The 138,425-nt window shown below is 38.5% G+C and overlaps 18 protein-coding genes and 1 long non-coding RNA gene across 48 annotated transcripts in view; 10 read left to right on the forward strand and 9 right to left on the reverse strand.

The window, feature by feature from the left end:
• The first annotated feature begins 17,592 nt into the window (after positions 1-17,592).
• Pka-c3 (Protein kinase, cAMP-dependent, catalytic subunit 3) lies at positions 17,593-23,883 on the forward strand. The gene is made up of 5 exons (XM_077416205.1): positions 17,593-18,889; positions 21,371-21,533; positions 22,333-22,596; positions 22,956-23,286; positions 23,468-23,883. The coding sequence occupies exons 1-5, from the start codon at positions 18,799-18,801 to the stop codon at positions 23,612-23,614; spliced, it is 996 nt and encodes a 331-aa protein (XP_077272331.1). The 5' UTR covers positions 17,593-18,798; the 3' UTR covers positions 23,615-23,883.
• Positions 23,884-24,032: 149 nt separating this feature from the next.
• LOC143902947 (sodium channel protein Nach) lies at positions 24,033-29,094 on the forward strand. Its single transcript, XM_077416206.1, has 9 exons — positions 24,033-24,621; positions 25,209-25,425; positions 25,564-25,821; positions 25,901-26,060; positions 26,238-26,315; positions 26,801-27,025; positions 27,115-27,296; positions 27,823-27,926; positions 27,993-29,094. The coding sequence occupies exons 1-9, from the start codon at positions 24,339-24,341 to the stop codon at positions 28,103-28,105; spliced, it is 1,620 nt and encodes a 539-aa protein (XP_077272332.1). The 5' UTR covers positions 24,033-24,338; the 3' UTR covers positions 28,106-29,094.
• A 367-nt stretch (positions 29,095-29,461) lies between these two features.
• Positions 29,462-31,221, reverse strand: LOC143902948 (uncharacterized). Of its 2 annotated transcripts, XR_013258540.1 has the most exons (4): positions 30,686-31,221; positions 30,338-30,488; positions 30,073-30,154; positions 29,462-29,904 (listed from the first exon to the last, which is right to left on the reverse strand). It is a non-coding gene; the product is annotated as an uncharacterized LOC143902948 (long non-coding RNA). The 2 variants fall into 2 exon arrangements; XR_013258541.1 differs by lacking the exon at positions 30,073-30,154 and having other exon boundaries at positions 30,686-31,161.
• A 483-nt stretch (positions 31,222-31,704) lies between these two features.
• LOC143902987 (carbohydrate sulfotransferase 11) lies at positions 31,705-37,467 on the reverse strand. 3 transcript variants are annotated; one of them, XM_077416286.1, is made up of 5 exons: positions 37,326-37,467; positions 34,715-35,094; positions 34,329-34,616; positions 33,565-33,800; positions 31,705-33,193 (listed from the first exon to the last, which is right to left on the reverse strand). In XM_077416286.1, the coding sequence occupies exons 2-5, from the start codon at positions 35,027-35,029 to the stop codon at positions 33,028-33,030; spliced, it is 1,005 nt and encodes a 334-aa protein (XP_077272412.1). In that variant the 5' UTR covers positions 35,030-35,094; positions 37,326-37,467; the 3' UTR covers positions 31,705-33,027. The 3 variants fall into 3 exon arrangements, with proteins under 3 accessions (XP_077272412.1, XP_077272414.1, XP_077272413.1); XM_077416288.1 differs by lacking the exon at positions 37,326-37,467 and adding an exon at positions 37,254-37,271; XM_077416287.1 differs by lacking the exon at positions 37,326-37,467 and adding an exon at positions 37,245-37,262.
• A 243-nt stretch (positions 37,468-37,710) lies between these two features.
• LOC143902989 (inactive hydroxysteroid dehydrogenase-like protein 1) lies at positions 37,711-44,952 on the forward strand. Of its 3 annotated transcripts, XM_077416291.1 has the most exons (6): positions 37,711-37,853; positions 38,712-38,872; positions 41,387-41,584; positions 41,855-42,091; positions 43,862-44,205; positions 44,509-44,952. In XM_077416291.1, exons 3-6 carry the CDS (start codon positions 41,425-41,427, stop codon positions 44,719-44,721), a joined length of 954 nt encoding a protein of 317 aa, XP_077272417.1. In that variant the 5' UTR covers positions 37,711-37,853; positions 38,712-38,872; positions 41,387-41,424; the 3' UTR covers positions 44,722-44,952. The 3 variants fall into 3 exon arrangements, with proteins under 3 accessions (XP_077272417.1, XP_077272415.1, XP_077272416.1); XM_077416289.1 differs by lacking the exon at positions 38,712-38,872 and having other exon boundaries at positions 37,714-37,853; XM_077416290.1 differs by lacking the exons at positions 37,711-37,853; positions 38,712-38,872 and adding an exon at positions 40,555-40,986.
• Positions 44,953-46,961: 2,009 nt separating this feature from the next.
• Crc (bZIP transcription factor crc) lies at positions 46,962-57,786 on the forward strand. Of its 2 annotated transcripts, XM_077416284.1 has the most exons (3): positions 46,962-47,123; positions 49,385-49,726; positions 56,288-57,786. In XM_077416284.1, the coding sequence occupies exons 2-3, from the start codon at positions 49,510-49,512 to the stop codon at positions 57,160-57,162; spliced, it is 1,092 nt and encodes a 363-aa protein (XP_077272410.1). In that variant the 5' UTR covers positions 46,962-47,123; positions 49,385-49,509; the 3' UTR covers positions 57,163-57,786. The 2 variants fall into 2 exon arrangements, with proteins under 2 accessions (XP_077272410.1, XP_077272411.1); XM_077416285.1 differs by lacking the exons at positions 46,962-47,123; positions 49,385-49,726 and adding an exon at positions 51,837-52,908.
• A 290-nt stretch (positions 57,787-58,076) lies between these two features.
• LOC143902985 (putative E3 ubiquitin-protein ligase RNF144A) lies at positions 58,077-64,085 on the reverse strand. Its single transcript, XM_077416283.1, has 4 exons — positions 62,278-64,085; positions 62,010-62,172; positions 61,561-61,883; positions 58,077-61,304 (listed from the first exon to the last, which is right to left on the reverse strand). The coding sequence occupies exons 1-4, from the start codon at positions 62,989-62,991 to the stop codon at positions 61,068-61,070; spliced, it is 1,437 nt and encodes a 478-aa protein (XP_077272409.1). The 5' UTR covers positions 62,992-64,085; the 3' UTR covers positions 58,077-61,067.
• A 3,855-nt stretch (positions 64,086-67,940) lies between these two features.
• Wde (Fibronectin-III type domain-containing protein windei) lies at positions 67,941-82,742 on the reverse strand. 7 transcript variants are annotated; one of them, XM_077416270.1, is made up of 15 exons: positions 82,584-82,742; positions 75,554-75,877; positions 75,102-75,218; positions 73,986-74,930; positions 72,784-73,115; positions 72,375-72,635; positions 71,960-72,283; positions 71,741-71,858; positions 71,396-71,577; positions 70,609-70,713; positions 70,455-70,509; positions 70,209-70,276; positions 70,024-70,123; positions 69,759-69,928; positions 67,941-69,655 (listed from the first exon to the last, which is right to left on the reverse strand). In XM_077416270.1, the coding sequence occupies exons 2-15, from the start codon at positions 75,810-75,812 to the stop codon at positions 69,560-69,562; spliced, it is 3,132 nt and encodes a 1,043-aa protein (XP_077272396.1). In that variant the 5' UTR covers positions 75,813-75,877; positions 82,584-82,742; the 3' UTR covers positions 67,941-69,559. The 7 variants fall into 7 exon arrangements, with proteins under 7 accessions (XP_077272396.1, XP_077272398.1, XP_077272397.1 ...); XM_077416272.1 differs by lacking the exon at positions 82,584-82,742 and adding an exon at positions 79,858-80,529; XM_077416271.1 differs by lacking the exon at positions 82,584-82,742 and adding an exon at positions 77,591-77,857.
• A 4,359-nt stretch (positions 82,743-87,101) lies between these two features.
• Cka (Connector of kinase to AP-1) lies at positions 87,102-93,103 on the forward strand. 2 transcript variants are annotated; one of them, XM_077416282.1, is made up of 11 exons: positions 87,102-87,963; positions 88,410-88,513; positions 89,196-89,408; positions 89,581-89,785; positions 90,006-90,164; positions 90,273-90,411; positions 90,551-90,675; positions 90,757-90,935; positions 91,069-91,400; positions 91,611-91,922; positions 92,059-93,103. In XM_077416282.1, exons 1-11 carry the CDS (start codon positions 87,694-87,696, stop codon positions 92,226-92,228), a joined length of 2,208 nt encoding a protein of 735 aa, XP_077272408.1. In that variant the 5' UTR covers positions 87,102-87,693; the 3' UTR covers positions 92,229-93,103. The 2 variants fall into 2 exon arrangements, with proteins under 2 accessions (XP_077272408.1, XP_077272407.1); XM_077416281.1 differs by having other exon boundaries at positions 87,103-87,963; positions 90,003-90,164.
• Positions 93,104-93,336: 233 nt separating this feature from the next.
• Positions 93,337-96,691, forward strand: Red (LysM peptidoglycan-binding domain-containing protein red). 3 transcript variants are annotated; one of them, XM_077416295.1, is made up of 5 exons: positions 93,337-93,765; positions 93,935-94,227; positions 94,360-94,509; positions 94,709-94,832; positions 95,055-96,691. In XM_077416295.1, exons 2-5 carry the CDS (start codon positions 94,051-94,053, stop codon positions 95,219-95,221), a joined length of 618 nt encoding a protein of 205 aa, XP_077272421.1. In that variant the 5' UTR covers positions 93,337-93,765; positions 93,935-94,050; the 3' UTR covers positions 95,222-96,691. The 3 variants fall into 3 exon arrangements, with proteins under 3 accessions (XP_077272421.1, XP_077272419.1, XP_077272420.1); XM_077416293.1 differs by having other exon boundaries at positions 93,346-93,765; positions 94,709-94,836; XM_077416294.1 differs by lacking the exon at positions 93,337-93,765 and having other exon boundaries at positions 93,772-94,227; positions 94,709-94,836.
• A 1,896-nt stretch (positions 96,692-98,587) lies between these two features.
• Bet3 (blocked early in transport 3) lies at positions 98,588-100,095 on the reverse strand. Its single transcript, XM_077416296.1, has 2 exons — positions 99,951-100,095; positions 98,588-99,258 (listed from the first exon to the last, which is right to left on the reverse strand). The coding sequence occupies exons 1-2, from the start codon at positions 99,987-99,989 to the stop codon at positions 98,761-98,763; spliced, it is 537 nt and encodes a 178-aa protein (XP_077272422.1). The 5' UTR covers positions 99,990-100,095; the 3' UTR covers positions 98,588-98,760.
• Positions 100,093-104,019, reverse strand: LOC143902982 (uncharacterized). The gene is made up of 9 exons (XM_077416277.1): positions 103,880-104,019; positions 103,627-103,733; positions 103,369-103,523; positions 103,071-103,289; positions 102,860-102,979; positions 102,499-102,734; positions 102,349-102,418; positions 101,799-102,265; positions 100,093-101,650 (listed from the first exon to the last, which is right to left on the reverse strand). Exons 1-9 carry the CDS (start codon positions 103,939-103,941, stop codon positions 100,429-100,431), a joined length of 2,658 nt encoding a protein of 885 aa, XP_077272403.1. The 5' UTR covers positions 103,942-104,019; the 3' UTR covers positions 100,093-100,428.
• Abcb7 (ATP binding cassette subfamily B member 7) lies at positions 103,986-110,482 on the reverse strand. Of its 3 annotated transcripts, none has more exons than XM_077416279.1 (12): positions 110,128-110,482; positions 107,559-107,810; positions 107,272-107,479; positions 106,995-107,161; positions 106,613-106,891; positions 106,360-106,534; positions 106,134-106,291; positions 105,856-106,019; positions 105,609-105,738; positions 105,227-105,502; positions 104,881-105,148; positions 103,986-104,125 (listed from the first exon to the last, which is right to left on the reverse strand). In XM_077416279.1, the coding sequence occupies exons 1-11, from the start codon at positions 110,293-110,295 to the stop codon at positions 104,897-104,899; spliced, it is 2,229 nt and encodes a 742-aa protein (XP_077272405.1). In that variant the 5' UTR covers positions 110,296-110,482; the 3' UTR covers positions 103,986-104,125; positions 104,881-104,896. The 3 variants fall into 3 exon arrangements, with proteins under 3 accessions (XP_077272405.1, XP_077272406.1, XP_077272404.1); XM_077416280.1 differs by lacking the exon at positions 103,986-104,125 and adding an exon at positions 104,631-104,793; XM_077416278.1 differs by lacking the exon at positions 103,986-104,125 and having other exon boundaries at positions 104,631-105,148.
• Positions 110,483-110,688: 206 nt separating this feature from the next.
• On the forward strand, positions 110,689-113,962 carry Pdss2 (Decaprenyl diphosphate synthase subunit 2). Of its 2 annotated transcripts, XM_077416268.1 has the most exons (8): positions 110,689-110,970; positions 111,335-111,426; positions 111,627-111,998; positions 112,068-112,193; positions 112,292-112,496; positions 112,605-112,871; positions 113,281-113,436; positions 113,572-113,962. In XM_077416268.1, the coding sequence occupies exons 3-8, from the start codon at positions 111,664-111,666 to the stop codon at positions 113,725-113,727; spliced, it is 1,245 nt and encodes a 414-aa protein (XP_077272394.1). In that variant the 5' UTR covers positions 110,689-110,970; positions 111,335-111,426; positions 111,627-111,663; the 3' UTR covers positions 113,728-113,962. The 2 variants fall into 2 exon arrangements, with proteins under 2 accessions (XP_077272394.1, XP_077272395.1); XM_077416269.1 differs by lacking the exon at positions 111,335-111,426.
• A 556-nt stretch (positions 113,963-114,518) lies between these two features.
• LOC143902972 (nudC domain-containing protein 1) lies at positions 114,519-117,037 on the forward strand. Its single transcript, XM_077416254.1, has 4 exons — positions 114,519-114,776; positions 114,899-115,877; positions 116,089-116,459; positions 116,621-117,037. The coding sequence occupies exons 1-4, from the start codon at positions 114,662-114,664 to the stop codon at positions 116,818-116,820; spliced, it is 1,665 nt and encodes a 554-aa protein (XP_077272380.1). The 5' UTR covers positions 114,519-114,661; the 3' UTR covers positions 116,821-117,037.
• A 1,392-nt stretch (positions 117,038-118,429) lies between these two features.
• On the forward strand, positions 118,430-121,602 carry Ragc-d (Ras-related GTP binding C/D). Of its 2 annotated transcripts, none has more exons than XM_077416195.1 (7): positions 118,430-118,705; positions 118,952-119,112; positions 119,206-119,612; positions 119,692-119,828; positions 119,916-120,058; positions 120,147-120,295; positions 120,400-121,602. In XM_077416195.1, exons 1-7 carry the CDS (start codon positions 118,703-118,705, stop codon positions 120,597-120,599), a joined length of 1,200 nt encoding a protein of 399 aa, XP_077272321.1. In that variant the 5' UTR covers positions 118,430-118,702; the 3' UTR covers positions 120,600-121,602. The 2 variants fall into 2 exon arrangements, with proteins under 2 accessions (XP_077272321.1, XP_077272319.1); XM_077416193.1 differs by lacking the exon at positions 118,430-118,705 and adding an exon at positions 118,741-118,868.
• On the reverse strand, positions 121,489-127,482 carry Grip128 (gamma-tubulin complex component 5). 4 transcript variants are annotated; one of them, XM_077416192.1, is made up of 15 exons: positions 127,379-127,482; positions 126,621-126,747; positions 126,107-126,538; positions 125,770-126,035; positions 125,525-125,696; positions 125,195-125,411; positions 124,825-125,125; positions 124,549-124,733; positions 124,156-124,462; positions 123,860-124,076; positions 123,249-123,540; positions 122,975-123,175; positions 122,747-122,829; positions 122,513-122,672; positions 121,489-121,563 (listed from the first exon to the last, which is right to left on the reverse strand). In XM_077416192.1, coding segments are annotated over exons 2-15 (2,907 nt in total). In that variant the 5' UTR covers positions 126,693-126,747; positions 127,379-127,482; the 3' UTR covers positions 121,489-121,561. The 4 variants fall into 4 exon arrangements, with proteins under 4 accessions (XP_077272318.1, XP_077272317.1, XP_077272315.1 ...); XM_077416191.1 differs by lacking the exon at positions 121,489-121,563 and adding an exon at positions 121,773-122,201; XM_077416189.1 differs by lacking the exon at positions 121,489-121,563 and having other exon boundaries at positions 121,773-122,672.
• An 883-nt stretch (positions 127,483-128,365) lies between these two features.
• LOC143903021 (transmembrane ascorbate-dependent reductase CYB561) lies at positions 128,366-131,184 on the reverse strand. 8 transcript variants are annotated; one of them, XM_077416345.1, is made up of 6 exons: positions 130,473-130,641; positions 130,154-130,321; positions 129,702-129,926; positions 129,413-129,621; positions 129,191-129,348; positions 128,366-129,116 (listed from the first exon to the last, which is right to left on the reverse strand). In XM_077416345.1, exons 2-6 carry the CDS (start codon positions 130,188-130,190, stop codon positions 128,963-128,965), a joined length of 783 nt encoding a protein of 260 aa, XP_077272471.1. In that variant the 5' UTR covers positions 130,191-130,321; positions 130,473-130,641; the 3' UTR covers positions 128,366-128,962. The 8 variants fall into 8 exon arrangements, with proteins under 8 accessions (XP_077272471.1, XP_077272468.1, XP_077272476.1 ...); XM_077416342.1 differs by lacking the exons at positions 130,154-130,321; positions 130,473-130,641 and adding an exon at positions 131,024-131,184; XM_077416350.1 differs by lacking the exons at positions 130,154-130,321; positions 130,473-130,641 and adding an exon at positions 130,747-130,888.
• A 1,340-nt stretch (positions 131,185-132,524) lies between these two features.
• Positions 132,525-138,425, forward strand: part of L(3)76bdm (trafficking protein particle complex subunit 8 homolog l(3)76BDm) — a 7,405-nt gene continuing 1,504 nt past the window's right edge. Inside the window, exons 1-10 of the mRNA XM_077416338.1 lie at positions 132,525-132,976; positions 133,517-133,958; positions 134,160-134,405; positions 134,554-135,072; positions 135,184-135,703; positions 135,817-136,002; positions 136,075-136,815; positions 136,887-137,055; positions 137,189-138,272; positions 138,421-138,425. The exon at positions 138,421-138,425 is cut by the window's right edge and continues 1,504 nt beyond it. Coding sequence (XP_077272464.1) covers positions 132,820-132,976; positions 133,517-133,958; positions 134,160-134,405; positions 134,554-135,072; positions 135,184-135,703; positions 135,817-136,002; positions 136,075-136,815; positions 136,887-137,055; positions 137,189-138,272; positions 138,421-138,425 — 4,069 coding nt within the window. The 5' untranslated portion in view covers positions 132,525-132,819. The remainder of the gene's footprint in view (positions 132,977-133,516; positions 133,959-134,159; positions 134,406-134,553; positions 135,073-135,183; positions 135,704-135,816; positions 136,003-136,074; positions 136,816-136,886; positions 137,056-137,188; positions 138,273-138,420) is intronic.

Raw genomic sequence — 138,425 nt, forward strand, 5'->3', positions numbered from 1 at the left:
CGGATCTATTGTTTTTCTCGGAATAAAAGACACTTGTAATACCGACTAATGTTACTCTTCCGGTTAACGACATATGTGACACGGAATGTCGGCATGCAATAGCCTTGGCTGGTGTACTCGAAAACGGACGATTGTGCGCGGTTCTGAAACTGCGTTTCATTCAAGATAACGCGTTATGGGAGAGGTCGTTAGACAGGCGAAATCCGAGTACCAAGCGGACGGTCCACTCTCTTCGGTCTCGGAGGCTGCGCGTGGGCGATACGCTCGGAGCTCGGAGCGTCTTATGGTATTAAGAGAAAACGAATGCATGGTAGGGACTTTAACGCTTGCCGCTAACGACGATGATCTTAGGTCATGGTCAAAAGTAGCCTTACGATTGCGGCGGTTTCGTCGAAGGTACCTTAGAAAGGAACGTTCGTTTAAATGTGGCACACGTGCATTGCTCACCAACGATTCGTATAAGATTTGCGTGGGCGGTATTGTTGGATTGTTCTCATGGAAACGTGGCAAACACGATAATGATCCGTAAAGTCCCTAAAGCAATAACGAATACGAACCAACGGGAACAACGTACATACCGAATGGGACCAGCGCTAGGAGAGCTACGTGCCTCTGGATTTTTATGAGCTCAGAAAATTGCTAAGTCTCGAAATACTAATAAATCACTAAGAAAATACAAAGGGCGATGCATAGATATTCGAATGTAGAATGCTCCGATAAAATGGGAAACCACACTTACAATTAGTTAGAACCTCTTGAGCTTTATGTTATGTTCTCCGTTATGATCTATGTTGAGATTAACTGCATTTATGTGAGTTTTTTAGTATGCTCTATAAATTTTTTCCGTATGTCTGTTCGACTCTCGAATTTCGTTTGGCCCCTCAACGAAAATCAATCCGTAGAAGAGTAGTGGAGGGGTAACATTCCTCCACGAAGGGACGGCCGACCGCACTACTCAACACCACGATGTATGCTCGCGCGTCTAGATTTAAGCGCCGCGGTTTTAGAACGGGGCGCCAGAGGAATTCGCGTCCCAACCATCTGTTCTCAGCAACGGCAGACTCTAGTGGTTAGATGCTCCCTCTTTCTCGTCCACGGGGCCGGCGTTACGGTGCTGAATGTCCGGTTAATGCACCTGCGTAGTCCCGCGGCTCGCGAGCGGAACACCGTGAAGCGAAGCGGGAGGCCGCCGCGCGCGAAGGAAGGATGGGAGAACGGAACGCGCGCGGCGCGGCGGCGCGGCGGGGACAATTACGAATGATTCCGTCGAGCGGCTACCGATGACGAGAGGAAGAGAACGAACGGTGGAACCAGGAAGACGGGTAATGAAGAAGTCGACCACGTGAATCGGTCACCGCGATTCCGCAGAGTGGGAGGAAACGCAGAAACCAACCGCGGAACGGCGATACGCAAATATTAGCAATTTCTCTTTACTATCGCGTTACAGACTTCTTGGTTTGATTGATCTATGTCGCTTTGTTGATATTGATCTCGATCTTCTGTGTTTAGCAAATAAAAGCGGTCGATTTTAATGAACAAATAGATCGATGGGAATCTATATATTTATCTCGCGACAACGTAACAATTATAAAAAGAAACGTATAGCATAAGTTATGAATACTTTTTTTTCTGTTTTATATTTACCAGCATTGAATAACTTTCCGGATTTAGACAGTTTCCGATTGCCACGTATTCTCAGCGAATGATGTAAGCTCGGATGTAAGTATAAGTAAAATAGATTAAAAACAAAGCTTGTAAGTGAAATTTTAGTCAAGATGGAAGGTAAGGAATTTTAGCGAATCTCTAGGAATCGCGACGTTAAGCAAAGAGATGTGCTTGATATCCTTATTTAGAATTTTCTTTTCGCTCAGTCAGAGAAAAAGACGTTTTTTTAATTTCTCTTTTCTCTCTCTCTCTCTCTCTCTCTCTCTCTCTCTCTCTCACTGCTTCGCTATTTGTCCCCTCTCGATCGTCCCACCTTTCTCTCCAACGCTCCACCATATACCAATTCATAAAATCCCTGAAGCGAGCCTAAGCGCTCCACTAACTCTACCGACGAGTCGCTGACCTCAGGACTCAGTCGTGCGCATCAGCTGCATTTCTCCTCTTGCACATAGACTAGTTGCGCCGTGCGATGGTCATGGTAATTCAGAAGAAGAACCATGGTGCACCGATAGGCGCTAGACGAGGGAATGCTCACGGAGGAAATGAGAAAGGAGACGGTTGACGCGAATACATTGTTCGAATACAACGAAAATATATTATCAAATATTTCGCAAAATTAGAAGCAGCGTATGTGTCTATTTTGATGCGTTTGATATTAATTATATCGGAAGAAACGATGTTTCTCTATGATACCTTAGAATTTTCCGATGCAAGTCAAAAAAGTATTTCGTCTGGAGTCTCAAATTTCGTGTAAAGATAAAAAATGTAGAATATTGAAATTTATTTAAGATACTGTAAGCAAATATTTAAAAAATGACAGAAAACGCTTCTTTTAATGCTAACTTCCCCAGCCGATCGATCAAATTTATTTCATTGAATATTATTTATCATAGATGTTTTGCGACGAAACAATATGACTCCTAGGTGATAATCAATGATTGATAATCAATCCATCCATATAGATTTTCGGAAGAGAATTTCACCGTATTGGCGGAAAAGCAGACAGAGTTATACAAACCGAAGCTAATAATTCCGAATGGACAATCGCCCTCGCCCGCGTCTCTAAATTGTATCTCGTTTGCATCCAGTTATCAATCAATAAAGACAAGTTTGTTTTTTCTTTGTCTCGATCTATAGTACTTTTTATTAATTAAAGGATGCATTTATTTACGCAGGGCTGCGTTTACCCGAGTGCTGAAAATCTATAATGCACGTAACATATGCTGTAGGATTTTCAGCACTCGGGTGATTTCCTGAACGCATACCCCTGCGTAAACAAATGCACCCAAATACTTTATACGCTAGATATATCATATATTCGCAAGGTATGTGATTTCATTTGACGAGCAGATTTATCTGACCTTACATATATAACTTTAACCAATTATAATTATTTTGCCAGTATATAGAATAACAATTAAAGTAATTTAAATTGACCTGACTGGCAATATATATAACGTCTTTCTGATATGAACATCGAAAAACTGTGAGCCAACTTGGTTTGTCGGATTCACACAGCACTTTTTTCAGATCAATATTGAGACATTATTAATTTCGACTATGGGTTTTGGTCAGTTGATGTAATTTCTAAATTAAATAGTTTTTAAATTTTATTGCGAAAAATATTACCCCAGCCAGGGTTTGAACCTGGAACCTCCCGCGTATACCGTGCGGATGTCGTGCCAATTCGACCACTGGGGCTGTGGTAATATTTATCGCAATAACAACTATAAGATGGAGCACCGATTACTAGGTCGACGATGTATAATAAACAGAATAATAAATTTCTTTCGCCAGTATATAGTTCTATAGCCAATATATTTTTCGCAATAAAATTTAAAAACTATTTAATTTTGAAATTACATAAACTGACCAAAACCCATGGTCAAAATTAATAATGTCTCGATATTGATCTGAAAAAAGTGCTGTGTGAATCCGACAAACCAAGTTGGCTCACAGTTTTTCGATGTTCATATCAGAAAGACGTTATATATATTGCCAATCAGGTCGATTTAAATTACTTTAATTGTTATAATTATATACTATTTCGAATGTTTGGAGATGGGTCGAATTATTCACACTTTGACATAGTACAAAAGATTAATACTTTTATATAACATATAAAAGAACTTCGCCCATTTTATTAAGAGGTTTTGGGCCATCATAACACACACACTTGATTTCTATATCCATTTGTAGACGAGGTTGACAGAGATAATAATAACACAGTCTCAAGTCTTAAAAACGTGAAGAAAGATACTTTCTATAGGATGTGAATTTTGCATATCTTATACCATATGTAATATTAGCTAATTGGCACTAAAGCTTTACACTATTTAACTTAAATATATTATATATAATATCACTAATTTTTATATAAAATAATATATTTTATAATATCGTCCAGACTTTCTTGCGCCCAAGGCACTTTCCCGTGATGACGACGGTAACGACCAAATTATTGGTTTGTACGGCTAAGTCAGACCTGCGGCTGGTTTGCATTTTTCGATTGAAAGAAAAAAACACTCAAACGCAAGAATCAAGCTACCATCGGAGCATATTGAAGATATTTTTATATTATTTTCAGACAGTTCTGAAGGTGTGAAGGTGATAATGTAATGAATAGATATTAAAACTGGTAATTGAACCGGTCATAAAACTTCTTCCACCCACCGTCCTTTAACTTATTTTTCTAATAATGTACACAACAATACCTACGCTACAAAATGGCATATAATTCAATGTTGTGCGCCGATGGCCCATTTTGGGCGAGGTTCTTTCTAAATTGAAGAAGAATTTTGCTCTTCTGTGTGTTTAACGTTTTTCATAGTGGAAAGATCCGCGATTACAGGTATTTATGCCGCTACATGTAGCGTTTATATATATCCTGAAACATTGGAATATAAACTACACACGTGGCAATTCCCAAGATAATTATTGTCTGTATAAATTTAGCTTCAAATTCACGAATGGATCCGGCTACGTGTTCGTCGCGTCGCGACTTTGTTCGGCCGAAGAATAGAGAAAACAGTATAATGTCACATTGGCGACGCTTAATGATGATCTTTTTGAATAAAATAATGTGTCCGTGGAATGATACGTAAATGTCAAAGCACTTTACTCTTCGCCGAATAGACACGGCAAGATGCTTGTGTTTAGATGAACAAGGGAGAAGAAAAAAAATGAAGGATTGCCCGTCGTAATTCGCGTTCATTATGGTTCTCGCATGATTCCTAGAGGTTCTTGGCTCCGCAGAAGCCGCCGTGTAAATTCTATCAAAGTCTATCTTGCTCTACACTAGGATACGGTCACGGGGCCCCACTCCAGCGCAACTACACGTGAAAAGTCACGCTCTGCTGGATCCAGGTATAGTTAGTATCCAATATACCGGGTGGCCAATTTCGTTGACCTGGGGGCCGAGCGATTTTTGCCCAATTACGTCTGACCGAGCACTTTGACCGAGAATTCGAGATTCGTTCCGCCTCGACGAAAGTATCGACGAGCATTTTTCTTGTATGTTTGTATGCGCTTCTAAAAGATCGCGGAGGTAGTGGTGCGCGATAAAGAGGATGTTCCGCTCTCAGTGCGGCGTATCGGCCAACGACTATTGTTCATTTCCCCGCGAGTCCTGATTCGTAGGAAAAAATAAGCTCGTCCGGCCGCAATCGCGCGGTCGGTGGATTTTATTGCCCGTGCAAGCATAAACGTTGCGCAGCGTGAACGTTATTAAATAAACCGTGAAAACTTATTCCCATGCGGCGCACGTATAATCAACGTGTAAACCACGTATTACGATCCGACGCGCGTATAAAATCATCAGCGAAAAGATTATCCGTAATATTAATATAACCGTGAACGGTATTAAATCCTCATTATATGCCTTTGGAATCGTCTCTATTTTTTTTCCTAAACACGGTTTGAAGAAGCCTCCTACCTATAGATGAATTTACATCGGTAAACGGCGTGCGTCCTGTTCGAGAAAATCATCGAGGAAAGTCATCGAGACAATACTTCTCTCGCGTTGTTGTTACACGCGCAGCCATTATAGCTCAATCGAGAGTCAACGTACTCTCCTCTCTGATTGCGCAAGCCGAAATCGCTAATGATTACATCATTAATTGCGCGCGTGGACGCCGGGGACTCGCCGATCGCCGTTATGGTGACGATACCGGAAAAAGCGACGACGACCACAGGGTACCATCTCTTCTGGATCACTCTGTACGTGTGTATCCCGTATACACAACGTAGCTTATTTCGCGGCGCAAAGTCTTTGCTGTGTGCGCTGTCGGCCCATTCGTTCATTCCGAGCTGAGTCACACGCAGCGCACCAGATCTCTCCTTGCCGCTCCCACCTTTCCTCCCTGTCCCACCACAAGGCAACGTTCCCTCCGGGCCCCGCGTGGTCCCCGTACCCCCCCCCTTCCTCTCTGTTTCCTCTCATCTTTTCCCCGCCGCCGCCGCCACCGTCGTCCTACGTCCCACGGTCCCTCTCCGTTCCAACAGCGCGTCTTTCCTGCGGCCCCAGGGGCCGCAGGCTGACTCCCCATCAGGTCGACTGACCGAGCTGACTGTCTCTACGGCTGGCTGGCTGGCTTTGCTGGTGTAGCCACCCAGCCGACCACCTTCCTCTTCTTCCCGCGTGTGTGCCACCAGTCGGCCGGGGTTTACCTGGCGTTACCTGCCAGCTTGTAGCCTCAGTTCACTCACGTCACTTCGAGCAACCGGTTCGGAGTCCTCTCGGCATCCGCGCACTCGCACTCGACTTTACGCAAAAGCCTTCCCTTTCGCATTTCTGCCTCCTTTCCTCGCGTACATACGCGTACACAACTCTTCTTCTTCGTCTTCGATTCGTCTTCCTCCTCGTTCATCATCTTTTACCATTTCTTTTCTCTCCCGTGCGGCTCCGCCGTGTCGTTTGTGCCTGTCGGATATTAGTGCGCGAGCTATATCTCGTACGGAGAGGCGATCGATCGCGCCTTTAATTATCGCCGCACCGCTGAGATCGCACATTTTACTTCGCGCCAACTGCGAGAGACTCCGATGTGAACGACGACGGTCCGGACAAGAGTGAAGTTTTGACGAGCTTCTCGTAGCAGGACGCACCTTCTCGAGAAGCGAGAGAAAACGGACGACCGGTCTGAAGAGAATTGTAAGAAAGAGGATGTTAGCGATACTGATCAGTATCAGGTATATTCTCATTCAGTAAGAGCGGGGAGTGAGTAAACTCCGATCAACGGATATTACTAAGACGGGAGAATTGATTAAAATCTGATCGACATCTTTATCCCTTTTAGATCGAAACCGGTCGGCAGTTAAAGTAACTTCGCGGCTGCAAGGCCGAAAAATTCAAGTAAAAGCATTGAAATGAGACGCTCAATGTTCATAAGCGGCGTGTTTGCGAAATTATTTCTTATGTGCCAAGAATAAAACTCTGCATGATTATTTTTCCAGATCGGGCGGAATCGTAACGCGGTCTTCGTACGCATCGCTAGAGGCTTAGAAACGATCGTATCCCGTTTAAATGTCTCTCGATGTTTTTATTATTGTTCGTAACGATCACCGGTGAAATCTATTTCTTTGGTGTTCGCGAAGGGGCACGTTCCCAACGGTTTCTCTTTCTTGCGTATCCGAGATTTTCATCGGGTCACTGTCCTCGGGTACCGGTGACCGTTATCCGCCTCGGCTCCGACCTCGGCGCGAAAAACATCGACGCTGAGAAGTCGCGAAATAAGAATGAAGCCATCATCAGGCAGAAGTATGATCGTGCTCGGACGCTGGCCGTCTGGTCGATTGTTAATGACGAGCGTTCGACGCTTTTTATTCCCTCTTCCACGATTACGTAAATCCAGAAATACGTTTTTTTTTTTACGTTATAACGAGACGAATCAGCGATGTTTCGCAGGAGGCGAGCCTCCTCTAGCTCCTTCGTGCAATAATACGAATTACAAATGGCTTCAATATATCAAATGCAGCGCTGCGGTTATATCGAGAACTTATCGTACGAGAGCGACTTAAGAGGCTCTACGCGAATAATCTCGCGAGGCTCTTTCTCGGCCGGGTATGACAGAAAGAACGCGACTGCCGGAGTCGCGTTAGAAAATTACATAACTGCCGCTTGCGGCATGAGAACGCGTACCGAGCGAAATTACAAGTGCTAGTTTTCTGGCCTTTAGCCTGTCGCGCGTGTGTCACTTTTGCAAATATGCAAATGCATCACGTACCGCAATTTATCGGCTCGCTCTCGCGGTAATATTGTTCGCGTTCGTAACGGCGTATGTACGTCGTGATTTAATAAGATTTCGAAAGTCACGAAGCTAGACGAAGCGCGCGCGCGGAGTGTCGGAGCCCTTGTCCCGGGAGACCGTTTGATATTTTATTGTTTTCACAGCTTCACCCCACACCCACCACTAATTATCCTCTCCTTCTCCGTTCATCTAGTCTCTCGTCCTAGATATCGTTGCGTCGCTATGAAATCCTTTCGTCATGGCACCGAGATGCTATAGTCTCTAATTCTTTCTCAGAAAGAACTTTTTGTCCCCGTGAATTTTTTCTTACCGCAACTCGACGTTGCAACGATAACTCGCGTATCGCACGAATTCACAGACGTAAAACCATTCTTTCACGTGAAGTTAAATTTCTTTCCGGTAAGAATGAAACAGATGGCGAAAAATGCAATTTCTAATATGACACAAAGATTTTACTCTCAATAACTTATTTTATCTTACGAGATGCATTATTACGCTAACGTATTTGCACGCGATTAATATTCCGTTGCCGATGATAGGTATTGATGAGCGGCGAATGTAAATTACTGAGGTAATTCGGTGATGAAGAAACCAGGAACACGATTGTCGACATCGGAATGATTTTCTCTTTAATCAGGTGCCTTCGATACAGATTCATCATCGCTGCGCCGATCGAAACACGGAAGAGCGATCGGGATCGCGCGGCGCGGCGCGGCGGATCGTAGCACGAATCGTGGTTGGAAAGACGAAGAGAAGCGGGCATTCCAACGAGAAGAGAAGTCGAGGTCACACAAAACCTGTTCGAAGAGTTACGAGATCGCGAAATGTGGGCTTAAACACGCCCGAAACACGCGTTTGTGTTTTCGCAACCATTGTGTATCTTGATTTACACAAATCAACAGACCCCGTCGCGGGACCGACAGCGCAACTGTGTGTTGCGTCTCAATTTGCGAGGTACACACAAATTTTATGTCTGGTTCAAGCCCGACAGACAAACGCTTTGCATATACATTAAAAAGAGATCTATGACCATCTGCTGTAAATTAACGTAACTTGACTGTATATAGCGAAAACAGTGTTTACAATTTTGACGAGATTTTTGGTTTTTGTGTTATTTATATATTACGAAAACAATTTAATAACATAATTAATATTTAATAATATTAATAACGTTTATTTTTTGTTATTAAAAATTCGCGTTACTTATTAAATTATTATATGAAGCAGAATAAAATTTATATGACGTTCAATAATATATGCGTAAAATTTTTCTCCTTAAGTATACTTACAAAATTTCTTTTTTTTGTCACGATAGAGATACGCGCACAAACCTATTCTGGAAATAAATTATTTTCTGATAACTGTAGTTTTGCGAAAGAAACGCGCCGGAAAACGCGTATCTTTCGTCGAATGACTTCGACGAATAGCTCCGACTGACATACTTAACATTTTTTTTACGACTATGCAGGCTCGATAAGACGTGCCAACCAGCCAACAAAAATCACATCGACATTGACCGAACGGAGGAATGCGATCAAATTATTTTTGAAGTAATAATCGTTGTACGGGAGCATTTAACCGCGATGTACATTAAAAAGACTTCTGCGAGCAGCCATTATTTCCGTGCCGCGCGCGTTTTTCGATGTTCGAATAAACCGTGAGAACCAGAATGATGGCATGACCGGAAGAATGGCTTGAGAACTGAGAGACTTGCAGATAGTCGGCGAAGAATCGCAAGCATATACACGGTGCACCGAGAAGATTCGAATCGTGAGAACCGAGCGGGAAAACTCGATGTGGTACGCGCGTTACTCCCTCGGTTATATACTTTATCGCTCCATAAATAAATTATTTCGCCGCGTTATTATGCGCAAAATCGATTCCTCCGTGAAACTTCATCTCGATCATTTTCGACGGTCGTGGATCGATTTTGTCTTAATCAGCATGAAACGAATTAAATCAAGCTGCGTCGTAACCGCTCGACTACAAGATTCATTAAAGGTAAAAAAGGAAACTCACGATGCTAGATAACTAAGGTGTTAGTTTTTTGGTATTTTCTTGGTCATCGGTAATCGATTATTTTAAATGAGACAAAAATGAGAGTTATCGTATCGACGTTGGTTACCACGAGACAACCGCGAAAAATTAGCATAATACAAGAAAACATAAAACACTTGCGGCAAGATATACTATGTATATCAAAAGTTACGATATGCGTAGTTTATGATATTTAATTACGCTTGAAATCAGTTTTTTGTTAGCACAATTTTTTTACCACGAAAAAATTGACTTGGAATTTATAAAGAAACTTTGCAGGAAAGGGGGTACTTGTAACCGAAGGATACAGTGTGATTTCTGATACATTGTAGAAGTGGCTGGAGAAAGACAGGAACAGATAGACGGATACTTGACTAGATTATGGCCTGCGGGAAGACGGAGAGGATAGGAGAGGCACATCCCAACGTGAAAAACTCGACAACATGGCTCCGGTCGAACCTGAAGAATCGGTGTGGGAACGATTTCGTGGGTGGGAGCGAGCAAATCGAGAGAGAAAGCGAGCGGAGATAGAGAAAGAGGGAGAGGATTCGCGAGACGAGACGTTGGAGTTTGAAGGACGAGCGTGGAGAACGCCTGGAGAACAAATCATGGCGCGCTTCGCGAGATCTAGCAGACGCGGCTTCCGGGAAGAGTCATCGATCCGTGACGGAAGAACAAGAAGGGGAAAAGAAACAGTCGACAGGCTTAGCACTTGCCTCCGCCTTCGCCGACCCCCTCTGACTCGATTTTTTTTTTCCAGTTCTGTGTTCTTTTTCGCTGAGACAGAAATCTGTATTGACCCCGTTCCGGTCCTCTGTGATTTATGACTCGAAATTCTCGGAGTAAACTTGGGCTATCGGTCTATTAATACCGAAATCTATTTCCGCTGTCATAATTGTACACCGAGATTAAAATGGCCTTTGTATCGTCTCGTTACGATCGTCTTTATCACGCCATTAATATCTTTTCGCTTTGATTTATCCTAGACTTGTCACTCATTGTCAGTGCGACGTCGAGTCGACAATAGCTGTAGGATAAAAAACCGCTCTTGTTACGTATCATCCACTAAAGTCGTGCACGACATGCGTATAAACACATACAAACATATGCACATATACATATGTGACATAAAGAGACAGACAACTCGGGCACATACATAGGACATACATATATGCGCTACGGAGAGGTAAATATCCGCAAGTCTAGCGACGATCATGTCGCCACACTTTTCGCCTGACACAAAATAGGCTCGAGTCAAGAGGAGCCCCGGCGCCGAAGATCGCGGGAACGCCGGCTGGCACCACTCACATCCGCGTCTAAACAATCGAAGCGACCAAACAAGGGAACCTTTCGGCGGAACGGTGACGGCGAGGATCACGACGACTGAAAACTTCATTCTCTCGATATTATAGAAATTGTTATTGCTGTCGGTAAAGCTAAAGTTTCGGTAGAGCGACTTCTATCGATGCATGGTGCATGTGCATCTGGAGAACGTTGCGAGTTGCGACATACCATTCCTCGAAGGCCACACCGCTATCGATTATTACCTTTCCAAGTTTCTTTGTCAGGGTTTCAGAGCGAGGCGCAACCAAGAGATGGAAATTCCCCATACCAACTCTCCGCTGGCTTATCTATCGGCTTGGATTCTGTAAATGGCACTGGAAGAATTCACGGGGGATTTAAGCAATAAACCCGTGGAGCTCCCGTGTCATACACAGCGTCCGGCCTTACGGCGGCGCAATAAGCCTAGGAAATCATTTTCTGCTGCGCTGCAACAAACACGTATGTATGTATTGGAGAAACTTACATGGACCGAGCTCGTTGCCAACATCGCCCGCTCCACCATGGCTCTCCTGCCAGCTTTACACGTGAGACAAGAATTATTTTGCTCTTCGACTCTTTGCAGAGACATGTATAATATAATTCGTAGAAAGTATTACGTTTACTTTGTATAATTTTTCACAATCTATTTCTAATTAAGTTTCCGTCATCACTATGTACATCACTAACGCTTGTTGTCTGACCTAAGCAAACTTAAGCAACCAAAACTATTTTCTGATTGCAAACTTAACTAATTTTTCTAAGGTAATCTTTAAGAAATTTAAATTAGCAAATTTTGTGCATGTCTAAATAATAAAATTACTAATAAAATAATATACATTTTACAATAATTTTATTTACTTGAAATTCCATTTCGTGCAACTATTACGAGATACCAGCAGCCTGCCCCTATTCTCTTTACTTCCCGCGAGCCGCGGAGGCGCCGTGCATACACGTGGCAAGCAACCGCTTGGCAACGAGCAACGACCTCCTCCTGTGCAAGAACACGTCGCAAAGCGTCGCGGATGAGAGTCACGGAGAGGCGCATTTGCCGAGCGAAATGCTCGTTTCGTCGCGGCGCGCGGACGATGACGGCGTACGGCGACGACAGGACAAGGAGAGGAGAGGAGAGGAGCGTAACGGAGGAGACAGAGCCAACCGGAAACGGACTTTGCGAAGGCAGAAGTAGAAAATGTCTGGGGGGAAAAAAGGCCACGTCAAGGTCCTCAGGCAGATTCGCAACGCGGCTTAAGTCGTGTCACACACCACCTGTCGCGCGCGGCTAAGGCAGGTAAATGCGCAACTCTTCATCATCATCGCTCGCTGGAACCTCTCGCGGAAAAAGCGTTGACAACTCCGTGAAAGATTCTCCCGCTCGCGTCTTATACGCGGAATCGGCAAAATCAGAAAGGAATCCGATGAAATTTCGCTTGAAATTCTCATTTCAAACTGAGGCATATGCCTTAACGTAAATTCTTTACGCGATAATATTTATCATCTCATCTATCTATATCTGTATTATTTACAATAGTAAGTTAACAAATATTTTGTCGACATTTCTCATAATTTTTCTATAGAAAGAAATATTGAATTAGTTTGCGCGCGAGACTTAAAAACACCCAGGTGTTGACTTTCTAAATACTATCCAAGCTCATCGCATTCTTCGTTGAAACGATCATCGAGAAATAATGCACAGGGGGATGTAAATCTCGAATCGCAGACAAGTGCAGAAAGACAATCGATTCGACGAAGAACAAATCGTAATACCGGCATTTGATTACCTGTTGCGTCACACCTGTTGCTGCACGTACGCTCACCACGTGACTTCGTAGTGGCCGTGAAAAGATTTTCTCGATTGTCTACGTGCCACGTTGTACGATATCGCGGCAACGTCTATACGGCACATAGAAAAATATCAATATATAAAAATTATTTTTGCCCAAAATCATTCTCTTATCAGATATACCTGAAGATTTATGTACTGCCAAATGAAGCGAAGAAAGAAATTTTAAAATATCAGCAGAGTCGGAAATTCTTATCATTTAAATATGATAAAAATTTGAATAATAACAATATGCAAAAATTAATCTGAAAACGTGTGGCAAAGGATAAATTCAGGTTTTCCGATTCTTCTGACATGTTTTTAAACAATACACAGAAAGGGAGTAGCGCGACGCGCGCGGTTCTAAATACAGCGCAGCTTGTACACAACTGGACGTGACGTTTCAATTCGTAGGTTTTCAGCCGGAGAAATGAATATTTTCGATCCCGGCTGTTGATAAAACACCTCGTGGTTCGATCGTGCTCACGTCCTCTCAGGAATCTCTCCCGATCTCATTGTTCGTGGGCAGCAGGGCAGAAAGCGGCGCTTCCGGTTTCAGGTTGAGTTGCACGACGGTCAGACGAACGAACAGACAGGCCTGGCTGCATCCTCCGACTCCCCAGGTAAGCACCTGCGCTATGTTGAGCATGATATAAACGGAGTGGAAGGGAAAGAGCATCGTAACGTCTCATTTCTGCGCTGAAATTCCTCGACGGAGTTCGGTGTTCCTCCGATCCAACATAAGCGGTTCCCCGCGCTTAAACAAACAATCGTTAAGATATTTTCACCCGATTGTACCTATTCTTTTTTTATCGTGAATATTTCGCGATTGCATTCATTCATAATTCATAACGATGCAAGATTTCACCGGTATAATTAATGCGATGTGCATAATTAACAGCGGACGGTAAAGTTTCTGAAACGTTGAATTCTCCTCTCTCGCACACGGAGGAGCGGAACCGTGACCTGTGCGTGCGCATAACAACGTTATTACTTTTTTTTTAGCGCTTCTCCACGCGGTGCCCGCCGCGGAAAATTGTCATAGCAACGGGAAGTGGATAAGTCAGCGCGGAACCGGAAGTCGCCGTGGGATCGCTCGCGGAGGCAACGCTGAAAATACCGAGCGAAACCTTCGTGCTCCCTGGGAACCGCCGATTAGCCACACGCGCGCGTGTATATTTTTCGCCTGTGTCGTGTGTGCGGGCAATCATCGCCGGTATACACACGCATACACACGCGGAAACGTGACGACGCGCGGAGTCGGAGTCGGAGATATACAAGCACACGCGGGGGACGCGAAACGTTAGGCGAATATACGGCGCAGATAAATCCTGTGGCTTTTTACAACGACCGCCGCAGAAGTTACTTTAATCGTGAGAAAATAAAGATTATCGCTATTCACCAAGTCCATTGAAAGCCGCGTCGTCGTGTCCTAAGTAAAAAAAACTTGGAAACGGAGATTAGAGGGAGGTCAAATCACATTACGTTATTACTTGTGTTCCACGTTACACGGACGCAAGTGGAAACGGGTTTAATAAAGGACTTGCCTGCGTACCGTGACAAGGTAGGTCGATGACTCATGCTAATCATTGTTAAGCTATGGAGAAACGTTCGGCCTGGCAACTGTTAAGAAACGCATGAAGCCACACTTCGTCCTCAGTCTTTACCGATGTAGCGAAGAATGAACTTGACGAAGTGGTCGAAGGTGCCAAAAATCTAATGAAGCGCATCAATCAATGACGCGTCAGCGGACGGGACATCCGAAGTATTCGGACGCTATTTAGCCAGATGTTTGGCAATCGGAGGATTAACAATGACATGGTAATGAGAAGTGATTTTATGCCAAAGTACATTAGAGCGACGTACTTATCTATTCGTTTCTTGGTTTCTAGGTATCGAATTTGATCTACATCCAGAGACCGTGGGCGACGTTGACGTCACAGGCTGACCAATGACTTTCTCGGCTCGGCGTCCTTGAAAAGTATGGACACTTTTGCGGTGGTGATTCAACATCGCAATTTATACTGTTGTTCGCTCTGAATAACGTGAGAAAACGCATAATAGCAGCGCATAAAAAGCATTTACAGATATATGTTCAAAATCGACGATGCGATTAAATGAATTGAAAGAGCGGTCAATGAATTTTTCAAAAAATTCAAGAAAAGACATATCTACTCGCATATTGAATAATATTACAAAATTTATTTGGAATAAAAATGAATTTCAAAAAGCGCGATTTGAATTTAGGAAGATAAGGCGAATTATGAAGATCCGATACCTACTGCTGTTTATAATAGTTGGCCACTTTGAAATCTGTACACTTATTTCTCGAAACAACGATCGGTCTTCCCCGACAGTCAAACTCCGCCTTTCCTCGATAACGCGTGCGATGTTCACGGGCCATCAATCTTCGACTATCGTCATCGCGAAAGCTAATATTGACTTACGATCAAAATCAGAACTTCGTAACAAATATATATCGATTCGACGACTCATTCGCATCCGCAAAGTGACACTATAAAAACGTCCGATCTCCGCCAGAACGGACGCATTTGTTTCTCGAGTTACCGGTAAATATCGCCAGATGTTTACTATAAGAACTAAATGATATATCGTGGCGGTCACTCAACACCAACATCCCTGTCTAAATGTTAATAACGCGATTCTAAAAAAAAGAAAGAAAAATTTGTAACCTAATATCCAGAGTCTCTCTGTTAAATCAGGTCTCTTGAAATGCATCTTCCTGTTAAATATACAACAAAATGTTAGCGCACATTTTATCGATACATCGTTAAAAATCAGAATTCTTCTCTCCTCGTTTGTACATTATGAATACGTTAATAAAAAAAAGGCATTGTACTGAATGTTCCGGTAGATAGAACATCTACGTCGGTTGATTGGCCACGTAGCCTTTTTGTTGCGTTCCATTGAGTAATCGATGAACGGAGCTTTTATATAATGCGGCACAATAAATGCGGCGCTTATTCCATCGTCGAAAACACGTGTGCGTCGCGTCGTATCGCTGTCTCGTAACCGCAAACTATTTCAGTATACGCCTCGTACAAAGCTGGTATATGTGATTATTAAGGTGCTTATACTTGTCTTGGCATCGAATGACATCGCGCGACGGGATTTCCGGGAAACTATTATTTTTAGTTTGGTCGGTAATCAAGCCCAGCGCGTATTACGGAACGGATACCGAGACAACGATATCGAGATCACGCGACACACGTACGTGGCCGTTTCCTCTACAAAACTTTCGTTGAGCAGGGGAGAGACGAAATTGTTAAACGTTAAGAGGCCCATTCTCGTATTTCGCGTATGAATAAAACAGGTGCACCTCAATAATTTATTTTGCAAGCTGACGCAATATGTAACACTTAGGCTATATACGTTGTATCTATCTTGTTACGCAACAATCGCGCACACAGGCGTTGACGTTAAAGATCACGAAACACGAGGACGCCAAATATCGGTTACGAAAGAACGCAGTCATGGATTCGTGACGGTAATTTACCCGCCTTGCATACCCGCGAACTGTTTTTTTCCACGATCTCGAATCAATAGAAACCGTAAAATAGGTCCACGCGCTGTCGTTGCTCTCGCCGATAAAAAAAAACGGCGCCGATTTTTCCGCTGATAGAATCGGCGAACGTGCTTTTAACGCGCTTGCAGATCGCGGGCTAGCACTTAGCGATAAATATAAAAGCCCGCGATTTATGGGGGCTCGCTCTGGTAGCGCTGGGACCCGATACGTGTCGTCAGTCATCGCGACGTCGAGCGTCGGTAGCAAAATGCATCTGGACGATCGCCAAATTTAAAAATAAGTCGAAATTCGAAGGAATCGCCCGATCGTCAGCCGGCTCTCGCTCCGCGACCGTTGATCGTTTTGCAACGGCATCGGCAGTAACGTATAGTCAATTTATGAAATATACCACGAGGATATCCGCTCTCTCGTGAACTTTGATATATCTACAGCGGATTTTCCATGTTGACAAGCGACTTTTAGACTTTTAGTTAGTTTCTTTAAGCAGCGATCTTGTTCCCTTCACGAATATATTATCAATAAAAATGTTGAAATGCACAGTCATCGTCCAGCATGATTCACGAAATGAATTTCAGGCTCGTCAGACTCATCCGGGAGGGAGCGGTTAAATCTCAGGATTTCTCTCGGGCGAATCTCGACGAGAGAGCAGCCCTCGTATTTATGGGGTTGACGCAACCGTCTCGCGCACGTTCGCCAAAATACGAAACCGAAAGTTTTAATTTAGAACAAACGATTCGTATTTTTGCGCCCGCTTTTATCGGGCCACGGCCAGCGTCATGCGTATCTCGCGCCGATATCCTCCTCGAGGATCGATCGCGCGGTTCCTATAAATCTCACCGGCTAGATGGTACAGACCGATGATGCTCAGTAAGAGTAAGCGCGAGTGGGCGCGAATGGGGGGTCCGAGGCAAGGGAGGGGGCAACAGAAGGATAGACAGCCTTTTCAGACCCCTCGGTGACCAGTTTAGTTCTGCTTGGCATCCGAACTGCGCGCTGCGCAGGGTCCAGGGATGACGCGCTAATCATCCTCCAGCCAGCAGCGTTTCGAGTTCCGTCCGATCGAGCGGTTCGATGAATTACGACGGGGAAATGATACGATACAATTCTGCTGCTGCGACGTGCTCCGCTGATCGAGGCGCTTGCTGTCAGAGATCGCATTGGTGTTAGTGCGGCCCGACGCTCGTTTCTGGGAACCGAGCGGTTTAATAAGCAATCGCACTCACGTGCGCCGCTCAGCTGCCGCGTGTCGGAGTTTAAATATTGTACTACTCCTGAATATCGAATAAAATTGAAAAGAAATTGGAATTATATATCGTGAGGCAGACGCGTTGAAATTAGAACCAAGGATGACAGCTTAGTTAACAAAGTTGCAAAACACGTAGCTGGGCATACGAAGTGAACGGGCGGAACGCTATACCGATTGCAAATACCACTCGCGCGCGGGGTATACCCCCCCCGAGCGGAAATCGCGACTACGCTCGCGTGACGCGTTCACGACTGCACTTTTTCTTTTTGCAATGATATTTAATCGGAACACGGGAGAAACGAGCCGATAAAATTCGTCGATAGAGCCGCTCGACGCGTTGCGGCCGCGGTGGAAACGCGGAAAGCGAACTCGTTTTCTATACATTCGAATGCCCGAGCGAAACCGCGGCGCGCACTTGTGCCGCCAGTTAAACGACACTTGTGAAATCGACGCGCACATTTTCACCGCTCCGAGCGAGAGCCGCAAGAAAGGAGGGTCGTTGACGTGGACATTCGTTCGGCTCGCTTTCGAGCAGTAGTTATGAGAACACTTCCTGGAGACAATACCGATCGCAAAGTGTTTTCCAATTGAAGAAGAATTCGCGGAAACGCCTGCTATCGTCTTCGAACGCGATCAGCGTGCACCGGGTAATCTTTACACATTTAGACTCGCGATTTTTATATCGAAGACCGACGAAGAATCGTTTCTGGGAAGCTACGAGTTTACAAGCTACAAGTTGAAGTCACGCACAGCAGATATGAGCGCGGGTAGTCGTCGTTACGTGGTCTAAGAATATCGCGGTGTGTGGATCGTTGAACCAGGGCTTCCTTTCTTCTTTCCACGTGTCGAGGTGCCTGGGAGAAATAAATCAGAAACTTTCTCTGACGACGCTCGGCTCGACAGTGCTCCGTAAACGATGTCGGGGGACACCACGTCTGACGACGAGGGATCGCAGGAGGACCCGCCACGATATGACATCGACGATTTGGAAATCATCAAGACTATCGGTAAGCTCGAAATATTATCCTAGCCGAAAAACCGATTGGGATTTCTCTATTTTATACTGAGCTCTCGGTCTGTTTCTCCCTACAATTTTATTTTTATTAAAATTTTATCTATAGATATAATAATTGTAGTTGGCATAAGTGAATAGTAAAGACTAAATCGATACAATACGCCATTTTTGAATTTGAATTCTATGAAAGAGTCATTTTATATTCATTTTTCAGAAAATTTCTGAGAATTTTGTTTATAACTGGCACGATGTAAAAAAATGGAAATTAAACTCGATAGCGTAATTAATATCTTTTAAAATATTGATATATATTTATATCAAATTATAAATACTTATATAAAAGTACAAGTAGAGAAATTTCTTATTTTATTAACGATGCATAAAAGTACTGTTAGAAAGTTGTTAAATTCAGAGATATAAATTTGTGAATGTCGTATGTATATTTGTGCAAGAATAAATAGAAAGTAGAAACTCAGTTCGCAATAATAAAAATATAATATTTCAATCACACGGGATTTAAAAAAAAATAACGAGCGAGAAGAAATCAATAAATTTGTCGTTTTCGAAGTGGGACACCAGAGAGTAAGAGGATATGCGGTATATATATTTAAATGCTCGTTAAAGTGTCAGAATTATGTGAGAGAATGGTTCGGAAAATTGCAGGTGCTCGGCCGGTGAGACTCTCTTTTTCCTCTTTTCGTAATTTTAGCCCCAGATGCGTTCGAGCTATACCGTCGTCAGTAGAGAAACGATTTTTTTAAGACCCAGCTTCTGGATTTCGGTGTCGCTTGTACAATTTCTTCGCTCGAGACTGCCGCGCGACGACTCTTCACCTAAATTCGCGTCCGTCGCGCGCGAGTATTTAAAGCGTCCACGCCATCACCGGAAGCGCTTCGTCGTTTTACCGTTGACACCTGTTCCAAGTCATCGTTGGCCACCAGCGGTCTCCTCACCGTCGCGGCGGCGCGGTCTGTAGACGACGCGCATGTATCGTGCCGCCTGGCCGCCCCTGGCTAAGGGCCTATCACGCGGCCAATTTCGTCTCGCTATTCCACGCGCGAGATACACTTTCGACACAAATGCACGCGCGCATAAACAATCTCGCGCGCGGTGGCCGCTGCAACGTGACGGCCAATTTCGCTGTTTAATTTGGCCAAGGCTCATTGCATGCGCGCTAATTGGTCACGGTACGTTAACCAGAACAACCGAGTCACCTGCATTCGTAGGAAAGTGCATTAAATAGACCGCGCCGCGCAATGCATATCACATCAAAAGAACGTCGAAAGCGTTGGTAATTAACGGTCACTTCAATTGGGTTCAATAGATGGCACATTTTGCTATAAACGTACTTGTTATTCGTGAAGTCGTGTTGCATTGAACTTTGATCGTAATATCAACGGATCGAAGTATCATCGGGACCCAGTATCATCGGGATGTCTCGTAAAATGCGAAAATTATTCAATTTAATAAAATTGACTCATAATATTGGAAAGAGAAAATTATTATAATATAAAATAATTATAAATTCTAATTTACGGATAGGGGAGACCGGGGCTAATTTTCACACTTTTTAAATATTAATTTAAAAAAAAATGTTAGCAATATTTTATAATATCGTATACTACTTTATAATGTAGCTACATCTTTTAGGCGTAAAAAAAAAATATTAGACTTGTATATATTTATACACAAAAAAGTTATTTAATTCTAAGCAAAATCGTGCAAATGTGACAACTTATCCCATACCCAGGGTTGGTTGTCATATGACTCTAGATTGATTGTCATGTATCTATCATGTAGAAGAAACATACGACAAATAGTTCCTAGTTTAATATTTTATTAAAGTTAGCGCCAGTTTTTGGTAAATTTAACTTAATAAGATATATTGCAGCATGAATTAAACGAAAAATTAATAATTTTCATAAACTTTGTAATATAATTCTTATAAATTTTGTAATACTTTCATAACTTTGAGTAAATAAAAGAATAATAATTCTCATAAACTTTGAATCCCATCTCATTTGAGACTTAGACCCTGAACGGTCATTTTTTGAACAAAGAAGATTATATTTATAAACTATGTTGCAATGACGGTTAACTAAATACAGGAAAAATTATCTAAAATTATAATATTTCTTATGACTAAAAGAAAATTACGACTAATAATTCCAAAAACCAATAGAACAATAAAAATAGAGGTAAGGACAATTTACTCACGACCTCCAATTTTTAAAAAATGCTCGTAAATATCACATGCGATGTTTTTAAAACGAGCTATTTCGTACACCCGACTAACACGATAGAAGCAACCTACACTATAGAGAAGAATATTCCACTCAATTTATTAAGTGAGATATATAAGCTTTGTGACAACTTACCCGTGTGACTTCTAGCCCTGGTCTTCCCTATCTTTAAAGTCGCGTTTGTAAACCCTAATAAATATCTAATTTAAATATTTAAATACGATTTTTAGGCACAGGCACTTTCGGCAGGGTGGTTCTCTGCAGGCATCATGAAACGCCTCTCGCCCTAAAAATCCTCTCCATGATGGACGTGATCAGACTGAAACAAGTCGAGCACTTACGCAATGAAGTCACAATCCTAAAGGAAGTTAAGCATCCTTTCATCGTCAACATGTAAGTATTATACGTCTATTATTAAATGGAAAACATTGCTTGAGAATGGTTGGCAATTACTCCCTAACTACTTCAAGCGTGCTTGTTCGAACGCGCGATGTAATGAAGGGAATGAAGAAAGTGTTGCGTTTGTCGGTCAAGGAAAGGATTCTCGTGAAGACGCTACGGTAAAAAGCGCGACTAAGTCTAAGCAGATACATGCAAACGCCGTTACGACTTGCGCCACGTCGCGATTAATAGCTAGATAAAGGCGAGAGAAATCGATCCACTCGCGAGGGGAACGCTTTTTCAGTCAGCGCTGCGAAATCGAGATCTGCGCTCGCGTGGCGAACAGCTCAGTTTGTCACCTTCTTTTCAAACTATGACCCCGGACTATATTCATAGACGTTTCTTATTTCAAGACCGTCTTAAGTAACGTCTTAAGATGCTAATACGGCTCTGCGATTGGTTTATAATATCTTAACTCTTAAACTCTTAACTCTAGCTCGCCACACTCCGGTCCAGTGGACCGCTGAACGTTTTTCAGTTTTCTTATAGTTTTCACGTAATAACATAATTTTCTAGTTTCCTTATAATAAGTTTAGTTTAAATTCAGATCATTTTCTTGACCTAATAATTATCATAAACATCTTATTCAGAGTCTGTACTTCCAATTTCTACAATACAAGCTAAAAAATATTAATTAGAATGAAAATGACAATGCGACAAAGTCGAGCGGTCTCACGGACCAGAGTGTGGCGAATTAAGGGCTCGAAAATAAGTGTGACCAGGATTAAGATTATGGGGCTGCTTTTTTCAGGCTGTGGAGCGGCAGGGACGAGGCCAGGGTGTACATGCTGCTGGAGTTCGTCGCAGGCGGAGAGCTCTTCTCTTACCTGAGGGCGGCCGGAAGATTCGCCGGACCCACGAGTTGTTTCTACGCGGCCGAAATAGTTTGCGCCCTGGATTATCTGCACAGCAAGCATATAGTTTACAGAGACCTCAAGCCAGAGAATCTTCTCCTCGATAGTCAGGGCCACCTCAAAATCACCGATTTCGGTTTTTCCAAGAAACTTACGGATAGGTGAGTCACTCTCAAAACGAGAATAACTTAAAAATAGGATATGAATTGACGACGATTGAAAATAAATAAATTGAAGTTTGCTTATTAATAAAAACGGTAAAAAGATTATCTCTAGTAAGCGTGTAAGAGTAAAATTAACAAGTTTACATAATAAAATGTTCTGTAATGTAATGTCATTTTTTGTTTTTTACTTACTAATTTCTGTAAGTTAAAATTGCATTGATAAAGACCATCTGTTATAAAGCAAGATCTGCAATGTCACGCAATTAGCATATGCGTTACGGCTGAACTTCACCTGTTACGGCATGTCATAATAAACATTGTGAAACCGTGGCTATAATTAACACGTGCATTTTTAGAACATGGACTTTGTGTGGTACGCCAGAATACTTGGCGCCGGAAATAATTCAAAGCAAAGGACACAATAAAGCCGTAGACTGGTGGGCGTTAGGCGTTTTAATTTACGAGATGCTGGCGGGATATCCGCCGTTCTTCGACGACAACCCTTTCGGGATCTACGAGAAGATCCTGAGCGGTAGGATAGAATGGCCGAAGCACATGGATCCCATCGCGAAGGATCTGATCAAGAAATTATTGATCGCCGACCGTACCAAGAGATTGGGAAACATGAGGCAGGGCGCCGAGGACGTCAAGAGGCATCGATGGTTTAAGCTGGTCGAATGGCCCTTGGTAATTTCATCATATCGGTCTACTTAATTTCGCGTGATGTACGTGTGATGCGCAAGCGAGATAAAAAAGAAATGACGGAAGCGAAAAAATTAGTATTTAATAAGTGTAATTACTGTATGCCTTTACGTTTCGTGATATGTCGGAAGCGCAGCGGCGGTTAACGATCGATGAATGTCCACAGGTGCCGCAAAGAGCCTTGACACCCCCGATAAGGCCGCGAGTGAAAACGCCGGGCGACGCAAGCTGCTTCGACGATTATCCCGAAACCGACTGGCGTTCCCAACCACCCTTGCCGCCGGACCAACTAGTTTTGTTTCAAGATTTTTGACAGCTAGTGTGACGATACCCCTTGAATAGTCACAAATATTCTACGCTCATAAGTTCACCATGGCACCGCGCTAAATAGAAGAACTCACTTTGTGGTATAGAACAACCGTGATCACGATATGTTGATAATAATTAATTTTCCATTCTGTACATAGGTATAACTTTTTATATTTCGTTGCGTGTTACTTATTTATTTGTACGTGCTCTAAGCTAGAAAATCCTTTCTGTTGTTTTCATGAGATTCTGTAAATAAAGGTTGAACATTTGAAATTTTAAGTGTACATTTTAATGCTCAACTTATCTGTTTCTCTTACAACTGTTGAGAGTCATAAGATATTACGTCGTCATACGTATATTGCTGAGCTGTATTTTAAATACATAATAGAATCGATTTATACTTTTAATCGCGGTCGTCGGAAAATAAATCTGTTTAAAGTACTGCATTTATCACGATTATCAGATTTGCCATCATATTTCATTAATTTTGCAAAATGTAATAAATTATTTAAAGTCAGCCTTGACACGCTAGGTTTGCTTGATCGCAGCAACACAGCAACTTTCTACGCGAAGCGATAAAATCAACGTGATTCTGATCAAACAACAGTATAAAGCAGCACACCGTAGAAGAAGCATTATCAAGAGAATAGTTCTGTGTGTGAAATATTCTGTAAGCAGTGAACGTCAAAGAAGTATTGACAAAACCGTGGATTTTGATCTACGTCACGATGTTAGATACTTCACAGCATAGGCGACATAGAGTGAAGAAGATTACAGTGAATCATGTAGAAGCCTCGAAGAGGATGAGAAAAGAATTATTCGACCATGCTAATATCAAATTGTACAATCGGTCGGTGGTAAAGAGTAGAAAAGTGACTGCTCAACAACTCTTGCGAGAATATCTGTCTATCAGTTCGGTGCATGGCATGCAGTACTTCAGTAAATTGCAAATAAAATCCGGCATTATCGGAAAGATCTTCTGGACTTTAATTATGATTTGCAGTTTTGTGTGTAGGTATAACGAATGTATACACGGAAAGAATGGTTTTGTTGAAGTATCTAGCTAAAAATTTAACTAGATACAGATCTGAAAATAATTTTGTTGCAGCATCAAAATAATTATGTAGAACACTCAAACTGATTGTTAAAATGTCAAAATATTTTTTATAGCATTATTATCATACTTCAGCGACCTACTATAATTATTTTGATGGTGCAACAAAATTATTTTTAGATCTGTATCTAGCTAAATATTTTATAGATACTTTAGCAAAACCGTTCTTTCCGTGTCATACACAGATATAATACATATTTGCATTTTCAACCCTTTGGCTATGATTAAGTTGATCACGGAGCTGTACCGCTGTATGCACAGCTCGATGAAACAAATGCAGATGAAAGAAAATGAGGACATTCTGTTTGATAGCGATAAGACATTGAGCGATAAGAAAAGAACCATGCTATAATTTATAGCGTTTTGTCTCAAAAGATCGTTTAAAATAAAGCCACTATAATGACATGGCTAAAGAGTTAATTATTAATTAGCTGTAGTGCTCGATATATGTTGAAATTTTTCAAATGTGACATCGTTCTTTTAGTCTTAGCTTTGATGCTTCATAAATTCTGGGTGCGTTACAGCACTAATCCAACCCGCAGTATCATTCGGTCGTTTCACACGCCAATATTTGAGGCCCCCTTCCCAGCTCTGACTATTTGTCCATTAATACCACCGAAGGCTGCAAGACGCAGAAAAGTATTCGAAAGTTTGCATTTACCGCACAATATGACTAACTCCACAGCGAGATTCCTAGTTAGGTACATGTATTTTTTATTACAGTGCACGTAATGTGTAAAAATAAACAAATGCAATTATGCAATTCTGCAAACAACCAACTAATATATATTTAAGATTTATATTTAATAAAATAATAAAGAGTACGAAATTTCTCTTAGATACGGACCCGCATTTGCGAATGAGAATTCTCCTGGTGGTAAGACGCATGTGGACGAGTTGAAATTACTGTTAAAGACAAATAATATGACGCTGGTAGATTTAGTAAGAGCTTTGCGACCTTGCGAAGACATATTCGATTTCTGTAGTTGGAACGACGATAAGAAAGATTGCAGCGAACTGTTCAAAGTATCTTATACTTTCGCAGGTATATGTTGTTCCTTCAATTATCTTCTCGAAGATTACATAAAAAATGGCAGGTAATTATATCTATTTCATTACATATGAATTATTATCATAACACAATTGTCTCACGTCTTGACTTCGTTTCAATTAAAGTAAGCAGGCCACTGCAGATTTCGACGATCTTCTCACAACTCCTTTCTACGGACCAAGATCCGGTCTTAAGGTTATTTTAAATCGAGATTTTTTGGTCGAGGATGGGGATGACACGGAAGAAAAATACGTCAAATATTCAACAAATTCCGTCGGTCTTGTGGTACAAAATTGACAGATGTAATATTAACGTTTCTAAATAATTTAACGTTCTTCGAGTAATTTTATGTTTCATGTATTAAAAAAGAAAATTATATTCACGAATGTCAGTGAAAGACATTTTGCCTCCCACATTTCTTCAAATGCGTATTGTATATTTGATTTTTATTCTGTGAGATAGATGTTCTCTCATCATCCTCTGGAATATGTCACCACTATAGCTACTAGACAAATTCTGCAAACAGAGCAAGAATTACAGGTGATGATATATTTTCATATATAAATCTGTATCTGAGACGTAAAGAATCATATCTCCGTTATTATGAATTTAGAGAAAACAAGGTTTAAAGTTTTAAATAGGAAAATAATATATTTTTTTTTACATATAAAATAAAAGTTAACTGACATGTTTAATAGTACAACTGCCAATAACACGCTGTACACGGTTTAAAAATTAGGCACTGTAAAGATTTTTAATATGACTTTTTTTCTGAACATTGTGTGTATCTTGGGAAGTAATAATAATTAATAGACATAAGACGCTTTATTATTATATAATTTAAGCTCCTGTTATATTGAAAAATGTATTAACTCCATATTTTGACAAAAACTGGAGGTACGATTCTTTACTTCTTAGGTACAAAAATACAATTTATATTCTTTTCAGTAATATTATAAAAAAATGTTTAGTCAAACATTTCCTAAGTATTTCGCATAATATCTGATTACTTTGGCGCAATCTAGATCTCCATAACTCCGTCTGTCAAGAAAAAACTGTCCGGGTATTATAAACGAAATTCTATCGGTAAATGGGTTCCAAAATGCGCAGACAAGAAAACTGAACTGAAGTATTTTCCTGTATATCAATATTCCAACTGCTTTATCAGTTGCTCTATAGACGCTGTTCTCCAAGCCTGTGGTTGTGTGCCACATTACTATACGCCTATAGCTCATAAATGTTCTTTAAGAGTAACTTTAAAATTTTATAATAAAATAATGAAGATTTTATAATAAAATCATAGCATATTCTATAAATTAATATACTAATATACTTGTAGATTTGTGACTGGGAAGATTTCGAGTGTCTTTACAGGAACGCTAACAATATACGGGTCATTCAAAATGTTTTTACAGAAAATTTCACGTGTGAATGTTTAACTCCATGCTGGAACGTAATATACAAGCTACAAACTTCCATGCTTGTTTTAAATGGTGATCACTATTTCAATCCCCCGATGTAGTAAGTAATAATAAAACAACCCAAATCACATATATCTCTTAAGACTCCTGGATACTCGTCGCGACCGTGTTGGACTGTGACGTCAGAAGTGAGAAATAACACATTGGAAATTCTTGCGTGGTATTTCCAAATAAAAAGATATTTGCTTAAAATATTAACACTACAGATCACTTCATCACATTTTAAAAATACTCCGAGTTGCATCCCTTTCCTATGCGCAGGCGCATGACTAGGTTTCGTATTACATTCATTTTACGGCTGTTTATTAACTGTCAAGGGAAAGGGGTAGATCTAACCTGAACTCGGAGTATTTTCGAAGTGTGCTGAAGTGATCTGAAGTGTTATTTTATGCAAATACCTTTTTATTTGAAAATGCCATGCAAGAATTCTCAACGTGTCAAATCTCAACGTTTCTCGCTTCTGACGTCACATCTCACGAGATGTCGGGAAAGAGCCCAGGAGTCTTAAAACATTGTTTTTAAAAAATATATTGAATTCCCATACACATATTTTTTTTTTATTTTAGCCAAAATCTTTCAAAAGCTCAGTCTATTCTAAGAGTATTTATGAGATCCGAGACATTTATAGAAATGGATACAATTCCGGTTGCTGACGAATTATATTTGCTAGGTAAATGATCGTTTCCCACTTTTATACTAATCTTTTAATGTCTTAATTAAAAGGAAAACTTTTCAGCATCGCTGGGTGGCATATTTAGTCTTTTCTTGGGATGCAGCTTCATAAGTGCCATCGAGATTTTTTATTTTGTAGGATTATTTTTTTGTACCAAGTCCAAGAAATCAAAATAATCGTCGGTCAGAAGTTTCAAAAGCAATATATTAAACAGCGATTGTTTGCAATATATTAAACAATATTGTGTAATTAAGATTGTAAATTAAACAATATAATTGAATGTCCGATCGCATCAGGAGGATCGATTAAATGAGATACTTGTTGGCATTGCTACACCGGCATCTTTCGGGACACCGGGTGTGCGGATGCCACATCGAGCAACTACGAATCTGGAGCGATTAGATCTATTTCGAGCGGTTACTGGAGCGCTGCCGTAACATTTAAGTCCACGCCCGTGAAAATGTTTACTATACGACGAGTGTCCTATGCTACCGCGCGCGGGCGATCTTCAGAACGAAATCGTGTAACAAATGACCCACACAAGTTATGTTGCGACTTCTGGCCCTTCTTCAGGGTGTCGTTCAATCGGTTATGTAACTTGACACGCACTTAATTTTTGTACTCGTGTATCTCGTTTAATTTGTGCATTTCGTCATCCGCACCTGCACGCACCTGTCCGTTAATGTTGGCAATAATATAAGGAACATTTGAAATAGCCACATGGAAATATAACGGGATACGGTCAAGTACGAGGATAACAGATTTTTTAAAATAAAATAAATGTAAAAAAAACAAGTGATCTGTCAGAGGCGAGCAAACTTGATATTTTATATCAGTGATTATAGAGCAAGAAAAGATGAGAGAAACGGATAGTTTGCGCATATGGAAAAAGTGGATATTTATATCATAAAAGTCAGTATTGAAGTGTTCGAATACAACAAGCGAGTAAATTCGATACTTGTGCCATACGGCCTCAGGAAACTCTCCGCCTTACATAATGTTTGAAAGCTTTTCGCTAACTCAGCCCTAATTGCGGCCCAACATTGAAATGTGTACTAATCATGTCGTCTATTTTTGCGTACGCTGTCGAAAATACCGATTTAGTTCTACGCGGAACGTACGGTCGAACTTCGAGAGCTGGAAGCGCCGACTATTTTTGGAGAAACGCCCACACATAACGCGGACAGCATCGTCCACACATCTCTACAAAGTTCTCTCTATTTGCATCTCTCGTAATAAAATTCGAATTTTTTCGTAATTGCGTCCTTCTTTTTCAATCAGTCTGCTTTGCGCATACCTCGATAATAATCACATAATAACGAGTTATTTCCGGAGCGGCAGAAAGTAACAGCGAAATAAAACTACTGTATAGCCGGCTTTCCATACGAAGAGATTTATTTTATCGTTTGTAGCGCGTCGTGCATCGAAATTATGTGTACTACAACAAATTTTTAAACAGAAACTTTTTGTAAAACATTTTTAATATCGCAACTGTGTGAAGGTAAACAAGAACCGAGATATATATACGAACGTACGTGAAACAAACTGATATATTTATTTTGGTCACTTCTCAGATGAGCACAATTCAATGACGATGACGATGCGAATTATAACTGTAGATAATGTATCCATAGCTAATTATTTAAGAAAATGTAATTAGTGTAAAATCGATAGCCGATTCCCACGACGAAGTGGCAAGAAATTAAAGCGAGACACAATAGGGGAATAAACTTTTGAAATTCTTCCTATTGCCCGATAAATATATTTTTGAATAATTCTCATCGCCGAAATCGGTCACGAAAACACTCAAGGATGATTTGCGTAGAACATGTTTCCAGGCACCCAGATTGTAGAAAATATAATAAATGAGAACTCTCTCTCTTTCTGGTGAGAGCTTCGAACGAGGTGTCCGTGACGATTTTGGATCCTCTGAACGCATCCGCCTTTTGACACGTGTTTTCTCTGTTGTTCAGCCCTAAAATATACGATGTTTCATATTTAAAATATTATTAAATGTAATTTGAGTTTATATATTGTTGATCGTTTAATCGAGTGATTTACTAAAATAACATAGAAAACAATACAACATCATAAGATATATAAGATTAAAGCAAAGCAAAATGAATAATAAAATTCCGCTTACTGTTCGGAGATTTCAATGACCAATTTAACACACAATACCTTCTTAACCCCATAGTCTTACTCTGTAACTTCTCTCATATAATCTTAAAATTATAAAAGATACGAATACCTTTAGACAATTTTAATTAAAATAGTGAAAAGCATTCATTTTATGCAATTTTATCAATAATATTAAAATTAAATTACGGAAAATACTCGGGACGCTCGACGCGAGTACGCAAATGAAAATCGGGATTTAAACACATTCATTAATAGACGCAACTCACCATGGTGAGGAATGTCTGTCGTGCTTAAAAAAACAACCCTGAGTATAACACCCAAAGCGAGATTAATAGAAGAATAAGGATGAAATACGTCATTAGAAGATTCGTCGTCTCGTGGGCCGCTTGTGGCATGTTTTCACCGATATGGACAGCTCTGTGTGTTACGACATACAAATTTTATTCACTAAAAATACACTCATTATCCGATAAATTAGATTATCATAGATAAAGAATCAGTCGATCATCTTTTTCAAATTTATTTTATATAAAACGGTATATAACATTATAATATTTTTATTATTAAAGTCGTTCCGATTGACCTTCCTTTGAATAAATAACGATGATACTCACGAATGATTGGATAATCACGAGCTATAATTGCGAATTTTGCCGTTACAATAGCCGGTTGTACTCTATTTCCGATTGTAAATGTTATTGCATGAGAATAACACTTTGAGAGCTTTCTATCTTCAAGATCACTCGGATCCAGGAATGCGTTCCTCGCCGCCCTACGTGCGATCGTAGACTGGATCACGCGGTGCAGGATTCGCGCGCTTGGGCCGCCTTGCGCGATCCCGAAATTCCTCCAGGAACCGCATCACCATCCCCACCCGTAGCCACTGCGCGTGTACCGTGTCGCACCTTCCCGCGAAGCACCTTCTGCTCCAGGATTGGCAGAAGTCGAGATCCCACCATCGACTGATGTTGCTTGGAGAGCAACGAGTTTCTCGCTACCTCGAGTTATATTAAGGCATTGTGGATGTGTTAGGCTTAACTTCCTGACAAAAACGCCGTCAGATCGGTTCCAGATAACCGTCGAGACACCGTCTATAGGTATTGGCAGGTTCAAGATACGTTACGAAATCAATATGCAACAGCGCGGTCCATTAAGCGCGCCGTGATTATAGGAGAGCTGCAAGATGCTTCGTGTTATTCTGAAATCCGTTTGGGTGTACTGCCAGAACTGTTGCGCGCAATTAAGATTTCACTCCTTAGCCGATGCGTGCCAATATAGAAGGCCGTCCATCATTTTCGGGCTCTCGTCTAAATTTAACTCGTTTAGCCGAACATCAATATCTCGTGATGAACAATGTACGGACATCCCCGAACTCTCCAGCTCTCGGTCGTTATATAACGCGTCTTTCTCGTAAAAACACATTCCGGGCACTACTAGTCTTCTAATTTATGAATTAGACTCTGCATCAAAATCGAATTTAAACATAACTCTATGGAACGCATCAGCATCCAAAGGCTTAATCGATTCTTTAATTTTCTAATTTATTGAATCGGTTTAATTGTAATAGTAATCGATTTAATTTAATTAGTCGAGATAATTACTTAGTTGGGTAATTAACAGCACTAATTACTAATTGTATAAAAGTCTTAATTACAATTTTATTGTTGAATACATAATGTATGTACATAATGTTCGCATGTTGTTCGCAATGCCATGCACAATTTTATCTATATAATTAATTGGTTGGTAACTACATATTAATTTCTGCATGATCTTTATGAAATCGTTTCTGAGATATGCGATGAAGACATCCTTGCATATAATACTATCTACATAGGCACGCAAATATGGCTGCGTTCAAAGCAATAACTTTGGACGCGATATGACACAACTTACGTTACGAAAATAGGAAAGCGAAACTTTTATTACGGATTAAACTCGCGACACGGTACACAAGGTGCGCATATAAATAAAAATTAGTCTAGGATACAATATTTCGCGTTCTACAAATTCCGTACCGATATACAAAAGTTGCGGCGTACACATTTTTTATATGACTTTTACGAAACTCGGCTTCGAGTAAGAAATTGACAGTGATTCTTTCTTGGCACAAGCAAAAACGAGTTCTTTTATTTGCTTGACTATCCTTAAATTCTTGGCACCGACTCCGCCGCTATACATTTAAAACGCCATAACTTTAAAAATAAATAGTTCTAAGGCGTATCTACGAGCATGTGTATATATATGAATCGTAAAATATGATGATTATTGTTGCGTAATTAAAAAAAAAACATGTAGTAATAATTTAAATAAGTAATTTAATATATGTAACTTTTCGTACGTAAAAGAAATGAGAAGAGAGATTCAACATACATACAATTCATATTCCGCAATTTATGAAACAATTTACATTTTAATCATGTACATTTTACATTTATATATTAAATATATCTTTGTATGTATATATATACATACATTTTAAAATATTTATTTTACATCTTTTAATTTTGATTTCTTGTTCGTGTTGATAATTAGTCGAGTTGCCATGCCTTAATAAGGAAGACATTTTAAAATATCAAAACAATGTATGCCATGTAGTGTACACGTTTTTTTTTTTTTGTTTTTTTTTCCAAATTTTGATTTTTTTTTTTAATTCTATACAGTACATAACACGAGGTAGTACGAGGCTTTGTCTATATATATATATATATATATATATATATATATATATACAAAATAAAATCTTCAATAAATAACTGAAAAAGTTTACCATTCGACTCTGAAGTTTCAGAAAACCTCATCAGAGCCTTTTCTGGTATTATTGCATTTTACAAAATACTAACAATAATTATTCATCCTAACGCGTGAACTGGCCTGTTTTGTCCATATTATATAGACTTTAGTGATATGACAGTTCACTTGTACATTTGCTTCTGTTGATATTAACGATAGCACCTTAAGCCAAGGAAAATCCCAACACATCCTCCAACGAGTAGTCGAACAGCCTTAAATCTAATTTGTACAGATCTGCCAGCTTGCGAAGCTGCTTGTAGCTTAGAGTAGAGTAATATCTATCCAGTTTTCTCGACGTTGGCTCGCTGCTTAAAGGTCTAGCTGGAAAACTGCATAATTATATTTAACAAGGTGTTTCGCGAATATATCTCTAGAGAGAATTCTAAATATCTATACGGAAAGAACGATTTTGCTGAAGTGTCTAAAAATTTAGCCAGATACAGATCTAAAAATTATTTTGTTGCAACATCAAAATAATTATGTAGAACGCTCAAACTGATTGCTCAAATGTCAAAATTTTTTACAGCATATCATCATACTTCAGCGACCTACTATAATAATTTTTATGGTACAACAGAATTATATTTTCAGCGCTGTATCTGTAGCTAAATTTTTATATATTTTAGCAAAACAGTTCTTTCCGTGTATTAAAATTGTCATCTTGTTATTGCAAGTATTGTCACAAGTGCACTGTACTCACTTCACGGATGTGACACCTATCCGTTCGAGAACTTCCGTGGCGTCTTCGACCAAACTCTCGTACTTGCTTACGAGATTGTAATTAACTATGCACGGTTGGCAAAGATCGTATATCGGTCTCCAATGTTCATTCCGAGTTCCATTCTCGGTGTCGTCGGTGATGAAATCGACGAATTCGTGAAACGTCACGTCGTCGCCATTCCTCAAAGACTCCTCGGTCGCGTTCGGTCTGTATTTCTGTAAAAATTTCGCGTAGTTAAAGTCTCGCTGCTTGTGTGGCTTGGTGTTTTTTTCAACGTTGAGCTCATCTCGATTTGCATACGGAACTTATCGTTAACGGTTAACGCGATAAAAGTGGGACATAATTATATAATCGTAATCATATTCCGAGAAGTGCTCAATTATACGGTACTTTTAAATTTGATGCAATTTTATTGAAAAGAAACAAGAATTTAAATCTATAATGCCTAAGTAAATAAATATTCTCTTTCTATATAAACGCGCATGGCTCATCCATATAACTAAACTGACTCGATAAAAAAAAGAAGCATCAAAACAGTCGTTTATTGATATTCTGCCTATGCTTTGCTTTAAACTATCATATCTAAGATAAGATCATAGCGCGAGGTCATAAATTGATCCGTAAATATATTGCGTAATGAATCAAATTAGCGATCAAAATTAAAATTAAAGACGTACAAAGCAATACGTAGTATAGAACTATATATTTGCATTGTACTATATTTAGAAAGACTCGTTCCTTACCTTGACGATTTTTTTGCCGAAGCGAGTCTGAAAATATTTCGCACTTTTCTCGTGTTTGGTCTCCAATTTATTCCGATAGGCCGATAAAAGCCTCTCCAGAGGATGTCGCACGACGATTAGCTTGTCGTACGTCGCCAATTTCTTCTCTATCTCGGGCAGAGTGTAATTGTTCAATCGCTGAAAAGTGCCGGGGGAATGAGCTTGATCGGCCGGTATTTTTAAAGGATCGTTACCGGGCCATTTTCCGGTCGCGATCATTAATACGCGCTTCCAATTTGTGCAAGCCACCTGAAAGATGAAAGACGCTTAGAACGTGCAACGCAAAAATTTATTCTTTACACGTTATTCTAGATCATCTCAATGAAAAGACGACGAGTTTTTGATACCTTTGGTACATAACAATAGAGCAATTCATGCGAATCATCCACGAGGATATTTCTGAATGATTCTGGATTTAACGCGTCGATATCAACCTCGCTACTTTCAAGCTCGCAATTATATTGCAGTCTTTCCTGTCTCTCTACCAAGGCCGACCTGGCCAACGCGTTTGGCCCTGTCCAGGAATAAATATATTTGTTCGGCTCGAACGGTTTCTTGTTTTCGTCATTTAAATAGATTTGCTCGACGTTCGTGTTTGCGTTCGCGGTCGTTTTCCATATAACAACGAGTAAAATTATCCTCCACGCTCGACATCCTGTCATCGTTTTCCTTTATCCACCGCGAGCATTAGGCTCTTTTGCAAAGTACAGTCTGTAAAACTCTGAATCTGCAAAAAAAGAAGAACGGTGCACTTTTTACGGAGTTCTCCATTAATTCCAATGGAACACCCGTGCAAAATCATAATAATAATTCTACAACACTAAACGCAATATTCTCTTGTGCTACTTTCGATTAGACAGACATATAAATCGTATACGACAATAAACCAGTTATAAGTAGATTATTATCGATTTATTATACACGACGGGCGTGTGTGAAATAGTATCGACAAAAAACTTTGCACCGTAAAACGACACGATAACTCGGAATGGAATAAGAATATTAATGGCATAAGAATTAAATAAATTTACATAAAATTTACGGATATATAGTTATTTATATATGTACAATAATTTAAAAAAAACGTGATTTATTTATTTTTTCTCTAAATCTGAATCAGTGAATAGTACTGCTGGACTATTCACTGATTCAGATTTAGAGAGTTCGTTTACTAAAACAATTAGGAAAGATTCTCAATTCCGACTTTACAAAATTGCGGACGGACGTAGTAAACACATAAAAATGATATGCTAATCGTTAGCTATAAGTGGATGGCTGCGGCGATTTGAATTGCAAACATAAAAAAAACCTAACTTATTTAAAATAAGAAATCAAGGAATATTAGCGAGAATCGACGTTTAATTCTTGATAACAATCTTCTCTAGCCGGCTTCAATCAGTTTTTACACAGTTGATAAGATACGTTACAAAGTAGCACAGTTATTATTACGTATCTACGATCGAAGTCGAGCTAATTCTTTTCGTTTTTAACTAATTATTTGTATAATTAAGGCCATTAAGGTATTTGCACGCAAAATATCACGTCTTCTTTTTTTACAACTTTTGTTCATTTTTTTGTATTTCTTTTTATTACTTACTAGTCGCATTTTCTTTTTTTTTATACAGACAATAGGACAATAAACCGCGATGTAACTTTCTAGGCCAATGTTACGGTCGTAGCACAAGTGCAATGCAGACAATGTTCTCCTTTTTTACGCGTGCTTATATTTATCAAATAATGCATAGTATAAAAATGCAAGATTCTCAATTTTCAAAATAACTCATGATAATTTTTATCTTTTTCAGGTACTTTCGGGTATAAATCTGATCAGTTTCTTGTTACAAACATTCTGGCAAAAAAATAAATAGATTTTTTTAATAAAAATTGTTAATTTTATAAAAATGTATATCTTCTAAGAATAAAGTCGCGAAAATTATTTTAATAATAATCAATAATCATTATTGGATTGAACATTCGATGAAGTCTTCACATTTTTGTAAAATACAAACAACTGTGTGTGAAATCCGAAAATAGCAAAGTAATATTGTATTGTCTGTATAAGCGCGTAACAAGCGCAACTAAAACGCATCCTGAAAATATTAGAGCGTAACCGCTGCTGTTTGATATAGATATTTCCAAAGTATGTGTCAGACACGTGCTCATAATGTCACATTCCACTCCTCCTCCTCAGTCCTATTACTCGTGTCCGAGCGTGACTTCTCTTCATATACATGTGTTGCGCACGTGGATTATACACATTGTATATGGAACCTACAGTTTAACGCCGATTTCGAACGGCAATTTTCTAGAGAAGTTCTCGTGGCAAGACATACTCTCGGTGGTTTGCCATTGCCTTCCGAGAGACATTCCACTCAGGTATGGCGAAATCGAATGTGGAAATGGAGAACAACCGGCAAAAAAATCGATTTAATGAAATATGAAAAAGTGATGACGCGAAAACCAACATTGCATTCCACCGCAAGTTGTCCTGATTCAAAAGTATTCCAAAGAATACTTAGCTACTCCAAAATTCTATGCATCGCGTACCACATATCATACGACAAGAATTTTAATTGAAATCGCGCTGACAGCGTCGTGTCTCCACATATTAACGATACATTTAACCCAAATCAATCATGCAAAGTCATATTAGAAATCCGTAATTGTCAATAAATATTCGAATCGTCAACGAGAGTGACGTGTTCCATTTATCATCACTGTTAGTCAGCGAGAATCGCTGAAATGACACGTGAAGTTTCCTCGATATCACAGTCAGTTCGTTGTGACGAGATCACTTCGACCGAGCGGCGATCAATCGCGATCGATCCGCATAGCCACTTCTTTGTAATTATTCGTACAATTATTTATTATGCTCACGTTTTTGACCATGAATTATAAGTAACTCGCGAAAGGGTTAAACGCGAAAAAACCGATGTCTCCGCAATAGTCGCGACTTACTTCGTGATCCGATTAGACAGGTAAGGCGTGTTCAGAATCGGAGCGATTAACGTGCTCCGCAATTCCGCAAATCCCACGGAGCGCGCGCGGTCAAGCGCACCGACGTTCTCCCCAGAGCTTCATGAGAACCTTGGCCTCCCAAGGGCGCGTTATCGGCGCGCCCGATAAATCGTCCGATCGTCTCGCGGCTCGAAAAATCTCTCTTTGGGGCCACAAAGTCCAACACACTTCCGTTTCACTTTTCCCGATACTTCGTGCGGGATGCACGGCGAACTGGCCGCGCGCGCGACAACGTGAAACTCATCGACGGATACCGCGCACCGTAAGGAGAACACGGAGTGGTCAAGCAGCCGATCGACGTAACAGCCGGCGATCGCGTTAGGTCGCCTGGAAGAGACTCTCAGGAACGAGAAACACCGATGTGTCGGTGTGTGAAGTGAAAGAGACGGGCTGCGCGCGCCTCCGCTCTTTCGTTCTCGTTCCCTTTTCGGTCGTCCCGGATCGGTCCATCCTCCTCCGACTCGGCGGGTTCGTATCCACGAAATTCCCCACTTTCGGGCTTAAGGCGTTTCGCTACGTGCTAGTCATGTGACTGTTTGTAGGCTTTCACGTTCAGAAATATATTTCAGGCAATTTTTGCTAAGGGAAAAATAATTTTATGACGTATGGTGTAAAATTTCATACGTGACAAAGTATGTTACTTTTTCCAAATTATGTGATTTTTTTCATTTGACTCCGTTTTGATCAGCTGATCATGCGAGTCGTCGAGAAAGGTTACAAGTGAGGTTACATCTCCTTTTCGATTGAATTTTGACACGTACTGAGAAAGAGTTTCAAAACGCATGACAGGGGTGTCAATCACTATCCACGTCGGCTAAGAAAGACGAGCCTCATAACCTGCACTACAGTGATTAGCCAGTGGCGTTGCCAAGTCACAGATTTCTATTAATCTGTGGCCAAGTCTTCCCAACTTCACCTCGACCAAAAAATGTCTGCTCGATTACCGCATTTTCACTAAAATAAACTAAAAAATTAGCAGCGAAATCTCCGGTAAACTATATATTTTATGGTTGCATCGGATTCTTCGAAATCTAATGTACAAAAACAATATGTTTTTTCTCACTTCATCTAATCGAAAAATGCGAAAATATGTGATTGAAACCGTGATAGAGCCTTCTTTTTCGTGCCGTCTGCATGAAGTAATGCAAACGTTGTAATTTTTGAGATCGATTTTCTAGAGTAAATAGTCGGTAAGGAGCCACAGAAAAAATCGACTGCAAAGCTGATCATATAATTTGATATAAAATCCAAAATCGAAAACTTTATCTAATACATGCCCTGACGAGACGACTATCTTAACCCGCTCGTGTGCGTATATATTCGTAGAAACCAAAGATCACGCGATGTAAAATCAAATCTCACAATGCATAATTGATGAGCTCGCGCGAGCGAGCTGATGGGCCGCCGCCTGTCCTCGCGGCGAACCACGAAAAAAAAACCTATGACCGATGTCCGATCTCGATCTTAATAAGCAAACGGAATTCAACGTACGCCTTAAAATTTATCCAAGTGGAACGAGATAAATTGGAGACCGTGATTTCTTTGATCTTTGAGCTGTGAACATGCGTTAGTACGCAGCTGAATCGAATGTTTCGCGTTGGTTTACGTGTTTATTCATATTTCGCTGCACTTTTCCTGATCGTCGCCGACAGTTCCATCTCATTGCATAGTTTATATACTTCACTTTCACTTTTATGTCACATACGTGTTTTTCTTAAAATGGTTCTCTTCTCGACGAAATGACCACGTGCGCTATGACGCAATTTTTTCGTTACGTAACTTACACGAAAGCCTCTGTGCCATAAATCCTTTTTCCTTTTATGTTGCAATAGTTACGCTGATTTATCTATTTTATATCTGATAAAGATATCGAAAACTGCTATATATGGTGTTCAAAAATTGCGGATGATTCGCTTTATTAATAGCTGATTAAAATTTTATTCCAATTTGAAGTTCATTTTTCCTTCCAAAAACATCAAAGTACATTAATAATGCTTTTTTTATTAGCGATTACAAATAAATTGCACTTTTTGAGAACTAAAAATTAAAATTAATTTTCTAAATAATCTCCAGATGGAGTTTACCTTACTAGAGTTTTAATTTAAAATTTAATTATTGTTTAGTAAACAATTAGTCATTTCCTTAACATCTAAAAAGAAATCGAGTCTAAATTGATATAAAAGAATCTATCATTGAAATGAGTTTTTATTTTGAAACATTGAAATCTGTATATATATTGCATTGACTTAACTTTGTTTATTTTAAACTAATTTAACTAATCTAAGAAGTTTAAAAACAAAGCTTTGAAATTTTTATATTTCCATTATATGAAATAAATTATCTACATATTTTCCTGAAAAATTGAAATCTTTTAGTTTTTTAATTTCATAGACTTTTGTATATCTTATCGACATAAATAAGTTTTACAGCTTTTATATATTATTAATTACAAAATACAGTTATTCGTTGGTTCCCGCTGAGTGAATTGTAGGCCGGGAAATGCGGTCATCAGCCATGCTATGTAAGAGTGACCTTTTTAAAGAAAGATTATATCAAGTTACAATCAGGGTCAACGAGTTTTATCATAGGTTAGCAACATGTTCACATACAATCGCACACAATCACAGATAAATGTCGGATAGATAAAATTGCTTCCGATTCGCGTTGTGTTTAACAAATTTCAATACGAGTAAAATTAGTCACAAAATCAGCTCGTATAGCTCGTATAGATGTAACACAGAAACGTATTCTAAAACAATCGAATGGTTTAACAAGCAAATAAGTTAGAAAAGTGAGAAATTATAAGATATATGAAGAAAAACAATGTAATCACAAAGACTAGAAAAATCGGTCTCTTTTCAACAAATCTTATGTCAAATCTTACACTAAGAAAAAAATGTTTTGAATTTTAGTAAATATTAGTTTGCATACGACTGTAACTTTATTTATAAAAAAACTTTCCCTTTTTATTAGCATATTTTTTCTCAGTGAATACACATATACTAATAAAAAAGAAAATTTTCTTTATTTTAGTAAATGGAGTCACAGTTGTATGCAAACTAATATTTACTAAAATCCAGAACATTTTTTTCTTAGTATACATATATAGGTACGTATATATATCTGAGAATTTATTTCTTATAATCTCGTAACTGTCTTGTTGAAGGCATTTATATGCTGATGTTTTCTGAAATGTTATCTTCTATATGTGATTTTTCACATATCATCAATGAATCGAACATCCGCGACATAACTTTTACTGCCGCGGAGATACAGACAACGTTAAATACTTGATAATTGCGACCTCTAACTCGGTGGAATAACACTTACAATAGCATTTATGCAATAAAAGTTGAAATTATTCGTTTGACCTAAAAATACAAAAAAGAAATTGTATATAAAGCCACGGGAATTTCAGCAAAAGGAGAAAGTACCATGACTTCTCGACTTGGCCTTCAGTACAATCACCGGAGCGAGATGACGTTTAGTCTTGCTTCGGCTTTCGTTCTTAGAATATCTCTTTACCGCGCCGGCAATCAAAAACGCGCACAAAATAAAAGTGAGAGTGGATATTAGAGATAACAGAGGAAACACAGTTTTGGTAAGACACAAGAAGAAGCAACTGATGAGCACTTTTGTTGCATTACCAAAATATCTGTCACGATTAAGCAATACACTTTCACGTGTTGAAGCCTTGAGATTCCCGCAAATGTTTTCTCAAATTGTGACATTGTATTGACGTGAAAACTTTGAAGTTTCCAAAAGTTCACGCACGATCACAAAAACTTCTAGAAATATTATTTAAAATTAAATAGAGTTTTTTAATTCAGTATATTTCTCCTTTCTATCACAGAAATCATTATAAATTATAAACAAATAATTATAAACAAACATCTCTTGCCTGGCAAGAATACGTCAAAATTTTTTGTAATAAAAATAATAAGAAAGTTATTTTCTGTCATTTTTATTTGTAATAACTGAAATATTCTTCTAATTTGTAGGTAACGATAGAACATTACGCACGAAATAACAAGAGAAAATGCTATTAACAATAGCATTTTGGATGTTAGTCATTTTAATTACTTTTTGGATTCTCCTTGGTCCTGTCACAAGATTTCTGCGTGTGCTATGGGAAATTATTATGCAAATATACAATAAGAAGGCAATCGATTTGCGAACAAAGTTCGGTGAATGGGCGAGTAAGCATGAAAAAATTATGTCTCTTATACTCTTTGATTGTATTTAATTTATAAATATAATATTATTGAAATTATTAACAACCTCCTCTGATCCTTAATATAATATTTTATCTTATCACTTTAGACATTTTTTATGAGACGAAAGAAAAGCAAAAAAATCTCTCAAAAGTACATAGAAATTGTTATCTCACAAAATTAAATAAAAATTTTTATTAATTATATTATATAAGTAAGTAATGTAAAAAGATGCTTACATATCACATATTCTAGTTGTCACTGGCTCGACTGACGGTATCGGTAAAGCTTACGCCAAAGAATTAGCAGTAAGAAATATGAATTTAATACTAATTAGCAGAAACTTAGAAAAGCTTGAACGCACAAAGGACGAGATACTGCTAATAAATCCAAAAATTGAGGTGAAAGTTATCGCTGCAGATTTCGCCGAAGGAGAAAATGCTTTCACCAAAATCCATCCCCTGTTGCAAGATATATCCGTCGGCATATTAGGTAATTAAACTTATTTATTTATTTACTGCAATATATATATATAAATTAGTGGCTGTAATCCCATAATCCTTGCATGGCAAAAAAATTTGAAATTACTAATGTTCAATATTTGAGCTGTTTTTCTTTTCAAATGATATATAAGTCTATTTTTGAAAAAAATATGAGTTACTTTTACAAATTTTAGTCCTTTTTATTTTCAAATTCAATACTTTACGATATTCTGATAAATTAGTCAACAGAAATTTGACTAAATTTTATTTGTAATTTCAATGCGGCCAGTACGAGTTTGAAAGTGCGGTTGTGCCCGCGATTAGTCAAATCTTATAGTACAAATAATTATACTTGATTGTGATTTCCAAACCGGTTCTATTGAAATCCTCTTCAGTTAGTGACGTGCGGTGGACTGGCATAAATATTTCTTTTGAAAGTGTGAAATAAGTTTATTATTTTTAACAATTTCTTTTAAACCACACATGGCCTTGAACAAAATTTGAGCAAATCGTCAGCAAAAATACTCAAGTGTGTAAGCGGTTTTAAGTTATATTATTCAACTGAATATTAAGATACTATGTAATTAATAAAACTATGTTGTATGTTATATAAATAATAGCTTAATTTTTCTCAAAAATTACTAACTATATGATATTTAAAATACTATTGTATCAAATAAATATAATTCGACATAAATATATTATTATTATTATTTTAAAATTACATTTAAGAATAGTTTACTTCAATTAAAATCTGATTATAAATTTGATATAAATATGTATAAGTCTATTTTTGACAATTCATTATTTTTGAAAGTGGTATAAATGCGATCAACAGAAATACTGTTTAACTTAGGCCTTAGACAATGCTTATAAAAATGGTTACATAATAAAATTACACATGTCTAGTTTCTCAAAAACAAAACAAGCTCATTAACGTTTAATAATATTTTTAAACAAGGTAAGATACAAAACATTAAATATGTCGAAACAAAAAAGAGTAAATTTATAAAGGTGGATTTGTATTTTCGAAAGATGCTTATATATATGAAAAGTCATAATTATTACTTAAGAAATATAGAGAAAATCAAAGATTAAGAAAATCATTATGTGTAATTTCTATCTCAATTTACTTCTGTGAATGTTTGATAAATCTATGAATGATCAATGCAATCTCTGTTATTTTTACATGCATGCTTTATTTCATAATCAAATAATCTTTGATTTGAAAATAAAATGAGCAAGATCTCGAGTTTCTCACCATCAAATTTCTCTCTAAAATAAATATAACAATGTTCTGTCGCAATGCCAGGACAAACGGGTTTACCGAGCTAAAAATATGCTATTATATATTAATATGTACTTGCTTCTTTTAATGTCGCGATCTTTCAATGTCCCCCTCTCCTCATTTTATTACCCGATGGGCAGAGGTCATTCTCCCGTGGAATAAAGAGTATAGATAATACACAACACACGATAATACACAAGTCAAGGGTACATAAATTAAGACATGAATTATAATTTATAGTATCTTTACATATAAAAAAAATCATTGAATGATGCTTCTGGGCGCAGTATAAACAGCCACCTAACAGTAACATTACATCAAAATTATAATTTCCTATTCAACAATGTAACTGTTATGTACAACATGTGTCATATTACACTTACATTGAGTGGAAAATTATAATATTGACGTACTGTTATTGTTAGTCGGTGTTTATCGGTTAGATACAATATGTGAAACGGTATATCAAACATTTTTTATTTTAAATTTAAGTGAACAACGTGGGTAAGCAGTACGAGTATCCCATGTACGTCGGAGAGGTGCCCGAGAAGGAACTGTGGGACATTATCAACGTAAATGTGGGCGCCACCACGTTAATGACGCGGCTGGTTATCGGGCAGATGCAGAAACGCAAACAAGGCGCGATTGTCAACGTCTCCTCCGGCTCTGAGTTTCAGCCGCTGCCGTTGATGACGGTATACGCCGCTACAAAGGCGTACGTGAAGAGCTTCTCCGATGCTCTCAGAGCGGAATACTCCAGATTCGGTATAACCATTCAACACCTGTCGCCTCTTTTCGTCAACACGAAAATGAACGCGTTTAGCTCTAGACTACAGGTATTGAAAGCATTGTTGAAATAATATTATTTTAAATGACACAGTTCCATTAAATTATTGAAGCAGTCAGAATTTTTGAGCTCTTAAAGCTCGTTTTTAACGAATCAATTTTATAGTTAATATATAGTCAAACACGTTAATTTTATAGTGCTGTATTTTTAGACAGCACGCATGTCTAAAAAAAGTCATAAAGATATCTTTAAGATATGCACGTGTTGTCTGGATTATATTCTAGTTAATCTTGCGGTTTTTTGCAATTATTGAAAAAATTGTTATGTACATAAATTTGATCGAAAACCGCAGGTTTCAAGTATATTTATACCTGATGCCACGACTTATGCAAGAAATGCCATTGCCACGCTGGGCAAAATGGACAGCAGTACTGGTTACTGGGCACACAGTATTCAAAAGTTCATCACTTTAATGCCGCCCGTATGGATTAGAACAAAAATCGGACAAATCATGAACGAGAGCTTCAGACAAGAATATTTCAAGGAAAAGCAACAAAAGACATAGCAATAAGATATTTTACGTATAACTAACTTTTTTCAAAGTATATAATGTAATATTGTATCGTACTGATGTAAAAACTGAGCAATTTTTAATTATTACAAATAATACTCTTTAAATGAAATAAAGATAAGGAGATACAGCGAGAGAGAAAGAGAAAGAATATATATGCAGAGAGAGAAAGAGAGAATATATGCACGCGCGTGTATGCAAGAAATAAAGAGAATATAAACTTTTTTTCTATGTCCTTTAATATTGTTTAACAAAATTTCAATTCTCATTTCTTCTACAACCAATTTTCTCTGTTCCGAGATCGAGACCAAACATTTCCTCATCCGTTCTAATATCTTCCTATCCTTAATTCGTACTCTTATTCTGTAATAATGTGATTGTGCAAGTTTAAATCGCAGCGCACATGCAATTTTGATACGAAACTGATTAGTTTGTAGCTTAATACGTTTTTATAAGGTATCTTACGTATGCGATATTAAAAATCACACAACGATAATGTAATTAATTATTGTACGCTATTTGCCTATACATTTTTTTTTTTTTTACAATCAGTAATTCACAATGTTATCCTCATTGCAGGCTTCACAGCCGAATGCTGTGCGATGGGGTAAAATAACGTTATTTATATATCCTCCACTCGAGTAATACGTGCAAATCGATCAGCATTGTAATATAAAGTTGACCTGATTGCCTCGCGTATTATTCAATTATTCAATTAGAATCTGTAAGTAGATATAATATCTCCACGGCCACTCCTCGACTATAAATTCTGCCCTCTGAGAAAAAAAATAAAGTTACATAATCTCATTCACTACTCCTCGCCAAACCGAACAATCGAATCAAACGGTCCGCGTCCGACTGGGGAGGGGAAGGTCCTGGTAAAGTTTGTTTATATACAAGTAATATATGTATATATATACGCACGAACCAATCGGCGAATGGAAATATGATGACCTGCACGCTGATTGGTTTTTGCGTTTACTATACTACTCGGTTGTAATACAAACAAGTCGTCCAATCGGACGGACGTATAAGATAAAAGTTAGAACAAGTTGGGTTACACACATATTTTAATATTTTTAATATCTAAAATTATATTTTTAAATTTAATTAAATATTTTAGTATTTATATATAATATTTTTTAAATTTTAATCCGAAAATAATCTCTTTTATACATATTTATAAGTACCTATTCTTCTGATAATTTGACGAGTTTTCGATATAGAATATAAAGAATATTCGATAAATGCAAATTCTAACTCCTACTATTTCTTGTTTAATTATATTTTCTGATATCTATAACGCATTAACACGCAGCAAAACATTTTGTGTGATAAAAAAAGAACGTATAGTAGCCAATCGACTTTCTTTTACGGATATATATTTTTTCTAAAAATGCAGAGCACTCCCAATGAACACAAATGTTCCAATTGTTCTAAATCGGAGACATAAGACGTCTTAAAGATGTCATTAAGACGTGTGTCTTCAAATGGCTGCGCTAGTTTTTAGAGTTTTATCTTTTTTTCCTTCTAATGTGGAGTAAAAAAAGATAAACTCTGATCGAACTAGTGCAGCCAGTTCAGCAATAGAAAATAAATCCCCAAGCCGCCTAAGATAGCTTGAAGACGTCTTTGATTTGGAACATGCGCGTTGGGCTTCGATTTTTTCCGACCTTTTGTGTACATGCATACATTGACAAGATTTAATTCGGTTCCTCCTCCGCGATCGCTAATTTACCAATAATAAATGATTTAATTGCCGAAATACAATATATACGCTGAAAGCGACGACAATGAGGAGAAAGCGAATTGAATTTCGTCAGCGTACGTATCTTCGGTACTTATCATCACTCTCGTTGCGCAAGCCCGTGGACAAGCGTGCGATGTCAGCGCGTTCCAAAACTCATCCGAATAAGGTGTTCGAATTGTTCCATTGGCGTGGATATTACGTAGCGTACATACGTATCGCGCCGATGTTTTTCACAAATCGTGGTATGACGTGAATCGAGACAAGATATACGTTTATCACGATACAGGCGCCTCGTACCCGGTATTTCTTAACCCGAATCACCTGAATCACCTCTGGCATTCCCGAGTTAACGCTCGGGCATGGCCAATCGCGCGGGAAAGCGATCGAGCGAGAGCAAGCGAGAGGTCACCGACATGTGGAGGGGAATGGGTCACGTGATCGATCGAAACTCCGACTGATCCGGAGCGGAAGCCGACGGCGCCGACGCGTACGCGGCGTTGCTGAATTCTCCCATTCCCCATCCATGAAGCTCACGAGGAAGACGTTTGGATTATCTCTGCGCTCCAGAATACGGGCAAGATGAGTCTGTAGTTTAACGAAGAACTTGCACACGCAAGTGTGCCAACGCCCCTTAAGTAATCATGCCGTAAGTAACAGAATTTCACTTGTCTCGTGGATTATTTCGCGTCGCGCGTCCGGATCTGAAACGCGCGTGCCACAACGACGCCGTTTGGCCATCTTAATTGTGAGTCATCATGGACGCGAATTGGTGTCATTTGTGGAGACCGCGATGGAGACATGGCCACGTTTGCCTACGTCGCGAGACTCGCGAGACATTTCGTCGTCCGATCGCGCATCGCGTTGATTATATGCGACCCAAATATCGCGATTCGTGCACATTGCCCGATCTGAACTCGCCGAGAGATCTTGCCAAACGATAGCCTCGCATTGCGTCATGATCATGATGCATCATACATCGATACGTAACTGTTTTTCGGTTCCCCAGTATCTGCGCGAAAGAAAAGTCATCTTCCGCCAAGATAAGCGGGAAATAATCATTGATTTCCGGCCCGAGACTTGACATCTGCGTCGTTATCCATTTTTCGGATGTAAATAATAATTTGCAGAATTTGTGAGAAATGTATTAATTATATCAAAAGTATATAGAAAATTTATGGTATTTTTTATTATGGCTGAAGAAGACTCGGTGTAGTACCAATTTATTTTTGTATATATCTATTAAAATAATAATACATTGATTAAGTTAATTATTGTTAAACTATTGTTGCTCGTTTATTGGCCTTTGTTATTTATAGTAGTAAATTTATGTTCTCTTTAACAGAGAGAAGTGCGATTAATTTTCATTATTTAAGTACTACATATCGTTTATTTGCTGCAACAATGTCATAACTCGAGAAACAAAGTTTTCCAGAAAATAAGTTTGAATGTTTTGAATTAAAGTCAACGCTCTGATTATGAGCTAAGCTATGTAAAAAGGTCAACGGTCAAAATACGAGCAAAATAAGGATGTTGGTTTCAAAATAAAATAAAATCTAATTTATTTACAACTGTACTTATGTCTATCTACCAATGCAGATTAACTTTAATCTCGATTTAACTTACTTTTATCTTTTTTAGAAGTAGAAAAAAATTAAAAGTAAGTTAAATCGAGATTAAAATTAACTCTCCGTCTATATACGTGAGTCTACGGCGTCAATCAAAATGATATCTGTTCGTAATTATAAAACCTGCTAAAAAATATTAAATAAACTATGTTTATCAAAATTATTACAAAATCGTCAACTACAATGTAGACGCACATGTTTCATGAATTTTTTCAGATTTTTTAAAATATTTTAAGATATAGGAAAAAATAGCGTTGAACGCGTAACAGACCCACGTATACACTCCGAGGGAGCAAAAAACGTACACACGGATGGAAGATTAATCTGCATTGGTAGAAATTGACATTGGTCTTCTTTAGCAACAATAATTCAACATGAAAAAAGAATAAGAAAGTCAAGATTAAAAAGATTAAAAATTAATAAAGAGGAAGAGAACATATAAAAGTTAACATACGACGAATAATGCAACATCGATTCGATTCATTGACTCAATATATTTGTGAACACTTTAATTTATTCTTATGATATTCAATATTTTTCTATTTTACATGCTCTAACAATGGATTTGACCTCTGCCATATTTCTTATCAAACAGACCAGCGTTGTATTGTTGCGATTTTTATTTAGTTATTATATGAATTTAATCATGGTGATACTTATAGCTTATATGTTCTCTTTCTCTTTATTAACTTTTTATCTTGACTTTCTCATTCTTTTTTTATACAAAATTAGAAATTATTGTTGCTGAAGAAGACTAGATACAGTCAAAACATTTAATTGTTTTTAATATACTAATGTAAATAAATTACATTTTATTTTAAATTACCATCCTTATTTTGCTATTTTTGCTTGTATTTTGACTGTTGACTTTATATATAGATTTGAATATTTTGAGTTATTAAATATTTTTATAATATTTTTTTAAATACGATTTTGGAGTAATAACACTGATTGTAAAAGAATTAAAAAATATAAAAAATATATTACATAATATATATATAATATATTACATATAAACAACTCAAAAATAATTTTTTAGTTATGTCTTTGTTGTAGCAAATGTAGCAAATGAACGATATACACATATCTTTGAAAAAAAGCGAAAGGAAAAAGTAAATTCATCAATTTAATCATTTACATATTGTAATGAAAATCATGGAAAATATCGGAAAAAGCATCGCTGTAAATTGGAGTAATTTTTACACGAAATTAAAAATCAGTCTTCTTCTTTCTTATTAATATTTTTTTATAATTAACATGGAAATTATTCTTTATTTTTCAGTGCCAATATGGCGCTCGCCGCGAGCTACGTCGCTAACCCGACACAAATTTCTTTTCATCATTCTTTAATATCCCTCGGTTGGATTTGCATCGAAGATATCATCGAATCGGAATCAAGATCAGGAGATGTCGCATTTGTGGAAGGACGAGCCGGTGTCCCCCAGTGGGTCACCGTCGCTAGATGTTTATGATGTTGAGGATTGGCCTTTATATGAGTCTGTAGATTTCTCTAACAATGCTGCGGAAATTGTTATGTACGATGACAATTTCTCCCGTGCACAAAGGGCAACAAAATGTCTAGAAGTATTGGACGAATGGATCAAAGACGAATATATCAAAGAAGGTAAAATATTTTGTTAAATTAATTTTAACTTAATTTTGTTTGACGGCATTCATATCGGTGATAAAAATACTTATATCGTATATAAAGTTAAATCAGCGACGTAAATCGGTGATAATTAATATTCAATGATATTGTATCTCACGTTAAACAAAAAACTGGACAGATCTTATAATTTTCAGTATCTTCAAATGTACAGACAGCGTCATTAATGCCTTCCACCTGAACGCATAGTACATGTAACGTGCACTATAGAAATCCCCAGAACACAGCTAGGAAACCATTAATGACGCCGTCTGTACAATATGTATGTACAATACATATCTATGTAATGTTTTATTATTCTAGAACATGATTAACATACAAGAACACAATTTTAAAAATCTTGCATGAATAGCCTTATCTCCTTAAGCTCTTATCTAAGAACAGTAAAAGTCAAGTCAGAATTATAAATCAGAATATATGAAGCAGAAGCAGTGATTGTGTACATATGAAGATAAATAGAAAATTATATATCTATCATAAATATTGATTTTCTTCTTCTTTTCTTTATATTAACAAAATACAAAAATCCATTTGAAAACGTAACTTTTAATCTTAGGTCATTTTGATTTTTGACCTGATTTTATAAATAAGATTTATATATAATATAATTTAGTAAATCACTGATATGACTTGAGTATTTATACTAAATGTCATTACTAAATTAGATGACGAATGCTATGCTTTAATAAGTTTGGAGTTTATTTTTTTTTTTTTTTTTTTGAGCAAGGAAAATTGCTATTTGAAAAAATGGCGATATTTTTGTAGTAACTTTAATTTTCAATGTAATGTTTCCGTAATTAAAAATTGCATGAAATTACTTTGACAAAACTTGCTCGAATTTAATCTCCAATTTAATTAGAGAGAGGATTTGTCATTAAATTTAACATATCGAAAATATGAAACTCAGTGTGTCAAAGATATTCATCCTAGTTTGTTGTCAAGGCTCTGGAAGATTCCGTCGAAACTTGCTCAATATTCTGAAACATTAATGAGCCAAATTTACATTCTTGACAAATTATTATTTTTTTCTTTTTGCTTTTGTTATCACATACAGACATTGATACGGTTATTTGTTGTGTGACGAATAGCCCGTGCTATTGACAAATGTCGATCGGCTTACCGAAATAATTAATCAAAAGGAAATAAAGTGTCAAATTTACCCAGTAATTTTTTTAGAAATCGGCGACATTTATCATAATGTCTAATGATTCTAACGTCACAAGAGATAATTACTTATACATATAATTACTATAATTGATTAGTTACGCGACTACATTTCAAGATGGAGTATATCTGCATGAGCTTTAATATAACTGTCGCGCACCACTTGCTTCCGGGGGAAAAAAAGGCTCATGTCTGGCGTCAAGTCACTGAGATCCTCATGTTTATGTAATTACATATCGCACAATTTTCACACATTACAACGCATCTGGGCGGTAAGAAATCTCAATCGCCGCATATTATCGCTTTACCGCATATTAAACGACACCGTTATTAATAGGCGGATTTAAACAGAGACGGTCGCGCGTCATAGACCTCGGCATACGCAGCGTTCCCGATATTCCAAAGCGAGATGCAAAAGACTTCTTTATGCTTTCGAGCGATACTTCGCAATATCCGCGCGCGCAGATATAATCGAGCGGCAGACCATGGTAAAGGACACAAGACTCGCGTGAATGCGCATTAAAGAATCGCCTACTTTTCACATTTTTCCCTACTGCGCAAAAAAAAATGTGAAAACTGGTATTTTCGTTCGATTTCGTATCCCGGCTAATCGCTTTCATTCTCTCTCGCTGGCACCGCTCGGCACACGCGTCTCTCTTTTTCTCCCTTGCTCGCTCCTCGTCGCTCCAGGGCGCTCCTCTCCTTTTTTTCTGCAAAAGAGAGTGGGACAAACTGGTTAACCTCTACGCGAATGGCTCCAGCTTGTGGGACGATAGGGGGGCGACGGCGGTGTCAGCGGCGCGATTGAAAGAGGAGGGAGTAGGGGAGACGGAGGGGAAAGTCCAAAGATAAGCAGGAGTGGTTTCTCGGCAGTATACAGGCCACCGAAGTCCAATTTGCACGATCGCCGTTCGCTCGAGCCGTCGCGCTGCATCAGTATTTAATTACTCGCCGTCTACGGAATCCGCGACATCTCGTTCTTTATCGGTGTCTTCCTATCGCGGTATCGCGCTCCATCTCTGACACCTCGACTGTTGCGCGCGCTTATCTATCACGTGGAAACGCCTTTTTCCCGCTTCTGGGATCTCCGTCGGTTTCCCGCGCGAACACGGAAAATTCCGCGTGTCTGTCCCACGCGGAGCGGAACGCGAAGTTCAGTTCAGTCTCCTCGAGTTCTACGTACTGTCGAGCAAAAAAGCGGAGCTAAAGAAGCGGAGCACGCGGCTCCCGTGAAATTGCGCACCGGACGGTAACATTGGACACTCGCAGACACCGAGAACACGTGGTCGCGCATCGACAACCACGTGTCGTGTTTCAGAAAGATCGAGATTCTCGGAATCTTCACAGTACGGAGACGACAGAGTACCACGTGAGTTCGCGGACCACGTCGAGCATCACGGTCCGGAGTAAGCGCGGGACGAGTTGTCGCGAAACATCTGCGAGGCATTTGTGAAAGCCGGCGAGAGACGCATCAGCAGGAGGCCACGCGTTTGAACGGATATTTGTCTGTGCATGGGCACGACCGTACAAGTGGTGACCTGAAGAGAACGGTGGCGCGGCGCCGGTAGCCCCTATACGAGACTGGCATCATTAAAGTTGATCCGTGAAAACGACCGGTCGTCTCGATGGTGGAGTGTACTAATGTTATATAATAGCATGCAGTTCGCATATCGGTACACGTGGAATCGAGAGATCATCGTCAACTCCCAGAAGCTCGTGAAAAGACGCTGAATATCGGCCGAGCCCGTCGCGATTACACGTGGGAGGATCGCAACGTTCTTCTCGACGTCCACGTACGAGCCGCGGCAGCGCGCTACGTCGTCGGCGTTACCGAAGAAACGAACGTATTGGGATTATCGGCCCTTACCAACCAGCTACATTAGATACAAACTCCCACCTGATCTCTCTCCCGTCCCTTTAACAAGGAAAACACACCAGACCGCGCGCAATTACCATGGCTGCCTTATGTTACAGCGGTAGGTTTCCTTCTCCCCCTTTCGTTCGCTTCCCCTCCACCCAGACGGGTTGCTCCAAGAGAGTCGAGGCATAATATAGAATTTATTATCTGGTCGGGGGAGCAGAGGGGACAGAAATGTTATCTGGTCACATTGTAAATGTAGACATAACGATCTCTTGGTTCTGTGTTAGTTGTATGGTTACTATTACAGCTGCTAGTATGACGTACTTCGCGTTCTTTGCAACGCGAAATAATATCGAAACGCTCGCCAATTAAAAGGCATACCTCTATAAGCCCGTTACTTTTCTCACGTAAAATTTCGTTCTACGAATGCAACTCGATCGCTTCAAACAGCATTTGCAATGTTTAACGTATTACAGCTGTCCGCTTTTGAATAGATTTTCTTTATTCATCGGAAAATCAATCCGTGAAATTGTGCGCTTTTAGTCAGCGATTAAAATGAGCAATTCGTTTGTATACAACGTACTTTGGTCCTTCTCACGTTTGGTGAATTTCACTTTCAGAAAAATCAGAGCATTCTATGAAAAACCAGAAAATGTTTTGAAAATTATTGTTTCTTTAAGGATCTCGCCTTTATTTTCTTTATAGATCGTATATGTTTTTATGTGCGGTGCTTCAGAAAGAAGAAGTCTGTTGTATCGGAGATGAAATTTTTTGACGCACTCTTAACTTTTTTCTCTATCATTATATTAGAGTCCCTCTAATAAGAGTCGCGACATCTTCAGTTCTGGCAAAATTCTGCGAGAGAGAAGGATATAAGAGAGAGAAAGAGAAAGCGATATACAAGCGATATACATTTCATATCGCTTTTTCTTTCTCTCTTATATCTCTTTATCTTTCTGTTTCTCGTGCTTTTGCCAAGAAATGCGAACCAATCAAAAGCTACTGCTCTGTGTCGCGACTCTTATTAGAGGGACTCTAAGATTATATGAACTAATTAAAAAGCCCACATATAATAAACGAATTTATTTTAGATTTGTATCTAAGGATTTTTTTGAAAACTTGAACGAATTTAAAAAATTCTTCCAAGATTTAACCCTCGCACTTATTTTTGAATACGTATATAAGCCACACTGAAATCTGGACGACCCCAGTCATTTTTCGCTCATAAGTTTCGAAAAATCAACGTATTGTAGTTTTTTTCTTTTTTTTAATCGATCATAAATTTTCTAAGAATTATGATGTTAGTCTCAGAATTTTTTTGTCAAAAGAAAAATTATTATCAAAAAATACTCATTAAAAAATATAAATGATAATTCCAAATAGTTTCAAAATTTCGTTGGGGTTCCTGAGATCCCGGTGTGGCTTTCGAGGGTTAAGTAAACAACATCCCGATGTTGTTCGTCATCGAAACGTATCTCGCGCACTTCCCATTAGCGCTCGGCGACAGATGAAACTCCAGACTTGCGGCCCAGCAGAGTTTGAAGTGAAAATAAAAGATAAAACGCGAAATCGCATACTCCATAATGTAAACAACAGGCATACGCGCGAATATCAGGAGAATTCTCAGCAATATAATTGACGCACATAAGTATTAATTATCGCTTAGAAATTTATAATCTATTCACATCGATCTCGATATCACTTATTTTGCACTTTTAACGCGTTATCAAGTCAATTATCCCGTTCGTTACGGAACATTTTTGTAAAACTACATTACTGATTATGAGATAGATATACCGTTGAAAAAAAATCAGTCTTATCTCTAGGATACTTGATAGATATCAATCCATTTCCTTAAGAGAAACAGAAGAGTATAAAAACTATAATAATAAACTCAACGTATGTGCAAAAACTTTTAAGTAAACAGATATGCGAATGTTAAAATAATATCATATTTAAAAGCGCTGTTACACGTGCGCGTACATACATTTTTAGAGATACCAATTTAACTGCACTCGCGTATCTCTGTTTTCCTGAAAGTTCTTTGTGCATTTCTAGCATTTAACGTCATCCGAATACAGAAGTGGTCTTATCTAACCTTCTGCCCCCTGTATTTAAATGAAGATAACATCCACTAGCTGCTGCTGATCAAAGTTTCATAAAATAGGTCACGGCTGTCGTAGAGAGTGCGAAAATTATTCAATTGCAACGTCGCGCACTCCCAGGTCCTTGGCCAGCTATTATATACATCCCCGGAAAGAGACTGTACTTTCCAGAAAGATAGAGCATTTTAATAACATTCGTATAAGGTCGAGTTCTGTAAAACCGCCGCATGTGCAGTCATTAATTAATAGCGATTTAAAAAAAGGACATTTTTTTCAAAAGCGTTACTTTGCATACGGAATAACAAATCGCTGCAACAGCCAAGCAATTGATCTCATTTTAAAATGAGATTGCAAATGAGGAACTTGTTTTCCTAGTTAACGTCCATGAAATTGTATTTAACGCGCCACACCTATTTATTGTTCGCACGCGTTGCAACTGTTAGCTATTGGCTCGAAACATCTCGATCGTTTTAATCGAATTCACGTTAGATATAAAAATATTGCGAGCCGTGTTACTTGGCAGGGGGCACGATTACATAAAACTAATCTCTTTTCCCGGGCATCACGAGCGCGCCAGCTGATACCGTAGAATGAGAAAGAGAACTCGACTTGATGCCGCCGATAAAACATAGAAAGATGGATAGCGTAATTTCCAGAATGTAATACGCGGTAAACAGTTCTTAACGCTATGGGAAATACGGGGATCGATCATTCTCTAGACGTCGTTGCATATTTGCCGCCCGTGCCGCGTTTCCAGAGGCGCGCTAGAAAGCTATTGCGTCTCACGTTATCCAATAACAATGCACATATACCAGGAAATATAATATCGCCAGTGTGATTCATTTGCAAACTAATGAATGCATCACGAGCGTGGCTGGCGCGCGCAAACTGATACGCGATGTCAATTAGAAATAAGACGGGCGCGTTTCGATCTACGGCGCCGTCCGCGCCGTCGACGTCGGTCGCGGCGTATCCCGCCGACCCTGCCCAAAGAATTGCGCGATATTGCTCGCGCACGCGGACTGCGGAATTTCTCAAGCAAAAGTTTGGGCACCGTCCGTCATTTTCAGCCTAACTATGATGCGTTTTTCAAAAATGTTTTCAAATCAAGTTTAATATCTGCACAGTTTATTGATACAAACATGAATTTAATTCGATAGTTTATATGTATAAATATTATTATTATTATTATTACAAGCAATCTGTAAAATAAATAAATTTCTTTGTAGTTAGCCTGAAACGCATATGATCAATCAAAAATTGTTTAAATGGTGTCCAAACTCTTACTTGAAAAACTCCAGCAGATTGTCGCACGGAGAGCAACATCAAAAGTTTAGGCGTACAAACAACTACTGTACTAATCAAGATTTATTGTCCGTTTGCTTGCAGAACACTTTTCTGATTGGCTGGAAGAAAAGATAAATTTGCCCATATATGATAATCTATCCTATTTCGAAAACAACCTAAACAAACTGCCGCAACCAACTGCTCCGTATCCTCTCGCGAAGGTACCACAGCAGCAACAGCAACAACAGCATGACAACACGCAAACCCTCTTGCAGGAGTTCGAAACGGTTTTGACGGACGTCGAGGCTTGCCATCAGATAATTCCGCCAACCAGTTCGACGCTTACTCCTCCGCAATCGCCCTCGCATAAAACGATCAATGTGGACACCCAATTGCTGGTTACCTTGCAGCCCGTGCAACCGTTCGCCGGCAATCAGCCGATATACGATATCGTTCCATCTGAAGAACCGACATACGTGAGCGATACACCGCGTCAATGGAACGTCGAAAGCATATCGCTGAATCCTCTCGGCGGGGATGTTGCGAATGAATTGGCGGTAGTGGACGAATACGTTCGCTCGCACACCAAGGATATACCGTCTCCCTCAAGCCCGTGTAGTTCCGGTGGTAGTAGCATCTCGACCGATGACTCCACCGACGATCCCGATTGGAGTTTCGAAACCGAGAGAAAAAGCCTGAAGCAAACGGTTCACGATTCTTCGAAGCTTCGTCATAAACCGTACTCTCGATCGTCTCTCGATGACAAGAAAGTAAGGAAGAAGGAGCAGAATAAGAATGCGGCTACTCGTTACAGGCAGAAGAAGAAACAGGAGGTCAAGGAGATACTGGGCGAAGAGCGCGAACTGGCGGAGCATAACGAAAAGCTGAAAGAGAAATTTAAAAGTCTGCAACAAGAGATAGGATATCTGAAGGGATTTATGAGGGATGTGTTCAAGGCCAAGGGTTTTCTCAAATAATCCATTCGTCCAGGAACCCTCACCGCCGTTAACATAATTGTTAATTTTAGATATTATTATATCCATTAGTTTTTTTATTTTTAGATGTTTTGTTTTTGCCACTAACTATTTTACAATTGTACTAATATTTTACGGTAATTCACGTTTCACACGTTATCTATTTGTTCGTGATTTTCTTATTTTTTAACAAGTATTCGTCAATATATATATATATATACGTAATAATGCGTACGCAGCTTTTTAGAGAGAGTCTACAGACAAACAAATCGTACCTACTCGAAAGAGAAGGCGCATGCAAGGATAAAACGCGAGAAAGAAGTCAATAAAGTTACACCTACATTTTAGAATAAAATGTACATTAGGGACGACCTAATAATCCACTAGAGAACGAGATCCATCAACCATCTAAGCACGGTGCGTTAGATAACGCGTGTAAACTGTCGAGTACGCACATGAAGCTTTAACGAGCGGAAACTTGCTTACTCGTATGCATTCCACCAGTTATCTACCGCACCTCTCACGAATGCGAATCTTTTCATTCCGATTAATTTTTACCCTTTATTGCATATTATACTTTCATACGGCAAATTATGTAGAATATAATAAATGGGTTCAATGAAACAAGTGTACAAATGTTATTTACTCACTAGAGATCTGCTTGCAGGCCGATGACTGTTTTATTCATCTCCGAAGAGAATTCAGAAAAATTATATTCATAATTTATCTAATGTGAAAAGCATCCAACACTGTCGGATGCTTGTATATACATCGATCCTTTATTGTTCTCTAATGAAGAAAATCATTGTCAAGAGAAACTATACAATACGAGAACTGTATGTGTTTGTTGCCAGACGAATCTTGGCTCGCAGATAAATAACTTGGTAGATTAAAATTTGAGATAAAACAACGTCTACTTGAACGATGACGCACCAATATTTTTATTAACGGAGAATCAGATAATTTCCACAGACGAATTTAGAGTCCAAAAATGTGCATTGAGTTTAGTTTCTCGATACACAGATTGTTTACATTATCACGCTATCTGATAAAACAGGCTTTAACAGGCTTAATTATATGTATACGATATATAGCTCTATAGGAGGGGGGAGTGTCATCAGGTGGTCTCGCTCGAAGCGAATCAGCTTTCTTCCTAACCGACGCCTTTTATTTTCTTGTTATCTGTATTATTTATAAATTTCTCCTTTTAACTGCACTTCCTGTATTTCGTATTTTCTGCTCTCCGACCCCACTTGAATGATATACTTGTTTAATTTTAATAGCATGTGTAAGAACAGTGCGGCTAAAGGGAAATTTTATAATATTTAGATTTATACATTTTCACCTTTTTGCACTGGATTTACACCCGATATGATCTCGCAAGGATTTTTATTCCCCTTATTGAGACACCGGAGAAAATTTCCTCGCGCGTTCTCTCGTCGGCCCTGTACAAACATCATCGTAGTGGGGCAAAAGTAGAAACGGCAAGAGTTGGGCAGCCTTCCCTCCCTCCTCGATTCCGCTGGCCTGAAACTCCCGGAGAGGCCTGTTAAATTTAACGGGACAATTCGCGTTCGTGACATTACCGCCGATACAAAAAAATGTAACTCGCCCAAAAAGAAAGGGACTAGGGCCGCCAGGGCCGGGGTACGGCAAAAGCGGGAGAAATGTTTTCAGATTACGGCCGCTATATAAGCAAACACAGACAGAGCTATCGTCCTTTTTATCAGTTAAAATCTCGCACGCTAGACACGAGTCGCAGAAATAATTTATGCCGCATTTCTTGGTTTTGACGTCATCGATATCGATTGGCCGACCTTGGGCAATTTCTTTCTCTATTTTGTACGAGATGCTGTACACATACAATACATCTCATTAATATTTAACGAATTCTTGTTTTTTCTCCTCGCGCGCGCGTGCGAAAGGTGAATTTTTGGAAGTTCCTGCGGGTCGCTGGCAGCCAACATTGATAAATCCGAGAGTAGAAAAACGCCCGGACGGAAAAAAAATGTTCAGAGAGACAAACGCAGAACGTATACAGTAATTACTCCTAGTTCATTGTACCTTTATTTTTTTTTTTTTAACACACGAGTGCACACACACACTCAAATGCATAATTATACACACGTACACGCACGTGTGTGTCCCAGATAGCACAGATGATCATTATATGAACTCAAAAAGGATTCGTGAAATCCTTTTTGAGTTCATATAATGATCATCTGTGCTATCTGGGATGTCTTCGTCTTCCGTCTTTTTATAATATTTACATGCGATATTAATAAAACAAATGAGATATTTCAACAGTTGTGGCGTAAAATAATGAAAGTCGGCTACACAGAAAACTTATTAAATAACGCTAAGCTAAACTGTTCGTATTACTTGCGAGAAATGCAATTTTATCGAAAATGTAACGTCTTCCCACATCTCTTAAGCGTCTACATTTTACTATATATATACAAAATACCACATACATTTATTACGTAATCACATATATGTATATATATTTTTTTCTGTCGTTTCCTTGATATTCGTTTATTATTTGCGACGAGAAAACCTGTTTTCTTTTCTCTTGGAGATAACATATAACTATTGTCCAAAGTTGATTATTTATTCCGTGACCTTCACAATAATCTAAATTTCATTTATAATAGGTGATTATCGTGATTGTAATTAACACGTTTTGGTGCGAATTTACTTCATCGCGGATCCCGAGCTCCTGGAAGTGTAACTCTCTGTAGAGTCTCGCAATCACATGGCACATATTAATTTATAGATTCTTAATGTCAAACGTTAACTGCACAGCTCACACATCGATCGATAACGATAACGTGTTAAATACATATTTAACAACAACATTCTCTCGATTTCAATGATAAAATGTATGATCGTATGATGTAGATCTTTTTATGTAATATAGTTAATTTTACGCACTATGCTTTTATACTCGTTTCTAAATTAATGTACATGTAATATACATGCGATTAAATCACCAAAGTAAACGTGAAAGCACCCACAAATTAAGATAACAAGAATAGAATATTGTGCAATCTAATACTTCACACGATCAAGATTCGTTTCACTATAAAAATGTAGATCTGAGCCTTGCACGGTAGTTCGATGCGGGCACACATATAGAGATATACACACACTGTATACTTAAAAAAAAAAAATATGCATTATAATTTAAATATAATTTAGTTATAATAGATAATCGAAGAATCGGGAAAAAATCAAATGATTATCGGCGTCCTGTTATCGCCACTTTACAAGGGCAAAAAAAATAAGCTGACAATCCAATTGATAGAAATCCAAACATAATTATAATTTAATAGCACAAATATTTTTATGACGCTCGATTGTAGCATGCTTTACGGCAGTATAATAAATCTAACGTCCGATATATGTATATAAATAAATTCCTGGAATGTTCCTGCATAAGAATTCATTATGAGTATTTGTAAATTATTAGACTGGTTGAATCACATAATTAATTACGAGTCATCATATTGATTATCTTCTTTATAAAATTAATCATCATATAAAACTTATTAAGTGACTATATAAAATAAATGTATATCGGAACAAATATATTATAACTATACAAATTACAACATCTCTTATTATGTCCAAACAACATCTAAAACATAAATATATAATTAATCACAATATGCTCTGTCTCTCTCCTCTTTTGACTGAGATATGCATTCTGCCCTTTTATATTATGTATCTTCTAGTAAGACGCAAAAAATAAAATAAAACGTAAACTTAACAAAATGCAATGTATATCTATATATAGGTTGCCAATTATATCGTCTCCCATGGAGACTGGGAGCCTAGGAAGAGCGCTTATATTTTAGCTCAAAGAAATAATTAAGCGAGAATTCTATTAAAAAGTTTGGAAGGTCCTATGTCGTCGCGTCGCCTTCCTCTTGTTCAAGTCTGGAAGAGCCGCAGACGCGGCATTTACAGCATACGATGCAAGGTGCCGCTAATAACAGCAAGGGCGATGCGACAAGTAGAAGTATGCCAAAACCAGCAAAGATTCCGATAACTTGCGTTCGATGCCATATCACGGACGCACGTGAGTGGCCCAATTTATTCTTACATGGTCCCTTGTCGTAATGTCGCAACAGAAAGTCATCCTGCGCATCAACAATTTAACAATCAATTTACGTCCAGTGGCAGCATTGTCACGTATAAAGAAATAACGTTAGCAATGTTAAAGCAATGTTAAAGATTTGGAACGTATACTACGTTTACGCGAGCGTTACTTCTGTAGTAACTTACGCGACGTCCTTCGCGTAAACGAGTGATATCGCGTAAGTTACTACAGAAGTAACGCTCGCGTAAACGTAGTGGTAGACCGCATACTTTTTCTTTACCGTCTCAAATACTCACATCTAAGGATGCTAAGCAGTACCAGCAAAACACGTGTTTACATCTTTTGCACATCATTTGAGCACAACCTTCGTCCTTTTCTATCGGCACGGAACACATAGGACAACACTTAATGTGATCGCTACCGAACGGTATTCCTAATGGAAGATCTGAACAGGCCCCGTTGTGCCAAGGCTCACGGCATACCGAACAGAAATTTGTGGAGCAGTTGGGACAGTGAACAGGACCTAAAGGAGCGCCGCTCTCACCGTTGCCGTTTATCGAACATATTGTTTCACAACCCGCTCGTGGACACCACGCGCGTCCTTTGTCCATTGACACATCTGCACACAAATTACATCGATCGTATCAAAATGTTTAGTGCGCGGGCTTGATCATCTCGCGCGAAAAACTACACTTTTGCATCTGACGACGCATAACTGAATATAGACAGAGAATCCCCCACTTACCTCTATTTAAACGAAACTTGCAGTGCTTCTCCACGAGTTCCGTGTTGACAAGACTCGATATCTCTTTCAAGGATAGTACGGCGCCACGATCACACTGAGCATCGGGACAACTAATTTCGTACGCGCCTTCCTCAATTTCAAATTCTACGTAGGCACGCATACACTAAAAAAACAAATCATTAGAAGACAAAATCATAAATAATATAATCTTTTTAACGTCTAACAACGCGCATATTCTTTCGAAACTGACAACAGTTCGACAACTTACATCTTTACAATAGGAACAACCGCATCCCTCGATCTTAAATGTTTTGGAGAGAGAAGTGTCGACGAGACACAGCTTACAAAATATCCGTCCGATCGTCTGCTGCGAGCCCGCGGGAACAAAGTTGCCAGCGGCCAGGCTGTAGCGCGAGCTGGACGCCAGGGACAAGAGGCTGGAGCAACGGGAGCAGACTCTGCTGCGATTTATGGGTCTCCCCTCGAGAGCCGAGGTGCTCAGTCCCACGGCGGTCTCGCACTTCCTCAACGCGCCCGGGCCCAGGTTCATCCAGCTGCCGCCACGTGCCTCGAGGCTCGCGCTGCTCTCAGGACGCAGGAGAGGCGCGTCCGCCTCCCTGCCGCCCGGCGCCGTTCTCTCCGTCAGGGAGAGATTCGCCACGCTGGCCTCCTTGCGTATCAGGGGCAGCCGGATGCCGCTGCTGATCTTGGACGGCTTGTCGATCTTCTTCTGGCTGGCCGTGATCTTGGCGGGTGGATTGACGGCGGTGACCGAACTGGTGGCGGCACCCATGTCCATCAGCGGTGCCCGTCGTAAGACGAGCGAGTGTAGGCTAGGCATCCCCTGGACGTCGCTGCCGGTTACGGACGACGAGCAGGCCCGCGTACGCCGTTCCCCCCGCGGCGAGGTGCCGGTGCTGCTCCCTTCCGCGCCCGTCGTCGCCGTCGCTGTTCGCTCGCCGCTGGCAGTAAGGGAACGCATGAACCCGGATAATCATATGTACATGGCAAACACGCACGGTTCACCCCGGTGTAGCTGCGCGGACGTCGATGGACCCACGCGCCGCTCGTCATAATCCCCGTCGTCGTTCCGAGCCTCCGTCACCTCCCGCGCACATGCTCCAACGTGCCCTGCGCGTTAAGCTGCTGAAACGGCACCGTCGTCGAACCGCCGCCTCATCGTCCCCGACGATGTCGTAACTCGACCTTTCTCGCACCTGCTGCACGCCGTTTGTTTGACGTTACATTTAGCGTTTCGTGTCGCGGTATCGAGCCCGCGCGACGGGCATGTCCGACCGCTGATGCGCGCTGATGGACACCACGACGTACGGAACACCCACAACAGCTGATCGTCCTCGGGCGCCTCAAGACAGACGGAGAAAGAAAGAGAGAGAGAGAGAGAGAGAGAGAGAGAGAGAGAGAGAGAGAGAGAGAGAGAGAGAGCGCGCGCGTGTGTGTGCAAGATAACCGTCGGCGTGAAGGAGCGTGAGCAAACCGGAGTATACGCGCCGCACTGGCGAACGTGTCGATCGACGATGCGCGCTCGTACGCGAAACGCGACGCGCGGCGCCTCAACGATGAACGGTCGCTGCGCGCTACCGCGCTTCCCTGCTTCTCGCCTACTGCTACAGTGATTGCCGCAGGATCGTCCGCTTCGTCGTCGTCGTCGTCGCCGTCGCGCTTTCACTATGTGTCCACGAGACGCGTCCCACTCCGTCGTGTCACCTATGTCAGCGCGCCGCGGTCTTTGCCAACATTTTCACCTTCGCCGTCGCCAGACCCAGTGTATATACACTGCTGTGCGCGACACACGCACACACACGCACACGCGTGCGCACAGCGCACACCCAGAGTCAGAGAGAGAGAGAGAGAGAGAGAGAGAGAAAGAGAAAAACCCGTGCGCGCGCGCGCGTTCATAAATTATCCGACCCGCGATCCGCGATAGTACTTCCGCTCCCGCCGCTTCCTCATTCGTTTTCCCTTCTCGCTCTCGCCGAGGAACGCCGCGGTCGCGACGTGGGTCACCCTCGCGATTAGCGGGACCGCGCTTCTATTTTGACGTTGTCGCACTGAAGTTACACACCCTCCGCGGGTGATTCATTTGTTGGCGCGCATCGTGCGTCGTGCGCGCGAAAAGTCGCGCGGAAAAGCATATACAGCTGACGCGACATGCCGCGGGCGGGAGAAGCGGGAGAGAATTAAAGAGAGCGGTGTGGTTCCCGCCAGGGAACTCGCGAAAGCGCAATTTCGTTGCTAATAACGTGACGTTCTGTCGAATGGTCGAATTCGCGTCGCCGCGCCGTCCGATTCCGCCTAATTCAGCTACACTTTCTGCACTTTACTTCTCCTTCTCGTTCTTCCTCTCTGCCCCCCGTATCTTCGGCTCACCGGGGCCCCGGGCTTCAAGCTCGCAATGTGCGCCTTCTGTTTGTCAGCTAAACTCCTTATGACTTGATTCTTTTGTATTAAATTTTTATTTACCGTTTTAATTTGGGATTTACGCTGCCATTAATATGTTTTTAATGAATTATATAGCGTGTCCTTAAGAAGCAGCTCACACGAACGGATCGCTGACTGTTCAATCGATTGCGATATTGCTCGTTTTTTTTGTGCGCGGTAGGTATATAGGAATGTTGCCAAGATTTGAGATACGTCGCTTTCCAGATAATTTCCAAAATCGAGACATATAAGACGTCTTAAAAACGTCATTAAGACGTCTTCAATTATTAATTAGCTCGACTGTGTTTCACGATTTAATGGAAGCTCGCTCGATCGTGATCAACTTTCCGTATATACGTGCCAATAAAACATATTGCAGAAATTAATAAAATATATATCTACTTTTTTATTATTTATATATAATTTATTCGAATTGGAGAGAATTTCGTAAAAAAGCGATCTGACGAGAGAAATTTGACGTACGCTATCCTCATGCCGCGCAAAATAGAATTCTAGCAATGTCGCAACGATCCAACAAAATACCCGCAATATTGCTGCCAGTATTGTTGAAATGGTCTGTGCTGTATGACAGATCGATAGACTGACGTTGCATAATTTAGAGAGATACAGACTATATTGATTAATCTCTCTTTCGAAACCGGAGGAGCATAAGAAAAAAAGGAGAATGGAGAGGAAGGGAGAGAGAGAGAGAATCATTTATTTTCGCGAATTATATATCAAGTCTGGATTATATATCAAGTCATGTTTCGCTAGGAAGCTCCCTTTCTCTTTGTTGACAATACTAATCGTAATTAACTCATCGCATGACTATAGTGACATTCGTGGAATACATATCCCAAGTAGCAAAATTATGTCATAATGACGGTAAATTTTGGTCACAAAATGACCAATCAGACGTCCTAAATAGGACTCGTGAAACCCGAAAAAAAAAATGACACGTCGATATATGATATATATATTATATATGTCACATCCACATATGACATTTTCTGACGTCATATTGACGGCAAAAATAGGACCAATATACGCGACATACCGGTTTCTAGAAATGTTTTTTATGAAATTAAAATGTTAAAATGTCCACTTGATAAACATTTATTTTAAAAACGTTTTTTTCTTTATCTAAGAAAAAAAACCGCTTTTTTAGCCGTTCTTTCAAGGCGATCACCGCCCCATCCTAAGTACAGCACCGCGCCCGTGTTGCTTGACTTTGATGATCCAGTGGACAGTTTTTTTTTTTTTTTTTACGAGAATAATTTATTAACTCATATAAATACAACTATTATTTTACTATATACATTGTAGTTCCTGCTTATTTTAGCTTAACCTAATTTGTCAATTAAGTACAATAAGTTGATCTTATGGCCATCTTCGGTACCTTTTACTTTATTCTCATTACATTATATACCTATCTTTTAGAATATACTTTGTAGGAAAAACATGAAAAAACCTACTTGTCAGATGAACATTTAATGCAATAAAAATTTGCAACACTTTTGATTCAAGTAAAAAGTGGACCAGTGACGATTCCCTGACCCTGACGCTTCCTTATTAACTGTACTTGTCTATAACAGGTACATCGATCTTTAAAGTGTTCAATAATTTTAATGCTGTCTCCTTGATAGCTATAACACTGCATGAAATAGTTATCATAAAACTATAATCACACGCATTATACGCGCAAACTATACGTCCACTTACCATAAATTCACCATTTCAATCATAAAGTTGCGAAACATATTATTTGTAGTTAATTTTGTGGTTTTTATTATATTATTACTTTATTATACAATATTAAGAAATAAAAATAGTTATGTTACAAAAAGACCTTATATTTGGTTTAAAATGACGTCTTTATAGATGGTCTAAGAAATGACGTCTTATAAACGTCCATTATTAGTCGCCGACGTCATAGACCAAAAATGACTAAAAATATACGTCATTATGTCGTCACTTTGCTACTTGGGATGCATACTGTCTCAATCAAGTTTTTCCTTCAAAACGCTCAATTAATCGATGCGAATTCTCAAATTGATCCCGGCACATTTATTATTTAATAAAACATAAGAAAAATAATGCCAGAAATGCTCTTAAATTATAAACTTTCGTACATTTATCTTTTTTCTCTTTTATAAAATATATATAAAGATTGGAAAAATATAAAAATTGGAATGTATAAAATATATATACTTTAGACTCGATCGAGAAGGTCGATTACAGAGGGTGTTTTTTACTTAAGAATCACCCTGTATATGAGATTAGGACACTTATGGAACTTTTCGAAATGAATCAGAGTTGTTTAGTTTTTTTCCTAGATTTCTCTTGTGTTTTCTAGAGAAAACGAAATAATTCCAATCGAAACTCATTCTGAAAAATTCTATAATACGTGCCTGTATAGTATATCGAGAACAAAGCGAGAACAAAGAGTAAAAAAGGCAGAACTGTAAGAAGTTGTAAAAAATAATTTTAATTAATTGAAAAGTTTATTTGTTCATATAAATACAAAAGAGATAATTAATTTAACTACTTATTTTATCATTATGGTGAGTAAATGAAGTTCATTAATTTAAGTTTAATCAGTATCGCAAATATCGCTTATGCTCATTTACTACGTTTACGCGAGCTTTACTTCTGTAGTAACTTACGCGATATCACTCGTTTACGCGGAGTAACTTATCTAAGTTACTACAAACGCCCGTTTACGCGACGGACGTCGCGTAAGTTACTACAGAAGTAACGCTCGCGTAAACGTAGTATGTATTTCCTAAATAAATACACAAACTTGAAGGGGATATTCCTTAGCTTATTTTAAGAAGAAAAAGTCCTATAAACATATGTGCTAAACTGCTTCGTTTTCAAAATACAAGGTGTCAAAGTTGAGAGAAAGAATATGAAAATTTCGAAAATCTTTAGATGCACCAGGTGCGCATCTAAAAATGTTTGACTATTTTGAAAACGAAGCAGTTTATGACATAGGTTCATAGGATCCTTTCTTTCTAAAATAAGCTAAGGTATATCCCCTTCAAGTTTGTATACTTACTTAGGAAACACCCTATATCATAATGACATGTGATATACATGTATATATGTATATGTATGTATATATTTACACATTAATATTTACACACGAGCGATTCAGATAATGTAGTTCTCGCTTATTAAAAGAGACTTTTTCCTACGATGTACATATACTAGCGTAAATACACATTCGAATTTAGCTGTATAAAAATTGAGCAAATTATATTATCTGGAGTAACAATTACGTTGCAGTTAATTGTTCGAAAATACCAGACTAATAGATGCTGTCGTCGGAAATACCAAGGGTAAGCTAAATAATAATTAAATTTAATTTAATGCCTATTCATTTAGGAAGTAAAAACGGGCTACGGAAGTTTTTCAAACTTGCGTCACTAATAATAGCTAAAATCCGAGGAATAGAGGTGGCATGCCGCTTAACCCTTCATAATTGAGCACTGAACGAAAAACGACGATAGTGACGAAGATAATTTTCGTACAAAGTGAGGAATGTGCTTTTTTGTTCATTAGCTGCTGCGTGTAATTTTTTTTTTTTTTATTATAGATAAATTCAGAAACGTTAGGGAATGCACGAGTGTGATATTATTAAAATGTCATAAAAATAATAATATATAAGGATACATATATATGTATATAAGATATTCCATTTTAATGGAAACAGCTAGCTATATATATATATCTCCTAAACATATTAGTAAAAAAATGTTTCAGACAAAAGTTATATATATGGTTTGGAGGACCATAAACTCAAACTATTGATTTTTTTTAAACTCTACTTCAATACTTTTCTATGCAGAATAATTAAAAGAATGTCATATTATGTAAAAAAAATCATATTGTATCCATAAGTTACTTATTACATATATTGCATGTATGTAATAAATTACTTATAGACACACGTCGTACTTATGTATTATTCCTTCGAATAAAGTTATTGTAAGAACATTGGATGTGCAAATACTTTTTTGATCCACTGTACTTCCCAGTGAACACAATATTAAGACGTCTTAATGATGTCTTTAAGACGTTATGTGTCTCGATTTGAGACATGCGTGTTGTCTATTTAAAAATAAGATGATGATAACCTTCATATGATTTTATAAAAACGTTTTTTTTCCGAAAATTGATTTTACCATTATTTGTCCCCTTCCAGACTATACGACTTTTGTCTGAAACATTTTTTTGTACGTCAAGTTTAAGAGATATACAGCTGTTTCCATTAAAATGGGGCACCCTATATAACGTAATGCAGATTGTTAAACTTTTTGCTTTTAATAACCTTTCGCTTAACATTATTATGATTAATAGAATATTTAATCATCCAATGATTTAAGATTATAAGCAATAACTAATGTACAAAACATTTCCCACTTTGTGCTACGATTGTTTTATGTCTGTCTATAGCTATCTTTCGTTTAGCGTTCAGTGACACTTAGCACAAACAGTCAAGCAGTACGTCGTTGTCTTAGAATCTTCAAATGGGCTCGAATAATATATTTCCTTCAAAACCAGTCTTCGAATACCATTACGTATATTTGAAATATGTGAAATTTTTTGACTAGACGTCTGTATCTTTATGCACTGCGACAGTTTTATAAGCAATAAACCAAAAAGCAAGAAACCAGAGAAGGCAAAAATTCAAATAACTTCATGAATTTGTCATAAAAATGTCTTCAAGAAAATACAATTATGTTGTAACATCAATATTTTGCCCCGAAAGAATGAATTAAAATTCACCTGTTAAAAGAAATGAATAAAAAAGAAACAAGATACATATTACGAAATCAGAAATTATATACAATAAATTATATGTGCGATTGGAAGCATTTATGGGCATAATATCAACTGAAGTTATCGCATTTGAGTTCAATAATTCAAGAGGGACATTAGCTATAAAATCAATCGTCGAGTCAGATCCATTATAATGTACCGTGTTATTGTGAGACGTTATTTAAAAACTATTTTTATCACAAGTACGCGTTGAACGCAAGTGTAAAGAGTAACAAAACAGAAATAGAGAAAGAACGGAGATCTCGAAACTTGACGTTGGTCCTTTACAAGAAGATATTGCCAGGTGTACTGTACTGTCCTTTTCGAGAATGTGTATCAACCGCTCTGACCGCAAAGTAATAATTGTTACCCTCGGAAAACTGTAACAAGAATATTGCTCTCATTAGTATTGCGAATTCCAAACAACGCACGAGGCTCGTTCTATCCCTTTGACGAGTTACAACATTGATGTTTTCAATTTACCTGAGTCAAGGTACACGCCATAGGCAGCGGAAGTGCGCGCACATCCCCCACTTTCTTCCACAGTGAAGTGCTAGGACTCACACCAGCGACTTCCTGATAAGCGTACAATTGATAACTGGCGATTTCCGCATATTTATCCGTTAGATTCATGTTCCAGGATAACACTATGCCTATGCGACATTAAAGTTATATTGAGAATTTCGTAGCTTGAAAGTTGACGTTGACGTCGTTGTATATAAAATAGAGACATTCATATAGAGTTTACCATTCGAGACTTTTGAAATCTTCAACGATGGTGCGGGCGGTGGAAGCTTCCAGCCAGGTGTCGTTGCGTAAGTTGGAATGTCTGGCAGTGGCGCCGGATGCTGAAATAAAACAGTACTAAAATCATACGCGCGTTCAATAAACAAATGTCGTACGAGATAGCATCACGTGCTCGCGGATATTCACCTTATTTATCTGTAGAACTGCAGGCGTGGTTAGTAGGCGCACAGTACCATTCGCGAGTGTTGATACTCCTGTTGACAAAATAATGAAGTAAATAACACAATGTTAAACAATGCGACGAGCATCATATTTTTTGTAACCATTTTTCACTGTAGTTCTTCTAAATCGTAGTATTGTAATAATGTATTATACAAAAAAAAAGATTGCGTATATTAATACACGTTCTTTTCTTTGATATAATTTACGTACCTTTATAAGTAACAGTTGAAAACGGTGGCCTATTAGGTGTGCTCACAGGTCGTATCTAGAAAATATTTGACGTTCTTGTTCATATAAAACAACATTACAATAACTTTCTTATTCTCAGAAAGAACGTTTCTGGCAAGAACGTGTTACTACTAACCTGTACTTGCTGATTAGCATTTGATGCTATCAATACTTGTCTTGGCGAGCCTGTGCCACTACTTTGCATCACATACGCCTGCAGTCTAGGCGGATTCACATTATTCTAAAAAAATTAATATAATATATATAATCATACATCTCCTTCGTTCCTTTTTAAATACTACCCCGATAGGAAAATTACACAAATATTGTGCAATACGTGCATCATTCACGTGAGAGAACGTTCACACGTATTGCGCTAAGATGATTCCTCATAACGTAGCGTTCTTGCCGGTATAAAATTTCTAAATGATATTTGTACAAAAGTTAATAACGTCAATTTTAAGTTTAAATTTTGCACAATTATTTCAACATTTAAAAGCAAAAATTACTCCAGCAAATATCGATATACATACAACAATTACATTCATCATGTTTTACGAGAAAAGATGTCATCTATCGGCGACCCAGCAAATACAGAATATGCTACGTAATACAGGAGTAACACATAATAAAACTCAACTATATTTCTCAATTATCTTGAAACTATTCGCGCACGTTCTTTTCAGCGTTAACTTTGCAATATTCCGCTAAGATCATTCCTTATAACGTTGCTGTCTTACTGAAACACTATTTAGAAATAACGTGTGCAAATATTTGTTTAAAAATCTAAATTTTTAATAGCCGTGTTGTATATCGTTAGCATTCATACGTGCGGCATTCCCACGTTTATCTAGATTTTATCATATAATTTTATAAATTTTTTCCTCTCACACATGTACAATAGATAAGACAAAAATGCTTACAACGAGAGCAGTTGATACTGGCTGTTGATTAGTCGTTATCACTTTTATACTAGTCGGCTGCGTCGTAATTGCTACGTTTGCCGGTAATGTCTGTATTACCCTTTGGAAAGATTGCGCAGGTTTCGGTGTTATATTCACGTGCTGTTCAATTATAGGTGCTGTAGTCTTAACTTTCGCATTTGCTATTACAATATAGAACATGTTAGATAATGAGGAAAACGTGATAATTACATATGTTTATTATCACGCGTCGTGATGAAGATAGATTATGGCCTTAAAGCATGCGCCATCTGTATATATGTAAATACGCATATACAGAAATAGTTGAGAAATAGATGAACATACATTTATTCTTTTCTTCCTCGTCCGTAAGATCAATAAGATCGTTATTTCTTGGCTTCGGAGCTATCGGACGATTTCCTTGATTTTGTATTTTGCCATTTAGGACAATAGTCTGTTGCGGCTGCAAACGTTGCATAAATTAACGTAATGCGATGTCATAAAATAAGTTTTCTGCTTTATATCGGTTATAAGTAGTATTAGATTAAGTCTTGTGTTACTTACAGCAGGTAAGATTGGCTGAATACCGCTAGGCTGGTTGGACAACGTTAGCGTGTGTGATGCTTCTAAAGGTTTAGCAACAACCAAAGCTGCGGGCGTCACGGTGGAAATAACAGACGCCGTTTGAGCCGGATGATTCTGCGTGATTATAGGAGTAGAGACGGTTACTACAGGTCGGGGCGATCTTATTTTAATTCCACCGCGTCTTGGACTTGTTACATTGTTATTTGCCTCAGTAGGTGGAGAAGTGGTGCTGGTGGTGGTGTTCGTGGTGTTTGCTGCAGGCTTGAGATTCGCGGTTTGCCGTAGATTCTGCATTCCGTGTTCCTAATGAGTAGAGACGTTAATATCGACCAACATAATTTTACATGAATACCGCGGAAATGAGTTCAACGATATCTCAGCGATAAATAAATACCGTTATAAAGCTGACTTGCAAGCCTACAGATCTATTTATTTTTATAGGCGCGACAGATTTGTCAGGATTCGCACGACGGTCTATCGCATTACGATTCAGCACCATTTCGAAATCCTTCACTTGCTTCATCAACTGTTGCATCTTCACACGTGTTGTTTCTTGATATTTCTCTGATATGCGAGCTTGTTCTCTGAGCTGTCCAATTTCACTGCGCATCGCGATTGTTTCGGCAATCTTTTGAATCAGGAGCTCCTCCAATTCCTTAAGCATATTAAACAGTAATATATAATAAGCACGCGTTTTAGTTTTCGTAATTACGTGAGATTCATTTTCATACAACAAACATATAATTAAAAACAAGTACGTAAAAGATATCTTATTGTATTTCAATATAAATATTTTTGTTTACCTCCTGCGTAAGTTTTGGTAATTTCTCTTTGAGGTCCCGCCGGAAAAATTTCTCTATAAAGGACAATTGTGTGACATCTTTCTTTTCTTCCGAGCCCTTGGTACTCATTTTCGCTTTCTTAATATTACCATTAAAAACCTCGTTTTCCGGACAATTACGTTTTAATGAAGGTGGTGATGCAGGACGTATATCCGGATTCAGTTTGTGATTCATTGGTACGAATACTTCCGTATTATCGCTAGAATCACTGTCGCTATTAAGATACTTTTTCCTGATTATCTCTTCTGCGTTTTTAGCCGTCTTCCGCTTTTGTCGCCCGCTCTCCTGTTCCTCTGTAATAATAAAATGCAAAAATATATCTTAATGTGTATATTAAAAAATATATAGTAAGAATTATAAATAAATCATAATAAAAGATTTTTACGTACAACAACAAAACACACAGACTGTACTGAGAAATGATTTATTTTAGAATGTACCCGGACGCATATCAACGCGAGGCTATGACGTCTTAAAGACGTCTTAATCCCAATTTGAGACATTGGGTTCACTGGGTATACTTTCTTATAAATGATACTGACAGACGTAAATAATTTTAAAACAATCATCTCTATAGAGATGATATATCCTCTTTCTCTACTTATCACATATTTCATATTATTATTACTACATTATTATAGATACATATAAATATCAGGATACGTTATGCGCGATATCGCCCTTGAAAATCTTTTGCAAAAGTTGCATGCAATCATCCATAAATCTACTTAGAAATCAGAAAATACGATTGCACTTGACTATCCAGACAACACAATGTCCAAAATCGGGGACATATGACGTCTTATGACGTCTCAATGACGTCATATGTCCTCGATTTTAGACATTGATAGCGTTTTTTCTTGGCTGCACTATTGCCCACTAGTGCAACACTAGTGCAACATTAATGCAACGCTATTGGGTAGTGCAGGGCAGTGCAGGGCGATAGTGCAGCCAAGAAAAAACGCTATGAGTTGTCTGGGACGCATGTTTCAAATCGGGACCCATGATGCCTTAAAAACGTCTTATGTCCCGATTTGAGACATGTTCACTGAGTATATAAAACTAAATATTCTTGTATCAAATTTCTTTAAGTATTTTTTTTAATCTTCTATTAGATATTGATAAAATACCGTATTTCGCTTTTAACGTTAAATATTTCCTACCTTGTTTATCTTCTTCAGTACGATCTTGTACCGTATTGATTGTTTTTTTAATTCGTTTATTTCTCGGAATGACCGTGTCAACATTTTTCGTTCCATTCTCGCTATTAGAATTATCCACATCGCTAGGTACTAATAAAATGTTTGTTAATAATAAATTATTATCTATAGTTTGAGTTACAAATTTATCAACATTACGGTCTTCGGTTACTTCTGCGTTATCTTTAACATTGGATGAAATATTTTGATCTTGTATCAATGAAATATTCGTCACTTTTTCTGTGACGTTTGAAATATTTGATGCACTTTTGCTTTCTGTTACATCCATCGGCTCTGAATTCTTGTTTTTATTTTTATGCGCAATAGTATCTATATATGATAATGAATCCTTAGAATTACCGGACGTGACTAAATCCACGTAATCTGGACCATTATTAAGTTCGACATGTGAGCTTTTTAGAGAGTGACTGTTATTTTTAATACGTTTGTCTACTATTTTGTCTTCTAAATTATCATCATTATTATTAGAAACAATCACATTTGTAATCAATTTTTCACTCTTACATATCTTAATATTAGCAGAATCTACAGAAGGGATATTACTGTCTACACTGTCTACGTTATTTAGCTCACAATTTGTCGAAATTATTTTGTTACTATCGCTGGATGCCTCTTTTAGATTTTCTTCACTATGAGTTGTTAGTTCTGCATTTCGAACATTACTTGTGTGTGTATGATTATTTATAGACAATTTATCATTTTCTATTGCGATATGTCCCTTCAATACTGCACTTGGACACGCGTTGGTTACATCGGTAATCTTTAAATCTTTGCTAGATTTGAATGTACACTTTTCATTAAATTCATTAGCAGTCGCACTGGTATTTTCCGACTTACGTATATTATCTTGTACTTGTTTGTTTTCGGATGTATATTCATCTAAGGGCGCTGCAACAAATCAAATGATTGATCCCTCCTTCGTTTCCAATGTTTTAAGAGTGAGGAGCAATATAAGAAGTGATTACACAAGTTCATTTCAAAAATTTGCATCAATATTCTTGATGTGACGAAAACTTGATTTGGTAATAGTAACAATTTTGTCATTCGCAAAGATCTTACCTGTATCATGTTCGTTCTGCGCTGATTCTTCACTATCAGACTTGGAAACTTCTTTTACAGTCTCCCGCAGGTCGGAGCATAGTGTTTTTTCTGCGATTTTATCTAAAATTGGTTGTTCTGCAAACAAAACAAAAATGCTAGTATTTATATAGATGCAAAAAAACGCAAACACATCCATAAATAAAAAGACTTCCATTTTATTTAATTTTATAAAATATAACTACTTTCTTTCTCTCTCTCTTTTTCTTTCTCTCTTCTGTGACATTTATGTTTGGGTATTTCTAGATTTAACATTTTATGTCTTCTTTTGCAAGTTATTTTATGGACAGTTCCATTCAACACAATGGAAAGAAACATATATATCAGGGTATCATTCAGAAATTATTCAATGACATATATCAAGCAATATATGTTAATTTACTTCTCATAGATAAAAAATAATAATTACATACCAGCTATTCTACTTTGCGATTTTAATTCCGCAGTATTTGTGTCATTTGTTGTAGTGTTCTCTTGCTCGTCATCGTCAGATAATCTCAAGCGCAAACTATCATCGGACAGTGCATCTTCGTCGTCCCCGTCGTCTTCTACACCGAATAATAATTCATCCTCTTTCTCTTTAGACAGTTCATCATTATCAGTTCTATCGTCACATGTGACTGGGGAACTAGATTCTGAATTATGCACTGTTCCAGCTTGCGTCTTTTCCATTATAAAATTGAGCACCGTAAAATGTCACTGTTCATTTATCTTGACAATTAAATACTTTTTTCAATCTATAATAGAAAACTACATGAGAGACATATGCACAACATAATAATACACTATTTAATATATAATCCTAATTTAATATATATATATATATCTGTACTATATATAAGAGTGTACTATATCGCTGTAAATATACATATATATGTGTATATATAGTCAGAGATATTTTAACATATATTAACTCAGAGGTAATTTAGTAAATTAACGCAAAAAACTGATATTTCAGTGAAATATTTATAGATCTTTATTCCCACAAGATTTTTACAATCATAAAATATATATATAGTGCGTTGTATTTGTCTTAAATATGGTAAACCATTTATGCCCGATCTACAATGGCTGTAGTAAGTCTCAAGCTGTAAGAAATTGACCAATTACAGGAATGTGAGGAGAATAATCGACTGTGATTGGTCAATTTCTTACATCTTGAGGCTTACTACAGCTTACTACAGCTATTGTAGATCGGGCATTATATTAAATGTATTCAATTTTTGGGGACTGCTACAGAAAATATCTCGAAAATTTAAAACATCCATGAAATAAAAAAATTACATAAGACAAGCACATTGCATTTCGTATCCCGATTGACAGCGCCAATATATATTTGACAGCATCATCAATTTCGCGAAAGTATCGTCAATGAAAAAAGTAGTCCAGTCGTAGAGCGGGCGTCATTGTGGTTTAGGTACTGTTTGTCTCGTGGATAACCTCTCTACAAGATCCGTTTCTAAACCGAAATAATAGTAATAAATTAATACGTTTAAAAAAATGGAACGGAAAAAGAAGGGGAAAAGAAGGCAAATAATTCTGACGCAGTTTTGAATAACAATATCTCTCGAGTTTCGAGAAATTGCCATCTTCGGGACAAAACAGTTGAATACCGAGACACACCGTTCCACTATCAACCAGCTTTGCACCCGCAAAATGAGGGTTTTTTGCTCTAAATAAAAAAAACACTTCGAAAAAAAAAAAAAGATAACTACTTGTCATAATTGGCTTATGTTCGAGAAATTCTTTCCTCCTCCCTTTCCTCCCTACCCTTTTTCGTACATATAGTGCGTTTATTTCTCTTTTTCCGCCTTTTTGTGGGCATCCGTCTCGTGGGATCAGACGGAATATATTTCTGTTTAATGTGTCGACATAATTGCCGCTCTTAATTTAACGATTAGTGCATAGAGGTTACTCATTACTCGTCGAACGAAAAAGCACCTTAACATTTTGACGCCTACTGTACACTGTACCGCGTGCGCGCGCGCGCGCGCGCACGCCTCATTCTGGATCGATGCCCGTCGTACGCGAGGTCACTATTTTGCTGAATATGACGATTGACGCAAAAATCCGATGCGTCCCGATGAAACGGGATGCCCGTCGCGTTCGTAAGATAAACGTGTGCACAAATCGTCGCGGAAATTGTTCGCTTGTGATCGAACGACGCGATCAGGCCCTGACTAAGGGGGCCGAGGGCCCTGACCTTATCCAGGTATAAAAGATGGCGGGCCGAAAACGAGTATCTCCCGCTTGCTCCAGCTGAAAGTTGTACAACGGCGTACTTTTCCAGTCGGAGAAGCCTTTATCCGTGATCCTCGATGTGATCTCGTTATATACAAGTCTGGCTTTTTTTCCAATGACGAGGGCTATCCGCGAGTCGTGTTGCACAACCTCGAACGGACGCGAGAAAGCGCGCTTATCTGTGTAAAATCACTTTAAAGGTGCATCACCTCGAAAAGATTATGCCCCTTAAATAGGGCACGTTGCCTTGGTTTTGCATCGGCATGGGCGAAAATTTCGAGAACACACGAGTTGCGGTAGCGGAGAGTGTGTTTCATCGGGGATGTTCGTTCAGCACAAACGAGATGTCATGGAACGACACGATGGCACTTCGGTCGAGAACGGAACGTCGCTTGCGGAACGTCGCGAATGTCGCTATCGCCGCTCTGGCGCTCTCCACATCGTTCTCCCGGTTCTCCCCCGATATCTTCAAACGCGAGTTAAAGAAACCGCGCGAACTGTCTACAGCGTCATCGATGGGTTTGCGCATCGAGCGTGGAGTCGGTGGAGTACACTGCACTTAGGCCCCGAGTTTCCATCCCGAAGATTGCCGAGCGTGCACGAAGCATCGAAAAATGCGAGCAGAAAGCAGAAACTGCGCTTGTAACGTCCCGATTCGCTGCGCAATAAAGGAATCTTATTTTTAACCGGCACATACAGGCCGACATACCGGCAATTAATTTTCGAAAAAATTTTGCTGCTCCATTTATGTCCGTCTGGAGGGGCTAGAAAGACGCGTAGCACGTCCAAAAAAATTTTTTTTCTAATGACGTGGCATCAAATCCAAAAACATGGTTTGTTTCTGACCGTTTCGTATTCCACTCGAATTTTTCCTTTCACTTTCGTAGATTCATATGTTTTTATTCGAATGTAACACACGCATACACGAAATAGGTCTTATCGATCTTACCAGCTTGTTACACATCAGCTGGCATATTTGCATAGTTTTTGTTATATTATTCCATCAAGATCCTTATATTGGGCCCAAATTTATAATCGATTTCTCAATGACGTCTTGTGCGTTCATGTGAGATCATTTAATAATTTACACACATGGAATGTTCGTCACGGATTCGTTTTATTGAGCGGTTGATGAATAGAGCCCTTCCCTTTTACTCGCCGCACCAATAGCACAGTTCATGGTGGGGGAAACGGTACAGCTCCTCGTCGTATTGTAGGACGATCGATTTTCGTCACTTTGCCTCGATCTTAAGTTCGATACTTGACTGTAATATAGATTTCTGCACTTTTGATCTTGAAAAATTAATTCTGCCTCATTGCTTAATTAGGTTGACGCGTGTACATATCATCCAGTAGACGTCAGTGCTGACACACTATCGAAATTTATTTTTCTTCAATAACACAATTCTAATTCAAGTTATATGTGTCAACATATTCATAGGTTTCTCATTAGCCAGACAACCTTGGCGATATCGGGAACAAATTGACATCTTTCCCCCTCCTCTTTTTCCATCTTCCAGGTCGGATATTATGCAATCTATATTTCCGACAAGCAAGAGAGGAAGCAGGAATTATATTTTTAGGTACAATTGTCTATTTGTAATTTGCAATAGAGCAAAAAAAAAATTTGCAGAAGAACACAACTAATTCGTCTATTACTACGTTTACGCGAGCGTTACTTCCCGTAGTAACTTATGATACGTCACCCGTTTACGCGAAGGACGTATCGTATAAGTTACTACAGAAGTAACGCTCGCGTAAACGTAGTATATCTTATTTTAGAAAGTTCCAAGTGAACATAATGTTCGTTTTCGCTACACTTCTGAACTAGTGCAATAAGTTAGAATGAAAGAAAATATATTTGTTTTATTCTAACTTATTACACTAGTTTAGACGTGCAGCGAAAACAAACAGGCCTAATAATAATAATGTCTCAAATCGAGAGATATAACGTCTTAAAGACGTCATTAAGACGTCATATCTTTCAATCTTTCTTATGCTACTATTAAGGTCGATCTACATTAATCGTAATGTTCATCGTAAACTCCTTACGACGATAGCAGCTATCGTAAGCTCATCGTATGACGTGATTCAACTTGAACTCTTGATTACGACGCTTGTCTGGCGTTACAACAGTAACCTACAAACCTAACCTATCAACCTTCTCGACGCGCGAATAAAAGTGTGTTTATAGATATATTCGCATAGATATACTGTTTACAACAGCTTTTCTTTGCTTACGACCACGATCGCTATTATGATTAAAGCATTACAATAGATGTAGATCGGGCTTTAAAGACGTCGTCATTATATAATTAAGACGTCATATCTCCCGATTTGAAACATACGTATTATCTGGGTTCTTTTTTCCATATATCCTTGAAGCATTTTATTTCAGAAAATTCTTTGACACATCTTATTTTAAAAGTAATTTTTTTGATACATCCTTTAAAGTTTCTACTTCTGAATACGGTACCTCTTTCTACCTGATACGCTTCTCTCTCCGCTCTTCGAATGTCCAAAATGTTTAACGCTATCAGACACTGACTTAACCCTTAAAGTGCATACGTTTTTTCGGTACCTTCTAAGTGGATATGTGGGTCTGTCACGTTCAACGCTATTTTTCCCTACCTTAAAGTATTTAAAAAAATCTAAAAAAATTCATGAAACGTCTGTCTACATTGTAATTGACGATTTTATAGTTAATTTAATAAACATCGTTTATTTAATATCTTTTAACAGGCTTGTAAGTTTTACAGTTACGAGCAGATATCACTTTGGCTCGAACGCCGTAGACCCACGTATGCACGTTAAGAGTTAAAATTCTTTTCTCAGTGAGTAAAATTTTTCTGCACGTGTAGTTTCGAAAAATATAATATCCGAAAATTTGCGATTACTGTAATGAAAACATTCATGCTAAAAAATACAATTTTTTTTCATTTCAAACAGTTTTCAAATTATGGGTTTGACGTTTTCCCAAGTACGATCAGGCGTAGTGTGAATGTTTTTTGTTTATCTCCAGCATCCAATAATCGCGCGAGATGGACAATCACATAAACGCACAGGCACACGCGATTCACAGCATACTCAACATAACCTCAACTCGTGATTGGCTAAATGCTAAATTCCTCGCGATTTCAAAATTAGTATAGATAATAGAAAAAACTCTCTTTCCGTATAACTTCGTATGAACTTTTTTACTATAACGTTTTGTGAATTTATAGACACACGGCAAAAAACCTAAAAAATATTGTACATTGGATTTTGAAGTACAATAAAAATATTGCTGGCTGTCACATTAACGACAATGATAAACTTTTGCTTTATTATAATATATTAAAATATATAACGAACCGCACATGCAAAAATTTTATAATTTATTCTAACAATTCTATAAAAGTAATAAAAAATGTTATGTACAAGCCTGTATTTAACTGCTGTTACTGTATGTACTTTTGTCACCCACGTGACCCATTTTAAATGCCTACCTTAAATATCTCTTGAACAATACATGTTAAAGAAAAATGTTTCAGATAAAAATTGGAGGGTTCAACACGGGCCTTGAACCCAAAATCTAAAAAGATTGTCTATTGGTTCTCTTTGAATCCTAGGTTCAACTTTTATCTAAAACACTTTTCTTTAAAATGTATTGTTCAAGAAATATTTAAGGTGGACATTTAAAATGGATCACCCTGTATATATACATATTTATTTATTTATAAAGTTTAGGAAAGTATATAATAACTCACGTTTGAGGAATCTAAACTATGTAGAAAATTAATAGATATAATAAAAAATTGAACGTATTCAATTTACTAAGAATTAAAGAAATGTTAAAATGTCATAATTTAAAAAATGTTAAAAATAGATATTTATAATAATAGAATCAATAATTAATTGTATTTTTAAAATATGTTTATATGCGCAGTATTCTCTAGAAGTCTCGATGGAAGATCGTTACTGAACAAGTAGTGCCATCTGTCGTTGCTTTTATCTTGATGACAAAATGATGCTATGTCATTACGTAACAATGTTGCAAAATGTGAAATTATCTTTCAATTTCTTATATTGTAATTGCCAAATCTTCTTTCAGAGATATAATCCCAATATTTGATTATAACCAAATACATTATTTTCTAATTTAACACGAAAAGGTTAGATAATATAGATACCAGAACATTTTTCTTGTTACTGATATCTATAAAAAAAACCTTGTAGAACATCATAAATTCATTCTAAACAGTCTCAAAGATACAAAGCATCTCCTACTTGAATATACATAAAAATGAATATAAATATGAAATAATGCGAAATATTGCGCGATCGTAACCTACAAGATATTACGATTACAATAACAAATAAAATTATATGTATGTATATATATATCAAAAAATTTCTACAAAAAAAATAGATCAAACTAAATGAAAAAAATATTTTGAAGCTTTAACATTACCATGTGATTTGAATCGATTCTTGTGATATTCTGGTTTCGGTATTACGTTATTGATGAACGCGCGCGCAACAAATATAATTCGTAAACAAAAGGTCAATGAAGACGATTGAAACATATATCATTTATATCTACCTAATAACTAAGATTTCAGAAAATTGAACATTTGTCGACGTTCGTGAAAATATTATGTATCTGTATATCATTGATTTATGATATATTACAGTACGACGTAAAAAATAAATCGTACTTCTCGTGGAATAAAAAGTTTGGTTAACCTCAAAATTGATGAAATCATCTAGTGTGTATCCTAGAAACAACAACAAAATGGCGTACACAAAGCTACATAAAATGGTGTCGTTGCTACGTCAAAGAGTCTCTATATATCACGAACAAACGACTCCGTGCATATTTGGGCCTTGAGGCCCAATTCTGGCAATTTGCCTCATTCGATCCATGGTTATAATTACTGGTATTTATTTCGAAAAAATTTATAGATAAAAATACAAGTGAAAAAAATTATTTTGTTTTACGTTTTAAAATACGCACACACATCTCTCGAACATCTTAAAAATCTAAAACGGGACTGAGACGTATACGAGTTCAAAATTTGAATAGAGAAACGTGCGATAAAATGACACGCCGCGCAACGTTTCGAGTCCCAATAACACGTTTGTTCGTCACAAATCCAACGGCGTTAACACTAAGCCTATATCAAGATATCATATTAAAATAATAATCGATAAACTTACGTTATATTATTGTGTGGGAAGGTTTCAAGCAGTGTTGTTAACTTTTCACCACGTGGAAATAGGTTATATTTAAGGCAAATATGCCAGAAACACTGACTGCACTTCTACTCAGGCTTGCCAGATTGTCGAGCAGCTGCAACACCGCAAAAAGCTAAACAAGCGACTCTGGCAACGTTGCCAGTTCTCCCTCTACCGTTACCTCCGGCGCCTCCGGCTAACGTGTTGTGTTACAATGTTACCACGGGAAATACAACAAAGTTGCGGTTGATTAAAGGCGTACGACGCGTCGAAGTAAGGCAGATGATCGAAAAATAAAATATTAAGATACGAAGGTATTGTAATGCGAATAAACGCATATCTAAAAAGTTATCGACCTACACGTCGTCGTGTGTTGACACACAACCTTATCTGCGCATGCGCAGCGTTACCTAAATCTTCTCCGAACAACAATTTTAGCCTAACTACAGGGACTGCCTCTTTTCTTTTTTTCTTTTGTCGAGGAGCTTTGCGCGAATATCCCTTTTCGTTGCTACAATTACACGCACGAAATATGAGCGACCGTTATCGCGAATCCGGTAAGTAATGCAAATGCATCAAATTCCATCACGATGACGCTGTTGTTGGCACTATAAGTGTATATTGTACGATATTGTACGTACAATATTTACGAAACGACACGTGGTATCAATGAAGAGATGCTTAAGATCACGTTGTTACCATGTTATCAAACAACGGTGTCATATTTCAAATTCTTTACCACTTACGTAAATCACCTTGAAAGCCCTTGTCCGAAACCATCTTGCTTGTGTTTCGTCGTATTATAATATTTGTTGCTACTTTGTATTATAACTTTTGTCCTTCTATCTACTACACATGTAAATATTCTATTTAATTTTTGATGAGATTATAAAATTGTGTATAATTATATTATTTTATACAGTTTCTATAATTTATAGTTGTTACAATATTTTTACTGAACAATTATAACTAAAGAAATATGTGTTTGTTCCGCCAATGATAATAAACAAAAGGTGCATATATTTGATCGACTATAATTATATCGAATATAATATATATATAATAGATGACAAGACAAGACAATCTATATAAATCCTTGATTAATATTGAATAACTCACGGAATAAACTTAAATGTGTCAAACTATTGCGATTGCAAGTGGCGATACTTACATAATTTTTTTTATTTGACATGCAATGTTTTTGAACGTTTACTATTTAGTTAAAAAGAAATATATTTTTTAAATAATTTTTTAAATTTTTATAATTTTTTTAAATAATACACGTTCTTATTTTTCTATTTATCGAGTTATTTATATCATGATTGTATTACTTGCCTATAAAATACCTATTTTTTATCTTCCTTGGATAGTTAAATAATATGCAAAATCGAAATTAAATTTTCTGTAAAAATAGATCTTATGAAAATTCTATGTACGTCGTTGACATATTAATATCGTTTCACACATGAATTATATACTTAAATAAAGTTGTTTTTTATATATATTTACATAGTTTATGATTTGTGTTTAAATGATCTTTTTCCATGCATCTTTTTCTTTTGATATTGAATCTGTTAATTTATTTTTAATAAATCCAGTTTTACGTGTCATACATCTAAGAAATTATCTAACAAATATATTCTCTCATGTGAGAGAGAGAGAGAGAGATTCCGATCAATATATATAATATATAATAATTATTTTATATCTATATATGTAGTATATAAGTTAGTCACTATTACAGCAGATCTAGGATTTTAGGCTATACGGTCAAGTGGAATGACATTTTGGAGACCTAATTTTGGAATGTAAGTGAAGTGACCATTCCATATTACAAACCTCATCTTCTCCATTTTCCTTATGACTTCATAATAATATATATAAACGATTCGGTCAATGGTGACGATCATGGCGCAGAAAGAAGGGCGCTGCTCTAATGAGCCGAAGATCCGAGTTCAAATTCGACCAAAAATCGTCGGTCTTTATTCGATCGCTATACTTACCTCTCGGAAGAGTTAATGGCACCCGCCGAGAGTTTATCTCTTGTCACGAGCACCCCTCTATATTTGAGAACTGATCCTCCAGGCTGCAATGGGGATTGGGCACTAGGCTAACAACTTGCAAAAAATGAAGAATTAAATTTTCATAGATAAATAACCCATCAAAGCAACAAGAGATCTGATCGATGAATTTAATTAAGTTATTAGATGAAAAATATATTCCCGTAATAAAAATCACAAATAATGAGCTATCACAAACTTTTTGTATGGACTATATGCTAGTATTTTAAGGCAATATTGATCTGCACATGCGCTCTAATATAACTAATAAACCGCGAATTTTAAACTTACTTTCTCTCTCTACTTTTTATTAAAGACACCTTTTACACGTATGTCTCTCAATCGAAATCTAAAATTTAAGTAAGTTAATCAATATTAGTTCCGTCTATGCTTAAACTTTGTTTGAATCCACGCGGACTTCGAGAAAATTTTCCAGCAAATCAAGCTAATTTCAGTCTCATCGAATAATAGGGTGTTTTCCAGTTGACACAAGTCGACACAAGCGTCACTCTATCCTTGTTGTTCACTAGATGTTGAAAAAAGACAGAATTTCACAGAATGATGCTTGTATCGACTTGTGTCGCTAAATGAGCACTCAATGGCTGTGTTCAGCAGAGAAAGCAGGTCAATGAGCGCTTAATGATTCTTTTTCAATGACTTTTTATTACGATTGGTTTTTACACTTGGATCCAGGGAAGAATTAAAGGCAAGATCCAACCATTTTAAAAAGTTACTGATCGCTCGTTGAGTTGCTTTTTCTGCTGAACGCAATCAATGGAGAACGCGCGGAGCATTCCGAAAGTAGGGCCGGTATCACAGTCTCCGATTACGTTGGTGAAACCGGGCCTGAGTTTAATCGGAGAATCTAGGGAGAATCACGTTAATCGGAGACTGTGATACCGGCCCTAGGTCAGAAGGAAACAGGATTAAGGTGGAAGCACATAAAATTGCAGGAGCCATGAGCAGAATGCAGAAGCCATATGCGCATCCGCTATGGTATCTGTAGAGCCCGTACGTTCCCGATTCAAGCAACGCGATTGGTCGAAACTTTACTGTTACTGTTACAAAAAAGTGTGTGTCCGGGGGGCTTAACAGTCGATTATTTTTCTCAAATTCGATTGTGCGTGGTCCATTTCCTACGACTCACGACCTACGACTCGCATTGTAGACCCCGCATTAAGCTGGCCACACACACTTTTTGTAGAACGTAACAGTAGGATTTCGACCAATCGTGTTACTCGATTCGGGAACGTACGGCCGAAATCCTACTGTTACTGTTACGAAAAAGTGTGTGTCCGGGGCCTAAAGGCCTTCACACACGAATTGACGGAAGACGTAAGACGTAAATTGTAAGGAAATCCACCACGCAGAGTCGACTATTCCCCTCTTTAAGAGGGAAGAAGAGGGGAATAGTCGACTCTGCGTAGTGGATTTCCTTACGATTTACGTCTTACGTCTTCCGTCAATTCGCGTGTCCAGGCCTTAATGCTAGGTTTACAATGCGAGTCGTAAAGTCGTGAGTCGTAAGAATTGACCAATCACAATCGAATTTGAAGAAAATAATTGACTGTGCGTGGTCACGTCTTACGACTCACGACTTCCTAGCATTAGGGTGCCGTCACATGGCAGTCAGAACGTCGGAAAACGAAATCTCGAAAAAGTAACGGAGAGGGGGTCAACCAATCAGAATCTGCTCGATCGGTGCGATTTTTCAAGGGCCGGGCTCCCCATGGAACGACTTTTACGGAAAACTGAATGGCATTCTAACCTTAACATATTTGTAAATTAAAGAGAACGTTCTATATAATTTTAGAGTATAATAAAAAATACGTCGAAGCTTTATTTTTTAATAGACTCTACTACTACGGTAAGTATCTTTTTTCTTCTAAAACAATAAAAATAATTTTTTCAATTTTTACTTATTCCGGAAATATCAGTCCATGGGGAACCCAGTCACAAAAATCGTTACTTTTCCGAGATTCCGTTTTCCGACGTTCTGACTGCCATGTGACGGCACTCTTATGGCTCCTGCACACAGGACGCGGCAGCGCGGCAACGCGGCAACGCGGCACCGCGGTAACCAATTACCGTCTTGCCTTTCCGTTCTACTTCTGAAAGTAGTACGGAAAGGCAGATGGTGATTGGTCACCGCGTTGCCGCGTCCTGTGTGCAGGAGCCATTACTGTTTACGAAAAAGTGTGTCCGGGGCCTTATGGAAGATTCACATTGCGTCCGATCACGTCCGATGTTCGACATCCAATAACAGAATTTACTATTAGAGACAAAAATTTCCTATTGGATGTCGGATCGTCGTACGTCGAACATCGGACGCAGTGTGAATCCTCCATTACTTCCAGGGATTCTACAATTTAGCGGAACAGCGGATTGGCTCGTGACTCTCGTGAGCAGACGGGACGGGCCAATCAGGGCCAATGAGAACCGATGTCGCGGAGTAACGCGCCGCGTAGCAAGGAGAGTGAAAAAACAAATCGGGCGATCCCGCTTGACGAAAGGGCCGCAGCGCGCGACGGCGACGGGGGTAACGAATGAGTCCGTCGGTGCCGATAAAAAGGGCGAAATTTCCGGCGACGATGCGCGCCCGTACCGGTCGACAAGGTGCCCGCGGCTGGATTGCGAGATTTGCGAGGCATGCCGCCGCGCGGTAACTTTCACCCGCTTTGACCCGTCGACGTGCAGCGAGCAGCGAGGGGCAGTAGAGAGGAAACGGTCCGGTCCCCCGTGCCGACCGCCGACCGCGATCCCTTCCGCTTTTCCGGAAGCGGCGGGCGTCGCGCGGACGTGAGCACGACGAGCGGGCCGCGGTGAGCGCATAGCTGCGGGCTGCGGGACTCATCTTCGCGCGCGCGAGGGTCTCGGGACCTTTACGGGCCGCCCGTATAACTTGCGTCCGCATGCGTAATAATTGTCTCCTTTTCCGACGGGCCGATCGAAATACATTGTCCGACCGGAGAGCACTCTCGGGGTACTCCGCGAAGGAAGGGAAGTTGCTGTAATGGCCGCCGTGTCATGAAATGAAGGTGCCCAGCCAGTTTTGTGGTGCCACAATGGAGGATAGCTGCAGCCCCGCGTCCCAGAATCACAACGGCCAGCTGGCCGGCGGCGCGAACGTCTCCCTCGCCAACAACAAGCACCAGGGCGGCAGCGACAATGGCAGCAACGGCGACTCCAAGGACCAGCGGCCGCAGTACTCGATGCCTGGCATCCTGCACTTCATCCAGCACGAGTGGGCCCGCTTCGAGCTCGAGAGGTCCCAGTGGGAGCTGGACAGGGCGGAATTTCAGGTACGGGCCCCGCACGGCGGATGCGGCTATGCGCGGGCCGCGGCATCCGCTTCGCGAGCCAAGCGTGAACGCGCGCGCGAGACAATTGTTCGCCTTCGTGTCACTTCAGCTGTCATGTGATGGTAGGGAGGCGCACAAGGAAGCACGATGCGAACCTTTCGCTTCGGGCTAACGCAAACGAAATGCGTTAGCATCGCGGTAGAACGTAGAACGTGTTAATAATCGACATCGTGCACCTCGAGCACGTATAAGTATTCGTACCGATGTTGCTCCGATTTGTCACACTGTCAAAAAGCGGAGCAAGCGTGTTTTTTTTTTTTTTCTTGGTACTCGAGCTTGTTGGTGTTTGCGCGTAGAACGTACGAAGAACGTGCGATAGTATAAAAAAGTAAAACTGTTGTCAATTGACCACGTGGATTAATTTTTCCTGGTGTTTTATTGCGCAGGCTAGGATAGCTTTTCTTCAGGGTGAAAGAAAGGGACAGGAAAATTTGAAGAACGATCTTGTGAGGAGAATAAAAATGTTAGAGTACGCGCTTAAACAAGAAAGGTAAATAAATTAAGTAATTGCGGTGATATTATTTGATACATTAATGGCTATTCATATACGTGTCATTTGTATATATACGAATGATACTTCTTGTTTTTGAGAGTATTTTATTATTCAGATAAGAGTAACGTCAAATTTTTATTTAAAAATCCCATTGTTCAATGATATATTGATATGCAAAAAAATTAATAAATATGAAAGAAAATATGTTAGTTTCCTAGAAGTTTTCTTGGAACGTGTGTGTCATTCACGTATGAGTAATATATATATGAATAACATTGGCAGTCTGTGTGTTGAAGGAGGATTCAAGAAATATTTTTGTTAGCATTAATATTCAAAATTTGAATACTATACACATAATATTTACATACATACTTTTTTAATAAATAATACGAGTATGTGTATGTATGTCGTATATATTGTTACAAGAAAAATTACATACGTATACTTGAAAAGAAAACATGCATTATATATATAGTATATTACAAATTATAACTGTTCAAGTCCATAATGTGAACGTAGAACTTAACGTGGACGTTATTATTAGGATTTCCATATACAAATGAGAGATACGGACATTAACATTATACTACTGGACTACCATTAGACTCTCGTATGTCTATACTTTATAGTAACATCTATTACAATGACCTTACAATACCGTTTCTTGTAATTTCTACAGAGCAAGGTATCATAAGCTAAAATATGGTACTGACTTAGTAATGCAAGGGGATGTCAAACCACCTCTTTATGAAGAAGGTACCACGTGCACGATCTCTGAAAGTGGTAGTGGTGGTGGCGGTGGAGGAGGCGGAGGAGGAGGAGGAGATGGAGAAGCTTCATTTACATCCATCAGTAATGTTAGTTGGAGACAAGGTCGTCAACTTCTGAGGCAGTATGTAAAATATCTGCTTTAATTTCAGAGCTGCTTCAGAGTTTTAAAGCTGTTAATGTTAATTTTTGCATTCTTATTTTGTATTCAACGTAGGACTTTGAGACCGAGAGGAAAACATTAGTGTGTACGTCATAAAAAGATATCATAGTAGAATGTTTTTTTTTTTTTCCAGGTATTTGCAAGAGATTGGATATACCGATACGATAATAGATGTACGGTCAAACAGAGTACGATCTCTGCTTGGCTTAAACAATAATACAGATACGGAAGAGATGAATACTCCAGCGTTAAATGGAAATGAAGGAATAGCACAGGATAAGCAAGAATATAACGAGAGTCTCGTATTCCGAGGAAACCAGAAGCGTCCCCCAAAAAAGGTAGAAATAAATAAATATATTTATATTTGTTTTAAACTTTTTAAATGAAACAACTTGTATATATTAGCGCTACGTGCAATATTATTCAAAATTTTATATATCTAACGCCACGTTTATATATCTAAACAAAAATTTATAACGAAATTATAATGAAAGAAAGCAGTGGAACGCTTTATGTAATTTTTGCATAAAAAATTTGATGATATTTAAATTTCAGCAGCAGCCATCTTCTATGGCAGAGGCAATGATATTAGACACGGAAGCGGCTGTTATAGCAAATTTCGAATTTTTGCGTCACACGGATATGGACATGGAAGAGGAGGAAGGAGACGTAGAAGACGAAATTTACGATGCAACGACAGATACCAAACCAAATAAGGTACGTTCTATTATTGCTTTGTATTTCTATTGTATAATATTTTATTTTATGCGGTCGTTATTTGCGACATGTGTGTTCTATCGCGATGACTTTCATATTTGCCTGCAGGCATCTATTCCTCTTCTAGCGGATGATGTTGACACAGATGCGGAAGCAGAAGAAGTGTTAAACGAATTAAATCTTCTCACAGAAATCGAAGAATCACCACCTGGTTCTATTCATCTGGAAATGAATTCTTCAGAATGGAGTAAGTAGTATCCTTATTACGTGACATGTATTTAAGATGTTTTTATTATATCAAAATATAACGCTGTTCGCACGCGTATTAACGCGATTCATATTATTGTTACACTTTGCACGTTGCTAATCTAACATCTTTCCTGAAGATGCGGCATTACATAGAGGATTGCAACCAGACCCAAGACGCCCAACGAAGGAAGGTGATTCTACACTGGAATTAGGAGAATTAGAACAATTATGTGTTAACAATGATGCAGAAATATCGTATGATGTAAGTCCAGAATTTTTATCGTGCACAAGTTGATTTGATACGATTCATCGACGCTTGTAATCCCGTTGTTTCGTCCAACAGATGGTTTCTACCACAAAAGAGACCTTCAGGAAAACATGGAACGCGAAATATACGTTACGATCGCATTTTGACGCTGTTAGGGCACTTGTCTTCCATCCCACAGATCCAGTTCTCATCACCGCGAGCGATGATCATACGCTGAAATTGTGGAATCTTCATAAGACTGTACCAGCGAAAAAGTTCGTAACGTCCATTTTGTTATGAAAATAACTGAATACGTATACGTTTTTACGTCGTATTTTAAAGATGTATGTTATATATTGTATTTATTTAATATTACATTTACATTTTTTTTTTGTTTTTATCTTGCAGGTCAGCCTCGTTAGATGTAGAACCACTTTACACATTCAGATCACACACTGGACCTGTTTTGTGTCTGGCCATGTGCAGTATGGGCAACCGATGTTACAGCGGCGGTTTGGACGGCAATATCCATTGCTGGACGCTTCCATCGGCTAACATCGATCCGTACGACTCGTATGAACCAAGTGTCCTTAGTCATACGTTAACAGGACACACGAACGCTGTTTGGGGTTTGAGCATGTACTTACGTACTATGCTGTCGTTCAGTGCAGATGGAACTGTAAAATTATGGGCGCCACAGGCCCCACAACCTCTTCTCAATACGTATGTTTCGGAACAAGGTACGCAAACCCTAACGTTTTTAAGCTTGGGACAATGCGCTGTTAGGTCATGATTAGCTAGTAGCAAGTTGTATATTAAAATAACACGGGAGTCTCAGCGTCGCACAGCTTTATCTAACAAATATTGATCAAATGTAAGTTTTCTCTCTGTGCCATACGTTTCTAGGTGCGTGTGTCGTAACGGTTTTCCTTTTGTTTCTTCTTTTTTAGACGGTATACCGACTTCGGTTGACTTTATCAGGGACGAACCGCACAAGCTGGTCGTGGCTTATGAAGGAGCTTGCGTGGTATTTGACACTGAAACCGGCGCGATCGTGGCGCGACTCGAGGCGAACGAGACGAAAGGCGTGAATCGCGTAGTAGCACATCCGACGTTACCGCTCGTTGTGGCCGCACACGAGGATCGGCATATTCGATTTTACGATCACCGGTCGGCTACTCTTGCTCACGCAATGGTAGCGCATTTGGACGCAGTCACTAGTCTCGCTGTAGATCCTCATGGTTTATATTTACTTTCAGGAAGTAAGTACGGAGAAGGAAAATGACACTACGTTTATCACGATAATATAACACGCGAAACAGTTAAAAATAAAAAAATATATGTATTTGAACGTATCGCTGGTCTCTCTACGTCGGTATTTGCTCATTGCGATTGCAGGTCACGATTGCAGTATAAGATTGTGGAACATGGACAACAAGACTTGTGTTCAGGAGATAACAGCGCATCGGAAGAAATTCGACGAAAGTATCCTCGACGTAGCGTTCCACCCGTCACGACCGTTTATAGCGAGCGCCGGCGCCGACGCTCTCGCCAAAGTGTTTGTGTGAACGGTGTAAAATCCAAGATACACTCGCTACATCAAAATGATTTCTACTATCACGTCAAATCGAGCAGTTTTTGTACTCGTACTCATTTTTAGATAGCCTTATATAACTTTTATGTGTCCACACACCCATCCACCATACATATGAAACACACATAAACATAAAATACAAACACTTCCGATATATTTCCGTTGTTAATTCCGCGCGTTCTACCATTTCTGAGATACCGATTTATAAAGAAATCAAATCGCTCGTGTAGTTTATTCATAAAGAAAAATGAAAAAAATTATCAGTAACTCTTGTCTGTGACACAGTTTATGGGGGGGAAAAAAGTAATTTTAAATATATAAGTGCTGCTTGTTGATGTTCGATCATCATTAAGTAGCCGATACTATTTGGAATAGCGGGGAGGGGTACGCATGTAGAATATTAGCCGATATAGTCCTGATAATTAGAGGAAAACCAACCCCTTGCCCACAGAGAATCCAGGAAGTACACTGCCGCGGTAGCGTAATATTTATCCTTACGTTAACTATTTATTACCAATATCGCCGTTACTGTTGCACAGCTACTGGGGATTAATACAATCGTACGAATCGACTATACAGTTGCCCTAAATGAATAAAAAAAAATATATGCATTACGTAGTCTCCCATTACACATAATTTTTTTTTCCTGCTGCCTTATATATTCATCGAGGCTAGCACATAGTTATTATGATAACGATAATAATAATAATAATCGTAAGCTAAATATAATAGACATAATATTAATAACAATAAATTATACGTGTGTGTTTCTCTCTCTGTAATATATTGTATTTAAAAATAGATAACTGTGTAACGTATTATAATGAACATTTTTTTATTAAAATCTCACTCCATTATTTTCTTATTTTACATCCTTCACAAATCTGGATCATCGGAGACCCCTCCCCCGCCTTCTCCGAGGCTCAGCCCCTTTTTTCATTATACCTTGCGCGATCGCGCGGTCATACGATTACCTCATTTTTTTATGTACGCGCATCGCACGTGATCCCGAAGAAGATAATCCTTCCTCCTTCCCGCGAGCCGAGCGGCTCCCCGCTCCCCGTCGGACGAGACGAGCGTGAAAATAAACGAAAGTAAGATCGTTCTCGCGCGCTCTCCTCGGCACATCTCGTTCCTCCTTTCGCGCATAATATAATATAATATAATACCGTCTCTCTCTCACAGCGGCGAACGCAGCGGAGGGAAACGCAACGCGATTATCGCCGCCTGAAAGAGACGGGAAAGAAAAAAGACGAGAACGCTCTTCCATTCGATTCAGGCGCGATCGCGTTAATCAGCTGAACGCGATCAGCCATAGCGTGGGCGCGCTCGTGATTCGCCCGCAACCTGACGAGAGAAAGAGAGAGAGAGAGAGAGAGTAAGAAAAATCAACCGCGAGGACCGTCGATGATCCCGAGAGAAATGACAAAATCTGCCGTACACGCGTGCCAGGCATGAAAGCTGGACTATTCTCGGCTCCCCGAGTAGTTTGTTGTTGTTCCACGCGCCTCGTAAGTGTTAAATCCTCGAGCGTCCACTTCCTCTCGTCCGGCCATTCGCGCGCGGAGGACGAGGAAGTCGGGCGAGGGATCGGCGAGACGACGCCGAGCGTTTCGACGCGGCCGTCGCGGCCTCCGCCGTCCGCCTCGCTGAGGAACGTCTAATCCGTAAAATCCTCAGACAGGTTATGTGAGACCCGTGCGAGTGGCGCGCCCGGAGACGCGCAGCCCGAGACGTACGTCGACGAGTTATGGTGCGGTTCCCCGGTCCCCCGTGAGCGTCTCGGTGGCCTAACGATGGAGCGGAACGGTGCCAGGGAGATGGAGGAGCGCCGGTGCATTCGGGACACCGGCAGGGCCCTGAAGAAGTACGGCAGCACGGCCAAGCACGTGACGCGGACCGAGAGCTTGGTGAAGCACGCGGTGTGCCCTACGGACACCCTTCAGGGAATAGCGCTTAAATACGGAGTTACGGTATAGTGTTCCCCCGTCCACCAGCATTGCCTTCGTGTGTCTCGTAATACGTGCTGTTTTGAGCGCGGTTTCGCTTGCTTGAGGCAAAAAACATTGTTCGCCACAACGTTGACGTTTCTCTGATTCTTGCAGACGGAACAAATAAGAAGGATCAATAGATTGTGGGCGTCGGATAGTTTATTCTTACGGGAACATTTGCTTATTCCCGTCAGCATCGACAGCCCCGCCTCTGTATGTACGGACGACTTGGTAGCTTCTGAGGAGCACGATGTCCCTCCAAATGTGAGTAAAGTTTGGGAGGAATCATTGGGAGCTTTCCAGCAAAGCGACACAAGTCGCGTTTTATCTTTGTTACTCCGTGTCAAAAAAGAAAGACGAAATGATGTTTGCGTCGACTTGTATCGCTTGCTGGAAAGCTCTCCATAGTGGATCGTTACGTTCTGTCGATAGACACGCCTTACAAATATATTGTATCTCACAGATTTCTAGTCCTTCTTCGATATCGTCCTCTATTGGCGATGAGAGTTCAGTTAATGATTTCTTAGCTAAGATGGATACTTCGATAGCCAATGCCAAGAAAGAAGTTAAACGCACTCAAGGGAACAGTGAGTAAGTTATTTTCTATGCCTTATATGCATTCGACGTTTATATATTTTCAAGCACGTGATTTAACTGGTGATTTAACAAAAATGTGAAAAGCAACCTTTCGCAAGATAAAAATGTTTTACCCATAACGTTGTATATTATTGTTGTATATCTAAGCGCAGTACGTTAAGAAAACGTTAACGTTTAAATAATATCTTTAGCATTATGAATTATTTTTACAGATTCTGCACTGATGGCACGGACGTTTACGTACAACGACGACGTGGGTCGGCTAAATTGCGAAACTCATTTCCTACCACATCGAATACCTACTCGACGTCCTCCTCTGACACAGTCAGGCCTGTGTCCTCTAGTGATATGCATAACTTTCCAACTGCTGTGGTTATGACGCAAGGAAGAAGAGTAAAAACTTCCTTGCAAAGACTCGAGCAGCAGCAAGACGAGATATTCCAGTTGTAGCGTCTAAGTTTCATTGGGCTGTAATGTCATGTGTGTCGACCGTTATTAAAAAGCTTGTAGGAAACGATGTACCGTATATCAATGCGAATAGGAGGTTGTGCTTCTCACGTCTGACGTTGGTCGATCCACGTGTATTGCAGTTTAATCGAATTAAACTGCACCGCGCTCTCTCTTTTACGTTAAAAGACCCGTCGTATCCCGTAGCTGGTTTAAGTAATATTCTTATTTAACGGTTGCACTATCGCTGTATCCCGGTTTTACGATCTTTCTTTTTTCATCGTAATGATATCGCGAAGAATGGATCAACTAACTTTTATACGTAGCGCTAAACCGTTTTGCATAACGTTGCTTAGTGGACCATATGTGCCTTGAATGTAAAACTGCGTTATGTAAGGGGTTCTCTTCATGTCCGATTTTATCTGGTTAAATTACATAAAAATTGATGTATGTTCCTTTTTTAAATACTTAATTTTTTTTCTTTTAGTTTAAACCACTGTGATGAACCACCTAAAACGTTGGCAAAAAAAAACCGAAAACAGCTTTAAGAAAACTAGTTATTATGTAGCGAAAATAAATAGTGCAAAGCTATAAATATAAACAAGATGTAGACTCTACTTATCTGAAACGCGATTTCTTAAACCACGTGTTACATTTGTTATATAACGAAAACATTTTATTTTCTGTTAAAATTTTTTTCAAAAGCGATAAAAAATATATCATGTATACAATATTTTTCCAATATTATATAAATATATATAAATGTTATCATTGTTTATAAGAATCCTAGTGAAAATAATCATGTGTAACGTAAAAGAAAGGAGCAAAATGCACCCGATATTAAAATATTTTAAATTATAACGTTCTTTCAGTATCAAATCTTAGCTGGACTAAGCTTTCTACGATTAATATTGAATTAAAGTAATATTATTAGAACACATTTTAAGTAACGTGTAATCAATTTGAATGTATTGTAATCATTGCCAAAGTCAGCGACGTCTTCGTGTGAGATATAATGCAAAAAGTCACACAAAGTCAGAAATTAAAGAGACGTCATATCAATATCATTTAACGTCGCAAAGCGATTGAAATTAGAAACTAACAATTTAATTTATAATATGAACACTTCCACCTAAAGTCTAAACATAGAGTTACACATTGATATACATTGTACATCAAATATATATAATATGTCCAAGTTTTGTACATAATCTAAAGAAATCCTGTATTTTACACTGTACATACAGCAAATAGCAGCACTGGTTGACAATGTTGTCTGTAATTAATATCATGCAGTACCATTTCACTGTAAAAAAGATATACAAGAATGTTATATAAATTAAGATCTCTGATACATCCTCGCCACTATACATAGACATACGTATAATTAAGATATACATAAGTTGGGAAAAATGTAACTGAGAGAACAATGTGTAAATATAAATTATATTAAATAAAAAAGATCTAATGAGAGAGAGAGAGAGAGAGAGTAACAAAAGTTTGACCACACACACACACCAACTGTGTGTGGATTTTCTATTATTATTCGTCACAAAACAAATGTACGAAAAAGGCTACGGTCAACGTGACGCTACAACGGCTTCGGAGCGTTCTTCTTCTCCTTGTTTCTTCCGTGAAAGAAAAGAGGAGGACGGCTTCGAAGCGTTGTAGCGTCACGTTGACCGTAGCTAAAAAATTGGAAAGTTGAGGCTCTGTTGGACATTCACGCGTAAAGGAAAACGGGCTACGTAAGAGCCACGCGCTGTTGACCGTGCGAAAAAAACGGTGTAATAAAAAAATTAATTTGTAACGCATTCGAGATAGCAAACGTGTCACGTCACTTACACAACACAGGAAAAAGATTTCTGTAGAAATATATTTTCATGACGTTTACAGTACTATTTATATTACGGAGGTAGTTCTTACAACGATATACAATAATATATAGACAAAACAGGCACGGTACATTATACAGAACGTCTGTCTTTGCTTATTGTCTCAAACTTTCACACACGATATCCACTTTGGAGTTAACTATCCTTATGGGAGGCCTTACATATTTGTCGCAGCAACACTTCAGTTCATTCACAAAGTTGAAAGATCCTAAGCGCGTGTTGCAATACGGGCAATGTAATTTTCCCTTGGTCCAAGATTCCTTCAAAAAATAATTATTCAGATTCGTATTTCATACTTATATACATATATACCTGTGTTTCTAAAATCTTGATAAGGTATACTTGATCAATGACATCCATAATCCACGCTGGTACATTCTCTGGAGTCATATACGAACAGCGGTCAGCGTTGTCCATTTGACACCCTGACCCTACATCCGTTGCTCGCTGCTTTACCTCGTGGTGGGCATTAAACAAGATAGAATCACCCTTGAAAAGAGATTTACAGCAATGCCTGCACCTCACTTCCATGACACGAAGGCAGCGGTATAGAGACGACCTGAGGAACACGTTATTCGTGTCACGTTCATTGTGATTGATTGATGAGAATGCTTTAGAAAATGTTGGATAAAAAATAAAGCTTATATTGCGTTTACGTGCGTTACAAAAAACTATAAGATGACAACGGTTGCTTACCAAAGTGCGTGCAATGTGAATAGCTCCACTATAATTATCGATATTTTAATAACAATTATTTTAATTATCTGTTATTATTATCGGAATATACGTTTCTCGAAATTGCGCTTCACATACAATTAAAATAAAGAAGAAAGTAACGCATCGTTGTACGGTAAACATCTAGATCAAATTCTGTAATGTTGCTCTTTCATTAGAGAGTTCCAATAGGAACATAACCTAACCAATACTGGACAGATGGAATGGGCCGCAGGGGGACGTGATCCGTGAAATTCCTTGGGCCCAACGCACCCACGGCATACCGAGTTCGGTACACCGCGGACATACACACACAGTTACACATACGCACAGTCATATACGTAATCAAGAGAGAGTCTCTGACCAATCTTCCCCTCTCTTGTCTCGAAAGTGTCTTCCAGCGCGCGCGGGGTTAACTACAAAAAAAAAAAAAAAGACAGATGGAATGTTGCACTGTGCTCTTTGTGAGAAAACCATTAACCCATCTCTATTCATGGACAAGAAGGAAGAGACGTTTCGATACGTTTCACACATATAAAACAAAATATAATCCAGTCATATACATAAGAAATAAAGATATTCTTTTTTAATCCTAATAGGATAGGAAATAAACTCGGTAGGCGATCTTAAACAAACGTGGTATGTCGTGCAGGTTTCACTATCGTTGCGACATTAACATGAGAATGATATCCATATATATTACTTTTAATCGAAAGTTTTGCTGAATGCAAGCGACGGAAATACACGCCTACGTGTTACAATATATCTTAAACCTAAAGATACAAGATACTTTTATCCGTAGAACGCGATACACGATATCGCAGATATCGTTTTGCACATATTTAGATACGTTAGAATACGTTCAATCCTCGCCCGCTGGTATCGCGTCCTCTAGCCTCTTGACAAACTTCACGCGCAGTTCGGTCACGTTGTCGTTCTTAAGTTGATCCTGCACGAACCAGCAGGCAATCTCCATCTGGACCATTTCGCAGGCTCCTCTGAGCACGCCGGGCAGTATGTTACAATACTTCAGGTTCGAATAATTATCCGGCAATTCGACGAATTCCGTTAGCGGCGTCGTCTCGAAGCACAGGGAGAACTCGTCGCCGCCCGGGCTCCACGTCGTGATCGACGGCGTTATGCCGAGGAATATCTTGAAGCCGCTCTGAATCTTCTCCGCCGTGTCCCTGAAGTCGTAGCATCGGCCGGAGCCGGTGCGCGCCAGAAAGTCCTCTATCAAACGTATCCCAATGTTGTATCCCATTCTCTCCAGCTGTTTGTTAACGTCCTCCACGTTTTCATAGTCCTGGAGCAACTGGGCCACGAGTGAGCCGTAAGTCAGGGTGAACAGTTCAGAGTTCTATAACGTGAAAAAAGAATGTTGGTCGTAGCTTCACGCTGAGGTCGACGCAGACGTACCTGCCTTGAACGTATACGTATTTGTTAACAAAACAACCAAGTTTAACACGGTTAATATCATTGCACGTCTGATGCTTTAACGTAATATCGCGTCTCACAGAATGCGCACGCACTGGGATTTGAAAAGATATATCTATATTTTAACAATAGACGTATTGATGATTAATGTATGTGTACATGCATCTACTTTTACTATTTGAATATATGTATGAAATATACACGATGATACCGTTATATGGTGTATATATTTAGATATGTATATGCACACATTTTTGAAAAAAGGAAATAAAAGGGAAAAATAAATTGATTAATTTAATCCTTTATGTACGTAGTCAACGAAAGTTAACAAAAAATTTCAGAAAATGCGCCGTTATAACGTTGACGTTTTATATAAAAATACAAAATACAAACCACGATATAATTCTGACTGTTCTAATTTTATAAATCTATCCTATATAGAAAAAGATGTCTAATGTTAAAAGATATATCCTATAGAATACATGGTCATAACCTCGAACGTTCGTTCGATACTACGCGCATATTCGAAACGGACATGAAAATATGAAGCGGACTCTGCTAACGGTGAGCCGATATTACATACAAATATTTCATACAAAATAATGCGCGACTTGCCACTTTCTTTGCATCGAGTTTCGTTCCCGTTCGTGACATGTTGACAATGTCTGTTTTCTGTTGCTGCACTGCTAAACTAGTGCACACTGGTGCAATAAGTTAGAATGGGACAGGTATATTTTGTTTCACTTTAACTCACTAATACGTCATATACAAGATAATCGATACGCGTGATACAACGAAAACAACTGGTTTGGTTTTTGAAAACGAAATGTTGCAAACTTGATGATTAAAAATTTCTTTTTCTTATTTATTTAAAAAATAGACTTATAAGAAATAAAGTAAGATACATTGCTGCTTTGTTATTTATTTCTGAGGAAACATATCTCTGATATTCATTAGTAGCATCCTCAAACGAGTTGCAAGTTGCAAACCTCGCGACATCAGAAAAAATATAATGTATATATTTTTTTCTGTAAATATTTCATTTGTTCGACAAGGTTCGCATGTAAAGCTTAATGCGACCATTTCTAAAATTTCAATGCGATTTACTACAAGTGCCTCTAGCTTTACTTTCTATGTGATTGTCCTCGAATATATCTCTAATAATATCGCGCTTCGGCTTTGAATGTGCAGGCAAGCCGCGATGTAGATTCTCCATTATCTGCATTCTGCTCGTGTTGTGCGTCTTGAATCCTTGGCTTAGGAACTCGATATTCTCGTTGTCATCGATAGCTTTCATCGTGGCCAATAGCTTTTCTTTGTTGTAATTATTTATCTTCTTCTTATCGCTTGCTTGTTTTATCTCAGTCATTTCGCGTTTTGCGCCCGTACCCCGCTCAGCCTGAGCGTCGGGAACATTGTTGGACGGTACATCGACATCTGAGGCATTTACGTTATTCTGGGTTTCTGTATTGATGTCCGTTTTGTTTGGCGTTTCTTCATCACTGTGGCATATCACGCTGGACGTCTCGTCCGCCTTGGATCCAAGATATTCTTTTTCCAACGTATACACTGGTTGCGTCCTGCCATCCGAACGATTTATTGTAGATTCCTCTTCATAAGCTTGCTGTGAGCCCTTCTCGACTTCTTTCTCTTCCGAACTCGGCAACGCTTTCATTTCTTCATATTCATTGTCCGTATCGTGATAAACCTTGCCACGTGACGTGTCAGCGTACACTGGTTCTTCTTGATATTTTGTTTCTTCCTCTTTTGTGCACGTTTCCTTTTTGATGTCTGTGGAGGACGCGTCTATTCCGTTACTTTCCAAAAGTTGTCGCTTCTCCAGCCACATCTTGTTTGAGTTTGCAGCGTGTTGAGGAACTTCTGTACTTTCAATATTAACATCATCCAGAGTATTATTAGATATTTTCTGTAGCTGTGCATCCTTCAATCTCTCAACAGACTGTTCTGCGATGTCCAAAGTGTTGTATTCCGACGGAGTGACACCATTAAAAGTTTTTTCACTGACGTGTTCTTTGGCGTACTTAGATAAGCTGGTTTGAAACCCGTTGCTTTTATATTCAATGGGAGAATCTCTATTTGTATTTATCGCTCCTTCGGGATCAACGTCAGAACCGCTGTCATAAAGATCGTTGTTCCTACGATGCAATACTTTCGATTTACTCTTGTACTTGTGCTTTTGAAACGTTAAGCCTCTTGCTAGATGTGTGGTTAATTCTTCTTCCTCGTCGCTGTATTCTGCCTTTTTCATCATATCGTCCAAAGTATCAGAGGTATCATCTGTGCTGTTAATCAATCTGTAACAGATACAACATGAGGATTGTAGCACAAAAGTAGAGGATTGATATTAACTATACGAATAAATATGCTACGTAAGAAGATTAAATTATTTATATAATGTTGCTTTACATGATTTCTCAAGAAATATTCTTGTTATATGTATACCTTGCGAACAATTCTCTAGATTTTTTCGGGGTACCGTAAGACTGAATGTAATATTCATTCTCACTCTCTCCATCGTCGGATGAATACGGGACGTCAGCCCTCAGTTCTTTTTGCAATTTTTGTGAATTCTGATTTTTTATTCTACTAAAGAATTTCCTTAATTTGCCACTTTCACTTGGCTCGTTATTTAACTCGTCTCTCTCCAATATTGTTTTATAATCTATCGATGTGACTTTATCATCATCAAGCGCTCTCGCTTCCAGGTCTTTTGGCCTAAATCTTAAATCATCCATAGAATGAGCACTTTTACGCATGTGCGGTGATCTTTGTAAACGAAACTTTCGTATCTGTTGCAAGCTTGCCATTGTTTCTGACTTTAGCTGATCTATTGAACGCGCGTGATTAACATTATTCGTTGGCTGAGTTATTTTTTCATCGTCATTGACGTCCACTATGTCAAGTGACGGCTGCAATAACGTTAGATTTATAGAATCATTGTTAATGCTTACGTATTTTACGCTTAATCACATACAAGTTACTGTACACTCACCAAATTATCTTTTGGCATATTATTTTCACTCCTTTTACCTCTGCTAGATACTTTACGTGGATTGGAGATGCTGAAATTTAGAATATGTATATAAAAAATTCATTTTCTATATTATTGAATGAAAAGATGCGATAAATATGACTCTTGTACCTGACATCTCTGAGATTTGTAAGAGAATGGCTACCTAGATTTTTCTCTTTGCTAGAACGTGGCACGTGACCATTATAATATAATCTCTTTTCTCTATTGTCTAATAAACATTCTAAGCTTTTCAATTTCTCTATCGTCTCTTGTAAATTCTTTTGTGTCTCCTTGTGTTTAGAAATCTCGACATGTAATTGATGCTTCAAGCTCTTAGTTTCGAGAGCAAGTTTTCTGTGTAATAGCTACAAAAAGGAGATATTTTAGCTAAAGTCATAGGTTCGCATACGTAGTGTGCTTTATTTCTGCTATCTATGTAAATATAAACGCTGTGAGAAGTTTATCTTTGAAAATAAATGTTGGAACGTACCTGTATAGTTTCTTGTTGCTGTTGCATCTTATAATTCATATCGGATAATTGTAACTGCAATTTCTCTCTCTCTTCGAGATTTCGATCTTTACTGAGTTGCAGTAGATGCTTATTTTGTGACTGTGAAAAAATTTTGGGAACGTCATACAGACACGCGTTAAAATAAAAAATTCATAGTTTCGTACACAAATGCATTACGTGAGAAACTCACCGTCGCTGAATAAAGTTCATTTTCTTTTTCTTTCAGCAGGTTGCACGTATCCTTGTGCACGTCCTTCAATTTCTTATATTTTGTTTGAAGTACCCTCACGTCTTCGTGATGTGAATTTATAAGCCTCGGTAGTTCGGCATTTGCGCCTTCATAACGCCTCAATGCAGAATCCTGTCTTTTCTGCAATGCCTTCAATAATCTGTTTTCATTTGCTAGTTCCTGCAAGGAACGTTATTTCATGTTAAACAAATATCTTTGGTATTAAGTACAGCACGTTCGATGTATCTTCCACACTTACATTGAGATGGTAGTGTGCGTCGGCTAATTGGTTTTGTACGTGTTTAAAACGAAGCATTTTGGCTGACATTACCCTTTGTCCGAGAGTACTTTTATTACTAGATTTTGGTTCGTCCGATAACGATTGCTGTTTCATACTGTTTCTATATGGCGCACCTATACATATTATATATATGTACGTTATACGTATCGATACAAATTAACGAGTAATACGTATAAAATAACGAGTGTATTTTAACAAGTCTGTCTTTATACAAACCAGGCAAGGGATTTAAACATTTTTTGCTCGATAGAAGTAGTGTGTTTCTGCAAGGAGATAGCTTTTTGGCGTCCAGCGCTGAGTCTTTTGAACAAGGCTTTGTTTTTCTATAATTTACATATACATATCATATATTTAAGGGATACAAAATAAAAGTTTTCTTTTAATCTAAAATGCATGTATTAAACTTAACATATCTCTTTGTCCAATATTACGTCATGATTTATATAGATACTCTCGAAGTTTAATTTACCTAGTGATTGTTTTATGCACCGTAAGTTGTACTACTGGTAAGATAGAAGCTTCAGTTTGCATTTTATATTTATACGCAGCGTATTACAACTCGCGTTGTACGTGCGTAGAATCCATCTTTACAGTATCAACGTGTCAGAGAGAACTGTCAAACGCTCATCGCAGGCTAGTCGGCGACCATACGTGTTTCAAATGGTTGTCAAGGTAACATCTGTGCAAGCATTAGTAATCAATGCTTTTCATTAATCTAAAATAAAATAAATTTTAAGACTTAAAACATTTTAGATATTAAGCGTTTTCTTTATTAATTATTGTACGTCAAATTGGATCCATAATAAATGCAAAATTGAATTTTAAAATTGAATATATTATGTATGCATATTCAATATATCGTACGTAATGGCTTCTTTGCTTTGCCTGAATACATTTCGCAAATAATTTTTATGAATATGTTAACATCATCATATGAGAACGACGTATTTTTAATAACATTTTCCAATCAAAATAAAAACATTTATGTACTAACAGAGAGACCACTCATATTTTATTTACAGTTAAATTATATTTCGAACAATAACGTACATATTTTTCATAAGTTTTGAAATATGTTACAAGTGAAAACATTTGGCAACATTTGGCTGACAAGTATGTACATACAACGTATCATAAAATAATCTGTATTGTTGTCACGTGGCTGAAATACTCATGAGACGATATGTACACAACGAAGAAGGCTATTTGTAATAAGTTGATTGCAAGCGTAACATTTGTTTATTACTACGGTAATATTAATATGTACACTGACTTTGTAACAACGATTGTTGTCTATCTTTAATACTTATATTTTTATGCACAGCTCTGTAATATTTTATTATCACGAACGTATTTTTGTATATCTCACGTATCTGTCAACGCCTAATTATAAAACAACATTTGTGGCAATTAATTCCTAGAAAAGACTAAGACTTTCATTCAGTGTTATATGATAACGAGTATCTTTACCTAGATCATCCTATCTTTAATTAAACTGTTCAGCTTGACTCTTCTCTTTTTGTTCTTGAGATCTTTTCATGCCTAAATATTGGGTTTCCCACAATTTGTTATACAAAGAATTTGGTACAGATAACAATGACTCGTGTGTGCCCCTCTCGACTAACGTACCCTGATCTAGCACAAGTATATCATCGGCATCCATAACTGTCAACAAACGATGCGCGATCACGATTGAGGTCCGTTTTTCCGTCGCTTTACGCAGCGCGTCAAGTATATTCTGTAAAAAAAAATTATTTATTAAAAGGATGTAATATATTAAAATTATACGACAAAATACAACATTTCTGAAACTTGCATGTTCCGTAATGGAGTCCAGTGAAGAAGTGGCCTCATCAAAGATCAATATAGGACTGTTTTTCAAAATTGCTCTGGCAATTGCAACCCTTTGTTTTTCTCCTCCGCTTAATTTCAAACCGCGTTCTCCCACAGGTGTATCGTATCCTTGCGGCCATTTCAGTATCGAGTCATGTAGATTTGCCATTCTTGCAGCTTCGAAAACTTCGTCGCGCGATTTTCTCAAATTACCATAGTGCAGATTATAAAATATACTTTCGTGAAAGAGTACCGTATCCTACAATTTCATTTTTAACATATTGTAAAAAGCGCTGCAGTATTTACGCATAAAATAACGTAGCTTTACGTCTCAAAAAAGGAAAAAAAATAGCATAAGGTTTTACCTGTGGCACAATCGAAATGCATTGTCTTAAGTCCTCTAACGCAACATCTTGAATGTTGTGACCATTGATGTAAATATTGCCGCTCTGTGGTTCAAAAAATCTATACAACAATCTCACGATTGTAGTTTTGCTGAAAAGATAAAAGGATATATGATATTCGTATGTTTATAAATAATTATTGACGAATATTAATGACGTTATAATCAGTAACCTGTGTTAAACACGTTATATATACCTAATACCTTACCCACAACCAGATCCTCCAACAATAGCAACCTTCTTGCCACTCGATATAGTGAACGATACATTGTTAAAAATAGGCTTTCCTTCGACATATTGGAAATTTACATTTCTAAATTGAATTTCCGACGAATCTGGCGTCACGTGAAATCTTAGTGCATTTTCTTTTGACTGTTAACACAAACCCGAAGATTACTTTACTTGCAAGATATAGATTATATGTACATTTTATAGATATGAGGATAGATGAGACTCTCAATATACTTCGCATCCAGGTAATCTTACTTTAATTGCAGTGTCCGTTGTCATAAGGGCAAACATAGTTTGCATGTCGATAAAAGCTTGTCTCACTTCTCGATAGACAGAGCCTAAGAAGCCTAAAGGAACTGAGAGTTGGAATAACAAAGCGTTCACCATCACTAAGTCACCGACAGTCATAGTGCCTATATATAAAAGAAATAAAGATATAAGCTTTGCGTTTCCTGGAAGTATTCTATAACTTGATAATAACCATTTACGATATTTTGCGCCGCCAGTACCATGATGAGGCTCAGCGCACCGCTGAAAATGGCATTCTGCCCGAAGTTCAACATCGCTAAGCTCGTGCTAGTCTTGAGAGACGATGTTTCGTATTTCTTCAAAGATTGATCGTATCTTTCCGCTTCAAACTTTTCGTTGTTAAAATACTACGGCAGAGAACATATATAATATTTTTTAAATTTCTTTAAAAGGAATTAAAACGACGTTTACATCCTATTACTGACCTTTACTGTTTCGTAATTGATAAGCGAGTCTATCGCTTTGTTGCCCGCTTCATTTTCCGCTTGATTCATACGTATTCTGAATTTGGTGCGCCACTGTGTAACAGTTAATGTGAAGGCAGCATAAACGCTCACGCAACCTAACGCTACGGCCGCGTATTCCGGTCCACATTTTATCCCCAATATTGCGCTAACTAATGCTAGCTCAAATATTGTAGGAACAATGTTAAACACCATGGCGTTTAAAACGAAATTGATACCGCGGCTACCACGATCGATTGTCTGAAATAGGTACAATAAACGTTTTTTCTAGCTATAGCACACAACTTTTTTATATTGTTGACTAGAAACGAAAAAGTTTTTTTTGTTGAACCCCATATATTACCTTCGATAAAGCACCGGTCTGTCTGCTTAAATGAAAAGCCATATCGAGCGTGTGCAGGTGCACAAAAAGGTTTTTCGCTATCTTACGAATAGAGTGCTGTGCGACCTTCGCAAAAACCGCGTTCCTAAGTTCGCTGAAACCGGCTGCTCCAGCCCGTGCTATTCCATCTGCAAAGAAGATTACAGTGGACGTATTTAAAATCACGTATGCGTACGAGACGTTTCTCTCGTGCATTAAAATATTAAGATCGTCTAAAATAAGACCGTAGTATCCGTACATCCAACAAGTAGTGATGTTGCTACGGTCGCGACTGTTGCAGGCGCGGTTGTTAAATCCATCACAGCACCGCCGGACATTGCTGCGGTATGGGCATTTAAAATGTCTATCGCATACTTGAAAATAAATGGCACAAAAACATTTAAGACCTTAGCTCCTACAAGTAAACCCACTGCTATTTTCACTCTTTTCCGGATTTCTGGATCATCCTACAAAAATGTAATAAATAAATGTAATAAATAATATTTTACATCCCGCTGAAGCTATAAGTAATACAATATTGCTTACTTCTGGCCAAATGTATCTGAGCATAGCTTTCAACATGTCCGTACTGGTGATCGACGGTTTATCGCGTAAATCGATGGCATCTCTGCTCAAACCAGAGACGCCAGGATGGAAGCAGTTTCTTTTTTGCTGGCCAGGCTTTGCTCCGGTTAGCCCAGTAACAACCGATACAAATTTCACTGGCGGCACGACAGATTTAGATTGCGGCACATTCTTCTTCTTCTGAGCACGATCAATTACATTGCCGCTGCAACACTACAAAATACATAAGATTTTATTTTTATAAATAATCGATGTATGCCACAACCACGCTAATTATATACTTATAAACATGTAACAGATGTATTCACATGTATGTTTCATCTACGTGATTTTGAAGGAATACGTGAGATGTAAAATCAAATGATAAACTGATCATGTTACTTTCGTTTTGCATAAGAAAATATATGATATGATAACGTGTTATGACGTATTACATATGAAGAACGTTAGCTTTTTTTAACGTACTAAATATATATATTGCACACAATGGATAAGTAAAACAAAACGTACAGAAATACTTTTCACTATTTATTCTATCGCAATACTTAGTAAAAACAAAATATCTTACGTTTAATGAAGTTATACATATGTACAAAAAACATTTTCTGAATATACTTCAACGTTTATTGTACAGATTATTAAAATATTTAATATAGTACAGCTTTTCCTATTTTTTCCATGTGACTAAGTGCCGCATCTAAGATATTAACATACTCCTCCACGAGATTAATCGCGATTGAAAAGCTCAGGCTCTTAAGTTTTACATTCCTCATATTACTTAAAGCACATGTATACTCTGTTCTCTTCAAGCTCAAGATACTTATTCCTAACTTATTGATTGTACGCCATTCATCTGTGTCAAACGTTTCGCCATATATCTTCAGTTTCCAACGGTCCTTCTCCAATTTTGTACTTACTACAAATAATGTCATTGTCGCGTTATAATTCAGACCGTCGCGAGTAAATGACATACCCTTGTGAAAACTATTAAATGTAACAAAATCTAATTTATTCCTCGAAACGTCAAAACATCTCTGTACGTCAACGACGTCAAATTGGATTTCGTCCAGCGGATTGCACGGAATGAAAAATCCGTACTCGATGTACAACTCGAGACTGTCGCGTGCGCCGTAATTAATAAACACTTGCGTTTCCTCGTCAAACGGCTTTAAAGTAACAATCTGATAAAACTGATTTTGATAATCATCGGTGACAGTAGATACTTCAACGGTGGTATTCACGTCGTGATTAAATAAATCTAGGAAGGGCGCGAGAGCCAAATTATTAGGCTGTTTTATGTTAAATATATCCTCTTTGCATACTTTAGTGTCTATGTATACCGCTCGTGTATTGATGACATAGTACGCCCATTTATATTTTGCAAATGTCATTATCTTTTGCAGATGCATATCGCAATGAGCACAATGGCTTTTATTAATATCCAGGCATTTTACAGTTTTCATTAACAAAGAAAATTCTTGTTGCACGTGATGGGCTCGATAAAAGGGATGCGAGATGAAGCTTGGTAGCCGTGCCTTCTCTTTGTTGGAACAAAAATCTGGCGTCGTGAAAGACTGCGGCAGTGTTTTCAGATAAAGATACCACTTCGATCTCATCCCTAAATGTGTTTCGTATACGAGAAATGTCGCGAGCATACATTGGGAACTGAAGCTATCAGTGGTATTATACAGGAATACAGTTTTAATATCGCTCTGCAACAAGACATCCGTCGTTAACAGTATTCGAAGCGGTAGTTGAATCAGCACTTCGTTACTTTCTATGGGCTTTAATGTTTTTAAGCCTCTGCCTGTTAGAAGAAAATGCTCCGGTATCAACGAACGAATAGACACGCAGTTTTCGCTCAGAAGCCAGGATTTTAAACGTATCAAAGACTCGTCAGTGTTCTCATTCACGTTTATGAAACTAAGCCTCTTCTTCTGGCGACGTTTTCTCGACGTTCGCCCCATTGCGTACACGCAGATATTATATCTGTAGAAGCAGTAACAAAAACTTTTATTTCAAACAAGTTACCCGTAATAAATCTTCAACGCCACGTATGATTATCGCGTTTTACATATTGTACTACATCTCAACAAAGAAGATACCATTTGTAATCGTATACTATAGGCTCTGTGGAAAATCCACGAATATAAAACGAACTAAATGAGAGCCAGACGCAGTAAATGATGCACAAAAGTTCTTCTAATTTTAAAATAACGCCTAATAAAATTTATGTGTAAAATCTTGAAATATATATCTTAATATAATACTACTCAAGACAACTGTAGTATTTGCGTCTGTATTTGTTATTGATTGTCTTACAGATAATAAAATACAACAACAAAATAATAAGATTAAAATAAATGTATATATATACACGATGAAATATTATATATAACATATACATAAATAGCAAATATGCATGAAATACACGTATACATGTTTATGTAATTATATAATTAGTAATTAATGCGTAAGAGCCTGTGTCACAGTGCGACCGTTATAAACACAAACGTGTTGGATGTATTACCCTGACGCCGAGAGGAAGGAACCCGGGCGTACGCCCGGCAATGTGGAATCTACTAGATAATATTAATCGTGTCCCGATTCCGCTGCTGTACGTATTTCTCGTCATACACCACAGTTTCTTGTTGTGCAGCACCTCGCGCGGTAGACGGCCGTACAGTACTCCTAACATCGTTTCCGTTTTTTTTCTTTTTACTGTTTCTTTTCGTTTTATCGTGAAAATGTTAACTGGATACTAAAATAAATGCCATTACGAACCGAAAATATATATACACATTTATCGTGACGATCCTGTAATCTGATGTAAGCATAAAAATCATAACCGCGATACGGATCAGCCGTGAAACATGTGGTAAAGCATGATGTACATACATAATACCAGAGAGAAACCTGATGAGGATTCACATTGGGTCCGATCACGTCCGATGTTCGACGTACGACGATCCGACATCCAATAACAGAATTTATTATTAGAGACAAAGATTTCCTATTGGATGTCGGATTGTCGTACGTCGAACATCGGACGCAGTGTGAATCCTCCATGAGAGCGCGGCCACCTAAGGTTCCTATAAAGGGAGTTGGGCATGGGCAGATACCGTTGCCCGATTGTGATTGGCTCCGCCATTTTCCTACTAACTTCCGGTAGTTCCGGCAACACCGGCACAGCCGCACCATGGTGGAAGTAATACGCGTGGCCGTCTTCAAAACGCTACGGTCGATGCTCATAAGTGTCATACGCGCAACGTAGAGTGTGACATTCTAGAGATTCACAATACGATTTGAATAATCTGGAATAATCGTCAAGCTGTTCACGATATTCCTTTAATTTAATCCGTCCGACCGATTGGTAAGTGCCTTAATGAGTGCCACGAAAAAAATTCGTTCTTATTGCATTGCCGTTAACTTTTACGTGCCCCTGGATAACATATTTGACCTATTTTTACATTTCTTGCAAATGTTGCAAGAGATTTAATTAGATCTTTTTTTTTTTTTTTTTTTTTTTTTTGACGTATTATTCAGCCTCTCTTTTTGAATTTGGCTATGAAGATAAGAGACCCGCATTTTAAGGAATTTTTGTGAATAAACATAATTTTATGTTGACACAAGAAATTTGTTTAAGGAAATATTTTATAAATGTTAGATTAATTCATTTTTAGGTGCTTTTAGTACAAGTTTTTAACGTAAAATAATATATTTCTTTCTAAATATAGGCGATATGAGCGTCCGAGAAATTTTGGAAAGTTAGGTCAGAAGAGAAAGTTTTACGGCGTCGCATACCTCTTCTGTTAGTCCTCGAGTATAGGCATGTAGTTTCCAACTACATTATATTTAACGTCATGCCAGTTTAGTGTTATGTTTGGCACGCTTTCGTTCTGTTTTCGTTCGGTTTATATTAAATAATTTTTATTACTGTCTTGACAATAGAGAGCACGGAATTAAGCTAAACTTATGCCTATACTTACGTGTCAACAATTCTGATCACGTGTCATAATATTTTTTTAGAATATTATCTACAGTAGTTCGAAAAATAAGCTGGACAATGTCTGCGAATACAGCTGTGTACAGGATTTGGAAAAGAAGCAGTACTGTGATTACCGTTCTATGGAACGCACATAAAACTTTCCAAACTCACAGAACAGTTTGTATTTCTGCGCAAGATAGATTTTACTTTAGTAATGTTACGCAAGCTGAGAACAAGGTGGCGGTGAGTCAAAAGACGGACTGGAATAAAACTATGTCAGAGGCAGAGAAGATCGTTGGATATCCAACATCCTTCTTAAGTTTAAGATGGTTGTTGAGCGACGAGATTGCCAATGTTGCGTTGCACTTGAGGAAGCTGGTTGGATCGAATCATCCCGTATTGAAAACAGCAAAGTAACGTATCGTAATGATGCTTTCCTAAGACGTAGAAGCTTTCGTTGTATATCTTTTTTTTCACAACAGGACCATTATTTATAATGGACGTAATACGCAGGCATTTGGTCTCATCTTGCTGTTAATTTCCAAAGCTGCTGGTCACTTGAATGCAAAATCGATAGAAGAGGATAAAGCTGCAGGAGTATTACACAGGTACGCTATACATAAAACGTTAAACGCCCACACCGACACGATGAAAAATATATACTGAAGCAAAAAACAATGACGTAACGCGGCAAACTATATTTCAGTCAAAGGGCATTGGCAGAAATAACAGAGATGATACGCACTAGCAACTTGATACACAGAGGGCTGGTAAACATAAATACAGATACAGGATCTCTGGAATCTTCAGACGTGAACAATATAACTTTCGGCAATAAAATGGCATTGTTGTGTGGCGATTACTTGCTTAGCAATTGTTGCACCGAATTAGCAGCTCTCAAAAATCAAGATGTAAGTGTACTTGCTATTTGTCTTCGTTCGGCTGTTACGTTATTGCAAGAAAACGGGAATATTGTTTTTAACGTTAAGATGCTTGTAATTTAAAAAAAAATTTTTCAGCTTGTACTATTAATATCGTCTGCATTAAGAGATTTGTGTCAAGCAGAATTTGTAGCACGCAGGGATAATCAAAACTTTCCTATACCGTCGATACCACCTGAGGATCGTACAGGCTACGCATTGAAGGAATGGACCCTTTTAAACACTTACGGGGCTGGATCGTTGCTCGGAAAAAGTTGCCAAAGTACATTAAAAATAGCTGGTCATAGCAAAGAAATAGAAGAGAAAGGTTACGAGTTTGGCAAACACTTAGCTTTAGCTTGGCAGGTAACATATCTCTTTCTAAAAAAGGCATGATTTTAATTAAAATATATATTAAGTTTATATAATTTTTGCAATAATTTTGTAAAATTCCAATAATATATCTTGTTACAATTAAATACTTGGAATAATATTTTGATTTTACTTCTTTTTTATGCCATTATATTTATTTTTTGTGTTTTTTAAATAAATATTTTCTTTCGTTGTCTAATATTATTTATAAAATTATTTTGCGTAAATATTATTTAGTCTAATAAATATACTTGGAATAATATTTTGATTTTACTTCTTTTTCATGCCATTATATTTATTTTGTTGTGTTATTTAAGTAAATACTTTCTTTATTTGCTTAATATTATTTCTACAATTTTTTTTTTAAATATTTATAAAATTATTTTGCGATACATTTTTACAGGCTTCCTTGGACTTGGGTTTATGCATCAACAAAGATAAGGGAATTTTACATAACTTATGTGCAGCTCCAATTATGTTTCACGTTGAACATGACCCATCAATTTTGATAGAGCTCGATAAAGGATTGGAGTCAGTTGAGAATGTCGCGTATTTAAAGGTTTTAAAAAAGTTTTTTTAAATAAAATTTATTTAATAAAATTTGTGAATAATTAAATTAATAGCTCTCTTTATCATATGTTCAACTGAAGTGTTGATTAATGTTGATTAAATGAATAACGTTCTATATATATAGGTGCTTGAACGTGTCGCAGCTGGTCCAGGCATTGGATTAACTAAAGAGCTCGTGAAGGAGCACTCGCAAAAGGCAATGGAAATCTTAAGTGTGTTTAAGGAAAGTGATGCCAGAAAGGCGTTATCCAATATTATTGTTGCCATAGGTGACTTTTAACAAAAAATGTTGTTTATTGTTTATTTTATTGCTCAGTGAACAATTTTTGAGTTATATATTTTACATATTGTATATATAAACAAAATTACGTAGGAAAAACATTTAAGATGGATTAGGAGAACGTAAAAAGTAAAAGTTAAGTTTATATATTATCGTATAAAATATTTATTATATAAGTCGTATATTATTATAAATATTTAAATGTATTTTTATATAGAAATGAGATATTTTGATATTAAAATGTTTGTTTTTCATATACTTATATCATAATAAACAGTGACATATACTACGTTTACGCGAGCGTTACTTTTGTAGTAATTTACGCGACGTCCTTCGCGTAAACGGGCGTTTGTAGTAACTTACGATACGTTACTCCGCGTAAACGGGTAAATTATCGTAAGTTACTACAGAAGTAACGCTCGCGTAAACGTAGTATATGTCACTGTTTATTCTGCATTTATACATGATTTCTGATTTCTATTCACTGTTCCTCGTGCCTGTTGCCTGGCCGTGTGCAAGGGGCTAATGGATCGTGGACACCGGGCTTTAATGCCGGGTGTCCACGATGCAAGAACTGTGTCCAAGTTTCGGTTTAAGCCAATGAAACTGCTGCTTTTCTGTAAGAGCTGCAAGTTGATTGGCTTAAATCGAAACTTGGACACAGTTCTTTCATCGTGGACACCGGGCATAAAGAAATGCAATCAACGTGTCACTTTTCCGTAAGAACAAGAAGTTTATTGGCTACGCGCGTTTCACCGCGCGGCAAGTGTTTCCGCGTTCCGTGTGCAGGAGGCAGGAGCCATAAAAACGTTCACTCTGTCACTACTGTCTATACCATGACATAAGTCCCCATGGAAACCACTTCAACTAAAAATTATTTTCCATCAAATGAAATATCTTTTCCTGATATTATTTTATATTAATATAAAAAACGATGACAGAAATAATCGAGTTACGTCCTAATAAAAGTTTGATCAACTCGTCTTTTGAAAAGTATCAATTTTTTAATGAGGTTGTTCCCATACGTTCTGAAAACAAATTAAGGAATCGTAAGTACATACATATTTGTATTGTAAAATGTTATACATATAACTATATGTGTGTGTGTCTCTGGCATACAATCAAAGAGTATAGACAACAAAAGAGATCTTTTAACAGAAAAATATTTCAGACGTATACAGATTAGAGCCAAATCATACGCAAGAATCCTGGTTGGAAGCAAGACTTTTCGCTTTTCATAATCATTTATTTAACAACGTTTATGACATGTCGTGTTGGTTTATTGATGAAACTTTGGCCGTTTGGCGTCTGGATAAAGATGGTTCTTTGAATCAAGTATATAACGTATATGAAGATACACAGTCATCGAAACGAACATATAATCCATCGATCGGATTTACCTCAAATAATATTGTGGCGATTTCCGATGGTGCTGAAAAGCTGCACATATTGATAGGATATACTGGGGAAAATAGGAAGGTGTTTCTAATGAGTCCTGAAAAATCTGGAATCATCATGAATATCCAATACATAGAAAATAGCTCTAAAATTATCGTAACCATGTGCACTATTGTTGCAGCGGATAATCAGAAGAAATATACGCAGCTTGTCGTACTGTCATATGGCTTATGTGTGGAAAATGAAATAACGAAAGTTTATGATATAGATAAACAGATACTGAAAGTACAAGGTACCGTGGACTATGCCTATGTGGAAGAAAATGGTGATTATTTGCATTCCATTTGTCAAGATAATATTGGTTTTGAGAGTGAAAGTACGCAAGAATCTAAAACCAAAATAGAACAGCCAAGTGTTAGTTCGCAAATAAAAATTCCAAAGTACTATTGGTCACAAGATGAGGAATCGCTCACCGTTTGGATTAAAATACCGAAACAGCATAGCGATAAACGACCCAAAATAAGCGTTAACCCATTAAAACTGTCTGTTACGATAGACAATGAAATATTAATACAAGGAGAATGTCAACATAGATTGGAGGAAAATATGGCAACTTGGAGGCACAAAGAAGATACGTTACAAATCGATCTGAGCAAATGTGAAAATGGATTAATGTGGAGCGAATTAATTAAAGGTGATACAGGAGGCGAATGTTTACCCAATGAAGCTCTTGCTGCAGAAATTCATGCGAGGTACTTTTTTAGGATTTGTTATGAACGTGCTACATATATATATATATATATATATATATATATACTCATGTTTTAAACTCAGCTTTACTTTAATAATATTAATTTTACACTTAACTTTTCATACATTTAATTATTTTAATTCATTATTATATTTCATTATATTCGCATACGTACTCGCAACACTATATGTATAATATATCCATTTATACAGGCTAGCACATTTATGTACAGACCAACAAAGTAATAGTGCTGGCGGGGATCAACCTTGTGTGGGATTCAATGCTGAACAATTAGAAGAATGCGATCTCGAGGGAAAAGATAACTTTTTACAAAGGATTAATCTTCTCACGCGGGCGACCACACATCTAGCTAGATTAGGGAGCAACAATCACGTGTTGTTCACGTATAAAAGAAATCATGGGCAAACGGTGTGCCTAAGATATGATCACGACGCCTGCATTTGGGAAATGGACGATGGAAACACGGATGCTCAGTGGAACCTAAGACACGTTCGCAGCTTTCCTGGATTTGGCTACGTCGAAGCTAGCAAGACCAATAAAAAGTTTTGCGTGTCTCCGATTGGTAAGGCAGCAGAGATATTTTTCGAAGATATTTCTCTGATTTAATAAACAATAATAACTATACATAACAGTAATAACTCGATTACGTTTATAAAATTAATATAATATTATATTAATTTTATTTAGTAATATTACCGTAATTATATATGCTTTTTGCCACAGATGGTTCGTACATAGCTATAGTTGAACACACGAGACACGTGTTCTTGTACGAGAGGCCTGATGACGGAGCAAAGTCCGCCAAACAAAGAATCATAGATCTCGATTGCCAAGCTTCCCCCATTATGGGTGTCGTTGCTACAAACGAATGCTTAATTGTACTTTCGAAAGATAAATTATATCGTTTACACATCCGTACGTGATACGTGTGCTGTCCGCACGTATCACTGGAATGGATAAACAATAAACATATTTTTTAAATCATGTATAGCTATTTGTAGGAGTACGTATTACATACGTTTTTTGTCGGGTATACAACGAATTAATACGTTGCATTTATATCATTTATTTATTCTATCTCTAATTTGACATGTGTAAATGTTAAAAGTTTCTTTGCAAAAAAATGTTAGTAATACGCAATATATTTGTACTATTTATTCATCTCTGCTTAGATTTTTTTTTTTTTATCCACAACGCAGATTAAATGCTGGTTTCAATCATATTTAAGTACTAATATAGCATTTTAGTATGAAAATGTAGTGTTTCTGGTACATTTGACGTGTCGGCGATGACGTATTGCGTTCCTATCATACGCCTGAGGCCCGCGTTTGGAATTAATAAAATCTTATTAAGAATCTATTCGAAAGGGAAACATACCCGGGTATTATCCGAGTACCCGATTATCCGGTTTTTTTTCGAGCTCTGATATTTCGTCAACAATCAAAATAAACCGCCATCAAAAACGTCACATCCGGTTTCACTCCATGACGGCACATCTGTCCGATCTTTGGTTTTTATAAAGCTCTATAAAGGCCTTCACACATAAAAAAATCGCGTAAGGACGTAAAACGTAAGCGTAAGAAAATCGACCAATCCCAATCAAGTATTTATTGTGCTGTCCGTAATCCCAAGGGAAAATACTCCATTGGTCACGTCTGCTAACTTTAACCGTCGGTTAAGCTAACCGTGGTTGGTGAACGTGCCCCTGATGGAGGCGTCACCGTGCGTCCGATCACGTCCGATGTTCGACGTACGACGATCCGACATCCACGAACAGAATTTATTATTAGAGACAAAAATTTCCTATTGGATGTCGGATCGTCGTACGTCGAACATCGGACGCAGTGTGACGCCTCCATAAAGGAAAAGGTGCCTTTTCATGCTGACGCTCGACGCTCATTTTCAGCGGAAAGAAGGTCGCATGACCACACGACGCCGGCGTCAATTGAAATTCATGAAAAGGAAAACAGCGTCAAAATTTCGGCGTCTTCGCGCTGCTTTGGCTTTGACGTTTAAAGCTGAGAAAATCCAGCTTTCTTTGCTTGACGCTAGCGTCAAAATCACGTGATTTCGCGATACGCTGAAACGAGCGTCCCATGAATTCGCACCTTAATAAAAATAGCGTTTTTTCTTGGCTGCACTATCGCCCACTAGTGCATAGTGCAACACTAGTGCAACGCTCGTGGGTAGTGCAGGGCAGTGCAGGGCGGTAGTGCAGCCAAGAAAAAACGCTATCGGATCTCTAGTAACGTACGGGCACCGCTCTGACAAGGGACCAATCAGAGCACCGATTGATACATGGCTGTATCAAAACTATCAAACGAGCACTGTTATGGAGGATTCACATTGCGTCCGATCACGTCCGATGTTCGACGTACGACGATCCGACATCCACGAACAGAATTTATTATTAGAGACAAAAATTTCCTATTGGATGTCGGATCGTCGTACGTCGAACATCGGACGCAGTGTGAATTCTCCATTAGGGTGCCTCCCCATGCAGGACGGACGCTCGGAATCTAACCAATAGCCTCATGGGACTAACCACGCAGAATGATTCCGAGCGTCCGTCTTGCATGGAGAGGCACCCTTAAGTAATCATCACACACACCCAACTGCTCCAATTGTAAACAAAGATACTGGATATTGTATTAAACTTTTGTACCCTACATAATTTTCCATTATATGTAAGTCGCGGTCGAACGGATACGGTGTGGCACCGCGACGTTTTTCGGATTTGTAATCCTTCGGGAGGGTCGGAGGACGGCTAGGATCTTGCCATAAAAATTACTTAACCTCACGAACATGGTAAGTGGGTGGTGAACACGAACTTGCTTCTGTTCGAATTTTGATCGAGGAAATGGCAGTAATTAAGCGTGTTGCTGATATAAAAAAATATGTAACCTTTCTCGCACTAGTGAATATTTTAATTAGTTGGACGCACGTGGGAGTGACGTATGACATCTTGGACGTAACGATAATGACGTTTCTAATTATATATATGTGTCATATAAATTTTAATTTTTTTATGGTGTTTCTTCCATGCTGTTCTAGGATGATGACGATCATTATCAAAGTGGTTATGACGACCATTATCAAAGTGGTTCTTTCCCAAAGGATTTTGGGTATGCGCCGTTTGACGGTGAAACCGATGGATCTGTGGATCCATTAGCCGGAGAACAGAAGCCTAGAATACTTCTGATGGGTCTGAGACGGTAGGATTAAGAGTTTTTTGTGGCAAGACGACCGTCTGCAACGTTGTTAGACCACGGCTTATCCCTCTGATGTCTTTTTCTTTCGTTCTTTAGTAGCGGCAAATCGTCGATACAAAAGGTGGTATTCCACAAGATGTCACCGAACGAGACGCTATTCTTGGAAAGTACAAATAAAATAATTAAAGACGATATAAGCAACTCAAGCTTTGTACAATTTCAAATATGGGATTTTCCTGGACAAATCGACTTCTTCGATCCTACCTTTGACAGTGATATGATATTTGGTGGTTGCGGAGCATTAGTGTTTGTGATAGATGCCCAGGACGATTACATGGAAGCTCTTAATAAACTCCATGCAACAGTCACAAAGGCGAACAAGGTCAATCAGGCCATCAAGTTTGAAGTTTTTATCCATAAGGTGGACGGATTGTCGGACGACTGTAAAATGGAAACGCAAAGAGATATACACACGAGGGCCAACGATGATTTAGCAGACGCTGGTAAAGAAAAGTTTTTGAGATAAGAGTTGGCGTAAGGAGATAAACGCTGCGTCTTACTTACTTTACGTATTTCTTCTAGGATGCGATCAAATACATTTGAGTTTTCATTTGACCTCGATATATGATCATAGTATATTTGAAGCATTTAGCAAAGTTGTTCAAAAGTTAATACCACAGCTGCCTACTTTAGAAAATTTACTCAATATACTCATATCGGTAAAGATAACGTTTGTCCTGTCCTCTTTTTTTGTTATAATGTGAAAAGTCTATAATATTAAAAATATATATATCGTATACTCACAGAATTCAGCAATTGAGAAGGCATTCCTGTTTGATGTTGTCTCAAAAATATATATAGCAACGGATAGCTCACCTGTTGATATGCAAAGTTATGAACTATGTTGTGATATGATTGATGTTGTTATTGACGTATCTTGCATATATGGGTAAGTACGCGTATATTCTGCGTGCATATATGTGTATATATATTTAACATACTATTTGTATTTCCCTTTATATTTATATCTGCTCCAGATTGAGAGAGGATTTAGAAGCTGCTGCATTCGACAACCAAAGTTCCAGTTTAATTAAATTAAATAATGGTACAATCCTGTACTTGCGCGAAGTGAATAAATTTTTAGCGTTAGTCTGCATCTTACGAGAGGATAATTTCGATAGACAAGGTAAAAAGAATTATTTTGATATTATATATTTAAAAAAAAAGTGTTTTCACATAATAACGCGCACGGCGTGCATCATTATTTTTGTTTCTCTTTCTAATTTACAGGTGTGATCGACTATAACTTCCTTTGTTTCCGCAAGGCGATACAGCAAGTGTTCGAATTACGAAACAAAGCGTTAGCTGCAACAAATGCGAACACGCACTCATCCTCCCCTGTTAGCACGAATGAAACGTCAAATGTTCCCACGGTGTCGCAAACTGGAGCCATTGGACAAAACGGTACTGTTGTAATCGCGCAGAGTTAACTTTAATGTGCAATCTGTATAGAACTTATCAGGCGAATGTAATAGAACAGATCTTGATATTACGTTCATTATTACTTATTTGGAAATCTCTTTGCAAATATGTATGTTGCAAACACATCTTTTCCTCCCCTTAATATATACTATACTTTTTACAATATATTATTAAACATGAAATATATCTTTCATACCAAGAAATAACTTTCTAGTTGTACATGTATAAGTTATCATAATCATGTTACCAAACATATAATTATGATTTCGTATTTTAAAACTGTAACCCCAAATTACTATAGCGAAACTTTTATAATTGGTATTTGTTATTATACATAGAGTATTGGAACACATCTATGTTATCAGTTATTGCTTTCTTTATGTATCTTAATGAAATATATGGCAGTATGTGTGTGTGTGTGTGTGTGTGTGGGTGGATTTGAATCTATATCTACATGTTTCACATGTACTACCATATTTACATTCTCCTTCTTTGGAATCTAAAGTTATATATACACATTTGTAATTTTTAAATCTCAATAATTGTATAAATTTTATTGGGTTATAATGTAGAAATCGCGATTTTATTGTATGTGGAATAACATTATCGAATATATTTCTATTTTTGTATGTATTTACTTAAAATATTCCTTACGATGTTACGAATTAGTGACGATATCTTTTATCTCGTGTAAAACGCATGACGATGAATTTAGAACAAAGAATTGTTCCTCATATTGATACCAGCGCATGTAAGAAAAGATTTGTTCATACTCGTTTAAGGACACTTCAACAGGTAGCAATGATTCTGGACTAAAATTTTAAAAAGTTAGTAAATGCACACTTTTTAACTGAAAAATCTGTAGCATACGTCAGTCACATTTTTTTTACCTTATTTGCCAAGTCCTTTCGTAAATTAATTTTGGGATTGGTAGGGGGATGCCTGACGGTGGCAAACTCTGGTGTGCGATTTCTGTCAATAAAGTACGACTGAGGTCGGTAATAAGATTAATGAATTTATTACTATCTTCGAATGATTTATTATCGATGTAGGCTGCAGATGCTGGCATCAATTTATCTGGAAGGGATCGAATAGGAAACAGGATATGGAGGTTGACACATTGGGTAACAATGTAACAATTATACTGATAATCGTACGTAGTGGTAGAAAAGTGATTGATGTACGTTTAAACAATTTTTATTCTATAAAAAATAAAGTAACATATTTTTCTCTCACGTATACATACGGGAACACGTATTTGAAAAAAATTAGTACATAATATTCTATGTTGTAAATATTACAGATCTTTGCGTAACGAGTTTATCTAAAAAATACGTATTAGTATAAAAAATTATAATTTATATTAATCACAAACGAGATAACGATATAATGATCTAGTAGAATAACGGCTAAATACTACATGTATACTTTTGTAGTATTAAGTAATGAGATTGATGTAAATGAGATGGGATTGATGTCGTTGTTAATCCCAAATGGAAAGATCAGAATGCACACTGATAATATTGTTAAATCGGTACGAGTTGACAGTCTATTAATATAAAATTAAGCACATGGCATACTGCAATTAAAGGCTGAACTTAAGGCAGTCACTGTAAATAAAGCAAGGGGGAAATGTCAGAAAAGCACGACTGTTAATTCATCATGCAACAATTTAACATCTATTAGTTAATATTTTTTCAGTATATAGCAAATATATTCAGGCGTTGACATGTCAATATATATTAATCACACTAATGACATATCTTTCACGGACTACGTTTAAAAAATAATTGAACATTTTTTTGTTTTTAACGTTCTACGGATAGTTTTGACAATATTTATGAACGATCGCGTGAACTGCAGACGTGCGGCGAACTGTACTGAAATACGTTAAGTACCGCTAATAACGTGTAAAACTTACAATAATCTGCATCCTTATGTTGTACCGCATTGTGCAAAGCTAAGGCAAGATATGTATGATACTTTATGTAACTGTGCTCCATTACGTCTAATTCTGTAGCGGCTAACAATAATTTTTTGCGTGACCATCGATCTCGTACGTGAATACACATTTCGATCATCTGAAACATAATACGTGAGTAATAAGTAAATTCTATAACGTGACATTTCACCGTCATCTAATAGATATACGTACGTTATTTATAGTTGTTATTAAATCTTTAAATTCCTCTGTTAATAAGCAATGTTCGTGAACTTTGTTCAAGTATTCATTATGCACTGAAAATAATTGCTTACGTTTGTTAAAATTATCATGAGTATTCCATCCAATATCTTGAAAGGAAACTTTATATTTCACAGTCACACACGAAGATATGTATGTGAGACGTTCTTTTCCTTGAAGATACGTTATCGCACGCGTTACCTGATATAATAGTATCGAGACTATCTGCCTGAGCTAGAACCTTTTCCAGTATAAAACCTAGACTCTGTAATACTTGGCCAGACAAGTATGTATGTATAGATCCTATCGCGTGCAGCAGCCAAAATCTTAAACTCTCGAGGCGCCTTATGTGGAACTGTTCTACGCTGTCTCTTGTACACGGCGACCTAGAACCCTCTAGATCTGAAAAAAGTAACGAAACGATATAAACATGTTGTAAAAATATATCTTAACGCGCGTCGTCGTCGTTACTTACTATAAAACCTTAAATTATTTAACGTCCACAAAGCCCACTTCAATTTTAGTTGAAATCTGAATATCTCATTGTACTTTTCTAAAACTTTCTTAGTTAACACGATACTTATAGGCCATTCTACTGTATAATGCAGCGTTATACTATTTACAGCTTGTAACACTTGACGAGTACTGATATTGCCGTGAACTGTAATAGACCAACGAGAACTTGTATCCGGCCACGATTGGGAAAATACCTCTTCAAGAATACACGACAGAAAATACGAATTAGCCCACATTTGGTTATTTTCAATCTAGAATAGATACGTGTTATATCACAAAGGAATATTACTACGATTTTACGACGTTGACTGCCAAGTCATATTTGGGAAAAGGTTCCCTTACACTTTTTTTTATGTATTTGAGAATCAAATATTTTTTTTGTGAATAAATTTTCCGTGTTTTGACGTCACGGTTACGTTTTCATTCTTACCCCAGAAGCTCACTGTCAATTTTATTAAGTATTTCCTATGATTTTCCTCATAACTGCGCGTTACGTGCAAGTCAGGCCAGTACGAGTTAACTCGTGTTTGGCAGTCAACGTGTTAAGGTTTAATTTATTTCTCCTTTTACCTCGTGAAACAAGATTTGATAGAACTTATTCATAACGTGTCCAGCTTCCATCATATAAACAAGCCTCAATAGCTTCAAATGTGTTTGCAGCTTATATTCCTCAATCATAATATTTTTTACTAATTTGCTAGCGCTGTTATAGCGTAATATTAAAATCTCAGACAATGTATTCTCCAAAATGTTTTGCATCGGCAATATATATCTTATCTTTTGTAGTCTACAAGAGAATATATGTTAGTCTTAATGTATAACGTACCCTAATATATTAATAATTTTTTGTAAATATAGACATATACTCTTGATACAACGTATGTCGTTGGCCTTGCTTCGTTTTAGACGTGTGAGTACTATGCACACGAGCATCCACCGTATCGTTTTTATATAATTCACATGGCATGTAGTCTTCCATAGCTTTCATGAGAAATGGATTATGCAAAGTTGATAATTGTTGTATTATATTCGTTTCAATATCGGCATCATACTCTTGTAAAAGTATTTCATCTATTTGCGGCGCGGTATCTGTCTCCTCCACTGATGGACTATATTTAGATATTTCTGATAACAATTTATTTTGTAATTCAATGTTTAATGAAATCCTTATGTCTGGAATACACGTATTATGCGTTATACGGAGATATAAGTTTGCAACGTAAAAGAATGATATAAAGACGTCTGTCATAGTCAGAGACCATTGTACTCATTATCCATCCTCCATATGTCGGCAATTCGATCCAAGGAAACGAGTAATTCAATGCTGTGACCCATATGTTGCACTTTTTGCAACAAGAATTGCATAATAGGATCTGTCAAGCAAATATTATCGGACAATCGAATCGTAAATTTTTCACGTTGTTCATTTTCATTCTCTCTGACCCTATACAATAATTAAACAATTAAATATAGGCATGTAAATATATATAGTAAATTAGACGTTTACGTCTAATTTTTTTATTTTTCACTTGTACCTCACAATTATAAATTCATCTCGCCAATCCTCTAATCGTCCTTCACTCAGCCATGTATCAATTATATTAAGATAAACGCTAAGACTACATAGGTACAAATTTATACAAATATTTGTTCTTTCTCGACTATGAGAATTTTGCATTTCATAATACAAGGATGATAATAGTCGAGATGCACATTTCCAATTAGGATTAACTTTCCAATCAGTTATAACTTTCTGGTGTATATCGTAGAGCATTTTTATAGTATTCAAATGTCTTCTCAGATTAGCCGATAAAGATAAAAACGTATTGCAATTTTCTAAAACAAAATAATATTTAGCAATAAGATTACAATGGGATCATGAACAAATGAGTCATGTGAGCTTACCTTGCTTTATAATATCTTTTTCTATATCAACCACTTCAGTCTTAAATTCACACAGGTGTTGTTTAAGCGCAGCATTATATGCTTCATAGGTCAAAGGAGGACTCTGTAGTTCTGAGTCTTGGTTATAAGTTGGCTGCAAGTCAGCTCCAAACCTTTCAATATCATATATCATCGAAAAATACTCGCAGAATGGAGTTAGAATACTCTTAAAAGCAGTCTGGAAGTAGGATTCAAATAGAATGATTTTTTAAATAATAAAATCGTGCACATAAAGGATCGCACAAAAATATTTAAGAATGATAAGAGCTGATCCTATAGAGATGTACGCACAGTTGTCAAACTTGGTACAGATAAGTCGGAACATATTGAAAATTTCGCGTCACTGTCCTGTTGAAACACCACCATTGACGTTTGAACATAAAACATCCATAATAATTCTCTGCACACTTGATATTCGCTAAGAGTAGTTACTTTGTACAAGGCTGATAAACTCGTTTCATGCCTGTAAATATATTTACAATATCACGTATATAACTCATACATGAAATACGTTAACTGAAAAAGTAAAAAAGTACCATATGTCGCATATGCTGGTGTCACAAGATCGTTTAACAACGGGATACTTTCGACATCTTAGATTGTTCCACCACGCAGTTTGAACCTTTGATAAGAGCCACTTTCTAGATTCGAGATTTTGTACTAACGCCAGGGAGAATTTGTCTGCCGTACTATCAGAAACTTCTGGACACTGCGCGATATCTAACTGAGTATTACATCGTTGCGTCGGCAAAGAAATATAATTTTCATCAGACCCTTCTTCTTCCGTTAAATCGGACCATTCCTATACAAATGTAAAACTTGAAAACGTTCCGACGTATAATTTTACGAAATGTATCTCACGCTAATACTTACGCTCTCGCTATCGTCGCTCTTATACGCACGAAAGAACGTCTCCTGACCTTCCTTCAAATATTGTGCCCAGTCTATTTCCTCCGTAACGCTATCCTCGTTTCCAGTGGCTGCATTAAAACTGTGTTCCCCGCGCGTGAGTTTTAAGCTGTCCAAGTTGGATTTGTGAGTTTCAGTGGACAGATCCAATAGGAACGTTAACAACGACCACTGCAGATCGTACTGCGGGTGTTGCTCAAAGTCAAAACTCGATAAATAGGACGCGATCAGCTCTTGAAACTTTTTAGCGACTTCATATTTTCCGTGGATCGAGAATTTGGTGATCAGGGCGTTTATCGCCTCGTTGGTTGCGTGACTATCGATAGAGAGATAGCGATGATGTTTAATATTCGATAAACAAAATCGTTCGCATATCCGAAATCCCTCTTCACCTTCCTGAATACGTAAAGCGTCATATCTTGTAAGATGTCCGTGTTTCCTGTGTATGTCACAAATGTCAACTTGACCTCACACATACCTCAAACGATGTAAGCGCTGTTATAAGCTGCTTCAAATCATTATGAATGTCATTCAATATCCGAGTACTCATTTTTACTTTGCCGCAAGATTATTGAGCAATACATATGAAATCATATCAGCATGTGCTAAAAAAAAAAACAACTTTTGTATTATGCTAACCATCTAGTTCAACTTTTTAACCCTCCGTCTGTATACGTGGGTCTACGGCGTCCGAACTAAAGTGATGTCTGATCGTAACTGTAAAACTTGCAAGCCTGCCAGAAAATATTAAATAAACGATGTTTGTTAAAATGACTATAAAATTATCAACTAAAATGTAGACAGACGTTTTGTGAATTTTTCCGGATTTTTTTGAATACTTTAATAGGGAAAACGTGCGTCAAATCTGACAGACCCACGTATTTTGTACTCCAAGAGTGAAAAAAAAACGTATACAAACGGAGAGTTGGTTTGACAGATAAAGGAAAATATACAATAAAAATGGCTTTTTCTAAAAAATATAAGTTAAAAAAATATGAGATTAAATTTATAACAAAAATTGTTAAATTATATCTTTAAAATCGTGTATTTTTATCAAAATTGAAGGTCTGCGAGTTAAAGTAAGCATTAAAAAAATATATATAATGTAATGTTACATTAAAAATATATGATATTAAATTTAACATTCAATCTGAAAAATTTACATTCATTCTGGATAAATGTTTAATTCTGATCAGTCTCATCTTATTGTTAACGTTCGATGATAGATATCCTAACCTTAAAAAACATTTAGCTATTCGCGACGACTTCTCCTTTTTCCGTTGGCACCATCGACATTCGACAGGCTGCGTTCCCAGTTCGCCCAGTTCCCACTATACGCTTCGCGCGTTCGTCACGACGCCGCGTCATGAGTTATCCAATCAAAACGTTTCATTTTATGACGTCATTTCCGACAAGTTCTCGTGTCAATCAACCAATCAAAACATCCTATTTTATTAGATTAAGGTGAAATTTCATGGGCAGTGAAAAGCAGCAGCAGATCGTACTGATTGGCTACAAAATAGAGAAGTTCTAGAAACTCGAGAACTTCTCTATTTTGCAGCCAATTAGTACGATCTGCTGCTGCTTTTCACTGCCCATGAAATTTCACCTTTACTTGTGACGGGATGTTTAGATTGGTTAACGACAGACGACGCGACGCGCGACGCGTATAGTGGGAACGCAGTCTAATGGAGGATTCACACTGCGTCCGATGTTCGACGTGCGACGATCCGACATCCAATAGGAAAGTTTTGTCTCTGATAATAAATTCTGTTATTGGATGTCGGATCGTCGTACGTCGAACATCGGACGTGATCGGACGCAATGTGAATCCTCCACAAAGCTGGATTTTCACGAGCCGCGCTGAAACCGACCGTTCGAGCGTTATGTATGGTTTGTCGCTCGAACGGTCGGTTTGTGAAAATCCAGCTTTAGCCGTACGTTCCCGATTCAAGCAACGCGATTGGTCGAAACTTTACTGTGTAAAGGGCTATCTACAATGAGTCGCAATCGCCCACCATATTGTACTTCCACGCTATCTTTGAAGACCTGTATTTTCTGCTATACGTGTGCGTACTGTGCGTAGCACCTTGAAATTGAGTGGTACGCATATTTTGTTATGTTATTTTGAATGTTAGATTAGAATATCATTTAGGGGACAACACCGTGTACTTCCCTTATAAGATATACAGGACGCTACATATATGAATTGTAAATACGTACTCACTTTCTACTATATAATCTTTGCTTTTTTTTAACGCAGACAATAATTTTCCACAACGTACAGTTACTTTATGACGAGATCTCATATGTATACATTGGTATTACATATTTATATATATGCATATATATTACATTTCAATTGTCGAATGTTAATAAAATTATTTAAAAATATTAGCTGCAACGTGTATATTTATATTTGCGCGTGTGCGTAACAATTATATATTACACATATACCGTGTACACATAGCACCATTGTTTCCAGAAAAATACGATTGCTTCTGACACACGTAATGTATAAATATTAAAAATATATAAACATATTTTACATAGATATATATTTTATGTATCAAGAAAATGTTTAAAAAACGATAACTATATTCAGACTAGAATATAATAATAAAAAAAAAGATGGATAAAATACTATAGCTTTTTATCCCTTTTCCATATGTGCAGTCGCGTGGATCAGCCTTATTTATAAAATTAATATAAGAAAAACTTACAACGAGAGAAACTTGTGTAAGTACTTGTTAAGTTTGGAACAACAGCCGGATATTTTTACATCAAGAAGCGAAACGGGCAACCGCGCACGTCGTAACATTAGCCGGATAACAGGACCTCATCCTCCGGCCTCGGCAAACGTCGGTAACGTTCCTGCGTTACCAAGTATGTGGATAAGCCTCCAAATGCTACGAGCAGCAATCCTATGAAGTTTATCAGCATTCCTTCACTCACGAAGGCTGAATATTTATTCCTGAAATTTCGAGCGTAGAAAAATGTATCTTTCATTCACTCGTTATTTTTCTGAAAACGCTACCGGCTACTAACTGCAATGCGTAGATCGCTTTCTCGTCGAGTCCCAACAAACACGAGGCAATCGCGCTCACAAAAGCTGCTACGCCAAAGTATACGTGCATCGGCATGTAAGAGGCTCGTAATGGAGATTGCAATCCAGGAAAGAGAAACGAGACGCATCCAGCAACCCACTGTAAAACAGAGCGTTGACACGTATATCTCCGACGTGTTCAGGCAAGTTCCGTAGATTTTTACCTGACAGCAGAATAATATTACGGTGGTCAGCCCGACCCAGCTGTGTAGCGAATACATGTTCGGTATAGGAGGCTTAGCTAGATTGTGGCTGTCAAAGACGGCTACTAGAGCGATCACCACTAACAATACAATAACGAGCATCATTCCCGCGTGAGTCAATTTTAGTCGACGTTTGCGAACGTTTCTTTGCGTCCTATAGAGGAGCATAGCTGTAAGCGGAAAACAGAAAACTCGTAACGCGAACGCGACTGGACCTACGTACGACGTAGGAACGTACTTTTACACGTACCATTGGCATACAGGAACACGAGTCCTATGGTCATTAACAAAGGATGCCAATTAAATTCGAGCCCTGGATTAGATCTCCACGAGAAACCATTTCTAAAGTAACTTGTCCACACAATCACCAAGATTACGAGAAGCGCGCCGCATCCCTCGGTAATACTGAGAAGGGGAACGAAGCCTTCCAGAGAACGAGCGTCCGTTTGTGGTGCGTCTCTTATTTGCTCCATATCTAAAAAAAACGCTTTCACGTCTTATCGTCGGACAGAAATATGACAGATAAATGGTAATAACGATAAACATAAATACAAACATTGATGAATATTAATAAACATAACACGTGTACAAGAAATAATATACAAAATAAATCTCAAAAGGAGAAAAACATGAAGTTAATTCTACAAGGGCTTTACATCGATTAAATAAACGTTATCAAATTCTTAGCTGCTGCAGACATACCTAAGCATCTTACATATTCGTAGGGATACGTCGACATTGTGCGTAAAATCCAAATGAAAATAATAACGACGACGTTCTTTTCATGCAGATGTTATAATGCGACGGTGGGACTTTGTAGGAGCAACAGGTGAGACGAAAGACAGAAGACAAGCGGATGGTAGGAGGTATCTTTTACAAAAAAAAAATGAAAACAAAATGCATACGAACGCCGTTCTGGAAAAATGTGATGATTACGCATTTAAAGGTATCGACTAAAATATTATCAAAACGGAGCACGTTTCACGTTTAATTCCATACGACGTCCATATGTGCGACGTACAGTGTGTACAAAGGACGAAGAGACGTTTCATGTGCGAAGTAAGCAACGTTCGTAGATCAATGTTTCGTCGCACGCAGGCTGATACGGACGTTACTCGAATGACAGCTGTCACTTTTTATCTCTCGAACTAGATCAGGCGCTTATCGGCGATAATTGTTATCGCGAAACGATATGCATATACGTACAAGAGGGGCTTTCAACAAACGCAACAAGCCGTCTATCGCACGTACTCACCCTCACCCTCACCCCCTGTGCAACTGTTGTAAAATAATACCTGCCGGCCGGATACTGCCGGATTAGATCAACAAGTCGCGTGAGATATATATGTATATATGCGTTTAGGCCGTGCGACGTCACGCGATAGAGAACGTTTATCGATTTTTCTGCGTGCGAAGGGGGAAGATGAGGCTCTCATACTTGTAGCTCCGTACACAAGGCCGCAAATATGGAAGCAGGCAGCATTTTGTAAAATCGCGTCAGCTGCCCGTATTTATAGTCAATATTTATTTTAAGATCGTTTTAAGTACGGTGATTGATTTATGATATCTTACCGTGCACTAAAAAATCACGGTTTAACCACGTATGACAGTAAATGTCGGCTCCTTTGTGATGTTGTGGATTACCACGTACATACGTGACATATCGGGTGCGTTCCATTTGGGCGCTCACGCGCTGTAAGCCGCGCTCTATCTTCGTTTGATATTCGATGTGCAACGAAGATAGAATGCGGCTCAAGGCTGATTTATAGAGGCCGTAACCGCGTTGATTAAGCGTATCTTAGAATTGACATCAGAGTGAAGTGAAAGAACATCGAGTTGGACGTCTTAAAGATACCTAATTACTTTAATAATCATTGAGCGGTCACACACACTTCGTAAACGTAAAGTAGGCAATTCGACCATCGCGTGTCGTTCGAAAAGTACGCCATACTTCCGAAAAGTCACGTTGGCGAAATCTAACGTTACGCTACTATAAAGTTTGTCGGGCCTTACGGTGGCTTGCAGCGCGTGAGCGCCCAAATGGAACGCAGCCACCGGCATGTGTTGGATAAAGCGCCATGTTTGAAAATGTAAATATTGTAAAATTTAAAATATTAAAAGTATAATCTTAACACCTTATAAGTAGGTAAAGATATACCAGAAATTGAAGAATAAATATTTTAGACTTTCATTTATACGTATATTTTATTATTTATGAAATATAATAATAAACAAAATAGTAAAAATAATAACAATATACTTTACAAAAATAACGTATATAATATGTTAGAGAAATAGAAGGGTTAGTCGAGGGAGGGGTCTCGAAGGTTCGTTCCGGGTTCCCCTTTCAACGTCTACGCAACTTTTACTATTAAACTTTTATTGCGGAAACTATTAACGAAAGTATTCTTAGGGCTCAGTCACACGGAGAAAAATATAGACGAAGATAAAGGTCGAAGGACGAAGGCATGTTGTATCTTACTTTAATGTATGTACGTGTACTGAAGTGAGATGCGACATTCCTTTCGTCCTTCGACCTTTATCTTCGTCCTTATTTTTCTCCGTGTGATTGAACCTTTAAAGCTCTAAAAAAATAGGTATTCTCGTTCCGCCATTTTGGCGCCACGCATATGTGAAAACATAATCTTTTCGTAAATGTCAACACGCTTTTCGGTCTCGTCGTCTCAGAGCTTTCAAACGGACTGGCTGCGTTGCACGTACGTGCACGAATAGAAGCGAAAAAGAGTTTCAATTTTTTCGGAAAAGCGTCGTAACGTTTACGAAAAGGTTCGGTTTTTACATATGGCGCCAAAATGCCAAATGGCGGAACGAGAATACTCACATTTATAGAGCCTTAGGCTGAGTTTCCACTGAGCGCGTCACGCGTCGCGTCGTCCGAGTTGTACCGTCTTGTGACGGGCGCGAACGGGGCGGTTTTGCGTGGTTCAACTCGGACGACGCGACGCGTGACGCGCTCAGTGGAAACTCAGCCTTAGTATTCTTGTACGTCGGTCGCGCGTCGCGCGTCTAGCTTGTCGTCTCCTCCACGGCGGACCGGGCGAACGGCGGACGTTCGGTTCGGCTGTGGAAAAGGCAGGAAAGGGGGAAGAAACAGCTGTTCGGTGGTGGACATGTTTATCGGCGCGACCGCACGGGGATGCGTTGTCGTTCCGGGGCACGTACGACGTCGACTCGCGAGATAACGACGGCCGGGAAGGCGGGAATGATGTGATCGCGGACGGTGGGACGATCGCGAGTCGCGAGTCGGTGGTGAGCGCGCTACGACGTCCGGTGCTACGTGCGTGAGAAGCGCGGCGCGCGGCTCCTTTTACGCGGGTTATGTTTCGTCGGCCCCGCGCGCAAGGATCATGGCGCAGTGCAAGTTAACCCCGCGGGAGTTTATCGGCAACGCTTTCTCCCCGCAGATCGCCGTGGTCTGCTCGGCCGCGGCCGACGCCGCATGCCAGAAGAACAATCTGTCGTTCGTCGAGCTGCTCCAACCGTTTTGCAAATTAAATACCGAAGGTAAGCCGGGAGGCCGCGCCAAGCTACGTCATATTGTGTAAACTGTATGTACAGGGTGTACCAGAACGCAGACCTTATTGACTAACTTTGGTGTTTTATTACGTAATATTGAGACCGTAGTTTCCAAAACTCCCCTCTGGTTTATCTCCCATGGGATCTTCTCAAAACAGTATAGCTTGTGCCACGCAGCTCATTGTCAACAAGAGATGATCTAAAGGACACTATCACCGTAGCCGTTGCATCAGGGAAAATGTTGTCACACTTAAAAGTATTCAAAGCGGATGTGACGAATAAAGACGCGTTTGAAACAAAATAACAAGCACGTTGAACATTTAGTTTATATAACGTGTCTGTAGGGGTCTGACTTAGGTATACTCTGTATGTGTCGCATTAAAGAGGCATTCATTTTCATATGTGTTCACGGATTTTTTCACTGTGTATTTTTGCTATAATCAAAGCTGTGTACATCGTACATACTTTGAAACGTTGAGGTTTAATCCTTCACACGCTATATATAAGTTGTGTTAATATTGCCCTTAGGTCACTTTAAGGATCCCCAAGGCACGACGATAGCGATTAGAAATCTTCGTCTTTCCATACAAGACATTAACGTGCGACCACCAGAACCGAGTCTTGCCAAAAAGTTGTTGAACGAAGCGGTCAGTTCTGCTCTGTGCGAACGTACGACCACAGTTCCCATCGGCTCGACCGAGTTAGATATCCCCGTCTCCGTTCCTTGGTTCGAGGCATGGAGAGAAACGTTTCTGAGCGTCCAGTTTCCGTCGGATCATGAATTCACAAAGCATCTGCTTGCGTGCATGATAGTTGTTTCCACAGCGGAGGACAATCCGTTGGAAATAATTCAGACTATGGGAGCGCAATTGCATCAAAGTATACCAGGAAAGTTGCCTAAATGGTTTAACAATAATGCCCTTAGGTATTACATCTTAGTTCACGACGCTATTCAGGATGACAGAACGAAGTAAGTTTTTAAACGTTGGATAAATATTTTTGCATTATGTATTATAATTAAGTTAAGTGAACGTATAAAAGGGATAGAGAGAAATCAAAATTTCAATTTTATGAGATGTTGACAAGCGTTTAAAATTAATATAATAGATTAGGTTTTTTTTATTATTATTATTAAAAAGAAGTATATATTTTCATAAAATCCGTTTTTCAGAGCAGAAACAGTTTTTACAGACATGAAGACTATTTATGGTGCTAATAATTGCTTTTTATTGCAAATGAATTCGAGACCGCCTGGTTTTTCCGACGACAATACGCATTTGCCTGACCCTTGGAGTCAGTTCTTAACGAAACATTCAGACGTGGCTGGTAGCAGCGAACAGAATAGTTCCCCTCGTACACCTGCGGATATAGGTGGAGTATCTGCCATGCCGAGCGAGCTGACTACAGAGACTGAAAAGTACATTTTTTATATATTAAAATTTATAATTATATAATCGTAACGTTAACGTATATTATAAATAATATATTAACAAACTCTTTGGCTCTTATACGTGAATGATATTTCGAAAATGTTTAGTCTGCAAAAACAAAAATTTTTACTGCAGAACGAGCCAAGCCGGAACACCGCTAATGCCGCATAACTGCGTTACATTGCCGTCTCCAGATTTAGCCGAACTAGTTTCCGGAATTGACACAATTAGTCTCTCATCTGAAATATCCGAGTCGACAAATACGACGTTAGAAGTTGGACAAGAAGCAGTTCCAGTTACAATTCATCCACTCAGTCCAGAGAATGAGAAAGGCTTCATTCTCGCGACTAATGTCAAGGGTCACGCCATTGTTACTAACTCACCAATAAATACCAATGTCTGGGCGGATTCTCCAAATTACGTAGTTGCTCAACACGGTGCTCGTCTTTCCACCCAAGATCTAGAAAGATTACGGACACTAATAACGGAATTCTGTTTGCGAAGCTTGTTGCCTTATGTAGAAAAGCAGATTGGCCTATTGAACGATGTAATTTCGAACAAGAGGGTCAGTAGATCGCTATTTAGCGCTACGAAAAGGTGGTTTACTACAAATAAGCCTGGTGTGCCAGGTTCGGTTCCATCAAATGCTGTAATGTAAGAGAAAATCATGTCTCGATGAATCTTTAAAGAAAAGGCGTTCTCTCCGTGATTCTTTTCTTGAACGTAATTATATTAACATACGTCTTTCGCACGTTTGTGTTTTAGTTATACAACAGAATCGCCAGAATTACAATTACGACGTTTAGGCGATCTATGTTTCATATTCGGTCACTACTCGCTCGCTTATCAGGCTTATCACAGTGCAAAGCGCGACTTCGCGGCGGATCAGGCGTGGGTATATTACGCGGGCGCTCTTGAAATGGCTGCTTTGAGCGCTTTCATGCAAGGCGAGACAAACAGGAAGACCATCGAGTACATGGACGATGCGATCGTGACGTATGCGAACACCTGTAAGATGCCTCAGTTTGCAACGAGGGCGACGCTGCTCAGCGCCGAGTGTTTGAAGGGTCGGGGATTGTACGGAGAAGCCGCGAAGCAGTTGATACGGATGACCAGTGAGGATTCCGATTTACGTTCGGCTTTGCTGCTCGAACAGGCCGCTTATTGCTTCATCGGTCCGAAAATGATGCGCAAATATGCTTTCCACGCGGTTCTGGCTGGACATAGATTCTCGAAGGCCGGCCAAAGAAAGCACTCCTTGAGATGTTATCAGCAAGCGTATCAGGTAGGCATAAACGTATTATCTCTAGAGATCGTCTCTAGTGACGACGTCGCCGTTTGCCAGAAACTTTCCTCTGCAACAAAGTTCGTTATTTTATAAATAACATATGACACTAGGTGTATTATGAAAGGGGCTGGTCTTTGGCAGAGGATCACATCCATTTCACGATCGGCAGGCAAGCCGCATCCCTGAAACAAGTCTCCGAGGCAGTGAAGGCGTTTGAAAAGTTACTTACGGCTTCTAGTAAACAGCACGCTCCGCAACAGGCGGCGTTTTTACGAGAATTTTTACACACTCGTAACGTGAGTATAACACGCGGCGACACAAGTGGCACGTACAATGGATCGTGATGGCTTATTTATGGCCGTGCGCAGTTACTGTTTCAGGAAAACGGCACGAGTTGTACAGGACTTCCCATTTTGCCTTTGCCACTCGTGGATACGAACAATATCAAAGTGCTGTACGGTCCGTTGGGCAAACAAACCGAAAGCAATATTCCAGCGAGTCACGTCACGTTCACCGAAGAAACGGCGGACGCGAGATGGTCGAAAATGGAGGAACTGCTGATAACCGAGGCGCAGGGTTTTCCACCCATGATATTTAAGCCGACTGTCGCGCTGTACTCTAGAACAAGTACGAACGCTGTAAAACCTAACGCGGTTCTAGACGAACCAGTGCATTATTCTATCGACGTGCACAATCCGCTACACGTTCCGCTACCGTTGTCTGACGTGACTCTGTTGTGGTCATTCACTTGCAATAACGAGACTATCACGAACGAACGAAAAACGATCGACAGCTCAAACCCGGTAGATTCGGACGTCATAGACGCGATTTTGTTGCAACCGGCATGCAAACGGAATATCGTGTTGTCTCTCACGCCTAGGCGAGTGGGCGACGTAAAGATCTTAGGTATAAGTTATAAATTATCCAATCCGGTACAGACGATAAGCGATTCACCGGTCGCAAACTCGACCATCATTGTCGCCGGTAAGAGATTGTTTGAGATTACACCACCCAAACTGAAAGGTATCAAAGAGAAACCCGGCGTGAATGTGTACGGGAAGGATTATAGGTTGGAGATGACGGTGATAGAGAAGGCGGCATTTATGCAGGTACATTCTTCGAGAAACGACTTGACATGCCGTGCGACATCAAAATTTAAACGTTGCCGTTCTCTTTGCAGATACTCTTCACTAAATTGTCGCCAGAAATGTTGTGCGGCGAAGTACAAAGGGTGGAAGTCACTTTAAAGAACATAGGTAACGCACCGTTGACGAACATATATATTGCATCCACCGATGCCAAACTTTTCACGTTAGGAAACACGGAAATCGATACATTCGGAACGGAAGGTAAGCATCTTTAGGACATATACTTTCGTTTGTCACTATTTTTCTGTAGATAAGATAGTTTTGTATTTCTGTCTAAAGTGTTTGTTCGTGTTTGTTGTATACGTTATCAAATAGGATAATATTGCGCTTGCAGCGTTACGTGCAAGGAAAAGCAGTAGATCGGTCACAAAGGTGATATTACCGGTCTCCAAGAACGGTGTGTTAAATGTAGGCGAAACTCACAAAATGCCACTTTGGGTGCAAGCACCGCACGTGAAGGGCACTCACAGATTAGATCTGCTCTTCTATTACGAAAGCATCGACGCAAAAACTGCTTCGAAGCACCGTTTGTGCCGGCACACCTGGCAATTAACGGTGTTGGATTCGATACAAATTACCGCAGTCGCCACCAGAAGCGGACTGTTCAAGGATGACTCGCCGACGTTAAATTTAATCATGTCCGTTAAGAATACCAATCAAGTTCACGATCCATCCATAAACGAGATTATCCTGTCCGAAGTGTCGCTACAGAGCGCCGTGTGGTCTGCGTTTCCGTCCTCGGTCCTACCGCCAAGCGTAAAAGTGCAACCTCAAGAGGTGTTCCACCTGATGCTGAAGCTGAAGAAGAAGAAGAAGAAGGCCGACGGCAACGCAACCATTTCCGACGTATCCTTAACTCCTAACGAAGATGACAAGACACTGCGCGACAGTTCGCCGTTTATCAGTTTTGTACAGAGACGTTACATCCAGCCACTGGACGTGACGGAAAGTGCGAGCGACATGCAACAGTTTCACGCACAACAGAATGCTGAGCGAAACTCCATGTCGAATATTATAGCATTAACGTCCACGCTGATTGTTAAGTGGTGCGCCAACGTGACGGAGAGCGGCGTGATCACCCGACGGGCGGTTGGACAGCATCACCTCGAACTCGAGCATTTAAACAAGCAGTATAAACATCCGAAGGAACCGCGTACCGAGCGTAACGACGACGGCGCTCGCTTGAAAGTCTTCGGCCCGGACCGGAACGTATCGAATATAGTCACTGTCCCGCTTAAGGACCTCGCATGGGAAGCGGAATATCTGAAAAGTCTAATCTCTTTTTCCCTCGCTCATCAAAGGCAGGTCACGCACGATTTTCAGCGAAGTCGATTGTGCATTGTTCCCGTGACAATGTATCTGCAAAATCACTCAGAGGCGCGAGTCGATGTTAAAATAAGTACGATAGGTACCAGCAGGTGAGAGAGCGAAAATATCTATAATATAATATACAAAGTATTGTCGTACTTACTGTTAGTGTGCTTAACATCGTACGTTTGCTCTTCTTAATTTTTTTCTTTACACCCGTACGTGCTATATATACCGACGTGTAATCCTCTTTTACAGCGAAA

This window comes from Temnothorax americanus, unplaced genomic scaffold (genome assembly GCF_048541705.1).
Source record: "Temnothorax americanus isolate GAGA-0224 unplaced genomic scaffold, ASM4854170v1 Scaffold42, whole genome shotgun sequence".
Classification (NCBI taxonomy): Eukaryota; Metazoa; Arthropoda; class Insecta; order Hymenoptera; family Formicidae; genus Temnothorax; species Temnothorax americanus.

Coding starts and splice junctions, on each gene's coding strand:
- Pka-c3 (XM_077416205.1), top strand. CDS start 18,799: ATGTCGGGGGACACCACGTCTGACGACGAGGGATCGCAGGAGGACCCG. Junction 18,890..21,370: donor GGAAATCATCAAGACTATCG/GTAAGCTCGAAA, acceptor TACGATTTTTAG/GCACAGGCACTTTCGGCAGG. Junction 23,287..23,467: donor AGCTGGTCGAATGGCCCTTG/GTAATTTCATCA, acceptor GAATGTCCACAG/GTGCCGCAAAGAGCCTTGAC.
- LOC143902947 (XM_077416206.1), top strand. CDS start 24,339: ATGTTAGATACTTCACAGCATAGGCGACATAGAGTGAAGAAGATTACA. Junction 25,426..25,563: donor ACAGCGAGATTCCTAGTTAG/GTACATGTATTT, acceptor AATTTCTCTTAG/ATACGGACCCGCATTTGCGA. Junction 27,297..27,822: donor TATTTCAATCCCCCGATGTA/GTAAGTAATAAT, acceptor TTTTTATTTTAG/CCAAAATCTTTCAAAAGCTC.
- LOC143902987 (XM_077416286.1), bottom strand. CDS start 35,029: ATGACAGGATGTCGAGCGTGGAGGATAATTTTACTCGTTGTTATATGG. Junction 34,617..34,714: donor TCTATTGTTATGTACCAAAG/GTATCAAAAACT, acceptor TTCATCTTTCAG/GTGGCTTGCACAAATTGGAA. Junction 33,194..33,564: donor ATAGGTGTCACATCCGTGAA/GTGAGTACAGTG, acceptor ATAATTATGCAG/TTTTCCAGCTAGACCTTTAA.
- LOC143902989 (XM_077416291.1), top strand. CDS start 41,425: ATGCTATTAACAATAGCATTTTGGATGTTAGTCATTTTAATTACTTTT. Junction 41,585..41,854: donor AAAGTTCGGTGAATGGGCGA/GTAAGCATGAAA, acceptor CACATATTCTAG/TTGTCACTGGCTCGACTGAC. Junction 44,206..44,508: donor CGTTTAGCTCTAGACTACAG/GTATTGAAAGCA, acceptor CGAAAACCGCAG/GTTTCAAGTATATTTATACC.
- Crc (XM_077416284.1), top strand. CDS start 49,510: ATGTCGCATTTGTGGAAGGACGAGCCGGTGTCCCCCAGTGGGTCACCG. Junction 49,727..56,287: donor AGACGAATATATCAAAGAAG/GTAAAATATTTT, acceptor GTTTGCTTGCAG/AACACTTTTCTGATTGGCTG.
- LOC143902985 (XM_077416283.1), bottom strand. CDS start 62,991: ATGCGTTCCCTTACTGCCAGCGGCGAGCGAACAGCGACGGCGACGACG. Junction 62,173..62,277: donor GTTGTTCCTATTGTAAAGAT/GTAAGTTGTCGA, acceptor TTGTTTTTTTAG/TGTATGCGTGCCTACGTAGA. Junction 61,305..61,560: donor ACTGCTTAGCATCCTTAGAT/GTGAGTATTTGA, acceptor GTTGATGCGCAG/GATGACTTTCTGTTGCGACA.
- Wde (XM_077416270.1), bottom strand. CDS start 75,812: ATGGAAAAGACGCAAGCTGGAACAGTGCATAATTCAGAATCTAGTTCC. Junction 71,578..71,740: donor CGAGGAAGAAAAGAATAAAT/GTATGTTCATCT, acceptor ATATTGTAATAG/CAAATGCGAAAGTTAAGACT. Junction 70,510..70,608: donor ATGCTAATCAGCAAGTACAG/GTTAGTAGTAAC, acceptor AATATTTTCTAG/ATACGACCTGTGAGCACACC.
- Cka (XM_077416281.1), top strand. CDS start 87,694: ATGAAGGTGCCCAGCCAGTTTTGTGGTGCCACAATGGAGGATAGCTGC. Junction 87,964..88,409: donor TGGACAGGGCGGAATTTCAG/GTACGGGCCCCG, acceptor TTTATTGCGCAG/GCTAGGATAGCTTTTCTTCA. Junction 89,786..90,002: donor AGAAGCGTCCCCCAAAAAAG/GTAGAAATAAAT, acceptor TTTAAATTTCAG/CAGCAGCCATCTTCTATGGC.
- Red (XM_077416293.1), top strand. CDS start 94,051: ATGGAGCGGAACGGTGCCAGGGAGATGGAGGAGCGCCGGTGCATTCGG. Junction 94,228..94,359: donor CGCTTAAATACGGAGTTACG/GTATAGTGTTCC, acceptor TGATTCTTGCAG/ACGGAACAAATAAGAAGGAT. Junction 94,510..94,708: donor AGCACGATGTCCCTCCAAAT/GTGAGTAAAGTT, acceptor TGTATCTCACAG/ATTTCTAGTCCTTCTTCGAT.
- Bet3 (XM_077416296.1), bottom strand. CDS start 99,989: ATGTCACGAACGGGAACGAAACTCGATGCAAAGAAAGTG. Junction 99,259..99,950: donor AACTCGATGCAAAGAAAGTG/GCAAGTCGCGCA, acceptor TTCACGTTATAG/AACTCTGAACTGTTCACCCT.
- LOC143902982 (XM_077416277.1), bottom strand. CDS start 103,941: ATGCAAACTGAAGCTTCTATCTTACCAGTAGTACAACTTACGGTGCAT. Junction 103,290..103,368: donor ACGCACACTACCATCTCAAT/GTAAGTGTGGAA, acceptor CGTTCCTTGCAG/GAACTAGCAAATGAAAACAG. Junction 101,651..101,798: donor TCTAGAGAATTGTTCGCAAG/GTATACATATAA, acceptor TATCTGTTACAG/ATTGATTAACAGCACAGATG.
- Abcb7 (XM_077416279.1), bottom strand. CDS start 110,295: ATGTTAGGAGTACTGTACGGCCGTCTACCGCGCGAGGTGCTGCACAAC. Junction 106,292..106,359: donor GGCGCAAAATATCGTAAATG/GTTATTATCAAG, acceptor TTTTATATATAG/GCACTATGACTGTCGGTGAC. Junction 106,020..106,133: donor CAACGGACACTGCAATTAAA/GTAAGATTACCT, acceptor TTGTGTTAACAG/TCAAAAGAAAATGCACTAAG.
- Pdss2 (XM_077416268.1), top strand. CDS start 111,664: ATGTCTGCGAATACAGCTGTGTACAGGATTTGGAAAAGAAGCAGTACT. Junction 111,999..112,067: donor CCCGTATTGAAAACAGCAAA/GTAACGTATCGT, acceptor TTTTCACAACAG/GACCATTATTTATAATGGAC. Junction 112,872..113,280: donor ACTTAGCTTTAGCTTGGCAG/GTAACATATCTC, acceptor ACATTTTTACAG/GCTTCCTTGGACTTGGGTTT.
- LOC143902972 (XM_077416254.1), top strand. CDS start 114,662: ATGACAGAAATAATCGAGTTACGTCCTAATAAAAGTTTGATCAACTCG. Junction 114,777..114,898: donor TGAAAACAAATTAAGGAATC/GTAAGTACATAC, acceptor AAAATATTTCAG/ACGTATACAGATTAGAGCCA. Junction 116,460..116,620: donor GTTTTGCGTGTCTCCGATTG/GTAAGGCAGCAG, acceptor TTTTTGCCACAG/ATGGTTCGTACATAGCTATA.
- Ragc-d (XM_077416193.1), top strand. CDS start 118,758: ATGGCAGTAATTAAGCGTGTTGCTGATATAAAAAAATATGTAACCTTT. Junction 119,113..119,205: donor CTTCTGATGGGTCTGAGACG/GTAGGATTAAGA, acceptor TTCGTTCTTTAG/TAGCGGCAAATCGTCGATAC. Junction 120,296..120,399: donor GGATAATTTCGATAGACAAG/GTAAAAAGAATT, acceptor TCTAATTTACAG/GTGTGATCGACTATAACTTC.
- Grip128 (XM_077416189.1), bottom strand. CDS start 126,692: ATGAGTACTCGGATATTGAATGACATTCATAATGATTTGAAGCAGCTT. Junction 124,077..124,155: donor CGACATACGTTGTATCAAGA/GTATATGTCTAT, acceptor ATTCTCTTGTAG/ACTACAAAAGATAAGATATA. Junction 123,541..123,859: donor ATCAAATCTTGTTTCACGAG/GTAAAAGGAGAA, acceptor TATCTATTCTAG/ATTGAAAATAACCAAATGTG.
- LOC143903021 (XM_077416342.1), bottom strand. CDS start 131,129: ATGGAACGCACCCGATATGTCACGTATGTACGTGGTAATCCACAACAT. Junction 129,927..131,023: donor CCGTGATTTTTTAGTGCACG/GTAAGATATCAT, acceptor CGTTTTTTTTAG/ATATGGAGCAAATAAGAGAC. Junction 129,349..129,412: donor TAATATTATTCTGCTGTCAG/GTAAAAATCTAC, acceptor TCTGTTTTACAG/TGGGTTGCTGGATGCGTCTC.